We start from the raw sequence: 144179 nt of genomic DNA, 5'->3' as shown, positions 1-144179 counted from the left end.
CTGGGGGTTTGCTAATTCCAGGGGGAGCTGCAGAACTGACTGGTTGGGATGTCTCCTCTGTGGGCCGTTGGTTAATCTCATGCAGAGCTCTGAGATGCTTACCATTGCAAAGGGAACAAGGCTTCTTCAAATCGCATTGTGCGGCTTGGTGGGCACGGCAACATCTCCAACAGCGCTTATTAGCTTTGATCCACTGGATGCCTTGTTCTCTGGTGAGTTTCTTGAACTCTTCACACTGGGTCAAAAAGTGGTTGGTTTGCTGACAGTAGGGGCAGAACATTTTACGCTGCTGTTTCGGGACTGTAGCGGCAGCTGCAGGAGCAGGTGTAGTTGGGCTGACTGCTATTTCTCTGCCGTGCAACACTGTAGCACTCCCACCTGTAGGCTTTAGCCTCCTTGCATCTTTCTGGCTAGGCGGGGGGCGCTCTCTCCGTGGCTCACATCTGACCTCCTGTTGTAGCCAGGCTGAGAAGTCCAGTAGATTATAGGATGGGGCATGGGGCTTTAACATGAGTATATATCTCTTGAACTGACGGTAGTGGTCAGCAGGAAGTTTATCAAGCAGTCGTTCGACATGTGAACCGCAGGAGAGCTCAGCATTGCCTTCAGGTCCGAGGGTCTGAAGCAGTCCAACCAATGAATGGATTCGCAGGGCAAAACTGTCAAATGCAACCCCGTCTCCTTGGCGAATGTTTGGCAGGTCCATGATGGCTTTAATTTCCTTTTGAGCTAGCTGACGAGGCTGCCCGTATCTCTCATCCAGGGCCTGGAGTGCACGGGTGAAGGGATTAACAGCATTGGAATATGCCAGGGCCAGGCGTTGAGCAGCATCCACTTTGAGATGATCCAGAAGCAAGTGGTACTTATAATGCTCTGATTCATCTGGGGGCAGTAGGTTAATTAGAGCCATCCTCAACATCATATACTGTGTCTCATCTTCCTTTATCAGGTTAGGGAATGAGGGGCCTTCCACCTTTCCGTACCTGTGGGCCCTGTTTTCTGGGTGTGATGGGCCAGCTGAAGGCAGATGAGCTGTAGGCTGTGATGATGGGAAATATTGCTCCGCTGGTGCAACTCGATGCAGGGAGTGAGACTGCCAGGTGGGGTCTGGGTAGGGAAGGTGCTGTTGGGTTGGGGTATATGGATGAGAGGTTGGAGGCTGCCACTGTGGATCTGTAGGTTGAGTAGGTGGCCCATATGTTGGATAGTATCCAGTGGACGCATGGAAAAAGGAGCGCTGGACTGGAGGAGATGAAGAATGAGCAGATCGAAAGGGAAGTTGGAGATGATCACTCTGTTCATCCACAGACATGTTGTCAGCAGCAGGCATGAGCTGAGTGGGGGTTGAGGCCCTAGTAGCTGCTGGACTCTGAGGTGCAGGCAAAGGAGCCGTGGATGATGGCTGGAGCTTAGCCACAGGAGTAGCTGTAGCCACAGGTGCACCTGCTCCAGCTGAGTGGAATGAGGATGTGCTTAGCAGAGCCATTTGTTGCTCCAACTGCTCCATCTGTTTTTGTGCTGTTTGGGCTAGTACTTGGTTGGCTATACTTTGGTTCTTTACTGTCTCTAGGAGCCCACAGATGAGGTCATCTTTGCTGCTCTTTCTAGATGACCGTGAGCGGGAGGAGCCAGCTGAAACAGAGGGAGCTGGAGAGCGAGGTCTGGATACAGCGACTTCCTCAGCGGCTTCCTCAGTAGCTTCCTCAGCAGCTTCCTCAGCATCCCACTGTGAAGACTTAGGCTTGGTTTGTAGGTTAGGCTCAGTCACATAATCATCCAGGTAGGCAGGACGGACTGTAGGGCGGGAGGAACGTCTAGGAGATGTAGGCGGAGTGGACTGGTTCTCCATATTCCACAGAAACAGTCGCTATCCGGCTCGAAGGACCCTTTGTTAATTATAAGCTGGTTAAGGTAGATATGTGACTATCCCTGTGGGGTGTCGGTCAGGACACAGGAGGCAGGTCAGGTTTCCTTTCCTTTTTTATTAAACAAATCGGTGCATCCTTGGATAGGTGTGGTCTATAACAAATAAGAATATATGTCTATGGTAACAGGATCATGTAAACTACAGGTCATAACTGCAGAACAGCAACAATACAAATAGGAGAGCAAAGATATTACTACTCATAATAATAACTGTAAAGGATATATAATTTCCACAAAGAGGAAAACAATGTTACAGGTAAACAGGCAAGAACAATAAATAGTACAATACACTCCTAAGCCTACAGGCACTAACAGGCACGATTCCCAAGGTCACAGTGCCCCCCTGTGGTGACACGCAGAATACAAATTCCGCTCCAATTAGGCGAGGCATACGGCGAGGCGAGGTTACAAAACAATTGAAACCGTTAAAATACAGGGTAAACATGTAGGCTATTATATAGGATAACATAAATTCACTGGTAAGATGAAAGGGTTATCATAAATTCAGCCGCAACCGACTTACAGGGTATACACCACACCGACGACGGCGTGGCGCCGTGGTGCTCTCTTAATTATTTCACATGCGTCATGGTCGCACACCTTTGCATAAGAATGGATAACTACGCTGCCACAAATATCAATTATTACAAAGTAAATAACCAAACAACAGAATACTCACTTTAAGTGTCAGGGACTCACACCGAAGGAAAAATGATGCCCAGGATTCAATTAACAGAAACTTAGTACTGATAAAAAGGTCCGTCCACTCCCGACTGGCAACTAATAATGAAAGAATGTTACCGACGCCGGGAGGGTCTTGTGCTCTGTGTACTGATTGGTCTATAGTTGTGATGGAGTGCTCCCTGGCCAATAGGTAGGTAGGTAGGTAGGTAGGTAGGTAGATACTTTATTCATCCCGCAGGAAATTCACATTTTCTTCAGCAGTATCCACAGATTACAAATTAAGTGAATAAAAAAATAGAAATAAAGAATAAGATCTAAGTATAACAGAATAAGATCTGAGTACAACAGAATAACCTAAGTACAACCCAGTGTGCAAAAAGCAATGTGCCACAAAAAAACAGAAAACAGAAAAAACGTGTGCATGGGTGTATAAAATGTGCATAGAGGTAGGTCAGTGTGCAAATTTAGAAGAAATATACAGTATACACATGATAAATAGCAGAATATACAGTATACACATGATAAATAGCAGAATCTACACTATACACATGATAAATAGCAGTAAGCAATATAGACACTATGAACCGGGATTATAAAAAGATAGGAATATGCACAATTTCAACAGAAGTATTAACAGTAAAACAGAGGTAATAGCAGTTAAACAGCAGTGGAAAATAGCCTAACCTGAAGAACACACGCTCCGACTGAGGTTCAGAGTTAGTGTGAAACTATGAGACCAAGACCGTCGACAGAACCTGACGCCCGGTACTGGGAATTCAGGAACTGTCAGACTAGATCCAGCCTCATGGAATCACCCCTTCCCCTCCAGTCTTTACGTGTTATCTACCAGTATTGCAGTATGTGTATAATGAGTTATTTCCTCCGTGTGGAGTTAAAAAGCCGCATGGCGTGGGGGAGGAATGATTTCCTCAGTCTGTCGGTGTAGCAGGACAGTGACAGCAGCCTGTCACTGAAGCTGCTCCTCTGCCTGGTGATGGCGCTGTGCAGTGGATGCAGTGGATTGTCCATGATTGACAGGAGCCTGCTCAGCGCCCGTTGCTCTGCCACAGATGTCAGGCTCTCAAGTTGTGTGCCCACAACAGAGCCCACTTTCCTCACCAGTTTGTCCAGTCGTGAGGCGTCCCTCTTCTTGATGCTGCCTCCCCAGCACACCACCGCATAGAAGAGGGCGCTCGCCACAACAGACTGGTAGAACATCAGCAGCAGTTTTTTGCAGATGTTGAAGGACGCCAGCCTCCTGAGGAAGTACAGTCGGCTCTGTCCTTTCCTGCACAGAGCCTCAGTGTTGGCTGTCCAGTCCAGTCTATCATCCAGCTGCACTCCCAGGTATTTATAGGTCCGCACCATTTCCACACAGGTACCGTTGACGCTTATGGGCTCCGGGTGAGGCCTGGTCCTCCTGAAGTCCACCACCATTTCTTTTGTCTTGGAGGTGTTCAGGTGGAGGTGGTTGTAACCACACCATGCTACGAAGTCCTGGATGAGTTTCCTGTACTCCTCCTCCTGTCCACCGCTGATACATCCCACGATGGCCGTGTCGTCCGCGAACTTCTGCACGTGGCAGGACTCCGAGCTGTACTGGAAGTCCGACGTGTACAGGGTGAACAGGACTGGAGAGAGCACAGTCCCCTGCGGCGCTCCTGTGCTGCTGATCACAGTGTCTGACCTGCAGTCCCCCAGTCGCACATACTGAGGTCTGCCTGTCAGATAGTCCATGATCCATGCCGTCAGGTGTGAGCCTACTCCCATATCAGTCAGTTTGTGACCAAGCAGCTGGGGCTGGATGGTATTGAAGGCGCTGGAGAAATCCAGAAATGTGATTCTCACAGCACCACTGCCCCTGTCCAGGTGAGAGAGGGATCGATGTAGCATGTAGACGATGGCGTCCTCCACTCCCACCTTCTCCTGGTACGCAAACTGCAGAGGGTCGAGGGCATGGCTCACCTGCGGTCTCAGATGGGGTAGCAGCAGCCGCTCCATGGTCTTCATCACATGTGACGTCAGGGCGACCGGCCTGAAGTCGTTCAGCTCTGCAGGACGTGGCTTCTTTGGGACTGGGACGATGCATGATGTTTTCCACCGCAGTGGGACCCTCCCCTGCTCCAGGCTCAGATTGAAGATGTGCTGCAGAGGGTCTCCCAGCTCTGACGCGCAGGCCTTCAGCAGTCGTGGGGATACTCCATCCGGACCTGCAGCTTTGCTGGGGCGAAGCCTCCTCAGCTCTCCACACACCTGGGCTGCTGTGATTGTAGGCAGGGAGGGGGTCTCCTCATCGCATCTGTCCACTTGTAGCGGGGGGAGGGGAGCAGATGGGGGTGTGGGGGGCAGGGTGATCAGAGGTGAGAGTGAGATGGGGTGGTCAAACCTGTTGAAGAAGTTGTTCAACTCGTTTGCCCTCCCCCCATCCCCCTCAGTGGTGGCCCCCTGCCTGGATCTGCAGCCGGTGATGATCTTCATCCCGTCCCACACCTCCTTCATGCTGTTGTTCTGCATCTTCTGCTCCAACTTCCTTCTGTATTGCTCCTTTGCCTCCCTGAGCTGGACTCTGAGTTCCCGCTGCACGCGTTTCAGCTCCTGCTTATCACCGTCTTTGAAGGCCTTCTTCTTCTGGTTCAGGAGGCCTTTAATGTGACTGGTGATCCAGGGCTTGTTGTTTGCATAGCAGCGCACCGTTCTTACAGGAACAACAACGTCCATACAGAAGTTAATGTAGTCAGTGGTGCAGTCTGCAACCCCCTCGATGTTCCCGCTGTGCGACCCCTGCAGTACATCCCAGTCAATAGGGGCCTAACTACCAATTAACAATTAAACCAAGTGAAAACATAGCCTGTACTATATTCTGAGCACTATTTTGTACATATTATTTGTTTTAACAATGTAAATTGCTTATCAAACAGACCTAACAATTCAGCTACCAATGAATGAGCAGTAGTATGCATGTGATAACATAGATCGAAAAATAAGCCAAAGTGATACCTCTTCTCTGAATAGACAAGCTAAGCCAGTGTGCTGCTGTTAGCCAGCGAAAAATACAGCGGAGTGGCACCTCTTCACTTTGTTTCACAATCTATGTCAGTGCGCTGCTGTAGCTGGAAAGTTTATCTGCCTTTTGGAGTCGGTTTCCGTTTAATTTGGCTAATTCCGTGATTCCGTCCGTGATAGTAGCAGCATATCACCAGAGCCCGTCTACTGTATTAGAGTTTCTCTGATATCACACACCTCAGCTTCAAAACAAACTGCTGCGTGCTGCCGTGTTCCGCGCATGCGCTGGTCAGTGGTGTCTGTCACAGACAGACCCGGCCTGTAAACGTTGGTATTTTATTGTCATTATTTTTTATCACTAATAGCCCATATATTGAAAATGTGATTAAAAATAATAACAATAAATATACATATGTATATATATTATTTATCCGATACCTGATCGGGACATAACGTCCGAGTCCCGATCGAGTCTTCAGTCATGTGATCGGCCCCGATTTCCGATCACATGATTGGATCGGGACAACCCTACTTACCTTAACAACACGTGGCTTTTTTTCCTTTCCTTTTTTTTTTTTTTTTTTTTAAACCTAACTTATCTAACAGTTAGAAGCGCATGTGCTGGCAATATTCACGCCCATTTCGCATAAGCAGATGATGGTCATTCAAGTTGCATATGTTTCCATATTTCCCAAAGTAACTGCAGTGCCCGTTCTTGGCTGAACAGTTACCTCCGCCATAGGTTCTCGACAACCTACTCATCCCGAAAACGGCACGGGCGACTCTGCACAAAATCTTACACAATTAAGGGAATTGGTTGGTCTTTTAAATTTATACACTCTCAAAAATGCCGCCTTTATCTGGGAAGCCGTGTTTGGCCAGTAATATCCGCGAAACTATTGTTTCTAGCTTCAGTAAACATTGAACGATGGAAGAGGAACATGTTCTCAGTAAGGTATGATTGAACTGTTAAGTTTTTATTGCGTGCCTACTTTTTCTACGGCCCTAGATTTGGGGAGGGAAAAAAAAAACGAAATTCCTCAAAGAGAGTGAGTGTATTTACATGTGCATTAGTATCCTGGTTTTGAGCCTTATCCATTTTTTTAATTAAGTATATGTTGTTTATATGGATAATAATAATAATAATAATAATAATTTTGAAATGTACCTTTGTCCACAATTAATAACTTCCTTAATATGTATCTTGTTTTAGGGTTTTTTATTTTTTTTAAATTTTTAATTATTGTAAATCTTGTTCTTGTTTTCCTGTTAAATATTGTATTATTTCATTATATATTTTTTTTGTATTGTTTTAAAATGATCCTAATTTGAAGTGTTATATAATTTATATCTTCTATCATTGTTTTTGTTTAGTGTTTTACAAGTTCTAATAGTAAATTCTTTACATTTAATCTGTCTGGATGGTTTTCCTTGTATTTGAATAAATAGAATCCTCAGTCCATTATTTTTCAGTCTGTTAGATGTATATAGTAGTTGTTCAGTAGCTGTGTCTAACTGATGGCTAAGCTGCATTTGGGCGACGGTTAGACGTCTACTAAATTTTCACTGACAGCCCAAATTTTGCCGTGTTTTAGCCTAGATGTTATTTTGGCCTCTATTAGACGTACATATGTAGTCGTTCATTGGACGTCTAATTGATGACTAGGCTATACTTGGGCAATGGCTAGACGTCTACAAAATTTTCACTGACAGCCCAAATTTTGCCGTGTTTTAGCCCAGACGTCAGGTCTACGTATAGATGTCTATTAGACGTCTTTTAAACTAAAAAATGCTTGCTGGGTTATATCATGATGTTTTGATAAGTTTTCATGCCTATAATTACCACCATAGATTCGGTTTAGCTGTTAACTGTATCCGAACAACGCATGTAAATGCAAGTTTAGTTAGATGAGTTAGATAGGCATTTTGCATGATGTTTCCATAGCAACCATCAGCGCATCAGGTACGTTACAATGTAGCCATGTGTACAATTACTTTAATTGGGATAGTCTGTTGTAATTTGTGAGGTGAAACAATTATCTTAATTTTCTGCATCTTCACGAAGACAAAATAAAATAAAATACATAAAACTACAGAATCCATGTTGTCCATCTTGAGAGCGTTGAAGCTGCTTATCGTTTTGTTTCATGCACAGGGTGTCCGCGGAATCTAAAAAAGTTTAAAAAAAAGTCTAAAAATAGACATTTTCAATTTTAGGCCTAAAAAAGTCTAAAATACCGAGATATTTTGCACTTTAAGTCTAAAATCTCATTTGGGTAATTTAAGACCTAGGTTATAGTGCAAAATATCGATGTAGGATAAATGTAAAAATAATTAGCCTATCTTTATGTCCATTTCCCGTCCATTACCCACGCCGTTTAGTTTTTTTTTTTTTGTTCCGGTGGCTTATGGTCCTTGTAGTTCTGCTAGCGGAACTCACTGTTAGCGGAATGCACAATAAAACTACAGACGTAAAGCGGAAGTGTCGTCACAGGATGCTGGAGCAAGCACAGCTCTGGTCTGTATTGCGCTAGGTGCGAGGCGGGAATGGCAGCAGGACAAAACCGGACAAAACACGAGAAATGGGCAAATGCAGATTCAATAATATCTGGCTCGAACGTCAGGATTTTGCCGACTGGCTCAAACGTGTTCCAGGTGATGACACCGAGGCGTTTTGCACATTGTGCAAAAGATCGCTGAAGCTCGGGACCCTGGGCTGCTAAAGACAAATTCTCCCAACTTAAGAATCTGGAGACCGAGGGCCCTATCTTGTGCCACCCGCTACCCACAAATTGCGGATTTAGGAACTTCCGCTATCCCTAAACGGTATCTTGCGCCCACACTACCTGTTATCCGTTATGCCGACTCTGTTATTTGCGCCTGGAGGTGTGTCTGTGGGCGGGTTTCATGCGCTTTCCCTAAAGTTTGGGCTGTTAGGAGAGTGCGCCCAGGCGGCTTCAGTGTGCGCCCCGACGGAGCCTCGCCACGCACACGGTCGGACTGATACCGGGACGCCGCCGGAATGGACTGAGTATATTACTCATATAGACTGTTTAGAGGAAAGACTGTTTTAATTGGACACTTACGCCAGCACGTTTTATTGTTTTATCATAAGCCAGCAGCTGTGCTATATTTTTATTTTTAATATTTTATTTGCCCAATCTACCTTGTCAATAAATTAGTTTACACATAGTTCCACCTCTGCCTCTTGTGTGTGTGTGGTGTGACCCGGGGATTTTACTCAATCAGTACAACCTTGTGACGCGTCCACTTGGACACATGTGGCTCCACCTCCCGAATTAATTCGCCTATAATATAATATATAATATGTATATATAATATGTATATATATATATATATAAAGCCAACTTGCTTTAGCCTCAGTAGAAGCCCTGAGAAATCTACCTCCCTCTCTCCATCGCAGGTTTAGGATTTAGGATTTAGGATAGTGCAGCCTGCCCTTAAAGGCAATGGCACCTGGCACACTGATTGGTTTAACTGGCGTAACGCCCAAAACACGCCTATGCATAATATAGCGGGTAGTGCAGGTGTTTTGCGATAGCGGGAGGTGCACAAGATAGCAACTTTTACGGGGGAACGCCTCTTGTGCAACCCTAAATCCGCAAATAACGGGTTTAGGGAGTCTGGCGCAAGATAGGGCCCTGAAATTGCTACCAAAAGTGCAGAGCTAAGAAGCATGTAGTGCTGCGCATTACACACACACGCCCACACACAATCGCTCTCGGGCTCTCTCTCGTTCTCCCCATCTGAAGATGTAAAATGTGTATAAATGTGCTTTGTTTCAATGTTTTCAATGTTCAGCATTTGAAGTAGTTTCATTTGAAGGCATTATTTTGAAAAAAAAAAAAAAACTGAAAATGTTGCATGCTGTAGTTTCTTGCATCTGTTTGTTCAAATGACAATAAATGTTGTCATTTGAATGCAATCTGGATCTGTTTTTTCTTAGTTTTAATACTTCGTGAAGGTCTTAAATTCTACACAGGATGGTCTAAAAAAGGTCTAAAAAAGTCTAAAATTGCACTTGTTAAAACCTGCAGACACCCTGTCATGCACAGGTGTTCACTGACACACCTCCGAAACCTACTTCAGCATTTTACGCTGTATAACTCCAATGCGCATCGGGAAGCCTCGATAATAATGACGTAGGAATCCTCTGCAGGCTACACCGTCCCAACTCACAAAACTTTTAGTTCCAGTAAACTTGATATCGGCACCTACATCGGACGCCTCCTACATGGGCACCGTAGGCTGCAACCTAGTAGTCATCTAGCCCTTCGATTGAGACAGACCCTCTGTGTATCACCGTGAATACAGACGCCTGAAAACGCCTGCTGCTTCACTTCACTGAAAACACAGCGTTATAAAGACCCGCGGTAGACAAAAAATCAAAAGACGCATTTTTGTTAGCTGTCCCTCTCCCGCTCCCCGGGACTGGGGGAATACAGCACGTTTAATCTTTCCGTGGTAAACCTAGTACCCCACCGTGAAACTAGAGTGTTTCAATATGTAAAGAAAAAGTTCGACCGGCCAAGAGACCTGTTGCTCTTTAGGAAAAACAAATTAATCATATGATCATAAATAGAGAAAGAGCAAGGTAATAAGTATTTGCAGTTGCAAATACACCTACCGTTCAAAGCAGAGAGAACATCAGCAACAGAATAATAATGGAATGGTCTGTAATTGTAGGCTAATAATCTGTTGTGTAATTTAATTGGTAGCTGAAATTGGCTAATTAAATTGCAAACGCATCACTACAATATTAACAAGAGGCACTAAAGTTACCATTAACCTTACAGGTGAGCAGTGTTAATTTCGTCAGATGAGACGAAATTAACAGACGAAATATATTTGCCAACGATGGGTTTTTTCGTGACGAAAACGAGACGAAATCAATACCCTTAAACACTGACTGTGACGAAATTAACAGGCATTTTTTGTTGAGGAAAAAAGACGTGACGAAATCTACTTCATTAAATACTTAATAAAATGTCTCTTTCCTTTTTCGTCATAGACTTTTAAATTACAATCCAAAAAGTGCATGCGTTTGTTTTTCTCCTGCACTGCTGTGTGTGTGTGTGTGTGTGTGTGTGTGTGTGTGTGTGTGTGTGTGTGTGTGTATGTGTGTATGTGTGTATGTGTGTGTGTGTGTGTGTGTGTGTGTGTGTCCCACCGGCGCTGTCTGAAGAAAAGTGCAGTGAGAACTTGAGATAGTGTAACAAAGTGAAGAGTTGCCACTCCGCTCTATTTTCACTGGCTAACAGCAGCACACTGGCTTAGCTTGTCTATTCAGAGAAGAGGTATCACTTCGGCTTATTTTTCAATCTATGTTATCACATGCATGCTATTGCTCATTCATTGGTAGCTGATTGGTTAGGCCTATAGAGTGGTGAAGTCCCACCCCTTCCGGTGGACCCCCATGGGACCTTTCGGAGCGAAAAAAATGAATGGTGTTCAATGGACAGAAAATAATTATTTTCTGGTCCCCCCGTCGTTATGCCATGGATTACACGAATGTTGTTTATAGGCTTAAATAACAAATTTTCATGTCAAGAGTTTGACCGTTTATTGCGCCATTGTTCAGTTAAATGCTGTTGAGAAAACACAATTAGAAAGACTACATGCTGTGTCACGTATGTGACGTCACGTCATCGCCGTTTCCCTCCATCCAGATTCAAGTCAAGATGTCGGTGTGTTTTGTTCCCGATTGTCCGCGTCTCCGAGGGCCGACGGAGTGCTGGGCCAGGCGGGAGGGCAAGCGGACCCCGCCATCGGGCGGAAAAACTCAGAACCTCAAAAACTCAGTGCAGAGCAGAGAAATCACCATGTCTGTTGTAGGCTTCCAGTCCAGTATATCATTCGCACCGAGAGCAGCGAAGAGTTGTAGTTCACAAAGCGGGCTCACACAAAACCTAACATTATTAATATTCTTCGCGCTAAATTGTAGTCTTCTTTGCGTGAAAAATTACCTTTAAATATCACAAACAACATATATGAAATCCATGGCACAATTCAAACGGGACCAGAAAATAATTTTTATCTACTCATTGGATCGCATTCAAAATTTTTTGCTTTTTAGGACCCATGTACTGGAAGTGGGTGGGCGGGACTTCACCACTCTATTACAATTTACATTTTTAAAATAATAATAATAATTTAACATATTAACTTAAAGAAAAGCCAACATGATGCGAGTCAAAGACTAAAAAAAGACTATTGACTAAAACTAGACTAAAATACTTTGTAATTTAGTTGACTAAAACTAGACTAAAATACTTTGGATTTTCTTTGACTAAAATTAGACTAAAATGCCAAGAATGAAATGTTTAAGTCAGGTTGTGAATGATATTTAAACAAAAACATCTGCTATTGTGTTGGTTTCTTTTATTGGCAAGTTATTCACTATGACATTTTATCTCTATCAGGTGGTTCTCGGATCTTCACAAGAAAGCCACACTGATTGAAGGTGTGTTAAAACACTTGGTTAATTGTAGTGGGGAAAGTCTGGCAACAAATTCATTAAATTAGTTTATGAGCCACAAGACAAGGCATAATTTCAGATGTCCAAGGTTTTGTTATCCTAGGTTTAAGTGTTTACCACACACTTTCTTTTCAGCACAGCATATGCTGAAACTAAGTGGCTACCATGACTAAGCACAAAACATGAACTTGACTAAATAAAGTGATGCATCAGGTGCAGCATCCCACTGGAATCACTGGACCATTTAAATGTTGCCAATTTCCCTCTTGGTCTATCTTTCTAGATTGAGGAGGAGTTCCGAAGAATCACACTGAAGCCATTACAGTCCACATTCCTGGGGAAGTTGGACCAGCACTCACCTAAACTGCTCAGCCTGTACAGGAAGAAGGGAGGCGCTGTTGGGAAGAAACTGAATGCAACTCTTGACATGTTAAATGAGGCAAGTACTTAAAACTATTTAGATGTTAGTTTTATGTTGTGGCTTTTCTGATGTCTATACATAGCATTAAATGGCGCGGCACACAGTATTGCGGAGGAAGCGGTGAGGCCGTCCAGCCGGGATACGGAGCAGCGTTTTTTCATCTCCACAGTTTTTTTTTTTTTTTTTCGCTTGTGAGTCCGCGTTTATTTCCCGTGTGGTTGTCTTGTGGAAAACCGGGTGGAATATATTTCCTGGAAGCTGACGGATCGCAATACACTTCTGTTTAAGCGGCTGTGCTAAGGGAGAAACTGACGTGACTGACGTAACACACGGACGGGACTTGACTGGACTGGACTGGGAGGTAACTCCGGTGAATCCAGGGGTTTATTTCTGTTTCCTTTTTCTCTTCTTTTATTTATTTATTTTTTGTAACGAACTGGAACTGAACTGAACGGAACTGAGCGGAGCTGAATTTACTTTGTTTTTGAAATTGGGAACGAGTTGAACTGTTGTACAGAAAGAGACTGTGTGAGGATTTTGGGTTGGGTTGAAATTGCGGACTGGATTTTTGTTTTTAACTGGCACCCCAAGCACAGTCTTACCGTTACAAAGTATGGTTTGTATAAAACTGCTGAAAATAAGTATGTCCTTTCCTTAGATTCTTCAGATTTTAAAAATGCATCACAGAAAATTGTTTACACATCATTACCAGGCCAAGGGTCTACATTGGAGATATTCCTCAGTGCAATTATGTATGGCGAGCACAGTAAACTACAATAAAACACAACTACACATAACTGGAGGGAAAATAGAATTTGTATATTAAATAGTAATTATGATATGTATATTTAATTTTTTTAGCCAATACGATAACCAATAATTACCTGCTTCTCCTGCCTGTTAAGATAACTGAAAAAGAAAAATGAAGAAAGCTGTCCATCATATTGGTATGAAAGATTTGATTCTCTGTGGTATATTTCACAGATTTATGATGATGACGATGCTGCAGCTGTCCAGGAGGCCCTTCCTCCATTTGTCCTCAACATCTTTGTGGTCAGCAAAGCTGGGAACGAAAGCCAAAAGCAAGCTGGAATAGCCATCGAGGGAGCTGAGGTACTGAGGTATCCCGATGTGGCACATGCTTGTGCGTATCTCATGGGCCTTATCTATGCCCTGGAACTACAGTACCCTAAGAAACTGAAATACACCTTTGAGGTTTTCCAGAAGATTTTCCTGGAGAAGGAAGATGGGAATAAAAAAGTCTCCCCAAAGGTGCATGATCTCAAGATCAGTCTTCTTGCCTGAAAGACACACAGAGGTCATAGAAGGTAGAGGGTTTGAGGGAGCTCCCTGTAAAGCTTGGCACCTTTTGGCACTTTTTGGTTTTATACTACAGTTTCTCAGGTTATACTATATACTAAGACTGGTGTTTACTTAATGTTGTGGAGTCATTTTTTTGCACTTTAAATGGCTCTAGTCAGCTAAACCAAATTTCTTTTATTCTGTTTTATATATATATATATATATATATATATGTATGTGTGTGTGTGTGTGTGTGTGTGTGTGTGTGTGGTCCTTGTGAGCCTGTTTGTGTTTTAGTTTGTAAATGCATTTAGGCAATGGACTTTTCACGATTGAAAAAAAAAATGTTTGGAGAAGATCTTGTCATATTTGTTCCATTAGGCTATTTTGAATTAAAAAAAAAGAGCTGACAAAGTTAGAATATTGGCTTGCCCTTGGAGTGCCTGTAGAGAGAGGTCTCCTTACGCCGCCATTGCTGTGAAAAAACAGAACCATTGGAGTGAACGGAGTTGTCGCCACTCTCTCTCTACAGGCACTCTAGTCCGAACGTGTCACAAATACGCATGTCAGATTGTAAATACCGTAACTACCGTAAGATTTTATCGATCGAAAAATTCCAACTGTTCCTGAAGGCGGAGAAGTTGCTCTTGCACTTACATAAAGTTTAATACGGTAACCATGGCGACGGGACGCTCTGCCGGGTTTCGATGATGTCATTACGCACAGAGCTCAGCTCGGTAGAGACAGACCGGAGAAACCATAGATATCGATAATAATTATATTATAGTATATTATAATTATATTATAGATATTATAGATATCTACGGGAGAAACGAGCCAAGCTTATGTTTGTCGCGGTCGTAGTGGTATGCGTCCGGGGCAAGACAATGGCGCCGGTGCTAGCGCTGCTAGCTTTTATTTGTTGCGGTTATTCTTTTATGGTTTACAGACAGTAAAATAATATTCTCGGTTAACCGAAATAAACCGATTAATGAGGCCCGGTGGTCGACCAAGAAAATTTTCCATTTTCGCCATCCCTAGTATACTCTGTTAATAAAGCAAGATGTGGTACAAAATAAAGTGAAAAATGTTTTTTTTCTTTCCATTTTATTATTATGCACCAGTATCCACAACCCCAGGAAGCACCAAGGTAATGGCTTTGTGCTTGTCAACAGGCATTGCTATTGGCACAGGAATTAACACTTAAATAGTAAATGTTATGTTAAAAATATAAATAATATGTTTGAAAAATAAACCACTTCATGTAATAGGGAAAGTACTTGATAAGACTAATTAAGCTTGATCTACATAATGAAAATCAGTTGACCTTAATTGCAGAATTTATTTTAAATATAAAAAAACTAATTCTTGCAACAAATAGTTATACTTGATGTACATTATAAAATTAAGCCAATTTTACATGCAAGTTTCATTAATTATGTTTAAAAAAAATGAAGCATGTTAAACAAAAAATAGTTTTGTTTGATCCACATAAGATCAAGCTTGTTTTACTTGATATTTTCATTTCTTACATTGAAAAAATAAAGCAATTTGTACAAAGACTAGTTTTGTTGAATCCAAAAGATAATATTAAGTTTATATTACATGAATTTTATTTTTCATGTACAAAATAAATGAGTAGTTAATACAAAGAATATTCTGGCTTGATCTACATGAATAAATTATGCAAAAAGTTGCCTCAACTTTTTTAAAGTAGATCTGGTAGGATATTTTTATCAGTGAACTGAGAACTATTCATTCTATTCATACTATTCAATGTGCAGTGTTACTGCGCAGAGAATTAAATATTCGCCGGGCGATGGTTATAAGACCGCGCATAGATGTTTATGCCGAGGTCTTACCTGTTTGAACAATGTTTTTATATTTCATCTTAAGCGGCTGCCAAGTGCGTTTGTCCCCCGCGGGATTGCACCTAAATGAAATAAATTAATAGGTTACCATTCAAGCAGTTTTCCCCTGTAATATTATTGTGATTACAACAGACTACATTTAAACTTGACCCGAGCAGCAGTGATCTATTTCGACCTCACTCAGACCGTCACCACGGTCTTCACCTTGAATGATGCCATCCTACTACCTATCCTCGAGACCTTATGTCAACAAAGTCATGTGACTGACCTCAGGAGGCGCGGCCCCGAGTCTATAAGAGGTTCCGGGTGACGTCGCCTCCGCCTCTTTGCCTTACTCGCCTCATCCGAGACCGTGAGTATTACTGTTTCCAGACCCCACCATCAATCCGTCACTACGGTGCAGGTGCCTAGTGTCCCTGTGGGTTGAATGGGCGTCGGTGAGTTTCTGGTGTTTAATAGCGCAAACGGCCGATGACGAGTCCGTGTTTATTCCTGCTCGTTACAGGTGTCTTCCAGTGTCACGTCTGGTTGGAGCACGGTGAGCGGTGAGCGCTGGTGAGTGAATTATTACCGTTTTGCATAGCACGGTGTGCAGTTTTCGAAGTGTTCATTGACATTCTTTCTATTGTTTTGCCCCGCTGATTGGCTGTTCGCAGTGAGCGGGTGTCTGTGGGGATAGTCCCTCGTGCGTTCGCGCACGCGGCAGGGACGCCACATAATTAGTTTTCCTCAGGTAACGTCTCTTTGTGTTTATTAGCTGCCCGAGTAGCGTGATGAATCACTCAGGGCCTTGAAGTAAGTGATTAACTGATTAATTTTGTTGCTCTTCATACACAGGATTGTGTTGATTCACTTTGTTTTTGTTCCCCTGTTCGCAGTGGGTTCTCAGTTTAAAGCGAAATCCAGGTGATTTTTTGGCCTTGGAAAATCCCCCGCTGTCCGCAGTGTGGTGCGTTTTGTGTTGCATTTACATTGTCTGTCAACTGGAAGATGGCCTCCCAGTGGTGCAGATACTGCCAGGTGGACATGGATCCCCGCGATGGCCACAGGGAGTGCCCCCACTGTTTGGGCGTGGCACACCTGGTGGAGGATATTGAAAAGCCATGCCTGGCAGCTGCGGAGCTTCCCCTGGAGGAGCGCAAGCGCAGAGCTAAGATGGTGGAGGAGACGGCTCGGAGGAAGGCGGCCCTCCCTCCTCCGGAAGTGGGGGGCAGCAGGCATGGCCCAAAACAGAGCAGGAGTCGCAAGCGGGTGCACAGCCCCGAGCACCATAGAGGACGGGGCCCTGAGAAATCGGCTTGGCCCGGCTCAGAACAGCAGGGACAGCCTGAGGATGCCCAGCTAAAAATTCTGGCTGCTATTCAGGGCCTGTCAGAGAGGCTGGACAGGATCGAGGCTCAGCGGCCTAGGGTCGCCCCAGCCACAGATCCACAGGGGCTGACGGCAGCCTCTCAAGGGGAGCTGCCGTCATACCAGGAGGAGAGGATGGATTCAGTGGACGTCCTCTCCCTGTACGCCCACAGTTCCTTTGCTGGGAGTGCTGGCCGGTCTGAGGCGACCCCAGAGGACGAGAAGCTCGACTCCTCACTAGGCGGCATGGAGTCAGAGCGGGGGAGTGGTCAAGACACTGAGACCCCGGCTCTGGATGTCGTGTCAAAGATTTTGAGTGCGGCCAAGATTGTGGGGCTCTCAGTGCCGGCGGAGGCCCCAAGCTCAGTGGAAGGGGTTTGGGCTGGCATCTCCCAGCCCCAACCAGCGGTCTCTGTGCCGGCAGCAGCAGACTACCTGCAGATGCTCAGGAAGGCATGGAATAGCCCGGCAGCGGCTCCGCAGTTCAACGCGGGCTGTCGGAGGCTGACAAAACCCCACTTTGCTCCGGACTCGGGGCTAGCAGATATGCCACCGGTTGAGGGGGAGATGGTGGCCCTGACATCGCTCGGTCCTGAGCGAGTCGCGGCCAACCCTCGCTGCCTGGTGAAGGAGTGCCACAAGAACGACAGCCTGGTTTGTCGCACTTATAATGCGGCTACACGCGCAGCTCGCTCTGGAAACGCGCTAGCCATTCTGCTGGCGGCAATTCGGAAGACTGTCAGACAGGAGGATCGGGATACGATGAGCCTTATTGATGCAGCTCTGGTGACTCATGCCCAGCTGACAAGAGACATGGGTGCAGCAATGTCATCGGCCATGCTAGCACACCGGCAGGTGTGGTTAGCGCAGACTACCTTACCTGAAATTATCAGGAAGAAGCTGACTAACCTGCCTGTGGTGCCAGGCAGAGTGTTTCACCCAGACTCCCAGGGTCTGCTGGACAAGGCAGAGAAGTCGCGCTGCACAAAGGATAGTGTCCAGCAGACATTCCACAAACACAATGCCTCAAATTACAGAGCTCGGGGCGGCCCCCAGCCCCCGCTTCAGGTATCATGGTCCCGTAGTTCTGACAGGTGACAGGGCCCAGACATGGGTGCTTCTGGTGAGGCTGCTAGGCAGTTGTCACAGCGCCAGCAGTATGCGCCTCTGTCGGGCCCTAGAGGGACGCCACAGAAAAGATGCACCCCCAGAGGTCCAGGGCCTCAGGGGAGTGCCTGACGCTTCAGGGCCGGCCGTTGAACCTGGCCGAGAGGTGCTAGTGCCGCCACGTTGGTGCCGCCACGTTGGTGCCGCCACGTTGACCCTGTAGAACCAAGCAAAAGTACATGGGTTGTTCCATGACGCTGCAGCACAAATCTCAGCCATTGACACCCCCTTTAAGGCTGCCCAGGAGGTCACCATCGGAGATTTTGTCTGCTTGGAGGATATTTGGGGAGAAATAGACTATAGCGACTACAATGAATTTGACACATGGCAACATGCATACAGCTGGCCCTGAAGTTTACAATACAAATCGATTCCTCAGTGGATTCAACAACTGCATCCAACGCTACATTATAAAAAGGGCAGCATCAAATTTTATCACGAAGGCTAAGTAATCCCATAAAACCACATGAAGCAACTGTTTGCAGTTGTTGCATCCACTGGGGAATCGATTTGTATTGTAAATTGCAGGGCCAGCTGTATGCATGTTGAGATGTAACAAATTCATTGTAGTCACTATAGTTTATAAACAGCGGTCACAATCTGGCAAACAGCAAGAGGCTGTGTGGTTGTTTTTGCCTGACATTAAATACTTGTGTGTGTGTGTGTGTGTGTGTGTGTGTGTGTGTGTGTTTTACAAAATAAACATCTGCAATGTTTTCACAGTAAATGATGAATTTATGTGCAAACCGTTATTTACTTGTTTACTGTTAGTTCCACAAGTATTTGGACAGATAAACAATATTCATAATGTTGCCCTTGCACACCACCACAGTGGATTTGAAATGGAGTAATCAAGACGTGATTGAAGTGTAGGCTTTCAGCTTTTATTAAAGGTTTTTCAAAAGGTGGAGATAGATTAGTGTGCGTCGCAGTAACAGCGGTCACAAGTTAATCTGGCAGAAGTATACAGGACCCGGAGGAGGCCTTGTGGTTGTTATTGACTGACATGTGCTATATTGCCGGACCGATGGTGCAACTGATATGCTAGCCTAGTGGCCCAATTAAATGACTTGCAATGTTTCTTTTAGGTTTCACACCCGGTATCGAACCCCGGGTGGATATTTTTTTTTTATTTTGAAGAAAATAAAGCAAAATATGGAGTAGATGTATGATCCCACCGTTTCACTAAACCACATGAACCACCAACAAGCTAAGTTGAGCAGATAGTTAGCCAAGTCTAGAAAATTATAAGAGATTCAATTATAGTTATTCAGGCGTTCGCGAGGTCAGCCGCGTCCCCTCGCCGTGATTAGAACATCTGCTGTTGCCACGAGAAACGCCCAACGTTTACAAACAAAGGTCACCAGTTAACACGGAAACCAGTTAATCCGTAACACCGGCCGGCCGCCAGCACCAGCCGTTCTGGTATTCTCCAGAACGTCGAGATGGCCAGTCCGCCCCTGGAGTGGACAGAATAGTTGCCAAGCACCACAGACGGTAAGATTGCTTTTTCATCTAGCGCCATCATCATGTCACATCAGGCTATCTGGGCTCATTAATGTTGAATTGGATATTTCCCTGGAGAAATAGCCTACCTCTCCCTGCTGCCTCCTGATCCACCTGCCTTTTACCTCCACCCAAAGCGGACACAGTGTGACAGCGCCGATGTATGGTAAATGAACAGTATACTTTTATTATTATTGTTAGGCTATTGTTACAACCGACGTTAGGCATACGTCTGTGCAAAAAACGCACCTGTCGCGAAACGCACGCCACCGTCCCCGCAAAGAGAAGTCCAAACATAATTGAACACTATTTTAACAATTGCACTATTAATGGAAATATCCAGTTCAACATTAACGAGCCCAAACAGCCTGATGTGACATGATGATGGCGCTAGATGACAATCTTAGCAATCTTAGCATCTGTGTTGCTTGTCAACCATTCTGTCCACTCTATCTTGCTTGGTGGAAGAATGAATAGTTCTCAGTTTTATTGTTGCATTATTACCAATAAATTGTTGTTGTTTTTTTCTTGTGTGTTTATTTTATGGGTTATATGTAGGTTAATGCAGTACAACCTCTGTTTAAACAGTAACTTTTAACTTCGTTTGTTTTTCTTCTTGTTTTGCGTCGTCTTCTTCGTCGTCGTCTTCTTCGTCGTCGTCTTCTTCATCGTCGTCTTCTTCTTCTCTTACATAAAAAAACGCCTGTGCATCAGCGATAATAGTCCCCGTTAATTCACTTCCTTTTTGGCTTATTTGTTTGCATCGTTGCTTTTTTTTATTTGCAACGCAGCGTTTTCCTTTTTTATTTGCAGCAGTTTTTTTTATTTGCAGAATTTTTTTTTTATTTGCAGCGATCGTTGCTTTTTTATTTGCAACGCAGCGTTTTTCTTTTTTCGTTTTTCTTTTTTATTTGCAGCATTTTTTATTTGTAGCGATGGCGGTTCTCGGCCACAGTGCTGCATGTATGCAAAAAAAAAAAAAACCTCTTCTCCTCACCTATAAAACTCTTTATGGGCAGGCACCATCTTATCTGCTCTACCAGAGCACTGCGCTCCCAAAACGTAGGTTTACTGGTGGTTCCCAAAATTTCTAAGATTAGAATGGGAGGCAGATCTTTCCAATTCCAGGCTCCACATTTGTGGAACAAACTTCCAGTCTCAGTTTGGAGGGCAGATTCTCTCTCTACCTTTAAGAGTAGACTTAAAACTTTCCTTTTTGACAAAGCTTATAGTTAGGGCCAGCCCAGGTTGCCCTGGACCAGCCCTTAGTTATGCTGCTATAGGCTTAGACTGTCAGGGGACTTCATATCATGCTCTGAGCATTTTCCTCTTTTCTAATCTTCCTCTTTCCTTTTCTTTTCTTTTCTTTTCTTCTTTCCTCTTCTTCTCCCCCTCTATACACCCCCACCCTCCACCGCATATCAACTCCTCTCCTTTTTACTCAGTGCATGTTATTGTTCCAGAGTCCTCTGCCCCTTTTGCCTTCGTTGTGCTTTTTGTGTCTTGTCTAGGTTATACTACCCTGCTCATCCTGGAAGGTCATCCAGCTGCAGACGAGAAGGCTGGATGCTGCGTGTCACTACCATCTAGATTACCTGTCAGGATATTCTGTTGTTCTGTTGTTGTCATTTGTCCCAGTTTGCCCTTATCTCCCTGTCTCTGTCTCTTTGTCTCTCTCTCTCTCTCCCCTCTCCACTCAACCGGTAGAGATAGATGACCGCCTACCCTGAGTCTGGTTCCACCTGAGGGTTCTTCCCGTTAAAGGGGAGTTTTACCTTGCCACTGTTGCCAAGAGCATGCTCAGGAGGGAATCTGTTGGGTTTCTTTTTTTTCTTGTTCTGTAATTTGTAGAGTGTGGTCTTTACTTGCTCTACCTGTAAAGCGTCATGAGATAACTTCTGTTGTGATTTGACGCTATATAGGCCTAAATAAAGATTGATTGATTAATTAAGACAGTACTGCCAGCTGGATGTAAAAAAGCCATAATCCAGAAGTGGCTAAAGCCCTGTGCTCCTTTAATTGAGTACTGGATAGACACAGTGAATGTGAAATGTGAATTGTAACATAGTTCATCATATACAATGAAGAAACTGACATAGTCCCCCATAGTGCACCAAGATAAATTTACCAATATTTGCTGATCATTTAAACAAAATAATAATAATAATAATAATAATATTTATTTGCTTGGGGTTATATAATTGTCAAAACAAGTCTGAAATAAAGTGTTTGTAATTGTTTTCTGTAAATCCTCAAGCTGACAATAAAAAAAAATACAAGAAGAAAAAGAAGAAAAACCTGGAAAGGGTTCAGTTTAACCTCCAATTTTTTGAATTTATTAGAAACCAGTTGTCAAGTGTTGCTACTACATTACGCATGCAGTCTATGATTTTGCTGCACTTGCTATACTGTGTCACTGCCTTGTGTAAAGCAGGAAAAATTACATTTAGGCCTCTTCTATAGTTTACAAACGTTAAAAATCTTAGAGGGAAAGCTAGCAAACTATCACCACTCAAAATTATATCAAAGTATATTCTTATGATCTTAACCACCACTGACAGACTTTGTATAACTGTTATCTTTTGTATCACAAAATAGTGTTACATTTTTATTAGTTTTAAAATGCAACTAAAAGCATGGCTAAAATCTAAACAATCATCTGACAATAATCAAATCATAATATAGTGTACATTTCTATATTGTGATTTTATTATTATTGTTATTCTCTTTTTATTTCTTCCTTTTACAATGATGATCTTATGTATTGATGGAACACTGGAACCACACAGGACACAATGTAAGTGAGCAAATAGCCAAACGACTAAATCTTTCTGATCATACCAAGACAGGTGCATGATAGATAGATAGATAGATAGATAGATAGATAGATAGATAGATAGATAGATTTTTATTGTCATTGCACAATCATATACGTATAATAATGCAACATAATTAGGGCTCAGTCCTTTTGGTGCAGGGCAGACTAGAAAGCATTGTGCATCTTGCTAGTTGAATACCCAAGTCCAGTAATAGATGGCTGCAGCCATGTCTCTGATATCAGAAAGAATGCAACAGTCACGGAAACACTTGTTGGATGTGCAAGCACAGTTCGTCATCCCGATGTGTCATCGCCTTGTCACTCACATTGCTGTCAGTATTGATGAGGTGGGATAAATTTGGGTGTCATCTCCAAAGGTTAAATCGTAGCCCATACTTGCTCATTATGTATCAAAACTGAGTGACTCAAGGCAGTAAGGACAAAGTGCATGACTGTCGGCACATTCAACAAGTTGAAAAAAATTAAGTTACTCAGGGCAGTTAGGATGAGGTGCAAGACTGTCAGCAAATTTAACAAGTCAAAAAAGACCTGAGTGACTCAAGGCACTGACGTTATGCTACGTCTCCCTCTGTCCATCTGGCTTCATTTCTCCCTCGTGTCTATATCCACTTTCAGGAACCTCCATGATTCACTCCACTCTAACACGCTGAGCTTGGGGTTTATCAGGTTGCTGATTCCTGAAGCATCTTCATCTCTAGGCAGGAAGGACAAATGGAGCCTCAGATCACCTTTTTTCTCTTCCTCCATCGCCTCTTCCTGGCACCAGGCCTCTTTTTTGAGGTAAAGTTGGGGGTTCAGTAGCCTCCAACAGGCTCCCCACTCCCTGACAACAGACTGTCCCTCTGTGGACATAGTGGGGCTGAGTCTTGCCGGCTTAAGATGCCTCCACGACTCGGCCCATTCAGTTGTGGGTAAATTGTCTTGGCGGTAGTGTCTGTGGAGTTTAGGGGCATGCATGGTGTGCAAGTGACAGACATTTTGGTCTAACTGGTCAAGGCTGTTGGGATTGGAGAGTTTCCAGGACTTGGACCAATTAGAGAAAGAGTAGGGCATGTTGGGGGAAGGGTCAGAAAAGAACTTCCATGAATCCTCCCAATCGTAAAGAGGGAAGTGATGGATGTGGAATGTGGGTACAGGTTGGGAGTAGCAGCACTGGTTGCTATGCCTGATCTCTTTTTGTTCTTCTTCATTTTCTTCATCTTCATTGTGTTCATCTTTGTCTTTGTCCTCATCCTCGTCCTTGTCTTCATCTTCTTCATCTTCATTGTCTTCATTGTCTTCATCTTCGGCTTGGTCCTCAGTGTCCACCACAGCAGCCTTGGTTACCTTCCAGCTCTCAAACCACTCGCTTGGTGATGCACAATCTCCTGCATCCTTCAGTCCCAAGTATCTCAGACTCCTGTGCTTGGTGGAGAAACACACAGTGTCCACATTATCATGTTCCTGGAAGATGCAAAGCTTCCATGAGTCTTTCCATGATGTGCTGTCCTCCACTACTTTTGCTGCCTTCCAGGAGTCCTTCCAGGCTGGGAAAGAGCAGTTCAGTTTGTGAAACTGCAGGTGCAGAGGAACCTCAAGTTGACATTCTTCCTCGTAAGACTTTTCACTATAATATTCTTTATCTTGTCTCTCTTCATCCTCTTCCTCGTCATCCTCCTCCTCTTCCTCCTCGCCTGCTTCCACCACTTCCTCTGTGTCTTCCAGCATCTCCTCTCCATCTTCTTCCTCTTCCTCATCCTCTGCCTCCTCCTCCTCCGTCTCTTCCTCCTCTTCCTCCTCGCCTGCTTCCACCACTTCCTCTGTGTCTTCCAGCATCTCCTCTCCATCTTCTTCCTCTTCCTCATCCTCTGCCTCCTCCTCCTCCATCTCTTCCTCCTCTTCCTCCTTGCCTGCTTCCACCACTTCCTCTGTGTCTTCCAGCATCTCCTCTCCATCTTCTTCCTCTTCTTCCTCTTCTTCCAGGTCATATTCCCCTCTTCTAGACCAAGCTTTGGGACTCCTCCATGCCTCCCTCCACTCCAAGTTGTCAGGCTCCTCTTGATCTAGCCCTGACATGAGAAGAAAGCTTGAGGCATTCCGCCTCCTCATCAACATGTTAATGTGGCGATGTTGGGGCTCCAGTGAAGCCTTGCGCCATCTGTGAAAATAGTTCAGGTTTTAGTGGTGTTCACATAAGATTAACAGAGAGAACATTTAAAGTTTATCTGTACAAACTTCATGCATATGAAAACAAATGCTGAATAGCATCATACACTGTGTTACCAAAATGTGTTCCTGGTATTTACTTTGACCTCATTCAGATGCAAACAAAATGGAAACACTTTATGAGTGGGAAACATTTCCTTTTGAAGTGGACATTTAGGAAACCAGTCCTAAGCTGTATGTAATAAAATCTGGCCTTTTCTTCAAGAAGGAGAGCCTCCATGTCTGTGAGGAATTAAAAAGGTAGAAATCGTTTCTCTATGAAATCTGCAGACTGGGGAAGTTTGATGTCATCCTGCTGTTCATGCAACAGTGGTTATGGGAGTGTTGATCTTATAATGTAGGAATAGAGAAATGTAGGAACAAGTCATTTACCATAAAATTATACCAAAACGTGGAAAAAGCAAAGAAATACATTTAAAAAAAAAAAAAAAAAAAAAAAAAACTTAAGAAAAAACATTAAAAAAAACTTTAAAAAATCAGTAATAAATAAATAATATGTGGAGCCATGATTAGCTTGTAGATGGGTAGATGTAAATGTTTGTCCATAGATGGAATAATGGTGGTTTGGGCAAGAATGATGAGTGAGGAGTTACCTCCTGTGTAGAGTATCCACAATTCCGTGCTCCTCATCTGAGCATACCTGATCTCCTGCCAGTAGCCCCAGGAGGAGCACCAGTTCTTCTGGAGTTCCTTCTCGTTCTCCAGAGGTGATGCAGACAGCAGCCATGACTCCCTCCAGCCAGGAAGGAAGACATCGCTGATCTTCATCACAGTGCTGTTGGCACAATTGGTTGTCTGATCACCAGCATCACTGTGGGCTTTAAGCTCAGTGTTGGATAATTTCCAGGAATCTTCCCAGCCTGAGGGCTTGGCCTATATGGCATTGATCATTTAAAAAAGATAAGTTGATTGAATGATACACATCAAGTAGCTGCTAGTATTGTGTTTTCTATTACAGATATGTCTAAGATTACATGGTTAGATAAAACTCTGATAATACCTGAGGTAATTTTCAGAATTTGGTGGGGAAATTTGATGCATCCTACTGCATACTGCTTCCACTACTACTACTACTACTACTACTACTGTTATTATTGCTACTACTACTGCTACTAGTACTACTATTGCTTCCTTCACAGTTAAAAAAAACTGCTGTTCTAACATCCCTAAAAAACTGGCTATGACCCAGATGACTTCTCCAGTTACTGGCCTATTTCAAATCTTCCCTTCCTGGCTTATGTTTTGAGATGCACAGTTTCTGCACAGCTCCATAACCACCTTTCCACACACATCTTGCTTGAACCCTTTCAGTTAGCCTTCAGAGCAGCTCACACTGCTCAACTACACTTGTGGGGGTTCCTGATGATCCCTTGATGTCAGCTGACTCTGGAGCTATGAGTATCCTGACCCTCCTGGATCTAAGTGCAGCTTTGGCAAAGTCAGTCAAACCATTTTCCTTAAATGCATGGAAAATATCTGGGCAAATCAGTAAGAGTAAATGTAAAGTAAAGAGTAAATTGTTCTCAATCTGTCACTCTGTGGACAAGTGGATCTGCCTCGGTACCTGTTAATTAAGGTGTCCCACAAGGTTCTGTGCTGGGTCCACTTCTATTTGGCATTTATACGCTGCCTCTTGGAAACATAATGAGCAAATATGGTCTAGGATTTCACAGTTACCGTATTTTCCGGACTATAAGTCGCGTTTTTTTTCATAGTTTGGCCGGGGGTGCGCCTTATACTCTGGAGCGACTTATGTGTGAAATTATTAACACATTATTACCGGTATATCATTTCACATGTTATTTTCACACTAAACCGCAAGAGGGCGCTCTAGGCCTGTGTTGATAATTTCAACATTGGCGGTAACTTTTAAAAACAACTGAGAAGGGCTTAACAAAAATGGCACCGAAAAGAAAATCATATTCTGCAGATTATAAGCTGCAAGTAGTAAAATATGCAGCCGAAAACGGTAATCGAGCAGCAGAAAGAAAGTTTGAAAGTTAAAGTTTTTTTTAACCGAGGATGAAGATTTCATTGGATTTTAGTTACCGGGTATTTGGAGTGACACGGATGGTTTTGGTAAACTTCTTAGCATGTTATTTATGCTATAGTAATCGGAATAACTCTTAATATGTTATGTTAACATACCAGGCACGTTCTCAGTTGTGTCATGTAACGTAAGCATACCGTTCAGCCTGTTGTTGCCTCTATTCTATTTTTATTTTAAATTGTTCGTCATTTAAATTTTAAATGACATGTCTGTTCTTGGTGTTGGATTTTATCAAATAAATTTCCCCCAAAAATGCGACTTATACTCCAGTGCGACTTATATATGTTTTTTCCTTCTTTATTATGCATTTTATGGCTGGTGCGACTTGTACTCCGGAGCGACTTATAGTCCGGAAAATACGGTACACAAATGACACCCAGATTTATCCACCAAACCTGACATGACTGATTCCTCCCTGACCCTCTCTGCTTGCTTGAGTGACATGACAATATGGATGCAGCACATCTTTCTGAAACTCAACTGTTCAAAAACAGAGTTTTTTTCCCATTATTATTGGTATTATTATTGTATTAGTATTATTACTGCGAGTAGCTACTACTATTTTATTTTATTTTATCTTGCAATATACCAACGAAACAAGGAATGTATGTTCAGTACAAAATTCCTATAATTTTATGTTTTTCTAAATTTTCTATATATGCACAAATGATTTATAGACATACAGGCATGTTTTTGTTGAGGGTGTACATTACTGCAGTTGGTTCAGTCATTTTGTCATCTTATATGGAATATAAACCATGTTTTGAAATTTTGATGATGTGCATTAAACTTGCTAGCTAGCTACCCTAGCTGTTTCTAGAACTACTGGTAACACTTCTGTTACTACTGAATCTGATATTATCAATATTGCTGAGAAGGAGAAGTAGAAGAAAAAAAGAATACAAATGAGGAGGAAAAGAAGTACTGGAAGAGCAAGAAGGGGAGGAGGAGAGGTAGTAGTAGTAGTTGTAGAAGAAGAAGAGGAAGAATCTTGCCCACCTGTTGCTCCAGGTGCTGCAGTCTTTCCAGCTTGTTGCTGTGGTTTTTCTGGTGGTCAGGCCAGACGCAATCCCAGTCCATTTTTTTCTGTCTTAGGACAAAGTTCATGATCTTCCAGGTGCCGGACCACACAGGAAGTCCATATTCGTCCACTTTAGGCCAGTACCGACATGCCAGCTTTGCTTCAGACAAAATCTGCCACTCGAATCTTTTCTCCTTGGAGAGCTCTAACATGGCTGGACTCTTTACCTGGGAATGGAGAATGGAGAAGGGAATGCATGCTAAATTTTCCCCATACCAGCCTTTGAACAGCCTGTTGCATCCCTAGACTTTTGGCAGCCTAGGGCAAAACCTCGTTTGGGGCCCGCTGCGTTTTCCCATGACAAGATCAGTGTTGGTCCAAACAAGAATAACCCCAGAGGACTTTGAACTTTTGTAATCTGTCTTCACTTCAATATAAACAAGATATCAGCAGTTTGTTGAACCCTTTGAAACCTGCTCTGAAAGTTTTGATTTCACCCTCTCAACAAAATTCACTACCTTTCTTTTGATTTTTCATTTTGGGTGGGAATTTTTTAGTGAATGTAATTTTCATTTATTTATTTATGTAGTAATTTTGTGGTAATTGTAGGGTAATTCTTCTTGTAATTGTAAATATGTAATTATAATAATAATAAATATTGTAATTTTCAGGTTGTAATTTTCTTGGTTATTTTTTTATTGCCTCTTTTCCTGTGTTGCTGAAATAAATCAAGAGAATTTTTTTACAGGTTTCAAAGGGTTAAATACCAAATTTCACCCACAATATTAACATGGTGGATACAGCACCTGTTTCCATGACAGGCTCCACTCAGTGGCAGCACACCTGGACTCGACCTGTGGGTTTAAGCCCACCGATTTGTACTCCCTGTTGTCTGCCAGCTCAATGTGTGAGAACCTCGGTGTTGATTCCTCTGCCTTCTGCTGCAGATGCTTTGGAAGCTTCAGGCTCTTCCATGAGTTGCCCCAGCACAGCTTCAGAAGATCCACCTCCACTTTGCGTTTTGGCCTACGGGCTTTGGGAGGAGGCTTCCTCCTGGGAGGAGGAGGAGGAGGAGGCTCGGGCTTGACGATCTTTGGAGGTGCTTTGATTTTGAACCGGATTTCCGGCCTGGTGGAATCCACCTCTTGCTTTGTGCTGGCGACGTACTTCCTGAAGTCAGATATGTCTCCTTTCTTCTTCTCTGTGTTTGAGACCACACTGTTCCTCAGCACCAAGCGGCTATGCCACTCTTGGAAGAGGCTACAGATAAAAAAAAAAAAAAGACAGAAAGTCTCTATATAGCCATATAAACAGCATGCGAGACCACTATGCAATGTAGCCACTGAGTGAATCTCGGGTTGGCTTTCTCCCTGTAGAGAGCACTAAAGGAGACGATGGGAATGAAGAACAACACGCTGTTGGCCTGTTTTCTATTGGACAGGTAGGTGCCGGCGAGCGGTTAGCTTAGCCAGGGAGCACGGGCCAGCTTTGAATGTTGTGCTTATAAACCGCAATGACAAATCCTACTCATTCTACCTTTAACACATGGGTTGAAAATATGATAAAATACAGCTGAACATGAGTTTGGGATGCTTTTAAACCTTTTCATTACATGTACAGCTTTACATGTAATGAAAAGGTTATAATTTTTGCTTAGACAGTATGAAAACAGTTCAATTCATTATGAAATTTATTGACTGAGGTTTTTTGATACAGCAGTCGTGTAAGGCAATGAAGACGGCCCCAATACTTGTGTGTGTGTGTGTGTTAGTTCAGTTTGCAGATGTGCTCAGCTTGTCTTGACATTCAGATTTTACACCTAAACTAGCTATATCATTGTCTCGTCATATGATCGAATAGAGAATTGACAAAAACACATTATCCAGTAACCATCATAGCTTATCTGTATATGACAAAAAATGAAGAAAATAAGAAATTATTTATTTACGGTGCTTGTAGAAAGTTATCATACACTATGAAAATCTTTACCTTTTGTGACATTAAACCATGGAAATTAAAATTAAATCTAACTTTTTTGAGCTGTATGTACACATTATAACACTCATTATCAACATGAAAATAACATTTTAAAAGATTCTGGACAATAATTAAAAATTAATGAGTGAATTCCCTGGTTTGGTTACGTCATCAGCCCCTTATAGTACACCACTATAAACCTACTCTGGTGCAACCAATCACTTTCCAGATCAAACATCAGGCTAACTGCCTCCCACCTGATATCAGTTGTCATGGCTTTGATTACTTCAAAATAAAACCAGCTGTTTCTTGAAGATTCCACTTCTAGTAGTGTGTGGCACTGAAAGGTTTCATCATGGCTGGAAAAGTGCTTTCAAAAGAACTCCAGGATGAAGTTGTAAACAGGCACAAGTTAGGTGAAGGTTACAAAAAGATTTCAAAGGCCTTAGCTATCCCTCTGAGTACCGTTCAGAGCATCATTAAGAAGTGGAAAGCATATGGCACCACTAATACCTTGCCTAGATCAGGCCATCTGTCCAAACTGGATGACCAAACCTGGAGAACACTGATCAGAGAAGCTACCAAGAGGCCAAAGGTAACTTTGACGGACTTACAAGCCTTTATGGCTGGGACTGGCTGGTCTGTGCATGTGACAACAATCTCACAAGCTTTACACAAAGCTGGTCTGTATGCGGTTTGCAAGGAAGTCTTTTCTGAAAAAGTGCCACACTCAGTCTCATCCGTGCTATGGAAAACACACCTGGAAGATTCTGTTGCCATGTGGGAAAAGGTTTTATGGTCAGGTGAGACTAAGATTGAACTTTTTGGACTGAACTTCTAGCGCTATGTTTGGCGAAAACCAAACACAGCACACCACCTGAAACACACTATACGTACTGTGGAGAAATGGTGGCAACATGATGTTGTGGGCAGCAGGGACTGGGAAATTGGTTAGGATTGAAGGGGAAATGGATGCTGCCAAGTATACCCAAATTCTTGAGGAAAACCTATGTCCCTCTGCTAGACAGCTGCAGATGGGCAGGTCATTCACCTTCCAACAAAACAAAGATCCTAAACATACCACCAAAAGAACAACGCAGTGGCTTAATGATAGGAAGCTGAAGTCAGAGCCCTGGCTTAAATGAACTTGAACAATTCTGCAAGGAAGAATGGGCAAGTATTCCACAATCTAGGTGTGCAAAACTAGTAGAGACATATCCAAACCGATTGATGGCTGTAATTAAAGCAAAAGGAGGCTCTACAAAGTATTCAGTCTGGGAACTGATGACTTTTCCAACCCTGTTGTTTGAGGTTCTCATTTTTCATTAATTTTCAGAGCTGTTGCTCTTATTTTGATGTCGTCAGGCTAAATTTGTTAAAAAAAAAAAAAAAAAAAAAAAAAAATGGAAAAAATTATTTTTTTTTAAGTGGTTTTGGTTTCAGGCTGTACAAAAAAATAAAGTAACTATTTTAAAGGGGTATGATGATTTATATAGGCACTGTAATTGAATATTTTTTTTTATATCGTTTATTTATAGTTCATGTACAATAAGCATATAATTTTGTTATAGATTGCTACAGACTGTTATCCCCTCCAAAGCAAACAAAACAAAACAAAACAAAACAAAAAAAACATGCAAGGCTCAATCTCTCTCCAGTCTCGCACACCCCATGGGCCATAGTCAGTAGCGTTTTTGGCATGGGCGAAGGGGGCAGCCTCCCGGAGCAGCATTTTTTCATGTCATGTGGGGGGTGGCACGAGCACAAAAAAAAAAAAAAAATCATCTATCTATTTTCTATTACCGTATTCATCTGAATATAAGATATTTTTTCAATTGAAAATGGCCTGAAAAAACGCCCCTCATCTAATATTGGGGGTGTAAGGCCAGACAAAAAAAAATTCTGGGTTCCGGTTCCCAACCGAGTGTCCCATTTAACCCCCGAGTCAGGTTATTTTATTGGCCTCTGTGTAAAAATAAAATAAAAAAATAAAATAAAGGCACTATATGACCGAGTGTGACCTTGTTGGCATTGGTCAAAAGTTAAGCAGGGCTTTTAGTTTCATCTATGTTGCACTCGCCTTATTTGTGATGTTCTCGCGTAACTTCGGAAAATAACTTAATGGAATCACACGCCACCGACAGCACTGGCTGGAAAGAATGATGATTTGTCCTCGCAAACCACCAGCGAAAATTATCCGACTACAAGAGAAAACCCAGATGCAGTGAAAGAGGCAAACAGTGCCATGGTAGATTTGCAAGTGCAGCAGGCAAACATGACGGGGGATCCGTCATGTTTGAGAAATCGGAGGTGTGGCGTGAGAGCGTGTGAAGCCAATCAAATGCGTGAGTCTCACGGCCAATGCGTGAGAGTTGGCAGCTCTTTGAAAGGTTTATATGGCAGTATGTGTGCGCCGCTCACCTGTCAGATCAGGCCGGCCCGCCTGATGCCGGCCGGTGCCGCAGCCGGCTCGCCTGATGGTGGCTGGTGGCTTTTTGATGCAAACAAGATTTTGTCCATATAAAAAAGTGTTTCTCCAAAAAAGGTATTTGTGCAGGTGCTGGCGCCCCTGCTCTGGAAGGGGCCCTAACCCTAACCCTCTAGCGCCCCTCCCAGAGCAGGGTAACACGGAAGGGTGCAAGGCAGTAATTTCGCCCAGGGCGGCAACATGGGCAGAACCGCCACTGGCCCTAGTCCCCAGGCCCCAGTAGCTGAACTGCCTGAACTGGCTATATTTACACCATTAGTGCTATAGAGATTTAGTAAAAGTATATTTATTTTACACCTCTCACCCGTTCAGGGCACTTTTCCCCCTCCTGTCCATTTCCAGTTTGTCCCTGTCAGTGACCCTTTGAGCTCTCTTCTCCCATTGGTCCCTGAGCTGCTCATTAGTGAATGATCCATCCTCCTTGTCTGAAAACATCCTGTTGCCAAGAAGACAGACATTTAAACAATCAATAAACATGAATTAACAAGAGATTTCATCTTCCGAAACATGATAATAATAAAACATGAAATAAATTAGGCTACCATAATATCTTGTGTGTGTGTGTGTGTGTGAACATATATCAATATAGCTGAAGCATTAAGATTTTCCTTCTCTGGAACTAAGAAAAACCATCCCACAGCATTATCCTTCATCCAGCAAACTTTACAGTCGGCACAATGCAGTCAGGCAGGGAACGTTCTCCTGGCATTCACCAAACCCAGACTTGTCCATCAGACCGCCAGATGGAGAAGCATGATTGGTCACTCCACAGAACGTGATGCTTGCATGCGGCTGCTCGGCCATGGAAACCCATGCCATGAAGCTCCCTGCGCACAGTGTTTGTGTTGATGTTAATGCCGGAGGAGGTTTGGAGCTCTGCAGTTCCAAACTGCATCAATCAATTAATCAGTCATACTTTATTTGTCCCCAGGGGGACAAATGGCTAGGTGCTTGATTTTATACAGCTGTGGCAGTGGGACTGAATGAAACATCTGAATTCAATGACTAAGAGGTGTGGCCCAATATTTTTGTCCGTACAGTGAATCTGTCTGTCTAGATAAATAGACAGATACTGTATATGAAAACATACTTACATAGATGAGTGAGTAATGTCTTCTCTTTGCTTCTTGCAGGGCAGACCAACTCGTCTTTTCCCAATGATTATTAACTCTGCTTCACTTGTGCTTCTGCAAACCTCAACAACTACAACAGCATAACAACAGTGACACACTGTTTAGTCATTAATGGCTGCTAAAAACACAGAGCTGGTATATCATTTTACAAGGAGTCACTGGAGGCCATGGGCAAAACCTCCATTGGGGGCCCCTGTTTTCACCATAAAATTAGCAAAATAAAATGAAATAAAAAAATATTCTTTTAAAGACAATGCTCAAAAAATTAGCAAAGAGCAAATCGCGACAAATTGCCAAGAAAATTACCAGAAAATTATCAAAAATGAATGGAAATGACCAGAAAATTCCCTCCTAAAATCAAACATTAACTCAAAATAAAATGAATTCTGTTAAGATGGTGAAATAAAACTTTTCAGAATAAAACGTTTTAAATGAACCATTTCAAGCCCACAATTTGGACGTTGGGTCACTGATACTTGATTGTGAACATCAGGGATTTCTCCACAGCCTTGGTAGGAGGGGGGTGACATGAGCTCACTTCCTAATTTTAAGGCCTTGTTATTTGGATAAGGCAACCTCATTTATCAAGGCTGAGGCTGCTAAGCCCCTCCATACATTGGACAGAGGGGCTTAGCAGTGACTTATGAGGACTGAGGGACAGTTGACTAATCTACTGGGTGATGAAACTACTGATAAAACTGCAGACATTTATAAATGGCACGCTGGCACATCCAAATAGAGTGCACTCAATCTGAATCGGCAGCAACATGTTGTTAACCTCACTTTATCTTGACCAATCAGAACACAGCTGGAACTGAGGAGCATCACCTGTAGTCAGTGTGTTTCTCCTTCACTGCAAGAGGGTGTGCTTTTGCCAATAATCAGATATATGGAAGAGAACACATAAAATATAAATTAATTGGTAATTATTATGGCACTGGCTGAATTTTATTGGTCAGCTTGCTACATCTTGCCATATGTGATGCATGCCTAAGATAGATAGATAGATAGATAGATAGATATTGTAGGTGAAAACATAAATACATCGACAGATCAGTGAGGAGTAATGTCTGCTGTTTGTGTCTTGCTGGGTTGACTGACTCATCTTCTCCCAGCAATTATTAATTCTGCTTCATTTGTGCTTCTGCAAACCACAACAACAACAAAAACAGCAGCAACACACTGTTTAGTCATTAAAAGCAGCTATAAACACTTACAGAACAGTTACATCATTTTACAAGGAACCAGGGGCATCCAGGGGCATCCTTAGATATTTTGGGGCCCTGGGTGCCCCCCACCCCCACCCCCACCTCAATGTGGACTAAAGATCCACATTGACGGTTTTAACCATTTTGTTAAACCCTTTGAAACCAAGGAGCCTATAAATGACTGTAAAGATAGCATTATGATAAGGTATGGCGCTGTTTCAAAACCTCTCAAAATAAACGGTTTGGAATGTGTCAAGCCACAGCCCACAGTTTAAGAAGGCTTTGGATGTTGGGTCACTGATACTTGATTCTGAACAGATTTCATCAGGGATTTCTCCACAGCCTTGGTAGGAGGGGAGTGATGTGAGCTCACTTCCTAATTTTAAGGCCTCGTTATTTGTATAAGCCAACCTCATTTATCAGGGCTGAGGCTGCCAAGCCCCCCCCAGACTGCCTCCCACACACAGATGCCTGTGAAACCTGTGGGCTCCTTGGATTCTTCTTCTTCTTTTTCTTCTTATCATCATCATCGGAGTAGTTTTCTGGTATTTTTTCTTTTCATCTTAATATATTTTGGTCATTTACTAAAAAATAATAATTACATTATGATTACATTACTTTTTGCTAACTGTCTAGCAATTTTTTCCTTTTTTGGGGGAGCATTTTTTGATTTTCTGGTGATTTTCTTGTAGTTTTATTTAAATTATTAAATTTTTTTAAATTATTATATGTTTTTTTGCTTATATTCTGGTCAGTTTAGGTAATTTTCATGTTTGTTTGTTTGTTTGTTTTTTTCTTAATTCTTTGAAAAACTTTGTAAAGGATAATTCGGGTATTTTTCATTCTGGCCCCTATTTCTTTTGAGGTCAAAATGACTTTTGGGCAAAACGGATTGCAATGTAATCACATGGGACAAGTTGCATGTCAAATTAATTCCACTGAGGTGCTCATTTCTGCCACTGACAGGCTCAGATTGTTATCATAAATGTCTGACAACATTATGGAAAGGAGTCTACTGAGCTTGTCATTTGTAAAATGTCATGAATTTCTACATTTGAGATTTTTCTTTACATCTAACAAAATCACTTCCACATCCACTCTGCAGGCTCTGTAGTCTCTGCTCTCGGAACAGCATTTTGCTTTAGGTGAAAGTGCTTTGGTGTAGGATTTCTTCTCCTCTCCTCTTGTCCTCCTCTCCAAATCGGCCACTCCAGCTACTAAGCTACACTTTCTGAACCCAAAAACAGCAAGCTCCCCTGGTCCAACTCTCATGTTTTCACCATTGTCTTCCGGCAACAATGCACCTCATGCGAGATTTAGACTTCTCCTTGCGTTCAACTTCTCTTAGGACACACTCACATTAGGCCCAGTTGTTCTGTATCGTTCTGAAGCACGAATGCCCCCCCTCCCCAGACCCCCACTGGCCTGCACGCACATTACCCCAACCCCAACCATACTGAAGCAGGGTTGCCTCTGGTACGTATGTCCTCATGTTGAAATACAACACACGCATGGCTCAGCGTCATCATAAATCGACTTTTGTTTTTGCGCAGTTGCAGCAGCACAATGGACAACGACACAGACAACATGGTTGATTGTTGATTGCACGAGGCGGAGATTCACAGTTAATCGCGCTGCACGCATTAAACGATTTTTGCGGAGACAAGAGGAAACGCGGGAGGGATTTGTACCATGCCCAAGCACATTTGACCCGAAAATCTGGATTATTTGACTAGTGTGAGCGCTCCATTCCGTGCCTCAGTATTGTACACTTCCTCCGCTCTGGCACGGTTGGAGGAGGTGTGCTTTAGTACAGTACGGGCGTTCATGCACAGTCACGCATGCAGCACACGAATGGGGATATAACGTAAATCATACGACCATCCCTCCCGCGTTTCCTCCTGCCTCCGCAAAAATCGTTTAATGCATCCAGTGCGATTAACAACCCTGCTTCAGTACGGTTGGGGTTGGGGTAATGTGAGTGCAGGCCAGCAGGGGACTGGGGAGGGGGGGCATTCGTGCTTCAGAACGGTACGGAAGAACTGGGCCTAATGTGAGTGCATCCTTAAGGTACTACATATCTGGCCCCTGTAGATATGTTTTCCATAATGTTGTAAAATACTCATAATACCAACCTGAAAAAAACAAGCACTTTAAATTTGGTTGTTTGATTACATTACAGCACAGGTTGCAGCTGTTGGTTGAAGCTCAGTACTGGTATGATTTTGGACCCCAAAATGTGGAAGAATGACATGAAGGTTGAAAAATACCAGAATTACCATTACCAATACCATTTTCTGTTATTTTTTTCACTATTTTCTTGGTCATTGTCCTTTAATTTTTGGAGTCTTTTAGATTTTTTAAATTTCTTTTTTCCCCATGTTTTTTAGGCAATTTGATAGTAATTTTCTTGTATTTTTACCCCTTTTATTGACTGATTAATTGATTATATTTTTGATTAATTTTTTTCTGTGAAATTTCTTCTTATTTTGTGATAATTTTCGTGAAAATGAGAATGAAAGGAAACTGTAAAAAAAAACTTATGACTATTGACTTACTTTCTTAAAATTATGATAAATTAAATAGAAAAAGAAAATGTTCAGAAAATTACGGAAAAAAACAGGCTCTGAGCATAACTGTTTGAAATGACTTGGACATACAGTGACTGCTACTTGATGCTGAATAAATTTCCACAGGGACTCTCCAAAGCCCCCCCCATAAAGGAGGGGCTTTGGAGAGGAGCTCACTTCCTAATTTTAAGGCCTCATTATTTGGATAAGCCAACCTCATTTATCAAGGCCAAGGCTGCTAAGTCCTTCAGTCTGTCTCCAGGACACAGATTACTCTGCTGACATTTATTTTCCAGGGAAGTCACTATTAAAAGGATCTTGAAATTTTAAAACAACAAGCACATCTATTTAGTTTCTAATGCAAAATGGTTCAGATGTATCACTTTTGACCAATGCAACTGCTTTCTCAGGGCACCAGAAAATTTGATTATTTAGGAACAAGGCATTTCCAAAACTGTGAAATGGGTGAAGGGAGAAAAATTTGCTTTGAATGTTCGTAAGTGATATTCAGGTGGCCCAGATATTCAGTGTTACCCATAACAATAGTTCAGTCAATGAAGTTATGTAATTTTCAGGGTTTTCTCATTTTTTGCAAATAGTTTTATCAGGGCAGCAGGGTGGCTCAGGGGTCAGGAGTGTCACCTCCCAACAAGAAGGTCCCGGATATGATTCCTGACCTGTCGGCCCACGTCCTTCCTATATAGATTTTGCACGTTCTCCATGTTTCTGTGAGGATTTCCTACCACAGTCCACAGATATGCAGGTCAGGTGACCTGAATGATCTAAATTGTGAATGTGTGTGACAGTGTGTTTGTCTGTCTGGCAACCTGTCCAGGGTGTTTCTTTGCCTTCTGCCCCATATGTACTGGGATAGGCTCAAGCACTCAGTGATCCTATTTAGGATAAGCCTTTTGAGAATATATGAATGAATGAACAATTTTTTTCTTTCTCATTAATGGTCATGTCTTGATAATTTGCTCATCAACTGAATTTGCTCAGGGTATGAAGGGTCACATGCTTGTAAAAAGGTATCTGACCCCTTTCACAGGTATTTAAACAAAAGGAATCGGTTGCCAATCTAGCACAAGTGATCTGACCTTTAAATATATAATTTTTTATAAACATAATTATGGCATTGCTCTAGTTTTTTAAAAACATCTTTGTTTTACTATTTTATACTTCAGGTTTCAAGGAGTAAAAATACAAGCACTTACCTGATGTCTTTGCTTCTGTTTCTGTTTCAGGCAGTGAGTATACAGTTTGATGATATATCTGACCTGTCTGTCTGGAAGCTTGATATCTGCTTGCTGCCTGTTTGTGTTTTGATTGCTCTGCTGTAACTTTTACAGCTTACAGTCGGCTCGTCCTTATATCTGCTCCTTGTGAGAAGCCTTGCTCCAGACTGATATTTTTAGCCTGTGTGATACAAGATCCAGAGCTGCGTCTTCACTGTTGTGTGTGCAGCTAAATTTAGTGTCAGTGTGAGGCAATGCCAGTTCTAGAAGAATAGCCAGCACTCTGGGAAATGGAGTGAAATCAACTGAAATCAAATGGAATTTGAGACCTGAACACATTTACTTTATGTCTTTAAAAACACTGGAAACAGTTTGTGATGGCCACAGCTACACAGACTAACACTGCCCCATAATTCACACTCTCTCACCACATTAGTTTCAGTATAGTCTCATTATTGTGTTACTTGCACAGGTTTATTTCATTTGAAGTCAACCACACCTCAACAATTACCATCACAGTTTGTTTGATTTAGAATCTGTTTATTTGCTTTAATCTTACTTTGTTTCACATGGAGTGCACACATTTTTACAGCATATGGTTATCAAAAGCAGTAATTTGTTGTATTAATCATTTGTTTCTGTGAGTTTCTTTGAGTTACCGTGCTGGTGCAGGTTTCTTCCTGATGGAGAAAAAAGGTGTGGCTGAGGACAGGTAAATGCTGGAGGCAGCTGATTGGACGCTACCATGAGCTGCAATTGTCATTTAGTTAGTTGGCTTTGTATTTAGTTATAGTTGATGTTAATTGTGTTCACCCCCTTGTCTCTTATTTGGTTTGGCCAAGCCACTATATATGTTCCCTCATGTGTCATTATGTTAGGTCAGTTTGTTCAGTTAACATCTGTTTTAGTTGCTGTTATACTGAGTTTACTTACGTTTTGTTGACCTCTTTTATAGGCCTAGTAGTTGAAATCTTTGGTTTGTAATAGGTTGCATTTTTGGGAGTAAATAAAACCCATCTTTTCATTTACAAATCCTGTTTCCTCATGGCTTTACTGTTTGGTCCCTGACAAGGATGATGAGCAAATTAGAAAGAAATTACCTGAAAATGAGCATGAAATCAGAAGTTAGGAGGAAAAGAAGCAAAATAAATATTCTTATTTCTTTTATGTATACATACAGTATGTATATGTGTATGCATGTAGACATATTACCTCTGTCCTTCGCTCTATACATACATATGAATGTTTGAAAACCTCTCAAGTCAAACTTGGTTAATTGTTTAAAACTCAGTTGAAAGATCACACTTCTTTGTGAGTTGAGAAAAATTCTATGATCTATGGACCTGGTCATATACAGTAGAGGCCAAAAGTTTGGACACACCTTCTCATTCAATGTGTTTTCTTTATTTTCATGACTATTTACATTGTAGATTCTCACTGAAGGAATCAAAACTATGAATGAACATGTGGAGTTATGTACTTAACAAAAAAAAGGTGAAATAACTGAAAACATGTTTTATATTCTAGTTTCTTCAAAATAGCCACCCTTTGCTCTGATTACTGCTTTGCACACTCTTGGCATTTACTTGGGTTATCTTTGTCTAATATCAGAATTTGTTTGATGATCTGAAACATTTAAGTGTGACAAATATGCAAAAAAATAAGAAATCAGGAATGAGGCAAATACTTTATCACAGCACTGTATGTCCCCCCCAGCAACTAAAAAAGTGGTGATATTGATGCTGACATTTATTTTATTGATTATTGTTTATTTTTGCCCCATTCACCTTAAGTTAACAAGAACAAAAATGAAAATTTCCAAATTTCCCAAGCTTAAATTTCCATGGAAACTTTTTAAAAACCTCATTCAAATGGATAACAAAAAAAAAAAAAAATCCCAAAATTTCCGAGCCTAATATTCCCGGGAATTTTCGGAAAAATTGGAAAAAGAGTGAACGCAAAAATCTCCTGAAAATGTCCAATATTCCAGAGTGAAAATTCCCACGGGAATCTTCGGAAACTTTCCGGGAAATTTACCAGAAACTTTCCACCCCTTTGCAACACTACCCAGTGTGAAGCAAGCTGACGGATACCATGACCATGGAGGACAAGGAGGCACGTTCACACAATACAAAGGAGAGGGACAAATTGTTTTCCTTCCTGATGGGTGTGGTTTTCAGACTATGAGGCATTGCACACTGTCTCTATGTGGATTCCCATCACGACCAAGTAACAAGACAACCCAGCGCTCCACAAAAGATGCCAGTGTTTTGGTCTGCAGACCTTTCTCAACACATTGCAGAATACAATAGCTATGTTTCTTTGCAAATCTGAGACAAAGGAATGTCTTGATTGCTTGGTCTGTCCACTTGTACCTGTTGATGTTACCGCTGTCCGCCGTGACGGCAGCTCTGTTTTAAGTCAGAGATCCAAAAGCAGCTACCCATGGAATTAAACTGTATGTGCAAGTCCTGTTTTAATTCAGCAAATGTGTTTCTATCCCAAATTGTAACACTTCTTTTTATCAAATGAAAACTTTATCCTGTTACAGCAAATGAACATAAAAAAGGGCTGAAAGTGGCTAATGACTGCACTAATGTGGAGCTGGCTTAAATACTGTGAGAACACTAGTAAAAAATAATGGCCCAGGAAATACACAGGTGTCTACAAGAATGTTATTCCAGAGAGATTCCTTTATAAGCCTTTAGACTTTATCTCATATAACTGTGTTCCATTGTGGAAATTATGTGTGTTTAAATATGTATGCATGTATATGAAAATGAATATAATCAAGATGCAGGCAATCAACTCTACAGTGGCATTTCTCCAAGAGTATATTGTGTTCTTCTTGTAATTTGAAATAAATAAATAAATGAAAACATTCATCACATTAGACAAATCGCAAACAGCTGAGAAAAACAGTCCACTCCCACTGTGAGTTCTTAAGTTCTTAGATACTATTTTTTACTGTTTTATTATGAACTGATGAAAATGCCAAGTGGCGCCCGTGTAGATCCCTGCAAATTGTCACAGAGTGGTCATAGTAAAAATAGCAGTGAAGCCTGGTTGGAGCTGTGGTCTGTGGCTCATGTTGATCCACCACAGCCTCCTGTTACAAACCTCTGTCATCAGTGGATCCTGTTGCAGCAGACGGAGTTCCCTGTTGGTGTGTTGTGTTGCAGAAAAACGATCCATGACAACTGAGAGAGTTTTACCCCAGTACGTATACGGTTGATTCAGTCAGATAAAGAAGTTAAATTAGTCAGATGAAGGGCGCAGAAATACTCAAATAATGATACTTGCCCAAGTGCACAGTCACAGTTAGAGGATCAGTGTCCACTGGGGCCAACAATGCTACAAATACAACCTCATGCTATATGAACAACAAGGTGTTGGCAAAATCATCCACCAAATGGGTCTGCAACGTTGTGCTGTTTTAGGCAATGCTATCCTGTTATGTCATGCCATGTCAAGTCATGTTATGGTATAGTGTATTATGTCATGCCATGTCAAGTCATGTTATGGTATAGTGTATTATGTCATGCCATGTCAAGTCATGTTATTTCCAGAGTGATGGTGTATGTGTGGGTTGATGTATGAGATGGCTGTTCCTGGTGGTGGCGCTGTCTTGGATACTTGGGCTTGGGGAGTTGTGATTGGCTGCCAGACAAAGGGACACGCTTTGCAGGAAAGCATAGGGGTGAATGTGTGCTTAACTTAAATCCCGCTCTCGTAAATTTCTTTTTGCTGTTGCATGAGGAAAAGGGCGATACAGATCTTTATTTTGATGGCGAATGCATGGGACAAATTGATAGCAAATTGATATTATTATGTGCTTATATGCTGTGTAATGTTGTGTTATGTTGTGTCATGCTGTGTTATGTTTTGTTATGATATGTTAACATGATATGACATGACACGACATGACACGACACGACACAGTGGTTCCCAAACCAGTCCTCAAAGTTTTTGTTTCAGCTCTACTCTTTCATGCCTGATCCATTTATCCTGAAATAGCTCTAACAGGGCATGCATGAAGGTGCATGGGCCTTAATTGGGTGAGGAGTGCAAGAGTAGAGCTGGAACAAAAACCTGCAGGACAGGAGGACCTTGAGGACCGGTTTGGGAACCACTGTGTCGTGTCGCGTCATATCATGTTATGTCAAGTTATATCACATCATGTCGGATGCTGAGTCATTTCTTGACATGTTATTGTATGTGTCACTTTATAGTATGTTTTATGTCATGTTTTGTTGTGTTATGGTATGTTATGCCATTTTATGTCTTACGTTGTTGTACCATGTTTTGTCTTGTCATGTTATGGTAGGATGTTATACGTCATGCCATGTCTTATGTTGTCATGTCATGTTTGTGTACAGCGCATGAGTGGACAGAGGGAGGGACATGGCTGACCTGAAATTGTTGCCCTAAAATAGTGTGCACATTGAAACAAAGTTGTGTGCATTACACAATCACAAAGACATTGTATGTTCATTGTATGTATATGAAGTAGTGTGTTCATTGTAGCTGCCTTTTTGCACAGTAGGTTGTATCTGGAGTGAAGGGAAAGTACTAATAGGGGAAGTACTAATCACAGAGCAGGTGTGTTGTTTACCGGGGAAAGCACATAGTTTTTTGAACATGTAGCTTGCCATGAAGCCATTCATTTGTTTGCATGTCAGTTATGTTTAATAGAAGTCTGTGTGAACTGCCGTCATCAACTTGGATCGACATGATCAAATAAATGCACTTAAGTACAGTTGTGCTGGAGTTTGGAACCTTGAATTATTTTACTGACATGTTAGACAAAGGAGATGCGTCCATTAGGCAATCACTGATAAGCAGAGGTGGGTAGAGTAGCCAAAAATTGTACTCAAGTAAAAGTACTGTTACTTCAGAATAATATTACTCAAGTAGAAGTAAAAAGTAGTCATCCAAATAATTACTTGAGTAAGAGTAAAAAAGTACTTGGTGGAAAAACTACTCAAGTACTGAGTAACTGTTGAGTAAAGTCTTTATTTTTTAACACAAGCATTCAATCAGACAGACAACAATACAAAACAATCATCTTCAGGCAAATTAAAGTTCATCCGATCAATAAAATTAATTAGATAAATAAATAAAAAAAAAAGGTTAAATTAAAATAATCTTCAAGTAAAATAAATAATAAAAATAATAAATAAAAATAAAATAAATAAATAAAATGTCCAGGTTCTGGAGCATCTCCAAGGCAGCTGTCATATTTCTCTTCCCCCATTCATTCATTGACGTTGTCGAAAGTCTCCTGATAACTCCAGTGTTGATAAATACAGTCACTCGAGACCGCCTAAACAATGGAGGGTTGCCAACTCTCACGCATTGGCTGTGACAGTCACACATTCAGCCTCAATCTCACACTCTCACGCTCAAGAGAGAAATCTCATGCCAAATCTGACTTGTTTTCTGTTGTAAATTTCTCCACTCATCATGTGTACTCGTTTGTGAGTATAAACAAGCTCAAATCTTACATAGGCTCTAAACCACTCCAGTGTCTGATGTGTTTTCTCTGATTGTTGATTCGCTGAAAACATTACTGTCATTACGTCAGTGACGTCCGTCTGCTGCTCGGGTGCTGCTACTTCAGTTGGTCAGAGCGGCAGAGCAGAGAGGCATACACAATGGAGAGATATGAAATTCGAGTGGTTATCCGATAATTATCTGTATGCGCGGCACACCCGGTAGATCCGGCAGACCTGGTGCCAGCCGGCACCGGCCACAGCACCGCAGGGTGTGCACGGCCACCCGGTCAGGTCAGGTCTGCCGGATATGACAGGTGCCCCTCCGGCTGTCAGTTGGACGCATTCTGAAGGAGGAAGTTACCTCCGAAACTGTCAAGGTAAATAAACATCCCTATGTCTGATTAAAAGGAACAAAAACGTCTTTTAGTTAAAAGGAAGACATGACCCGCTGACCGTTGATTCTGCCATTTTTATTTGATTTGCTCCGACTGACCGTGAAAAAACTGTAAACTCCCGTCCCACTCCCGCCGGTGAGATTGAGTATGATCACGTGATGAGGGTGCTACGGCTACGTTTGATTGGTGAAACACAGTCACATGGTTTAGCCTGGCGGATGTCTCTCTCTAACAAAAGAAAACATTAAAATGACCCGTACACGGGGAATAAAAGAAAAGTAACGAGCTCAGTGTAGCCTAATGTAGCGGAGTAAGAGTACAGTTTTTTCTTCACAAATCTACTCAAGTAAAAGTAAAAGTGTAGTGATTTAAAACTACTCCTAGAAGTACATTTTTTTCAAAAACGTACTCAAGTAAATGTAACGGAGTAAATGTAACTCGTTACTACCCGCCTCTGCTGATAAGCAACCCCTTAGTGGCTTTTTTGTAGGTTTTTTGTTTTTGATCAAGTTAAGTCACTATAAACACTATCCACACACGGAAAATCAAAGCTTCCATAGTATTTGTGCTTTTTATTGATTGAAACACTGCTCCAATAAATATGATGGGAGCTTTGCTTTTCCATGTGCCAGCACAGTGTCCTGAAAAGGGACTGCATGGGACTGCTTCTGTAGCAAAACTGTCACTGAACTAGTCTGTACAATAGTAAACTGAGAACACTGAACACAATAATTTTCTGCCTGCTTTTTTCACCTTTAATTGAAGTCAACTGTCATGAAAGTAAATCTGATCAACTGAAAAATATTAGTCAACACATTTTAAAGGCAGCTTCTTGACAAATTTGAAATTTAAAAGGTTAATACTTAACAAATTTGCCTTTTGTTTTATAGAATTTCATATTGTGCAGCCATAACCCAGGTGTTTGAGAATATAATTTTCAAAAGTAGGTGTGTTTGTTCTTCCCACCAGGAATGCAGGCTCTTCTTTTGTGAATGCATCTCTGCTATAGCCTTGCAAACTGTTGGCTAGTTGGTTTGTTTACAACACACAGAGCTGACTGTAAACAGGCAGCTGTGTGCTGTGAACTGTGGCACACGAACGTCGAGTTGCATATTCCTAATGCGCTGTATACATGACCCAAAGAATGCTCCTAAAACTACATTCAGAAAAAGGCCTTATTAGAAATATTCAAATGAAATATGCTTTTTACAGGACCTGTGTCAAATTCAGAATCTTGTCATATTTGGAATAGCAGTGGAAAATTGGTGTGCATGCAAACGTACTGATTGACAGCTGCTAGATACACCTGCTGCCACATGGCTGTTTGGCTGTGGCCACAAGTGCAAAATGCCTTAAAGTTTCTAACCCCTAGAGGGCAGTACAGCAGTAGTTTTCTGCACAGACATATAGACTGGACGCCTCACGGTGGAATCCCAGTAGACTGACGTCCGTCCGGCGGCGGCGGCGGCCATCTTGCCGCGGTCAACCCCGCGATTCACTGTGTATAACCAATACAAGCTTTCGGAAATAAATATCTATTCCCCCTGAATATTTTGAAGTTGTAGTGGTATAGTTGTTATCACACAAGACTTATTATTTATAGACTCGGGTTAAATTCTCGCTAGAAGCATGTTTTTTCCCCTCAGATGCCCATCAGAAAGCATACTTTATCATTAGACATGGCGAATTTTAAGATGCCTGTCAGTCCATTTGTTATCCATTTCGGTTTCTCATGGCCATATAGGCTATTAAAAGATAAGGACTATGGAAGAAATATATTTTGTCAGTAGAATAAGGACACATTTATCAATTTTCAAGGTAAATATATGCACATTAATGTGATAGGCATATTAGTCTAAATAGTGTAATGTTGATGATTATCTAAAATGTGGAAATCTTTATGATTATCTAAAATGTGAAAACATGCATATATGGTTCTTTGTCAGAGGGCCTCATTTGATCATTTTCTTTCTGATATAATCAAATTCTCAAGGTAAATATATACACATTAATGTGATAGTCTAAATATTGTAATATTGATGATTATCTAAAATGTGAAAAAATATGGTTCTTCATCTGAGGTTCTCATATAGCCTAGTTATTGTACCTGTGAACACTCTGCCAGACCACCAAGGATCACACACACATTAGTATTCAAATGATGGCTCAGTAGAAAGCATTAACATTAGAACCAAAAAATACATTAAACCGTCTATGCTGTGGGAATGGCTTCAAGGAATTTGTTTAAAATGCACACTGAGTACAGGGTTTTCCCATAGCTTTTTAGGGGGCTCACGTGGTCCCTGGTAAGTAATAATGGGTAAGTTATAATGACCAAATTAAACTAAACATGTGTCTTACATGTGAAAGATAATTCCCTGTTGTCTGGATTGTGCAGTATGCCGGTTTTTACAATCGTAGGCTGCACAATGTTGAGGCATTTTCCATCGACATGCTTTATTATTGTCACCGAATCCCACTCTGTGTTTGGGCGGTCGACCGCTTCAAGATGGCCGCCAAGTATGCTGTGAAAAAAGAGGGAGTGGCCAATCTAGCCTCTTTCTATGTCTATGGTTTTCTGCCTTATGTAATCTACACTGCTGAGTTACAGTTTAAATTTAAATAGGCCAAATTAATCAGATCCATGTTGTTTTTTCTTGGTTTTAGTGATACCCTTAGTAAGTAGTAGTCATTGCTTTGATATTTTGCACTTGGCGCTTGTCCTACACAAAAATACAGGCTCTCAGGGCTGACTGTTTTATATTTCCTCTCCTGTCTCACCTGTATTACAAACAACCTGCATTCATAAGTCTAAAGCTGTTGTTGCATTCACAGAATCAAATAAAAAAAATAAACATCACTTATACAGGATTCTAGGGGACCCCCCTGCCCACCCCCCTCACAGAAGTTTAGAATAGCAATTATGAAAACTTCCATGAGCTGGCTATGTGTTGAATCCCCTTCATATGGTAGCCTGTCATTTGGTGACAGTGTCAAAATCAACATTTATTTAAGTGAATTATTACTTCAGCTCAAAACCTGCTCATAAAACCTGGACTGGAGCAACAAAAGGTCCAGGACAAACATTTATCTTGCAGATCATTTATATCTGCATTAAGATAAATTTCCTGCTATATGACTCAGAAAGTGATTAGAGTATTAGTATCCCAAGGCTTTTTAGTCTATGACTAGGCTTAATCCCCATCCGAGAAGCCACCCCCTTAACTTTATTTAAAGAATTACTGACTCATAAATACATACTGCTGTCAAAATGAATGAGTTGATTGAATGATTGAAACCAAATATAATTCATTTATTCCCTTTATTTTATATACATTACACCTCTCCCTACCTTTGTGTCCTGTTTATATGAACAGTGATGAAATTAATAAAAAAAATGTATCTTACAATAACTTATTACTTTACATCAATAAAATCATTACATTTGCAACTCAAGTCAATGGCTGTACTTCACTGCACATTTCACACCTTTCCTCAGATTTCTTACACAAAGATGTGATCGAGCAATAATGAGATTTGTTATTCACACGCGCGCGCGCGCACACACATAATATAATTCCTATGGTATCCCTGGTAATGCTGTGGGCCTGACATCTTATTTCATGGAATACACATGGAGTTATACATGTATGTTTACAGTGAAAATCATTACCTGCCCATTGACACCACCAGAAGCTCATATCTTATTTCAGTTTTCAATACCTATCATTCTTGGTTTTAGAGGCTAAGTCTATTTGGACAGCCAGAATCTAGAATCACAAACAGCACTGTGGTTATATTTGAAAATCAATGTAGAGGGAATGGCTGTAGCGCTGACAAACCAAAGTGACCAAAGAAACATTGCTACTGTGCTGTTTCAAAAGGATGTACATGGCTGGGATAACCCTTATTTTTTAATAAGACATGTTAAAAACAAATATGTTAAGATGAACTGTTAAAAAAGACAGATGTGTGTTATGTAAAAATATAAGGCAAATGTGAGCACAAATATAATGAATTGACACATGCACAAATATGCACTGCAGTCATATTTGTGCTGTTGGTGAAACTTAGATTGCTTGTCCTGATCCACCAGTTTTTGCACATGAAAGTTTTGGGGTTTGAGGTTGTAGCCATAAAATGCTCCAAAATCCTATGCTATGCATCACATAATGCATAATGGTGAACACATTTGTTATTGCAAAAGGGCCTAGACATCGCAGCTGGTAAATGATTGTTCCAGCTGGTGTATAATGTGCAGTTTTATTTTGTTTCTGTAAATTGTATCGATCCAACCAATATCCTGATGTGCTGCATCTATTTGACACAGTGCGATTCAACCACACTACTGAGTTTAGGAATGGGGCCTTGCAGCAGCATCCCTCCCAGGTAAGTTGGGTGCATGTGCCAGACAGCAAAAGAGCGCGAGTAACATAAGGCAACGGCCCAAAGAACAGGCTAACCAAAAAAACATGCGTCCTGATTTCCAGAACAAGGGTCTTGCAGATACACGTAGTAGTTCATACTTGTCTTGTCCCTGCCTTTTCTCTGCTGACCTCTAGATTCTTCTTTGTCTTGTAGTACACCAAGTTGGGAAAAACATGACCCAAAGTCCGATGACTCCTTAGATCTTCATGCCAAGCTTGGCTTTCTAAGAAACAAAGAATATATAAAGGTTAAACAACAGCCTTGAGACTCAAGCTGGTCGTCTGAACCTTACGTTGCTGGAACCAGAAAACTGAAATCAAAGGTAAACTTACGATGCCAGAGGCGTGTTTAGGTTTGACGCTGTAGGAAGCTTTCTCCTTGGCCTGCCGGAAAGACTCCTCTGCTGCTTTTAACCTGCACAGCACCCACACCCATAATTAAGTTAATAGAGTTGATCTGATTACACCAATTCAGTTAAAGTGTGTAAGTTCAGAGATTTGTGCTGAATACACTTTTCTAACCACAAAAGAAGGCACAGTCTCTCAAACCTTGAAAATCTGGATTGTGGAGGAAATAAACCCTTCTGGTATTACAATTATCTTTTTTAGTCTCTGTGAGACACTGTTAGGTGCATACATATTTGGACAGTGACACAATATTTATAATTTTGCCCTTGTAAACCACCACAGTGGATTTGAAATGGAGTAATCAAGACGTGATTGAAGTGCAGACTTTCAGCTTTAATTTAAGGGATTGAACTAATATATGGCATTAACCGTTTAGGAATTACAGTCAGTTTCATACACTGTCACCCCATTTTCAGAAGCTCAAAAGTAATTGGACAAACTATACAAAATTTGCATAACTATAATTATAAGAATTATATTCAATATTTGGAGGGAAACACTTTGCAGTCTTTGACCGCCTGAAGTCTAGAACACATGTAAACAACAACAACAACAACAACAACAACAACAGAGTTTTGAATTTTTAGGAGAAAGTTGGCCTTAACCTCATCATCTTGCCATGTCTCAGACACATATGAGGGGACATATAGAGGGGAAGTGGAGCTGGAGCAGCCACATACAGTGCATTCACAAAGTATTCAGAGATGGATTTGTACGAAATTTGGTTATTTTGGTTATTATTTGGACTTATTAAAACAAATCAAACTGGCTGAACTGACTTTGCTCAGCTGTATGAGGCCTAAAACCTGCACATTGCTGCTCACAGCTTTAATTTTGTGTGACTGAGCTGCTTCCCTCTGTAGAACAAAGAAAGATTTGAACCTTATAACTGATGCTTGCAGATAATTATTGTATGAAAAAGAATAATCACTAACTTAGGGACGGAGTGTTGTGCACTCCCCCTTCTTGTGCTCTACTCTTCCAGTCTTTAGTTTGTTCCTCTGTGTCTCCTGGTGCTCTGAATTTTGGATGGTCAACTTGAGCGGCCCTGCTCATATATAAAGGAGACTGAAGGAGGAGTCCTTCCTCCCAGATGAAGCAGCCTCTTCGTCATGTTGTACTGCTGCCTTTGCTCTATTTTCTGTTCATTTCTTTTGAGGACTGAAGGTCTAGTAGTCCGGTTTTTGTGGTTTGTTAGTTTTTAGTTCTTGGCCAGACTCCCAGACTCCCAAGATTTAGTTATGGTAGTTTTCTTTGTAAATAAAATTATAAAGTTATAAAATTATAAATTAAATAGTGTCCTTTCTGTCCTTTCTGCTGGGGAAACAGCCAATGTTTTTAGCTAGTGTGCCCCTACTCAAATTTGTCATTCTAAAATAATGATGGCATTATGCAATTGCTCAAGAAAAAGTGAGACCATCACAGAGATATGATGGCAGCTCGCCGCCTACATGTTTCTCAGGTAGCCATCTCTCCCCATTGGCTACCCCTCCTACCATTTTCTAATTACTTTCCAGGTAATGCTCCCATCCACACAGGTCGTCTCCACCTTCGCCACTAGCTCTCATTGCATTAATGCTTCACCTACTGCCATGTTTTCTGACCTGCTTCCTGCTGCCCTCACCTCTCTCACTGATCAACATGAAACTTTAAATTACTTGACGGACAGTGTAAATTATAACCTTCATAATGTGATAGATATGGTAGCACAATTAGTTATTAAAAACAAGCGTAAACACTCAACTCCTTGGTTTAACAATGATACCTGTGCGCTGAAGCAGGTGTGTAGGAGATTAGAATGCAACTGGTGTGCCACTAAACTCGAGGTCTTCCATTTCGCCTGGCATAATAGTCTAGTAGATTATAAACGCACGCTTTCAAAATTAGTGCACTCTGCTAAACCAGCTTCTTACCTACTTGACCCCCTCCCAGTTAAACTTTATATAGTTTTTTTCAGTTATCGTCCCAACAGTCCACTGAAGCACTGTGCCAGTCAGCCTGCTCCTGTTTTTACCAATATTTTTAACCAGTCCATTGTCTTATGTCAAGTTCCTGCTTGTTTTAAGTCATCTATCATTATTCCAGTCTGTAAGAAGAACAGTGCCGCAGGCCTCAATAACAGGCTGGTGGCCCTTACCTCAGTGATTATGAAATGCCTGGACCGTCTGATTCTGACTCATCTTAAACCCATCACAACCCCTCATCTCGACCCACTGCAGGTCGCATACAGGAGCAAACCGCTCAGTGGATGATGCAGTTAACCCAAGCCTGCACTTTGCACTGGACCATCTAGATTCTCCTGGCTCTTATATAAGAATGCTGTTTGTGAATTTTAGCGCAGGAAAAGCTGTTGCTGATGAATGTGGAACCTTCAAACTGCAGATGGATTACAGATTTCCTTACTAATAGGAGACAGTACGTGCAGCTTGTCTGCATATGTCTGAGCCCCGATCCACCAACATTGGGGCACCTCAGGGGTGTGTGCTGTCACCATTTCTTTACTCACTGTATACAAACGACTGCATCTCCAAAAATGCATCCATCAAGCTTTTTACGTTTGCAGATGACACAACCTTGATCGGTCTCATCAAGGACAATGATGAATCAGACAGGAAGTGTCCCATCTATCTGGGTGGTGTGCTGAAAATAACTTGGAGCACAACCCGCAAAAGACAGTGGAAATGGTGATAGACTTCTGGAATGTCTCCAGCTCTGTCCGATCCAGGTTCTACAGAGCCACTGTGGAAAGCGTCCTGTCGTCATCCATCACTGTGTGGTTTGCCTCAGCATCCGCCCTTGCTAAAGGCAGGCTGACAGGACAATGGCAGCTGTCAATCACTGAGCTATATGAAGCCAGGATCAGGAAGAGGGCAGGGAAATTTGTTGCTGATCCCTCTCACCCTGGGAACCACCTCTTCAGCAGGCTCCACTCAGAAAGGCGCTACCATGCCATCAAGACATGGACCACTTGCCATCTTAATAGTTTTTTTCCAAAGGCTATTTCAGTCCTCAATAAGCTGCATAGCAACTCAATGTCACTGTTTTAAAAAAAAACAACACCAATTTAAAGAAACAGGAAACATCTAATACTGACATATTTTGAATAGTGTGTTAATGTACCTCTCCTTAAGAATGGTCTTGTTCTCCTTCTTCCACTGATCCTTGAAGTCTGAGGAGAACTCGTGCCAGATGGAGAAGAAGGTGTTTGGAGAAACCTCCTTCTCTCCTGACTTGGCCTTCACTGAGAAAAACACTGTCAGTTCCAGGAACCTGCCAAGACACCAGAGTACACTCTTATTATCTCAAGCTTTCACCACATATAGACAGAAAATATGTTGAGATGTTTGGAGCCAAGCGTATCATACTTCATACTGGCTGCACAAATTCACAAGGTATAAAGACTTCAAAACTGTTACATCAGTACAATAATCATAATAACATTCCAACCAGTGTCACCCAAACTCGATCAAAGAAGCTTTCCATTTTAATATTACAAGACATCATTTGGAAAAAAAAAAAAAAAAAAAAAAAAAAAAGAGGTCCATATTTATAGAATCAATTACATATGTACTTAATCTATCTTATTTTTGTGCAAATAAGCTAAACTAACATTTGTGGGTAGGAAAAGGATATATAGTAAAACCCTGATACAAAAAGTCTTCTAAAATGAACATATGATAAAGAATTCATCCAAAAATTAAAATTTGAAAATTGAGTGACTTTTCTTAAGTAGTGAAATGGTTAGTTGCAATGTAAAATGTGGGGAAATTGGAGTCAACAAGCCAAACATTCAAAATCACTGGTATGGGCTTTTCCTGCCTTGAAAGATGAACTCTCTCAAAGGGGATTGTTCTTACGTTTTGTGAGTGCAGCTGAGTTGAGTGTCCTGAGTCTCCAGTTCAGTTGTGGCTAAGAAGAATAAAACAAAACATGGTTTCATAAACACAATTGAGTTAAACTAAAATTCAATTAAATTAGTTCAACTAAAATAATAATAATAATAATAAACTTTATTTATACAGCACCTTTTATAACTTAAATGCAGCTCAAAGTGCTGTACACTTATAGCAATAAAACAATAAAAAACAATAAATAATACACAGTAAAACAATAAAACCCAATGAAATAAAAGAATTAAATGCATAAGAAGATAAAAAGAGAAAACTGCAGCTCAAAATGCTAACTTATTTGATGCTGGTATGATTCCATACATAGTTTAGATTCATAAACTGTGTGCCTCAGTGAGTGTGTCTGTCTGTATATTTGCTGTGTGACAGTTTGTGCAACAGATAATGATTTTAAAGAGATGTGTACCTTGGCTTTACAACTGTTTCAAAAATCAATTCCTGCAGTGCACCTACACATAAAGTTGCATGGCATGTTGAAAAAAATGTTTGATTTTATATGTATTGAATATATACTAAACAGAAGCACTTATCATGGGCATAAGCACTACATACAGGGGTGAAAATCTCATTTCATTATTGGGGGTGACAATAAACAGCAAAATGTCAGAGAGTAATTCCAGGGGGGACATGAAAAAATTGCTATCTAGCAGGACTGTACCTCCCTCTTTTTCTCTTACGCTCCTTTGAAACTTGCCGTACAGTGTTGAGCGCTCAGCATGTTCATATGTTTTACATAATGCTATTAAAAGCAATAATCCTCTAACCAAATTTCTTTGCTCACTGTTCTATTTCCACTAGTCCATCAAAGCGGCTTTACAAGAACTAGAAACTCAAAAGAAGCTCTAAAACTACAGGAAATACCTGAATAATCCAACTACATCAAACTATTCTTCAAAAAACAGATTTATTGTAGTGTCAACAAAAAACAAAGCAAGATATGGCATCAAATAGTGACATACAGTATATGTTTGAGCTGTACACTGTCCCTTTGAGATCAAATAAGAAAATGAAATGAAACTATGCCACAAAATAATGCAACTTAAAATGCAAAAAAAAAAAAAAAATAGATATCTATCTAGAGACAAACTCAAAATATCAGTAAAATATGAACTATTTCTGACATTAATATCCTGACAGACTTTTTGAAAGAATAAAAAGCTCAGTATTTGCTCCTCCTGTGGTCTGTCCTCTCTCTCCCTCACTGTCCTGCACTCGCTTCAGCTTGTAAACAATCATTAGCTATTAGCTTAAACAGTGAGCTGAAAGAGGCAGGTTTTGGACCAAAATTTATGGATGGAGGGGTCATGCCCCCCCCGACCCACCCGGGATTTCCGCCTATGACTACATACACATTTTTTTTACATTTTTAAGCCACTGGTGCTGTCCAAAAGTAATGCAGTACTTAGAAGTGATGTCATGAAGGAGCTGATCCAGTTCACTGTATGAGCAGAGCTGCTTCAGTCAGGAAACTCTACAGTAACTGGCACACTTTTCATAGCGAACCAACCATCAAGTCACTCTGAATTCAAAGCCCTCTAAATGACATGTCAGCTCACCTTGACAGGTTGCTTGGATAGCTGCCCTGCCACTGCATCACATGCATCACTTTAACCTTTAACATCCCCTCCAGGTTCACCCCGTTACATCTGTTTTGATGTCCTTAAGGGGGATTGCATTTATTCCTATGAAATATGTATATGCAGCAGTGATTTATCAAACTAAATGTGTGCAGCAGCTAACATAAAAGCAGATCTAGTCAAACCCGTTGTCATGCCTCATCATTTAATACAGTTAATACATGTTTCTTGCATTATCCAATGTATTACAGAGTTCAGGGCAGCTTGGCTGCTAAGCAGAGGATAGACACAGCAGGAGCCAGATGTACTTTCTCTATCTTGTTATTTAGGTATGTTGCATTAGATACACGCCCAGTCAACATTCACACACATAGCATCACACATTCTAGAGACAAGGCATGGACAGTGGTTGGCCTGTCCATGTCCGGGTAACTGGCCAATTATTCTCGGTTGCGTTTAAGTCCAACCTATGTACGGGGCAGGCCCAAGTCCAAGAACATAAATGTGCATCATTTCCTGATATCGGGGCTCATTCTGACGGAGATCCTGCGGGAGCTCTGTCACATTGAGACCAGCGCTGCCTTGCTTTATATGTGACCGTAATAAATATTGCATCAGAAAATCAAAGACTGACTCCAGTCTGTTCTTGGGCTTTCAACAAAAGAATCGGGAGCTAACAAGTACACCCTGACCAGGGCAAAAAATATTTTGGTAGAAAAAAAGTCTATATGGAGAGGTCCAACCGAGCTCCATCAGTGTGAAGACTCTGATGTGAAGTGTGAAGACTCAACAGACTGATCCGCAAGGCCAGCGACGTTGTGGGAGTGAAGATGGACTCTCTGACGGTGGTGTTAGAGAGGAGAATGCTTCACAAGGTGAAAGCCATCCTGAACAATGTGTCCAACCCGCTCCATGACATGTTGGTCAGACACAGGAGTTCTTTCAGCACCAGACTGATCACACCACGATGCACCACAGAGCGACACAGGAAATCATTCCTGCCTGTGGCCATCAAACTGTACAACTCCTCACTCTGAGTGTCAGACACTCTGAGCCAGTGGGCTGGCCCCCTAAACTAACTCTTGTGCAGATTCCCTCTGTGCAATAATCCATATTCAATACCATACTTATGTGCAATAACCTATAGTGCAATAACTCCTGTCCATGTTTGCACTTGTACATATATTTTTTCTTTCTTTTTTTCTATATATATTTATATTTATATTTATATTCCTTTCTTTATTTTTCTTGACTAATTGCTCTTTTTACTTTACACTTGAGTGGGAGTTGTTATTGTAACAAAAAGTAATTTCCCCCTGGGGATCAGTAAAGTATTCTGATTCTGATTCTGATTCTGAAACAACCAGCTGTGCTACATCTAATCTGGAAAATAAATTTAAATCTTTTGAGGCTCTTGTCTTGAGTTCATCTTCCTCAGTCATGAATAGCCTTTCTCCATTTTATATGGTGGTGATCTATTGACCGCCTGGTCCTTACTCTCAGTTTTAGATGAGTGGTGAATTTTTGTCAGGCTTAGTTACCTATTCTGAACAGATCTTGTTTTTTGGAGATTTTAATATCTGTATAAATAAGGCTGATGATCCACTGAGTAAAGCATTTTCAAATCTTATTGATACATTTGGATTTACTCAGTCTGTTCAAGAGGCAACTCATTGCAATGGTAATATCCTTGATCTGGTCTTGTCTAAAGGTTGTTGTTTCTGATCTGACTGTCTTATCAGCCACCTCTGCTGTGTCAGATCATTTTCTTATTAAATTTGAGGCATCACTGGCCTGTCCTGTTAGTGGTGGCACAAATGTAATCACTAGTCGCCATATTGGTCCCTCTGCTGTTGCTGTGTTTAGCCAGCAGTTGCCTGGAGTTTTGGCTCCTCTCACTGTAGAGACAGGCTCTGTCGAAAATCTTACTAGTTCCCTCAATGAGCACGTTTACATGCACACCTTATTCCTGTATTAACCGGAATATTCGCAATATTCCAGTTGTGCACGTGTCATGTAAACACGCACCGAACCCGATTAAGGTCATATTCCGGTTGGAGAGAATTCCGAATAAGCCCCCTGGCATATGCCTGTTCCAACCAGAATATTGGGGCATGTAAACACCTTAGTCGGAAAATGCCCCGAACCGGAATATTCAGTCACGACTGCGCATGCTCGACCTGCAAGGAATTCTGTGGCGTCTTTGTTGCTATGGTTACTGCAAGCGGGGAGAACGGCATGGCGAACAGCAGCAAGAGCCAGGAGACTGCAGTCTGCCTTCAGCTAATGAAAGACTTAAATATCATGGAGGATATCGATGGGAGAAAACATAGAATAGAATAGAATAGAATAGAATAGAATACGGTCATACCGTATTGATCTGAATATAAGAAGACCCTGATTTTAAGATGACCCTTTTTTGGAAATATACTTTTTATATGGACATTCTGTGACACCAGCCCATGCTAGCTTTAAACTCAGTGCGGGGTATGTTGAGCTCTGTGGCAACTTCAAGTGCTTTATTCAAGTGCTAATATTATTATTATAATTAGTAATTTTTATTGTATCAGTATTATTAATCAATATTAATGTTAGTACTATTTTATTGTGGTTAATATTATTATTATCAATATTATTATCGGTAACACTCTTTATCAATACATACAAGGGCATCTCGTTTAACCATCCGAATACACACACACACACACTCACACACACACACACACACACACACACACACACACACACTCACACACACACCACAATAGAAGCGAACATGTACTGTTATTTTATTATCTCTTTCTGTTTTTGTTTTTGGTTCTTGTTTGTTTGTTTTTTTATTTGTTTTTTTTTTATTTGTTTTTTTTTTTTTACACTGTGTATCTGTCAACACTATGTCATGTATGTCTAGTTATGTCAATGTCACCTATGTTAACTGTCAAAATAAAATAAAAAAATAAAATTAAAAAAAAAAAGTTTTTTTTTAGGGAGTTGTTCCTCATCCGATGTGAGGGTTTAAGGACAGAGGATGTTGTATTTTTCTGTAAAGCCCCTTTGGGACAAATTTGTAATTTGTGATTCTGGGCTATACAAATAAATAAAATTGAATTGAATTACACTTCAACCACTGATCCATTTTCTGGATTTGTTTCTCTTCCTGGTCATAGTGAACAAACGTCCTCGCTCAACGACCACAGCAGCAGATTTAAACCACAAACACACACATCTGACACCTTCAGGGAACCCGGAAGGAAAACTGAATGTAACAGGGGGGGGGGGGGGGGGGGGGGGGGGCCTTTTTACCACGGATCTTTTGTAGCACAGAGGAGATATTGGCCCACCTGATGCCGAACTGAATCTTCACTCTGAACAATAATTACCACCACTAGTACCACTAGTATTTAGCATGTTAATCCAGTGTGAATCATGCAGTTGTGTGTATTCTGTCTTCTACCTTGCTTGAGGAAGTCCTCCATCTTGTCTTTGAAAGGCTGCAGGTTTTCCTCGTCTGAAGACTTACATACCCGCTCCACTTCTGTTGTACATGCTGACAAAACAGGAACAGAATTACATTTCAAAATTAGATATTTAGCTTGAGTTCCTAGGGAGCATTATAGCTCAGTGTGTCTGAATCCAATAATAGGTTAGGATGTTATCTTGGAATTAATGCAATAGTATACTCAGAACCAGAAGGATGAACTGTTTTGTTGCATACACACATATGGCCCTGAAGGAAACAAGAAACAATATATACTTAAAGGCAGAGTAAGTAGGATTTTCCTAAAAACAAAAATAATCCTTCCCAGTCATGGCTTATAAGCCACTAGAAGTGTTGGTGTGTGTCTGCACAGACTCTGCCCTCTGCTTGGATTTTCTTGTTTTGCTGACCTCAGGACTCTTCTGGGCGTCGGCCTTTGGGCAGCAGGTGTGTGGCTCCCTGCTACTCACAGCACACAATGCCAGATCGTCAGCACAACATCCAATGGGAAGCTGTTAAAATGGTGGAAGCGGACCACAACTAAAGGAAACCTAGCAACCAAGCTAATTCCACAACAAGAGTGAGTGTGGGGTTGGCTTTCATCCACTGGTGAGCACTGAAGGAGAGGATGAGGATGAAGAGTGACACAGTGCTGGCCTGTTTTCTGTTGGACAGGTAGATGCTGGTGGGCGAGATTTTCTTCCCCTAAGACAGCTAAAGCGTTCATTCCGTTGCTGCGTAGGAAAGGAAAACTGGCTGCAGGTAGTTAGCTTAGCCAGGGACGAGGGGCCAACTTTGAACGCTGTGTTTATAACCCACAACCAACAAATCCTACTCATTCTGCCTTTAACAAAAATATAAACGCAACATGAAACAATTTCAAATGTATACCTGGTTACTGTTCTTTTAAGAATATCATTTGGTTTGAACAATGCATGGTAGAAAAAAGTGCAAAACGGCAATAAATTTATGCACAAGATTTGAAATAAATAAACTTTTGTGGAAAAATGATGGATGTAATGTTGAGATGAAACATGGAACCAAAACTTTATATGTTTATGTTTATATTATGTATATATTTCCACATAATATACTCAGGAAGAGTCACAAAAAAGATAAAAACTGCACAGTACAGTTAAAACAAACTATTTGGTTAAATTCACAACCAATTTGTCATTCATCAGACTTGGCTGAGATGAAATGTGATTCAACTATCCACTCTCAGGTGAGTGTCTCTGATTGTTAACCACATGAAACCTGATGAAGAACAGAGGTTAACTGTGCACTCAGACCAAAAGATTGAGGAGCAACAACAGCAGCTGGCAGAGCTGAGGATAAAGGACCACACCAGCGATTCTTCATGTTTTGTGTAATATCTAAAAAATGCATACACTTCACATTTCTGCTAATCTTTTCCCAAAGCAGGAATATTTTAGAACTCTGATATAATTTTTCCCCCTTTTCTCCAGCCATTGGTTTCCATCCATTCCACTACGATATGAAAATGAACTTTGAAAGACTTCAAACTTTCTTCACACCAGTTGACCAGTATCCCATCACCATCATAAAGTCCTCCACATTAGTTTTCCTAAAAGCAGCAGCACTGTTGTGTTTGGTTATGTCAAAATGGGGCGGAGTCAAATGCTCCTGCTATCAGAAAATAATCCCTGGGGAAATGTTTGCTTTATGCAACAAATTATCAGTTCTGTGGTTTATGAATGGCGATGACTTTGTTAGCCACAGAAGCAGAACATTATAAGGCGGGTGTTTCAACCAAAAATCTTTACTACACCCAGTGATTAGCAAAATGGTTTGTTGCAGTGTAAAATGTAGGGAAATTGTGGTAAACAGGCCAAACATTCAAAATCACTGGTATGGTCCATTAACTTCATGTAAATTGGTGACAACCTGCTGAGGCAGCAACTGACTGCAGATTGTTTGGAGTCCTGCTTTTAAACGTAGTTGACATTATTATATTTCTATTCTATTTTAGTCTATAATTATATTTCTTAAACTAAACCATGACATATGTGTATTGTCAAAACAATGAAGGTTTTGTACTGGTTGAGCACACATTTGTTTTCAAACAATTTATCAAAATTTCCTGGCTTTATGTATGAAATAGCCACTCATAAAACAGACAATCCTGGACGCCCGAAAGACTGATCCTATTTTCGGTGCACGTGTGCATGTGCGTGTTTGTTACCTCTCAGGTCTTTTTTAAGACGACTCAGGTCTTTCTGAAAGTCTTCAAACTTCATCTGTGAAGCTTGGAACAAGTCCTGAGGCTCAGGGAGTGGATAGACACAGGTCTCCCTACCAGCATCCTGGTGATGACGAGGCAAAGGCAGGCAAGCAAGAAGACAGACAGGGAGACAGACAGGGTGCTGATGTGAGAAAGCACTTCCTAAAGACTACTTAGCTGGTAAGCCCAGTGAAAGATCTAACAGTAGAGAAATGCTTTTCACTCAAAATAAACATAAAATTGTCTTGGGTAAATAAAAACTTCATTATTTCATGACAGCCAAAAATACACACTTGCAATCTCTCACCTGCTGATTTCTGAGATTGTCTTTCAGACAAAGATTCAGATCAGAAACAGACAAAACCAACTAAAAGAATAGAAATTAGGACTATATTTCACCCACTGCAAACTTTTGCTTTATCCCCTAATGGATGGTTTGAAGCCACAAAAATATTTTATCTGGACTGAGTTGATGCAACTCCATTAGAAGTGAGAAGTGGAACTGAGATCATTTCGGTACTGCAACACAACAATGACAGTGACAGACAGATGGTTCATCACCTGTCGAGTATTTTTTGAAAGTGTCTGCCCTTTTCCAAATAGTTTCCAATGACGACTTGTCAGATGGTTCTGTGTAACAAACCATCGGACACATCAGGTCAGCAGCAACAGGCTTTCTACAAAAATACATAGCAGGTGATTGGATCAACCATCTGTCAATCATTAGCTAATTGTCTAATCAAATGTACAGTACAGGCCAAAAGTTTGGACACACCTTCTCATTCAATGCGTTTTCTTTATTTTCATGACTATTTACATTGTAGATTCTAACTGAAGGAATCAAAACTATGAATGAACACATGTGGAGTTATGTACTTAACAAAAAAAGGTGAAATAACTGAAACATGTTTTATATTCTAGTTTCTTCAAAATAGCCACCCTTTGCTCTGATTACTGCTTTGCACACTCTTGGCATTCTCTCCATGAGCTTCAAGAGGTAGTCACCTGAAATGATTTTCACTTCACAGGTGTGGCTTAACAGGGTTAATTAGTGGAATTTCTTGCTTTATCAATGGGGTTGGGACCATCAGTTGTGTTGTGCAGAAGTCAGGTTACTACACAGCTGACAGCCCTACTGGACAACTGTTAAAATTCATATTATGGCAAGAACCAATCAGCTAACTAAAGAAAAACGAGTGGCCATCATTACTTTAAGAAATGAAGGTCAGTCAGTCCGGAAAATTGCAAAAACTTTAAATGTGTCCCCAAGTGGAGTCGCAAAAACCATCAAGCGCTACAACGAAACTGGCACACATGAGGACCGACCCAGGAAAGGAAGACGAAGAGTCACCTCTGCTTCTGAGGACAAGTTCATCCGAGTCACCAGCCTCAGAAATCGCAAGTTAACAGCAGCTCAGATCAGAGACCAGATAAATGCCACACAGAGTTCTAGAAGCAGACCCATCTCTAGAACAACTGTTAAGAGGAGACTGCGCCAATCAGGCCTTCATGGTCAAATAGCTGCTAGGAAACCACTGCTAAGGAGAGGCAACAAGCAGAAGAGATTTGTTTGGGCCAAGAAACACAAGGAATGGACATTAGACCAGTGGAAATCTGTGCTTTGGTCTGATGAGTCCAAATTTGAGATCTTTGGTTCCAACCGCCGTGTCTTTGTGAGACACAGAAAAGGTGAACGGATGGATTCCACATGCCTGGTTCCCACTGTGAAGCATGGAGGAGGAGGTGTGATGGTGTGGGGGTGTTTTGCTGGTGACAATGTTGGGGATTTATTCAAAATTGAAGGCACACTGAACCAGCATGGCTACCACAGCATCCTGCAGCGACATGCCATCCCATCCGGTTTGCGTTTAGTTGGACCATCATTTATTTTTCAACAGGACAATGACCCCAAACACACCTCCAGGCTGTGTAAGGGCTATTTGACCAAGAAGGAGAGTGATGGAGTGCTGCGGCAGATGACCTGGCCTCCACAGTCACCGGACCTGAACCCAATCCAGATGGTTTGGGGTGAGCTGGACCGCAGAGTGAAGGCAAAGAGGCCAACAAGTGCTAAACACCTCTGGGAATTCCTTCAAGACTGTTGGAAAACCATTTCAGTTGACTACCTCTTGAAGCTCATCGAGAGAATGCCAAGAGTGTGCAAAGCAGTAATCAGAGCAAAGGGTGGCAATTTTGAAGAAACTAGAATATAAAACATGTTTTCAGTTATTTCACCTTTTTTTGTTAAGTACATAACTCCACATGTGTTCATTCATAGTTTTGATTCCTTCAGTTAGAATCTACAATGTAAATAGTCATGAAAATAAAGAAAACGCATTGAATGAGAAGGTGTGTCCAAACTTTTGGCCTGTACTGTATGTCATACAGCACAACACCAGAGTTTAACAAATGGCAACAACTGTTATGATGAAAGTGAGGGCTAGCTTGTTATCATGTTGCTACATGATTCTTACCATTTTTGTGAGGAAAATCTACATTCATGTCCTGTGGTTTCTGTTTCACAGTTCAGTGCACTGTGGCTTCTTGTGTTGTGATTACCTAAAACTTGCCTCAAAGGGCACAGATTTGTCTGATCAATTTGTTGTCAGGCCAAATGCTTTTGTTGAATAGTGGCCAGACTGGTTTTGTGTGTCAAACGAATGCAATCTAACAAGATCAGCTGCCTGTGCCAGGCTAGCTGGTTAGCTGTATTTCTAAAGCTAGTTTGTGTTTCAAGCTCCTGCTTCTCCTATTCCACTCTAATAATAATTTCTTGGACTCTCCATTCTCCTGATTTCTTTCTCTAACAATACATATTTGAGGTCCAAACCTCGTGGTCTTCACACAGGTAAAGTGGCCATGTTTTTCAGAGTACAATAATGAGCACGTTTACATGCACACCATATTCCTGTTTTAACCGGAATATTCCCAATATTCCGGTTGCGCATGTGTCATGTAAACACGCACCGAACCCGATTAAGGTCATATTCCGGTTGGAGAGAATTCCGAATAACACCCCTGGCATATGCCTGTTCCAACCGGAATACTGTGGCATGTAAACACCTTAGTTGGAAAATGCCCCGAATATTCAGTCACGTCTGCGCATGCTCGACTCACAATGAATCCTGGGGCGTCTTTGTTGCTATGGTTACTGCAAGTGGGGAGAACGACCTGGCGAACGGCAGCAAGAGCCAGGAGACTGCGGTCTGCCTTCAGCTTATGAAAGATTTTAATATCATGGAGGATATCGATGGGAGAAAACATTGAAATAGCGAGAGCTTCTTCTTCTACTACTTCTTCTTCTTCCGTATTTCCGGCAGACCAGACGCGTATACACGTGCTGCTGCCCCCCCTGGAACAACTCCCTAAAAAAAAAACCTTTGACCGGGAGAAAAAATACAAAGAAACCTCAGGGGAGCAACAGAGGAGGGAAGAGAAGATAGAAGATTCACTCATTCATTTTGTAATGGATATAACATAATCACAGTTACAAAAAACTGAAGAAAATCTTCTTGTTTTGACTACACATTGAACAGAACCTAATGCTATTTTAGCACAAAAGACACAGTATACTGTATGCACGTCTCGCCAGATGAGGAATTTGAGAGGTTTAGTGAATCTATTTTGACTAAAACTAATTTTCAATTCTTATTCAGTGCTTAAACTGTCATGGTTCTGTCTTTGGACTCTTGTTTTGACTTGTGTGCCATGGACTTTGTTTAAGTTCTTTTGCTCCCAGTGTTTTCCTTGTGTTTAGTGTAGTTTCTTTTGCCCTGCTGTGCCACTCCCAGTAGTGGTTTCACCTGCGTATGGTTGCTGTGTCTTGTTTGCCTCTCCCAGTTCCACAACTGCCCTGAGTCTGTGATTTATCCCTGATTGTTCTGCTCCCTCCCAGTGTTCCCCTCAGCCTATCCTCTGTGTTCTCCTGTCTTGTGCTCCAGCCCCTTCCCCAGGTGTGTCTTGTTTCCCAAATTGATCCCAAGTGTATTTAAGTCCCGTTTCAGCTCAGTTCTTTGTCAGTTCATTGTCATTTCATTTGTGGTGCAGATGTTCCCTGAGTTTTTGCTCTTCATGTTTCCTGCCTGTCAGTACCTCTGTCTAATAATGAAGTTAAATTGCTTCAGTTCCTGTGCCTGAATGTTTGCTCCTGTGTTTGGGTCTTCCTGCCCGCACCACACGACATTAAACTTTGAATAAGTGCCAGTTCCTAGTTTGAACTAATAAGGAGAAGACAAAACACCAGCTTTTTTCTTCTCCCTCCAAAATGAATTGGATTTTCTGACTATCCTGCTCACCCTACCTCATAAACCACCTTTTCTCAAAAGACAGACTTTAGTATAAAAGAACTCAGGCCTCAAGTCAGAATCCTGGAAATGTGGGCGAATACCTCACTTTTGGGAAAGGCATAAGTGCTTGAAAGGCACCTTATCTCAATTTTAAGCATGTGACATAGAGAGGAGGCTTGACAACATGGTACGCTGGGAGGGGCAGAGGCACAGAGAATTTGAAGTAGGTAAGGAGAAAAACAGAGTAAAGAGAAAGATACTGACTATTATGCAAGTATAAAAAAGCAAGTGTAAAATATCTATACAACCTACCTCATCAAAGTGTCGGAGATAGTATGCAACAATGTAGGACAGAAGACTCTTCACGTTGTCCTTTAAGTGGAGAAAAGAAATTCATGAAATCACTTATGAACATGATGAAAAGACAACATGTTGCATAGATTGTCTTGGTCCTTCTGGATAAATGCAGCATATACATTCAGTGGCCACTTTATTCAGTACACCTGTGCTATCTAATACAATCCATCACAACTGTTCTGCCATAACATTTCCTTTCCTGCTGCTTATAATGTCCAGCTTTTCTTTTTGTCACAGTAATAGAGGTGTTTATTCACTTCTATGTTTGGCATTGAACTGATAGTTAGTGCTGCTGTTGGACTGGACTGCATTTTACTGACAGCTGTTTCTAATATTCTGTCCACCTCGTGAATATTAATAGGCAGGACAAAGTCAACAAAACTGAACATTATAAACTTTGTTGAAAGGCAGAATTCATGGCAGAGCTGTTGCACTGAACTGCATTTGATTGTACAGGTGGATCTGATCAAGTGGACACTGAGTGTAAACTTGTAGTGATTCTTTTTGCTTGTTAGTTTGTCATATTGTTAACTCTTATTACCAATACTATTTCAAGGTCTGCTCAAAGAGGAGACAGATGAATAAGTCAAATTCACCTTTCCCAGTATTAACACAGACATTAAAAAGTACTGAACATATGCTTAACAGTTATCTGCAATGCAGTGACTAAGAGAATTTCTTAACACTGGACAAATGTAAATATCACTGGTTTTCCTGCTTTGTCCCTCTCCCCAGTGTATATACAGGGGTAACATTTCCCTTTGCAAGGATGGGAATTTGTAATGTAACTATAAGGGCTATTAGGATTAGGCCAGACAAAAAAAAATTCTGGGTTCCGGTTCCCGACCGAGTGTCCCATTTAACCCCCGAGTCAGGTTATTTTATTGGCCTCTTTGTAAAAATAAAATAAAATAATAAAATAAAGGCACTATGCGACCGAGTGTGACCTTGTTGGCATTGGTCAAAAGTTAAGCAGGGCTTTTATTTTGATGTATGTTGCACTCGCCTTATTTGTGATGTTCTCGAGTAACTTCGGAAAATAACTTCATGGAATCACGCGCCACCGACAGCACTGGCTGGAAAGAATGGACTTCCGCACGGTGTGTGTGTGTGTGTGATTTGTCCTCGCAAACCACCAGCAAAAATTATCCGACTACAAGAGAAAACCTTTGCAGATGTAGTGAAAGAGGTGAAACAGTGCCAAATAGATTTGCAAGTGCAGCAGGCAAACATGACGGGGGATCCGTCATGTTTGCCTGCTGCCCCCACCGTGGAGCTCGGCTCTATGGTGGTGGGTGTGATGGGTATATTTGACTTCAGGTACCTAGCGCTGCGATGTGAGCCAGAGACACCTCCCTCTGCTAGTAGTAACGCTGCTCCGTCCATTAAAAAGGTGGTAATTTATGCAAATATTGAATTAATTATATTTAAAAAGCAACCCATGCATCGCTTCCGAAAATAAAAAAAAGAATAAAATAAAATAAAATCCCTAACTACCCATTCTTTCCATGAATAAATAAAATAAAATAAATCCCCCCTACCCATCCTTAAAATAAAAAATAAAATAATAATATAATAATAATTCCCTACTTATTCATGCCCTTAAATGACAAGGAACCGGAACCCAAGGTATTTTTTTGTTTGGCCTTATCTATATATATAGCCATATCTTTTGCCACAATCATCTCTCTGCAGCGCAACAAAAGTGGGAGGATGTTTTGAGAGGAGGTGAAATCATTTCTCTGTAAATGTTTTTCTGCCACTCAAAGTAGACATATGTGCAGCAGGAATACGGACTTTGATTGGTTGACTGACAGCCAGTCACACTACTGGGACAACTCAGCACCCAGGAAGGATGACACACTAAAGCTACACTTTAAAACTATGAGTCTGTAACAATCAGCAGCCTCGTGTTCCCCATTTCTGTAATTACCGGCTACAAAGGTGTATCAAACGGCAATAATTATTCTGCATGATACTGTGGTGGTGGCGACCACCTTGAAGCGCACTACTGCCCCTAGTGTACGGGAAGGCGCACCACAAGAATCTCTTCGCGCCACTCAGCAAGACCGGCGCATAAAGGTCGCTGGGAAGTGACGTCGCGAGAGGAGATCCTTGAGAGCAACAGAGTGAGCACTCCGGACAACACGCCAAGTCCAAGCCCGACGAGGAAGTTGAATCTCCCATCCGTGAGCGAAGCAGCGAGCTGGCTGTCTCCTCTCTCTCTCCCACAATACCTGGTTGGAGCGTCACAGGAAGAGCTCCATGAAGAGAGTGATTTTCGTTGTGGGTGTTTTTTTTTCTTTTGGTGTCGTTTTGGTGAAAAGAGACTGAACTATTTTTGTTGCAATGAAAACTGGGTGAAACAGCTTACTTATTGTCAGTTAGCCATTTTAAGTCAGTAGGCCTACGCATAAATGGTGCATAATGTAGTTCGACTTTAAGCACCATGCATTATGTTAAAATTTTTCCCAATGTAATAACATGACTAAAGCCAGAGCATTTTTGTTTTAAAAAGCTATTTTATTTTCGTGGTCTCTCATTTAGGCACATGGCATTTATTCTCCTTTTAAAGCACTTGCTGCTGTGCTTAAGTATGGCCAGAGCTGTAAATTTGAAACGCAATCGCACCTACCCCACTTCTTCAATGCTACCTGCATTCAAGGAGCCAATTTAACAGGATGAAGATTAGCCAGATAATTTGAACCAGCTAGGATTAATTGATTAATTGAGTAATGTACAAGGAATAGAGCCCAGGTGAAAAATAATCCCTGGATAAATGACTAGAATGAAAACCAGCAGACCTCAAAGTCTCAAGTACCAAAACTTAAAGACCACTGTTTAAGTACATTTCAGTAGATTATTTTTTCCTCTGTTCTGTTGAGATATTTCATTCAAAAGCCTCTATCCTTCTATACTCACACTGCTCTTAACGTCTTTGAGCTTGGGCAGGATGTCCAAGTTGAAGCCATCTGCCTGGCCTCTGCTCCGGTTACCACCGTTCATGAAGTTACCGAAGGCCAGAACCAAACCCAGAACCTGCATTACCCCCTCACCAGCCTGCAGAGTCTGCAGGAGAGATGGAGAAAATGAACAGAGAAATGAGGGCACAGATAAACATACATAATAAACAGAGAGCAGACGAATGAACACTGATAAAAAATAAAGTAGCTATAGACAATGTACCGTGCACGTTTCTGAGTCCATTTTGTTGTTAGAGTATTTTTTCTTATTCCTCTGGATAGGTGGCCTGGATAACAGACTGGATGACAGACTGTGTGACACTGGCATATTTCCAACACACACATCTGTAGTATTGTGCCAGAGTCAAAGACCACCATCGTTTGTGATCATGCACTTTCCATTCAATCGATCACTAATACTTTTATCTGTTTTGTGTCAAGCAATGATGCAGGACACATATTTTAACAGAAAATTACACAACACTAAGTGTAATATATTCATGAGCATCGGAATGATTATCTTTGGCCTAGGACTGTATCACAGCTGTGTTGATATACAGTATAACAGCATCCCAAATAGCATATAACAGCATCATCAGGACACAATCAGGAAACATCGGTTTCATATTGTGCTTAGATATTGCTAACAGAAACATGTTCAATCATATAGCAAGTTTCTCACTTTTTCTCTTTGGGTTTCTGCATTGGTTTCCCACCTCACTCCTGCCTGACAACTGATCAATCCTAAGTCCCGTCCCCCTTAGTTACTTTTGTTAAGTCAGACAAAGTGTATGTGTTCAGCCACAGAGACGGTGAGATCCAGTGATAGGCTACTCAATGTGTTGTTCTTGCAGTTTTAAACTAAATTACACAATATATAGCTATGTAAAATTTCAGTGTCAACTGAATCTAACAATGCCAGGGCTGTAGGAATTTGACCTCTATATTTTACACTACAACCTTCAAAAAAGCTGCTCTGTCATGCAGGGATTAAAGCAAAAAAAAAAAAAAAATTTGTCTCATTTTTTTTTCAGGCCAGTTCATATTCCCCCGTAATGTGCTACACCACGCTTTAAGAATGGCCCCTTTTCAGCTGTGCGATCACTTCCCATCGCATCTCCATTTGTTTTTCACAGTTTGATCTATTTTTGAAACGTCGGAGTCTTCCTTCACTATCAATGCGTCCATGTTGGCATGGGGAAATTTACTGGAATCTTCTTCGTGTTAAAGATAAATGACCAATTGCAAAAGTCGGCGACAAAGGCTGTAGTAGCACGGAGATTAACATTCAACTTTCATTACATGACGACAAATATGCACTGTCCTTATTCGAACAAAGTATAAAGTAAACCCGAACCTCAACAGAGAATAGACACTTACCAAAGAGGCTGCTCTCAGATGACGTTATCCATCAGCTATCCATTTTGAGTTGGTAAAAAATCCACGTTACATCTCTGTTAATTCGACTCATGCAAGCAGGTTCAACAAAATCCGAGTCTTATCCCGAACTCTGAGTTGATCTACACTGAGATAGGAAATTCAGAGTTTTTGGTTCCAGAACAGCTGATTTGAGTTAGTTTGAGTAGTTTCACCTGGAGCTAAGCGCATGCACCACAGCTACAAAAAGACAGCGTCAATGGAGCCTCGATTTCAGGAGTCACCATGGCAACGGGGAAGCGTCGGGCTGCATTTTTCACCCCAGTTGAGTTGGAAATCTTAATGCATTCATACAGCGAGTTTGAAAGTACGGAAGCCCTAAAGGGCCATACAAACATATATTTTATTTCCTCCGTTTTCCCGTGATAACGAGATAAATTTCCTCCGTTTTCTCGTGATAACGAGATAATTTTCCTCCGTTTTCTCGTGATAACGAGATATTTTCCCTCCATTTTGAATGAATGAATGAAACGTGATAGGCCTGAGATTTCCATCATACGTGACATGTCATGCTGACTGACGTCTCCTTGGACACATAAAGCAGGGGTCACCAATCATGTGCCATGGAGGGCCGAGAGGCTGCAGGTTTTCATTCCAACCAAGACCTCCACCAGGTGATTTCACTGATTAGCTCCAGGTGATCAGTGAAATCACCTGGTGGAGGTCTTGGTTGGAATGAAAACCTGCAGCCTCTCGGCCCTCCATGGCACATGATTGGTGACCCCTGACATAAAGCATAAAGCTATTTCAGCCTGTGTCAGGCCTTGATTGAACAGATAAGTGATGCAGTGATCAATATTCTCCTGCTCCTCTGACATTGCTACACTGACTGATGTTTCCTGCAATAATTTAATAAGACAATCGCTTTGTTTTCTCGAGATCTCGATTTAATTATCTCGTTATCACGAGAAAACGGAGGAAAATTATCTCGTTATCACGAGAAAACGGAAGAAAAATATCTCGTTATCACGAGAAAACGGAGGAAATTTATCTCGTTATCACGGGAAAACAGAGGAAAATTATCTCGTTATCACGAGAAAACGGAGGAATTATCTCGTTATCACGAGAAAACGGAGGAAATAAAATATATTTATGTATGGCCCTTTAGGGCTTCCGTAGTTTTCAAACAAACGTTTTTTGTTTTTTTTTTCAAACTGCAACACCGCTGCAGCAGCAAAGGAGAGGGAGACGGCGTGGGAGAACACTGCTGCTCAGGTCAATGCGTAAGTTTAAATGTAGTCCGTTGCAATCACAATAATATTACAGGGGAAAACTGCTTGAATGGTTGCCTATTAATTTATTTCATTTAGGTGCAATGCCACGGGGAAGAAGCGCACTTGGCAGCAGCTTAAGATGAAATATAAAAAGATTGTTCAAACAGGTAAGACCTCGGCATAAACCTCTATGCGCGGTTTTATCTCCCGACGAATATTTAATTCTCTGCGCAGTAACACTGCACCTTCATCCCCGGGATCGTTGTCGAAAAGACATGCCATGTTTGTGAAAAAATGTCGCCAACTAACTACTAATGGACTTCTAATAAAGGCCTACTCACTGTTTTTTAATTATTATTATTATTTTTAAAATAACAGACAGCAAAACTAATACGCCACGCCAAATCTCGCCCGCTGACTGAATGAATGAGGAAGTTAAATACGGTGTGTGGCTGAAAGAGGGCGGATACATGAAACCTCGATAAACTGACCGAGAGCTTAAGTTACCTCCCTCTGTCAAACAGGATAGAGTTACCCCTCTTTCTCTGCTTTGAGTTACCTTCCTTTGTGCAACGGAAAACTCAGAGTTTCCCTCATTTCAGGGTTAACAGACTCAGAGTTTTCACTAAACCTGCTTTGTAAAACGGACCCCAGATCCTTCCCTGAGGGGCAGGGGTGAACCCGCCCTCCCCTGTTTCTGATTGGCTATTACCAAGGCTCTGGCTGGCTTTACTGGTTTACAACAGCGTCAGTTTAATGTCTAACATGATTTCATTGGATAGTCAAAACTGTACCACAACAAAATGCACGTGCAACTTTTTTTTTTTTTTTTTTGGTCTTTCTTTTTTCCCCCTCTTTTTCCAACTGATGGAAATCCATCTTGAGACGGAGAACTTTAATCTAAAATTTCTTTAAACTGTCTTTCTTTCTGCCTTTGCTCCAACAATGAATCCAACATGATACCTTACTTTCAACCAAACACAGGTGTGCTTGTTAATCTTAATTAATATTCATTTGGCTGTGTGGTTGGACATACAGCTATAACCAGGAGTGGCATGTGGCTTGCTCCTGTTTTGGTTTATACACACACACACACACACACACACACACACACACACACACACATATATATATATATATATATATATACACTACTCACAAAAAGTTAGGGATATTTGGCTTTTGGGTGAAATTTATGGAAAATGTAAAATGTTCACGCTACAGTGATATTATATCATGAAAGTAGGGCACTTCAGTAGAAGCATACACTGGTGATTTCCTCATCTCAAACAATTTCTTGAAACAAAAGCCAACAACAGTGGTGGGTATACCACAACAAAAAATGTCAGTGTCAATAACTTGTCATGTGCCCTTGAGCATCAATTTCGACGTCTCATGCTGTTCACAAGTCGACTTATTGTCTGCTGAGGCATGGCATCCCACTCTTCTTGAAGGGCGGCCCTCAGGACATTGAGGTTCTGGGGTACAGAGCTCCGAGCCTCTACACGGTGACTCAGCTGATCCCATAGGTTTTCTATGGGATTCAGGTCTGAGAAAGTGCAGGCCACTCCATTTGAGGTACCCCAGTCTCCAGCAGCCGTTCCCTAATGATACGACCTTGATGAGCTGGAGCATCAAACACCTGATGTGAATTTTGCCGTTAAACTCCTTGTTAGAGAACAGCAACTTGTGCAAAAAGTACTGAAACATTGAACAGTTGGACATGTGCATTCAAAAGTTTACAGAAGGTCACATTAAGTTCACCTGTAAAGGTTATAATGCATTTTAGGTTCATCCTGAAATTTCACCCGAAAGCCGAATATCCCTAAATTTATGTGAGTAGTATATATATATATATATCTATATCTATATCTATATCTATATCTATATATATATATATATATATATATATATGTATATATATAGATATATATATATATATGTATGTATGTACAGTATTTCTGCTGCATGGACCCCAGGCACAATGTTTGACCATGGATTTAAAAAAAAAAAAAAAAAAAAAAAAAACATCATATACAACTGAAAACACTTCAATGTCATGGGGAAATAAGTAGCACTTCTCCAAGGACCATACTGACTAAGCTGTGATTGGCTGATTTGTATTTGCGGCCAGGATTTAGGATCGGTGCAATGATGTAGTTGTTTCAGGTAGTAGGCATAAAAGCCACCATCTTTGCTAGCAGTGACAACTCCTAACTGTCACATACTGACTGAGAGTCAGCTTGTAAAAATTACACAGTGACTCTTAAATTCTTCATTGACTGTCAAAGCACACTTTGCATGTTCTCTCCCCCAGATTTCTCACTATGGATGGGATGGACTCACCTTGCATACTTTCTGCAGTGTTTCTACTTTCCTCAGTATTGATGAGATGCACTCCGAAAAGCTGGACTGGAAGAGGATGCAGAACACTCTGCCAGAGAAGCTGGGGATCTGGGATAGCTGGTAGAGAAACCTACAATACAAGGGTACAAGGATACAAGGAAGTTTATTGGTCATTATACAACAGGTTGTATAATGAAATTAAAATGTGGTTCCCTCTTGATTGATTAATTGAATGTATAAAAAAAAATAAAATTATTCAACATGGAGGAGTGCAGATGGTGCATTTAGTAGTCTCACAGCCTGAGGGAAGAAGCTGCTCTGTAGTCTGGTGGTACGGCAGCGAATACTTCTGTATCTGTTGCCTGATGGCAGCAGGGTGAACAGGCTGTGGCTGGGGTGGGTGTTGTCTTTTAGGATCTTTTTGGCTCTGCGCAGGCACCTCACCTCCCCGATATCACTGATGCTTGGTAGATGGGTACCACTGATGTTTTGGGCAGTTTTAATCACTCGCTGCAGAGTCTTCCTGTCCTGGGCCGTGCACATCCCATGCCAGTTTGTGATGTTTCCAGTCAGGATGCTTTCAATCGCTCTTTTGTAGAAGTTGACAAGAACTTGGTGTGGGAATTTTGCTTTCTTAAGTTTCCTTAAGAAATACAGCCATTTCTGAGCTTTTCTAACCAGGGCAGAGATATGTGAAGTCCATGACAGGTTCTCTGTTATGTTGATTCCCAGGAACTTAAAACTGCTCACTTGCTCCACCTCAGCTCCATTGATGTAAACAGGGTTGTGTGTCTTTGCCTCCTTTTTTGTAAAATCAACTATCAGCTCTTTGGTTTTGCTGACGTTGAGCAGTAAGTTATTTTCTGTGCACCATTTTGCAAGATGGTTGATTTCCTCCCGATATGAAAACTCATCATTGTTGGAAATCCGGCCGATGATGGTGGTGTCATCCGCGAACTTCACAATAGAGTTCTCTCCATGTCGGGGTTGCAGTCATGGGTGTACAGCGTGAACAGGAGGGGGCTGAGCACACTGCCCTGGGAGGCTCCGGTGTTGAGCACTAGAGTGGAGGAGGAGAGACTGCCAATCCGAACTGACTGGGGTCTGTTTGTGAGGAAGTCCAGTATCCAGTTGCAGAGAGTGGTACTGATGCCCAGAGTGTTCAGTTTTCCAATCAGCTTCATGGGGGAGATTGTGTTGAAAGCTGAGCTGAAATCAACAAACAGCATTCTGATGTAGGTGCTGCTTTTCTCCAGGTGAGTGAAGACTGAGTGGAGAGCAGTGGAGATGGCATCCTCTGTGGATCTGTTGGTTCTGAATGCAAACTGCTGAGCGTCCAGACTGGCAGGGATGTTGTTCTTTATGTGCTGGAGAACCAGTTTCTCAAAGCACTTCATCAGGATGGGGGTGGTAGTCATTTACATCAGACACTGCAGACTTTTTAGGCACAGGGATGATGGTGGCTGTCTTGAAGCAGGTGGGAACACTCTCCTGTGACAGCGATATGTTAAAAATGTCATGACATCTACTAGCTGGTTGGCACATGTTTTTAGTACACGCCAGAGATGTTATCAGGCCCAGCAGCTTTACTCATATTCACTTTCAGCAGGACTTTCCTCACATCCACTGTGGATACTGACAGTGGCCGCTCCTCTGGAGGCGGAGTAGACTTTACAGCTGACTCTCTGCTGAGGAGGTCAAAGCGAGCATAAAATGTGTTTAGCTCGTCTGGTAACGTGGCCTCACACATGATTGGAGCGCTCCTGCTTTTGTAGCCTGTATAGGGCCCTATAATTTCCGCGATCACGGAATCGCGGACGGAATCGCAGAATTAGCCAAATAAAACGGAATCTATTTTTAACGCGGAATATCGCGGAATTTGACATTATTTGAATTTAATGCTGTTTTTGTGTGGAATATGAATGTATGACTGGGGAAAATTACATGGAGGGAAGCAAATCTGGGTGGCACAACCCCTTCCAGTCATTTCACCTGCACCTGCGCCACCAAGAAAAAAACATTACAACAACTGCACCGGCACCGTACGAGTCCAAAAGGCAAAGAAACTTTCCAGGATACGGCCGTGCACTGACATGGATTGTGTAACAAAGCGAAGAGTTGCCACTCCGCTCTATTTTCACTGGCTAACAGCAGCACACTGGCTTAGCTTGTCTGTTCAGAGAAGAGGTATCACTTCGGATTATTTTTCAATCTATGTTAGCACATGCATACTACTGCTCATTCATGGTAGTTGAATCATTAGGTGTTTGATAAGTAATTAAAAAAAAAAATAACATGTTGTTAAATATGGGGGGGGGGGGACGCAAAAATTTTCTTATGTAACAAAGGGGGGCCCAGCAGAGAAAGTTTGGGAATCACTGCCTTAGGGAATCAGTTTCTAATGACATAGCTACTCTGGATGGCATTACTTTCGTCCCCAGCTCCATGGTAAGGAACCTTGGAGTCATTTTCGATGCGGATTTGTCCTTTACCTCCCATATTAAACAGATCTCTAAAACAACCTTTTTTCACTTGCGTAACATCTCAAAAGTCTGGCATATCTTGTCTCAGAGTGATGCAGAAAAATTAATCCACGCCTTTGTTACCTCTAGGTTAGACTACTGTAACTCCTTATTATCAGGCTGTACCAGCAAGTCGTTAAAGACTCTCCAGCTGGTCCAGAACGCTGCTGCATGTGTTCCAATATTGGCTTCTTTACATTGGCTTCCTGTAGAATCTAGAATAGAATTTAAAACTCTTCTCCTCACCTATAAAGCTCTTAATGGGCAGGCACCATCTTATCTGAAAGAGCTCAAAGTTCCTTATCACCCTGCCAGAGCACTGCGCTCCCAAAATGCAAGTTTATTGGTGGTTCCAAAAATCTCTAAAACTAGATCAGGAGGCAGATCCTTCCAATTCCAGGCTCCACGTTTGTGGAACAAACTTCCTATCTCAGTCCGGAGGGCAGATTCACTCTCTACCTTTAAGAACAGACATAAAACTTTCCTTTTTGACAAAGCTTATAGTTAGGGCCAGCCCAGGTTGCCCTGGACCAGCCCTTAGTTATGCTGCTGTAGGCCTAGACCAGGGGTCACCAATCATGTGCCATGGAGGGCCGAGAGGCTGCAGGTTTTCATTCCAACCAAGACCTCCACCAGGTGACTTCCCTGATCACCTCACCTTGTATCAGAAAGGAGGAGCTAATCAGTGAAATCACCTGGTGGAGGTCTTGGTTGGAATGAAAACCTGCAGCCTCTCGGCCCTCCATGGCACATGATTGGTGACCCCTGGCCTAGACTGTCAGGGGACTTCATATCATGCTCTGAGCATTTTCCTCTTTTCTAATCTTCCTCTTCCCTCTTCCTTTCTTCTTCTTCCTGTCCTCCTCCACCCCCCCCCCCACCCCCCTTTTTTTTTTTTTTACTCAGTGCATGCTATTGTTCCAGAGTCCTCTGCCCCTTTGCCTTCGTTGTGCTTTTTGTGTCTTGTCTAGGTTATACTACCCTGCTCATCCTGGAAGGTCATCCAGCTGCAGACGAGAAGGCTGGATGCTGCGTGTCACTTCCATCTAGATTACCTGTTCAGGATACCCTGCTGTTTCTGTTGTTGTCTGCTGTCCCAGTTTGCCCTTATCTCCCTGTCTCTGTCTCTTTGTCTCTCTCTCTCCCCTCCCCACCCAACCGGTAGAGGTAGATGACCGCCCACCCTGAGTCTGGTTCTACCTGACGGTTCTTCCCGTTAAAGGGGAGTTTTACCTTGCCACTGTCGCCAAGAGCATGCTCAGGAGGGAATCTGTTGGGTTTCTTGGTTTTTTTTCTACTATGATCTGTAGAGTGTGGTCTTTACCTGCTCTACCTGTAAAGCGTCATGAGATAACTTCTGTTGTGATTTGACGCTATATAAATAAAGATTGATTGATTGATTGATTTTCACCTATTATTGCTATAACAATGTAATTATTAAATAAATACATAAATAAATAAAGTGTTGTTTATTTGTTACCTCAATTAATTTAAGGTGATTTCTATTTCATTTGTGTGCATTTTTGTCATTAACATTTTAGTCATTAACATTAAAAACACACTCTTTTTTGGTAGTAAAATAAGAGTAAAAGGTAAAAAACGGAATTCCCAAAATTAAAACGGAAAAAACGGAATTTGGGAAAAAATAAAACGGATTTTATAGGGCCCTACCTGTAACACTTTTGACCGCCTGCCACAGGTCTTTGCTGATGTTAGTGTTGAGGTCTCTCTCCAGTCTCTGCTGATGCCTTTGCTTTGCCTCCCGAAAGCCAGCTTTCAGTTTTGCTCTGGCAGTGTTGTAGGCTTCTTTGTCACCTGACTAAAAGGCAGTTTTTTTGGCTCTAGATAGAGCTCTCACCTCTCCATTCATCCAGGCTTTCTCATTAGGGAATGATCTAACTGACCTTATTTTTACCACATCATCAGCACATTTGCTGATGTATGATGTCACTGATGATGTCTATTCTTCAAGGTCGATATGGTACTCCTGGGTAGCAGCATCTTTGAACATCTGCCAGTCTGTGCATTCAAAGCAGTCCTGTAGAGCTGCTGTAGCTTCATCTGTCCACACTTTAACTGTTTTTACAGTTGGTTTGACCCTTTTTGTCAGCTGGATGTAGGTAGGCAGGAGAAGCAAGGAGATGTGGTCTGACTGGCCAAAATGAGGACAAGGGAGGGCGCTGTAGCTGCCAGGAACATTGGTGTAGACATGGTCCAGTGTGTTGTTTCCTCTGGTGGAGATGTGGACGTGCTGGAGGAATCTAGGCAAAACAGTTCTGAGGTCCGTTTGATTAAAATCTCCAGCAACAATAATAACAGCATCTGGCTGTTTTGTCATGTGACTGCTGATGACCTCATACAATTCCTGGAGTGCATTTTTTGAATTTGCATCTGGTGGAATGTAAACAGCTGCAACAAACACACTGGTGAATTCTCTAGGCAGGTAATACAGCCGACATCTCAGCAGTAAAAACTCAACGTCAGGTAAACATTTTCCATCCACTCTGACTGCACCAAGCATCACTGATGTACACACAGAGTCCGCGCTCTCTTGTCTTACCAGAGTCTTGTGTTCTGTCAACCCAGAACAGGCTCCGCCCGTCCAGTACTAAAGCCTCATCCGGTATATTGTTATGGAGACACGTCTCTGTAAAGATGAGAGCACTGCAGTTTCTGGTTTCTCTTTGCTGAGTCAGCCTGAGTCTTATCTCATCCATTTTATTGTCCTGCGACCGGACATTTGCCAGGAGTAGGCTGGGTAGTGGCACAGCCTTGGGTCCAAGCCTTCTTAGCTTAAGTCTTATCCCGGCTTGTTTCCCTCTCTTCCTGGGTCGACTGCACCGCTTGCGATGACGACTGGTCCGAATGATTTGGCTGTCGGATCTTGAGATGCCGAGAGCAGAGATCGTCTCAAGGTCCGCTGCACTTAATCCAATCATTGCACTTCCTCTTCTGATGTTGACGAGTGTATTACTGTCATAAGTAATACACTCATAAGTAATACGATTCTCAGTAATAAAAACGAGAGAATCGCTCCTTTTTATGCTAAAATTGAGGGAGCCACCAGCTGCTGCATGTATATGTGCCGCCGTTGCCACAGGATGCCATACAGGAGGAACACTGTCTAACAGAAATCTAGCTCTGTTCCAAGACTTTAGTTTCCGTGCCTAAGTTCTTGTTAGCCTAGCCCCACTACATTGGGCCAATGGAGGATGCCAGTGACTGGCTTTAATTTAGTTAAGTAACTCACCAAAATACTCTCCACTTTTTTGGAATTATGGAAGACTTCGACACTGAGTATTGTGTCCATTCTCCAAATTTTTGTTTAAAAAGCACATTTTAACACAATGTGGTGTTAGTAATCTCAGAGTTGATATATAATATGCACATGTGCTACATTTCTTTCAGCTAATAACAGAGCAAATACAATTTTTTCCTGTTGCCACCATGCACCATGGCCTTGATTTGCTCTGTTTTTAAGGAAAAAGATCCTGAAATACTGTCTAACATTTCCTCCACAAAGATTATGTTCACTGGCAAAGCTAGTGGAGCCTTACGTATAAAGTGCCAAATATGATGCATGCATGAATAGACCATGTTGATTCTGAAAGTCCCAACATCACATGTGGTGATGAGCAGCTTTTTATACAAAACTCTGGGAATGAAGAGCATAGTGTGGAGAAAAGCACTTCACAATTCCAAAACAGTCTTCACTTTGGTGAGTACTTAACTATATTCAAACCAATCACTAAAGTACAGACAGGGAGAATTTGGTCAATGGCATTTTTCATTGTCCATGCCAGGGCATTAGTGGAGCCAGGACAACAACTGGCTAGCTACGGAAACTAAAATCACAGAACAGAGCTAGTATAAATCCTGTTCTAGAACTAACTCATCCTCTTCTATCTTTCTACCAACTCTGCTGCCTCTTTCCATTGTGTCCAGCCACAGTTAGAGCAGGATTGGCCCAAAAATAGCTTTATAAACTGCACATAATGACACAACATTCAGAAAACATTCCTGTTCAGACACAGAGGAATAAAATCGACTCACTGTTCAGGTTTGTCCAAAGGTTTAGGGTTCTCCTTGTCTTTAGAGGACTTGATGTGCTTCTCAATCTTCTCCATCTCATCCTGTTGTGCCCTCTGGGAAAAGCATACCATGAAAGATAAACTATAACACTGCTACAAATGTAACCCTGGAGTTGACAGAGGAGGTTAGTTGAGACAGCGGACATTTACACAGTGATTACACAGAATTAAGGGAATGTGCAATATCTTGGCATGCATGTTGTGAGCGTAAATTGGATATGTTGTGGACTGTGGATGTTGCACTGTTATATGTTAACTGTGTTCTCTAGAATGCCCAAATATAATCAAATTTAATCATGTTTCTATTCAATGCCAGTAAAGTCTAGTTAGCTGGAGGGAAGTACAGCTCAATGGCAGGAGGCTAACAGTTAGCATTTGGAGCATCCAGCCAGCATCCAGCCAGCATGCCAGATACATTTTTTCCCTGAGGCTATTAATAGACTGAACTGCTTGGCTTGACAGTGAGTCATGGCTGGCCTTTAGGCACCCAGGTTGGATTCCATGTGGTGATATGGGGTGATATGGCTGTTTCTTCAGCACTGATCAGTTGTGCTTGTATTTACTGTTCACTGAATATTGTGATTTAGTAGATCTTTCTGCTCATGAACAGATTGACCTGCTCATAAAATGGTTAGGTCCAGATTCAAGTCAGCTAGCTTGCAGGATGAAATTTGCTAATATCAAGCACCCATCGATGGGCCTTAATCTGATTTGAACCAGACTGGAGGACTGCTATGGTGCTCTAGAAGTCATAACCACAGGGGTAACCACAGGCTTCGAGAGCTCGCTGATTTGTTGTTCGAACTTGAAGCTACAAAGGAAGATGGTTATCTGCAGGGATTATCATACTTGGATACGGCAAGAGGAATCAGTCCCATTGTGGAAAAGTTGCCTTTCCACTTGCAGGAAAGATGGATGACGTTTGGGTCAAAATATAAGGAAGACCATAATGTACCTTTCCCACCATTCTCAGTCTTCTCTCAGTTTATTAGCAGGGAGGCCAAGGCAAGGAATGATCCAAGTTTCAACGTGTCCAGTTCCACAGTGCCCACTCTAAAATGGGAAAGGATGGGAAACTTGAGCTACATTAATCCAGTTTCAGTACACAAAACTAACGTGCATAAGGAGACTACTAGTGGTGTGAGCAAACAAATGGAAGACCTGAACACGCTATCTCCGATACAAAAGAAACTTCATGCGCTCAAGAAATGCAAGAGCTTCCGAGCAATGCTGCTTGACAACACCAAGAAATTCCTTAAGGACAAGGGCATATGTTTCCAGTGCTGTGCTTCAGTCTCCCACCAGGCCTAAAAATGTGACATTTTGATAAAATGTTCAGAGTGCGACAGTGACAGGCATAGAGCTGCACTTCATCCAGGTCCAGCTTTAAGGGAGTCAAAGGTACTGAGCCCTCCTAAAGACCATGGCGGGGAGCCAAAGAGTGCACCTGAAGATCAATCGATCTCAGTTGGTACTACAATGTGCTCACAGGTTTGTGGCAAAGGCTTCAGTGTAAAGTCATGTTCAAAGATATGCTTGGTCAGTGTATATCTGCGAGGTCGTTGTGAACAGACCAAAAGGATGTACGTGATCTTAGACAATCTAAGTAATGTCTCATTATGTAAGACAGAGCTCTTTGATGCATTCAACATACAAGGACCATCAGTCAGTGCCGGCCCTACCTATGTTGGCGCCCTAGGCGAAAGTACTCCCATGCTCCCTTGCGCCCCTCCATGCCTAACATGGACCCTGAAACCCTGAAAAGCCGTGGGTTACAGTGATTTTACAACGGCTGAGGGGCGTTCTTACCTAAGGCACGACGCCCAGCGGAGTTGTAAAATCACTGTAACTCACGGCTTCAAGGGGCTTATTGCTTTTATAAAACGGTTACCCTACGTATAGCCCATAAAATAAACACAGAAGAAAAACTGATAACTATTCATTCTTCCACCAAGCAAGATAGAGTGGACAGAACGGTTGCCTAGCAACACAGACGCTAGGATTGCTTTTTCATCTAGCGCCATCATCATGTCACATCAGGCTATTTGGGCTCGTTAATGTTGAATTGGATATTTCCATTAATAGTGCAATTGTCAAAATAGTGTTCAATTATGTTTGGACTTCTCTTTGCAGGGACGGTGGAGTGCATTTCGCGACAGGTGTGTTTTTGCAGTTCGTGCCTGAAAGTGCTTCATCTTCTGGCAGTCTGCCTTGGTTATGGCTTGGTGGTGGGAAGATTTGTCACATCCTTCTCGGCGGAGTTTCTTTACCACAACATTGTTGCTGGTGGTGAATTCAGTGTCTTTTAACAGACACCAAGCACCTCTTCCAACCACACCTCCAGGCTCAGGCCACCCAGCAAATCAAAATTCACTACAAAGTCTGACATTTTGTTAACAAATGTCTTGTAACAAATGTAACCAAATGAGGAAGTGGAGCGCATAGTAGTTGGTTGCTAGGCAACGCTATGTCCGTTTACACTGACGCAGGGATATTTTGTGTTGCGGTCTACCGGTGGGTTACACTGATTTTACAACGGCATGGAACGCGGTTCAGCCAATGACATTTAAGGATGGACAGCACCCGTTTATAATAAAACGCACACACAGCCGGCGCCCCTCTGGCCGCTAGCGGCGCCCCTCCAGCAGATGGCGCCCTTAGCATTTGCCTATACTGCCTATGCCACGGGCCGGCCCTGCCATCAGTACCATACATCCTAACCACTTGTGCTGGAGTTGTCAATGTGACTGGAAGAAGAGCTCATGGTTACATTGTTGAGCCACTCACAGGAGAAATAAGCATTCTGCTTCCAACTCTGATAGAGTGCAGTAATGTGCCTAACTGCCGAGAGGAAATTCCAACTCCTGAGGCAGTGTACCACCATAGCCACATGAGAGCTATAGCAAACCAAATACCTCCTCTGGATGCTTCTGCAGACATTTTGCTCCTATTAGGACGGAACATTCTCCAGGTCCATAAGGTGCGTCAGCAGTGTAATGGCCTGCACATGCCCCTTTTGCCCAGAAGCATGACCTTGGGTGAGTCATTGTTGGTGAGTGGAGTGGAGCACAAAGAAAGTGAACACTTAAAACATGCTTCATGGAATATGGCCATCCGAGCTATCTGCAGCCTTGCGATAACCATGTCAAGGTTGAGGAGGACATCAGTCAGAGTTCCAAGCAGAACAGTACTCTACCTTGGTCATGTTCTCCAGTGCAGCAAGATGACCACGTTGGTGGAACAGTTTTCCAAGGGTCTGAAAGGGACAATCAGCTTGCACCTTCCATTGATGACCTGTCCTTTCTGCAGCTGATGGAAAAGGGGTTTGTTAGGGATGAAAGCGGCAGCTGGGTGGTACCCTTGCCATTTTGAAACCCATGGAAGCAGCTCCCTAACAACAGACACTATGGATACCAACGACTTATGTCACTGCTACGTAACTTTCAGAGGAAACCCAGCGTGAAAGAGGATTTCATGGAGTTCATGCAAGGTATCCTACACAATCACCATGCTGAACTGGCACTATCGCTAGAAGAGGGAAAGGAAAGATGGTACCTTCCCTTTTCTGGGATGTAACACCCGCAGAAGCCCGGGAAAATCTGGGTTGTGTTTGACTCTAGTGTTCGCTTCAAGGGAGTGTCACTGAATGAGGTCTTGCTTGCTTGCCCAACCTCAACAGTAGTCTGCTCAGAGTCCTTCTGAGGATCTGGAAGGAACCTGTTGCCATAATTGCTGACATTAAGCAAATGATCATCATCAGACAACACGTCCTTTGTACTGATTGATTCAAGTTCAGATGTAGAGCTCCGTCCTGAGGTCGCAACTTTCTCGACCACAGTCTCAAGAAAACAGCTGGACACTAAACGCTTTGAACATTTTTCCTCATGGGGTCTACTGACAAGAGCTGCAGCACAGTTGTTACATGTTGCACAAAGTTTCCACAAACCATTATGTGATTCAGTATGTGTTGGCTGGCATTTTTGCAGGAAAGGCGTGACAAGTGCTGAGTTGACAAAGGAGGAACACATCATTATCAAAGCTGTGCAACATGAGGTGTACACAGAAGAGATAAAACGTATCCAAAAGAAGCAAGACTTACCTGCTAGTAGTACCCTGAAGAAGTCTCCTACCAGTAGGAGGGCATATTACTCATTCAAACCGGATCATCAATACTCAAAGCAATGATGGACTAGTCAGTAAAGTGGATGTAAAGGTGACATCCCACTTGCCCTCTAAAACCTACCTGAGACCCATCTCTGAATTGGTTCTACTGTTGAATTCAGAGGTCGTTTAGGTAAAGGTGTATGTGTCGTCCTATGGACGCCAGGCGGGGAGTGTAATGTAACAGAATAAAAGGCAGCTAAGTTTGTAAGATTTTATTTTGAAGTTGGAGGTTTTATTTTGTTATCTTCCTGTTAAATGGGAACTTCCTGTAGGACAGCCATTTTTGTTGCTGGAAGCATATGTTGGCACATGTTGGTGTAGTCAATATCCATCCTTTTTCTGTTCCTTTTACTGTGGAATTGCCAGTAAGTACATTGTAATTTAAAGAGCATATTGCAGGTTAAAATTTTTACAAAATTTATACTTAACCTTGTGTGAAAATGACCATGTGAAAGGTTGATGCAGGATTTAATATGTTTTACAAGATATAAGGGCACATATTCAGAGGAAAAAGTGGCCGTTTTGAGCAAAGCGCCTAAAAACGCTTTATTTTTTCAACATCATGTCATATGACGTAACAAGAGGGAGTCGGTCTCCTCAGCTCTGCCCCAGCTTATTGCACAGTAGTAGGTGGTAGCAAGTCTGAGTGGTTGTGGTATAGTGAATTGGTCTGTTTTCAGTAGTTTTACATAGCATTTATTTATCATCATCGTGTGTTTGTGTTTGTGCTGGTTGCACAAACTCCAACCTGTCAGGACATCGGCTCCACTGTTTGAGGAGAGAAACTCAGTGCGACCATAAATGACAGCAAAACACAGTAGACGCTCACACTGAGCTGAAATGAAACAAGTTCACATAAATTAGGTAAATAACATAAATAAACAGGCCCTACTGTGTTTTGCTGTCATTTATGATTGCGTTGAGTTTCTCTCCTCTGTTTCACCGCGGGCAGAGCTGAGCGCTCCGTGTGTCTGCTCACACAGGGCCAGTACCCGGCTGGCCTGCACTCACATTACCTAAAGCCCAAACGCACCCAAGCACCATTGCCCCCAGAATGCACTTCATCACGTTGAAATACAACAACAGGCATAGTCCGATGTCATCATAAATCAATATAGTTCAAATACATTCATCATGTCTTCCTTTTAACTAAAAGACGTTTTTGTTTCTTTTAATCAGACATAGCTTAAGGGATGTTTATTTTCCTTGACAGTTTCGGAGGTAATTTCCTCCTTCAGAAAGCATCCAACTGACAGCCAGAGCGGCATGTCAGCTGGCTGCTACTTTAAGCCGGGTGGCTGCGGCCGGCCCACCTGATGGGCCATCAGTTGGGCCAGCAGGATCATCAATACTCAATACTCCTGCTGGTATTAGACGATCATTACTAGTTATAGCCTGATACGTGATAGCAAACTTTACAATGTTGTGATGTGAACACAGTGTTAGATAACGCTTGCTAATGTCCATAGATGTATGAGTATATATACACGTATCTACAAGCTAACCCTGGTCATCTGCCCAGTCCTCCACTGGTTCTCCTCGCACCACAACTGCATCTCTCTCTGACCGTTATTTCTTCTGACCCTGGTCTGTTCCTGGTCTCTTTGACGCCTAACAGGCTCGTAATTATACGGCGGTGGTCCGTCATATTGATATGAATACACATTCACAAACTCTTCAGTGGGTCTTAACTGGCCTTAAGACCCATTATTTTCCTATTGTTCAAACTGACTGCACTCCCTCTTCCTACGTCACTTCCGGTTTAGCTTTTTCAGATGCGGAAGTAAAATTCTCTCACAAAAACAACTCCAGAGGTCACTGTAGTATATATATGCGTATTCCAGTGAAAATTCAGTTCCTACATCATTTTCCTACACATTGATTCACTGGGGTCTCCAACCTGCAATATGCTCTTTAAGCCCCTGAGAAGTGAAAATATGTTAATATTAGACACAGATTACCTCATTTATTGTATATTTATTTGACTCATTTTGTACTTACCTGTGTATAGCTAAATTTACCTGCTAAAGAGGCAGTGATATTAAGACAGTTTATAGCCAAATGCCTGTGATATTTACCTGGAATATTACCTGCCTGTAATACTTAAATGTGTAATTTGTTTTATTTCAGTTTTACCTTTTCTCCATTAAAAATCCTGCCAAGTACAACACGTGGCCTGTTCATTGGAGGAACTTTTTGGAGGAATGACTTTAACCTAGAAGTTTCATGCATGTGAGAACAGTATAGACAATATAAACTGACTGAGTGTGTGTTTTTCTTACATTTTCGTAGAGTGCCTGCAGGGTCTCCAAGTCCACTACTGTATTGTCAAGGTTGAGGATGGCTGGCAAGGGAGAGAGAGTTTATAACAGGTTCTATAACATTGATTATGACAGGTAACATCATGTGCAATTATATCAGCAATCTTTTTATTTAATGTTAAAAACTGGTCTCTCAAACCATTTATAAAAACACCACACACACACACACACACACACACACACACACACACACACACACACACACACCATCCCTGAAAACACACATTCAGTTTTCTAATACCTAACACCTCTGGCGTAGAAATTAGTGACATTAATTAAGTGATATTAATGACTTGTCACTGAGATTTTTGCTGAGAAGCAACTACAGCAAAAGTTGCCATGTAGGCTGTCAAGTGGGATCAACAGTGAGTGTGCTGCTGTTGCTTAATCTCCAAATACTCCAATTCTGAAGACATTATGGCTTATTCTAGTATTATATACAAATCCCCTTTCTCCTCTTGCTGTCTTCTGATTAATCTTCTTCTGATCATCTTCTACTTATACCACAACGTCTCAATTTGATCAGCCTCATCCTGTTGTTGTGCAGCAGCAATCATTTTTCTTTCTTGTTAACTCACCATGCTGAATGTCTTTCATATCAAGGTGCAGGGAAGACATGAGGATTCCTACTGCCTGAGAACGTTTGTTGTTTAGGAGCTTCACAACCTAAAAACATATTAGAGTAAGATTTGTATTCACAGTACACAAGGACATATCAGCCAGCTGCTCCCTGAAAAACTAGCAAATCTAAGTTAATATGTAGCTGTGGCAGTATGACACAGTAGGCCACATATAGTGATTAAACAAGACTGACAGAGTGCCACTGATAAAAAGCATGGATGAGGAAATCAACAAAGTCCTAATCAGTACCTTCGTCACCTTAGCAGCAGGGCTGGAGGATATATTGATGTATCAGTATATATGAGATGACATATTGTCTGGGACTTTGGATATCGTAATATTGTGATATTGCATAACTCATCTTTTACTGGTTTCAAAGACTCCTTTTTATGCATTTTTCTGAGCTAAATAAACTGTTGCAGTTGTTATATGGATATAAGTGGTAAGGAGAACCCTAGACCTTTGTGGTAGAAAGAGTTTTAGTATTTCTTACTTAACTTGTTTTTTTGTTTGTTTTTTTTTTAAGCACTGAATTACTTTTTTTTTTTTATAACTTTTTTTAAACTTCCATTTTACTTTGTCCATGCATTGATTTAAATCAATGTTTGTTTTATAATCAAATGTTTGTATTGGTGGTTGTAGGCCTTATGAAGATCACCAACTGGAGGTTTTAATTTTCACTCATGTATTAGGAAGCAAGTAAGTAAAAATGTATATCAATACATTTTGTAAATGTAGTTGCAAAGTACTTTACATATTGAAGGACTATAATAGATCATAAAAGGCTTCATAATAAAAGATACATATAGTAAGTTATATGTACATATATAACTCATACTCACATACACTGACCTGTTTGGCCTTAGACTTGGCAATCGTGTCGGACAGCGGCTTCTTCTTCTCCTTCACAGCTGTTTTTGAGAACAATTCTACAAATTCCTCGAAGTCCACTTGCGGCTCCTCGATTGTCTCCCACACCAACGAAGAAGAAACCTCCCTGAGAAACATAGCAACAGCAATTCAATATTAATAAAAAAAGATAGAAAAAAAGAATTATGCCATCATTGATGGACAAGAGACACCAAAATGGTCACATAACTTTTAGACACATTTCTAATGTTTACAGCAATTGACCTTATCACACCATGGCCATTTTGAATACTCAAGGTGAGAAACTTGCCCTGGAAGATTGACATACACTCCTGATCAAAATTTTAAGACCAGTTGAGAAATTGTAAGAATTTACGTTTTGCACTGTTGGATCTTAAGAGGGTTCTAAGTAGAGCTTCAAAATGCAAAAAGAAGAAATGGGAGTGAGACAAAAAAAATTTGAGTAAGCAATTTTTTGCAAACAACCATTAAACTGAAATAGGCTGCTCACCAGCTGATCAAAAGTTTAAGAGCACAACCTTTAAAAACCCAAATCTTTGCAAAAATGTGGATTCAGTGTCATTTTCTGTCAGGTATCCACACTGTCATGACCTCCTGATGGCAAAGGCAAAAAAGCTTTCTTGTTAATCACCTCAAAAATTTGTTTCGGCATGCTTGATGCTAGTGCTTCCAGGAGGCTAGTGGGAATGTTGCTCCAAGTGTTAGGAGTCGCATCTCCCTGTGTGTGTTTTTTTTTATTTTCCTGTTTCCCCTCCCCCTGTGTTTGTGTCAGTTTCTCCCCGTAGGCTGGGCATGGCAGGCTCATTTATTTATCCTCACCTGTTCCCACTCACGCACCTGGTTTCCATCCCATCATTAACTCCACCACTCTACAGCCTTTATAACTCCGGTCCAGACCTCCATTCACCACCAGTTCATCCTGTACCCTGCGTGGTAACGTCCCGGCTTCTATTTTTGATCTTGCTCTACTCTTTGTTGACCAGTCTTTTGACCGTTGGATTTTTGCTCTGCCTTCAGACCATGCCTTGCCTGCCTGTGTCCTGCCTGCCCCTCTGTGTCCTGCCTGCTGCGCCCAGCCACTCCTGGATTACTCCGTGTTCTGTTTTGGATTGTTTTTTTGTTAATTAAAGAACTCTGTTATTTCTTACCGCATCTGCATTGTGGGTTCTGTTCATTCGAGCTCAGGCTTAACACCAAGTGGTGAAGATGGCTTTACGGAGGGCATCCACTGTCTGGAACTGGTGTCCATTTTTGTAAACTTACCTTGCCATCCAACCCCAAATGTTCTCATGAAAAAAGGGAGACTAGGAGAAGGCTACAGCGCATCAACATTTCATGTAAAAAAGGTTCATACCATGACTAAAGAAGGTGCTCATTGGACTTACGGGGAAAATATTTCCCCGTTCATCAGGGAGAGTAGTACTCTCCCTGATGAAAGCCATGCTCTGGCCGAAACATGTTGGAGCCTTTTATCATGTAAGCCACTTCTATTAAAGGCTTTTTATGCATAAGAAGAGTTGCCTTGGATTATCTGTACGTTTTCACCCAAATGTTCTCAATTGGATTTAGATCAGGGGAACACACAGGATGGTTCAAAAGAGTGATGTTATTTCTCTGGAAGAAGTCCTTTGTCAGGGGCGCATTGTGAACTGCAGCGTTTCCTGTTGAAAAACCCAGTCATGACCACAAAGATGATGGCCTTCAGTCATGAGGGATGCCCCCTTCAACATCTCCACATAGCCAGCTGCCATTTGACGCCTCTGCACAACCTGAGGCTCCATTGTTCCATTGAAGGAAAAAGCCCCCCAGATCATGATGGCACCCCCTCCACTGTGCCGTGTAGAAAACATCTCAGGTGGGACCTCCTTGTCATGCCAGTAACGTTGGAAGCCATCAGGACCGTCAAGGTTCAATTTTTTCTCATCAGAGAATAAAACTTTCTTTCACCTTTCAATGTCCCATGTTTGGTGCTCTCGTACAAACTCCAAACGGGCAATTTTGTGCCGTTGAAGGAGACGAGACCTTTGAAGATGTTTTTTGTTCTTAAAACCCTTCTCTCGCAGATGCCGTCCGATGGTTATAGGACTGCAGTTGGCACCAGTGACAAGCTTAATTTGGGCCGAGGATCGTCCCGTGTCTTGATGGACAGCCAATTGGATCCTCCAGCTCAGGGCCGGTGAAATTGTTTTGGGTCTACCACTTGACTTTTTTGTTCCATAACCCTCAGGATCTTTTTAGAAGTTTAAAATGACTGTCTTACTGCATCCAACCTTAGCAGCAATGGCACACTGCGAGAGGCCTTGCTTATGCAGCTCAACAATCCGATCGCGTTCAAGGAGAGAAAGCTTTTTTGCCTTTGCCATCAGGAGGTCATGACAGTGTGGATACCTGACAGAAAATGACACTTAATCCACATTTTTGCCAAGATTTGGGCTTTTAAAGGCTGTGGTCTTAAACTTTTGATCAGCTGATGAACAGCCTCTTTCAGTTTAATGGTTGTTTGCAATAAATTGCTTACTCAAAAATTTTTTTGTCTCATACCTATTTCTTCTTTTTGCATTTTGAAGCTCTACTTAGAATCTTCTTAAGATCCAACAGTGCAAAATGTAAATTCTTGCAATTTCTCAACTGGTCTTAAAATTTTTATCAGGAGTGTATATAGCCTACAAAACCAGGATTTCTTTAACATTAACTAGGAATTTACATACATATAAGAATTATCATATTCATTTTCAGTCCCAGGAACAACTGCAACTCTGAATCTGGCAGGGAAATTAGCTCACTAGCATACTTACTAGCTATCATGGCTAGACTCCATCAAGCAGTGCTAATGGGTCAAATATTAAAATGTGAAGCAATATCCTTCTGGATTCTTGAGATCCATTAGATTCTAATGTTTTTCGGTGTGACTCTGTGAAATGATAAATGTTTCTATTGTTGCACAGAAAAAAATTATCTGCTGGTAGTGGATTACTACTCTAATAGCAATAGGTCTGCTCACTCTAACAAGGTCCTCACATGTAACAGTCAATGTCAAGTTGATGTTTACCTAAGCAGCAGGGAACCTCCTTCTACACTACAGACCTTCATTTCAGAGGTGCAAATCTGATGGTGGAGTAGCCTTGAATAATTTGAAATTTTGTTATGGCGTTGCTCATATTCACAAGATTACATATTTGCTTGAATCTCCTATGATGTCCTGGTGTCAATTAGAAGGTGTTTACATTTCGTCCTCAATCTGTGCCCTATTTTACTCCTTCCTACTGATGAAGGTCACTCACTATACAAACAGCCCTGCAGTCCTTACCACTTTTAAATTGAGCATCAATTTAAGTATCATTTGAAATTCTAATCTGGTTCTTCTGTGGCTCCTACTTATTTCTTATTTCAGTTATTCCACTTTTTCTAAGAAGCATTGTAAAGGTATCAAGATATCAAACTTGAAGGTTGAGTCTTATGTAGTTTTGTCCATCAAACTTTGACATATGACTAACTTTCAGTTCAATCATTTAAAAAATGCACTTTGAGAGGCTATCAAAATGTTGAAGGTTTGTGTTTCCTAAATTTAAATCAAGATTGTATTTTTACTTTACCTCAAGATATTGCTATAGTTTCTGAGTATAACAACAACAGTTACACTTAAATGCTCTCATTTTCCTTCTTTGCGTCTGTCAGTCTGTGCTCTAGATATATGGGTGTGTCCCAGCTACAGTGAATCAAGGTGGAGGGAGGGGGAAGGGTAGGTATGAATTTCCATGATTAATATGATAATTTGAATGTCGCTTGTGAATGGTGCATGTGCATAGGGGGCATTTCCATTAGGTTTGTAGGATTTAGAATGTGGGGAAGTGCTTGAAGAATTGAGGACAGAAATAATGGTGGTTATATCTCTATGTAATTGTTGCTGTTGTGATAAATTTATTTTTCTTGCTTCCTGCTTCATTTTTTAATTGGTTAAACAGAAAAAAATAAACCTATAAAGTATATTGTTACAATTGTGATATGGTAGATTGTTTTTTTTTCTTTCAATAAGAAGTATTTGGTGAATGTGTTTTGCTAATTGCTTGTGTTTCCTGAATTTGCTTCCTGAGTATGAATTATATCCATTGAAAACCACACCCTATGCAGCAAGAGGTGGCTGGTGGGAAACAAGATCTGATGTAATGGTTCCCTTGTTTAGTAAATAATTGATAAATGTACAATAGCCATTTAAGTTTGATTTTGTTGTTAAAACCCATTCTGAACATCTATGAGTGCAACATGGATCAAAAAAGGCCAACAAACCCAATAAACAGCCTTTGGTCTATAAAAAATTTGGTTTGTTCTGCATATCACCTTCATTTTGACATTGAATTTTAGCATATTACTATGTGGACATGTGGTCCACTTCGTATTCATTCTGTTGGCTTTTGCCAGCAGAATGAATGGTGAATGAATGAATGGTGATTTTGATGTTTTTCTGTTTCCAAGATATTAAAATGTGTTCTCAAAATAAAATAAAACTATTTCTAGGGTAAAATCATTTTACTCAAGGAGGAAGTTACAGTATTTGAAGCTGTCTTTGACCAATCACTTCTAGCTGCATGTTATGTTGTTGAAATTTCTTGCGAGGATTATGCAAGGAAAATTTCTTGCAATTGATTATGTCTGAACTTAAGATGCAGGTAAAAGTGAATGAATTGCAGCACCATCTTGGGGGCATGTGGGCTACATCAGGACCATCTTTACTTTTTGCTGTGCAGCTGAATCCTGGTCCAGTAAAGAGGCTTCATGGGTCTCGGCGGCTCCACCACGGCCTTCCTGGGTGGTTTCTCCTGGGCCAGACCTAGTGCATACAGCCCCAACGGCAAAGGAGGTGGTAGGGAACCCAGGGTCTCTAGAGAAGCTGGAGGATAACAGATGCCTCCTGATGGAAGAGGGGGAGGTGGAGGCCCACAACCGGGCACTGGTGGTGGTGGAGGTGGGCCTCCCATCCCTGGTAAGGGAGGTGGTGGGGGAGGTTGGCCTCCTATCCCTGGTAAGGGAGGTGGTGGGGGAGGTAGGCCTCCCATCCCTGGTAAGGGAGGTGGCGGGGGAGGACCTCCCATCCCTGGTAAGGGAGGTGGTGGAGGAGGACCTCCCATCCCTGGTAAGGGAGGCGGTGGAGGAGGAGGAGCAAGGCCACCAGGGAGAGGAGGAGGAGGTGGGGGTGGTGGTGGGATTCCAGTCATACCTGGCAAGGGAGGAGGAGGGCAGATGACTAAGCCAGGGGTTAGAGGAGGTGGTGGTGGAGGAGGTGGCATTGCACCCCCTGCCGGTAGTGGAGGAGGTGGTGGCAGAGCAGGAGGTGCCACTGTGTGTCCTGGAAGAGGAGGAGGCACAGCTTCTCCTGGAAGGGGACAAGCAGGCGGGGGAGGTTGCTGCTGGCATACACATTGAAAGCCTGCTTGAGTGTCAGTGGGCTGCAGCAGGCCATTCACTGCCACAGGCTCACTACAAGGCACTTTGAACTTGAAGTTGTCATCCATAGGTGAGGTCTGGACTGATTTGGCCTCCAGGCAACCCAACCCAAGCATTGCTTCTGTCTGGAGGTGAACGTCACAAACAATCTTCATAAGGTCTTCCTCTCCTCCACACTCCTGGTCTCTTGTGCTGGTTGTAATACCATTTCTGTCTGGCAACACAGGCTGTCGCTCCAGCTCAGCAATCTTGGTTCTGAGGTCTTCGATGGTTTGTTCAAGTTGCTGGATGACGTTGACATGTTCCTCCTTCAGTTTTACCGTCTTTAGGACACATTCCTCCTGATGATAAGGGAGAATGTTGAGATGTGATTAAATTGAAAGACATTTTATATTTTAAGTGATAGTTCCAATTCTTGTCCATATAGTCATATTTGTTGTTCTGTGTGAGCGGAATATATCCATCATATTTGGTCCCTTAAATACCTCCCTGTTGTGAAAATGACAGCTTCACAGGAAGCTTACTGCTCCAAAATTAATGAGATAAATATAGGCCAGAACACAGCACAATCTTGAGCAGCAACACAAAGCTGAAATATCCTGTTTTCCAGTCTGTATCTACTTCATTCATTTTGGAACAGCACACTTCCACTCACATACAACAACAAATATGACTATATGGGTAAGAAAATGAAACATCACTTTAATGTATGTTCATTAAAATCACTGATACAATAATTTCATTATTGGAAGAGGTTGGATATCAAATATTAGCCTTAAATGCCCCCATGGAAGAGAGAATGGTATGAAACACACTGGGTGTTGCAGTATTTTCAGTAACACTTTATAATAACAATCATTAGTAAGTCATTTATAAGACATTAGTGTAATAGTGTAGTGTAAAACAATACATTAATAAAAATACAAGAGACTGACCTGAAGTTCTTCGATCTCCTCCTTCTGTTGTTGCTTCAGACCCAAGATGGCTGCCTGGTGTTCTAGACAGACACAGGCCAAGAGTCAGCTCACTGAAGTTAGCATCAGGCACATAGTCACAGGTTTTGTATGACTGCTAGTAGATTATTCTGTTATCTATTTAATTATGAATAGGTATGTACTCAGTATTGCTTTAGTATTATATGTTATGACAAACAGAGGACAATGTATGAAAGGCAGAGATACCATTAGCTATAACCTGTCCAACTTAATGCTGTTGACATAGCCTATTTCTTTATTTTTATCTTATTTTTGTTTAACAAAAAATCAGATTGATGTTGTTTTCCCAATCAAAAGAAAAGTAAAAAAGTAACATGCAAAAAAAAAAAAAAATCTTAGTAGAAATTGGTTTACTGTGAATATATTATCATTAATGATTTACAGTGTTTGGGCTCATAGGCTTTTAAATTTAAAGTCTCTAAAAACAGAGTTCAGTACAACCATATGACTGACTGCACACAGGCTGCACAAATTCCAGAGTTCTTCCTGATCTAGATTCTTTACTGAATTTGTTGATTTTGGTCAGTTACCAAATGTCCAAGACGCATATCCTGATTGGACAAGGTAAGCAGCATGGAAAATGAATGAATGAATGAATGAATGAATGAATGAATGAATGACAACGTCCTCTGTCCAGGTGACTAGTGACAGAAGCATTACACTGAGGGCTCAAGCAGCTTTAATATGTTCAGGACTCAGAATGGAAACAACACAGTCACACATGAGCTTGAGACAGGACATGCTTTACTTGTGAGGAACCTGCAAGAAAGGTATTATTTCACACTACCTAAAAAAATAAATAATAGTACACACACACACACACACACACACACACATATACACATCTATATACATCTATATCTATCTATCTATGGATAGATCCATAGATAGATAGATGTACAGATGTATTAATCTGCAACAATTCATGAGTGCAGGGTTCCAAAAATCTGATGTGAGTATTTTGATAACCCCTGGCCATCATGTCCATCAAAGTCTTTTGCCACCATCTGTTCTTTTTGCACTAAAGGCGTCAATGACAAATATCAAAAATAGATTAAACTTATTTTATATTTTGATCATTCTGATCACTGAATGGTGCATAATGATAATCTATCACTGGATTATTAGAGATGCCACTGAAGATCAGAGATTGATGTAGATGAATAGATAGCCATAGATTTTGTCATGCTAAGCAAATTATTCCTCATTTGTCCAATGCTGTGAAAAGTTTGACTTTACAAAAATTTCAGGTTTTGCTGATAACATTATGAATTCACAACGCATCCAGGTGGTGTTGTGAATTTTGTATTTTCACAGCCATTGACTGGATGGTAAGCCAAAACAATAAAATAGATGTGTATAATTAAAAGCAAATTACAATAATTGTTTCAAATTCTGCCCAATCTTAGCTGTACAAGTAGTTTGACAGTTTTATAGGAAATAAATAAATAAAAATCTTTGCATTGAACAAAATATTCCACCTATAAGGGCCTTTATCCTCAGAAAACTGCACAGTGTGGTCACAGTGTGGTTTTAACTGAGGACAAAACACTGCTGGCTGCCTAAACCAGCTTTAGCTTTACTACTGCCCTACAGTGACAAACATACAGTTCAGATGACACGAAGCAAAAACATGAGATGAAATGTGAAAACAATGTACACAAACTATCACTCACCTTCATTGTCCTCTAAAATGCCAAAAGAAAAGACAGAAAATTGCATTCAGAGAGTAAAATGCAGATTGGAAAAGAAAGGGGAAAAAAACTCCTCAAAAAAACTAGGTGGAGATAATTTCTTAATAAGATGTTAATATTTATTCTCAAAGAATAATTTGGCTTTGAGCAGCACATTTCGCGATGCTGCTCAACTGATTTTTTCTGAATTTAGTGGGTGGGGATGCACTCCAAGCTGAGGAGAGGTTAAATGAGTAAGAAGAAATGAAAACAAAAAAGGCCAAATAAGTGCATTAACTACCACTACCCCCCAACCTCACCATAAATGAGCAGCTGGTTATAGCGCCTTAGCTGTGCCATTAATTCTCATGCACCACTGCAGACCTGAAAATGCATCCCTCGGCAGGTTCACTACCAACTGAATGCTATGTGGCAAAATTTTTATGAAATTTTTGTGAAAGCATACACAGGTTTGACTCGGCTTTAAACTCCATCCAAGGTCCTCTTAAAACCAATGAGAAATCATTATGTCAAGGTTGTTGACCACAAGTCCAGTGTATGACCCTTTATGAGCTTTTAAAGCTAGAAATCCCAGTATCTAGACCAGTAATTGCTGTCATTAATATATGGCAAGCCATTTCAACATTTATTGGTTGTATTTGACTATCTGTAATTAATGTTATAGATATTTACAAATATATTTTGATGAAGCATAATTACAATCTCCACTGAAATTATGACTTGCCAGCTGTTGTACATGACATTTCTCATACAAAGATTCTTAATTGTCTTGCAAGCCATTTAGTCAGTATAAACAGAAGATGGTGGTGTAGATAAAATAGTGAGAAAATGCCAGTAAGATGGAAAGGCATATCTTAACTCCAGTTCAACATATCTATGAGTAAATGGAAAAGGGGGTGTTACAGCACTTCCATAGCAGCACTGAAGGCTTGCACACTGCAAAAACGCAAAATCTTACCAAGATTATTTGTCTTATTTCAAGTCAAAAATGTCTTATTTCTAGTCAAAATATCTCATTACACTTAAAATAAGACATGATCACCTCAGAAGTAAATTGTTTTTAGACAATTTTCACTTGTTTCAAGTGAAAATTCACTTGAAACAAGTGAAAATTTGCTTGTTTCATTGGCAAAATTTGCCAGTGGAAAAAGTGAAAATTCACTTGAAATAAGTGAAAATTAGCTAGAAACAAGAAATAAATTTTGCCAATGAAACAAGCAAATTTTCACTTGTTTCAAGCAAATTTTCACTTGAAACAAGAGACAGTTGTCTAAAAACAAGTTACTTCTGAGGTGATCATGTCTTATTTTAAGTGTAATGAGATATTCATTCATTCATTCATTCATTCATTCATCTTCTAAACCGCTTATCCTCACTAGGGTCGTGGGGGGGGTGCTGGAGCCTATCCCAGCACACATAGGGCGAAGGCAAGGAAACACCCTGGACAGGTCGCCAGTCCATCGCAGGGCAGACAGCCAAACACTGACATTCACACACACAGTCATACCTAGGGGCAATTTAGCTTCTCCAATTCACCTAACCTGCATGTCTTTGGACGGTGGGAGGAAACCGGAGTGCCCGGAGGAACATGCAAACTCCACACAGAAAGGACCTTGGGTGGGAATCAAACCCAGGACCTTCTCACTGTGATGCGACAGTGTAATGAGATATTTTGACTAGGAATAAGACATTTTTGACTTGAAATAAGACAAATAATCTTGGTAAGATTTTGAGTTTTTGCAGTGCATATGCTGAATTAGGTCAAAGTTTTATGATGTGATGCCTTTTTCAGAGTTTTCCGTAATGTAAATGTCTGCAGGTCAACAAACTTATGATATCCTTCTGCCCATGCCCCATCCCTGATCACCATTAACTATTTATGTAACCAATAAAATTTCAATTTACTGTCCTTACCAGCCTCAGTGTATCTGAGTCCATTCTTGTCATCTCCAGCTGGCCTGGCTAGGGGACAGAGACCCCTGATCTGACCAGGTAGTTTCCCCTCTGGGGGTTCCAGGGAGTGGGGAGGCTGGCTGACTGCTGCCCAGGTATATAGCTGGTCTTGCTGTGGAAACACACAAATCTGTTTAAAATGGTTTATTTTTTAGTCCCTATAGTACTTCTACCAACTCCAACTGAACTGAACAGAGCTGGTGAATGCAGAACAATACTCTTAATTTTTTTTTTTTATTGATAGATTAATTTTATTAATATTTGGCAGGCTGTCTGGGTTACAGCTGTATAAACGCTTATGAAACAATGGGCCTGCCTGTTTGTGCCGGAAAAAATTTGAAACTTCATGGCACTGAAAACAGAGGGCGCAGTGATATCTTGAGGTTTGGAAAAATAGCATCAAAACTTTCAAACGACCAGTAGAGAAAAGTAGAGACTTGCATTTTGAAATGAGTTGTATTTTGCGTCTTTCTGTCCCTTATATGATAACCTGAGAGACCCATTGTATGATGCAAAAACACGGATGTTGAGGTGATCTGGTCAGATGAATATGTGAAGAAGGTATGGTTATTCAAAAATGAGATATTTAAAACTGCAAAAAGGAGGAAAGATAACGTATTTCACCAATTAATCGCCGGGCCGCAAATAGCTGCCTGGTTCTTTTAAACGCCTGGGGTCATTTTGCGTATTAAACGCCCACTTGAATAACTGCCAGGGCGATTATTTGCATTTTATTGAGGTAACCCAAAATAAGGCTATTCACCTTATTTTTGCAGAAGTAAACAGTTAGCCGCACAATAACTGTGCTGCACTTCCGTTTTCTGTCAAAATAAGAGAGCTAGCTAACATTAGAAAAAAGGGTGTACTGTAATCTTAAATCGACCGACTGTAAATATGTTGGACAGTAACTGTCATCACAATAATGGCCTGGTGCACGTCTGTGTAAAAATAAATAAAGGCCTGCAGTGAATAGCCGCCTAGTTCTTTTAAATGCCTGGGGTCCAAGTTGATTTTGCGTATTAAACACCCAGGCTATTAATTGGTGAAATACGGTAGACTTTTTGTTTAACTATGGAAGTCCTGACTTCTTTCTAACTATGAAACGTACTCCTGTGATTTTTATATATATGACATTGGCTGTATGATATCGTTTGTGCAGTTGTTTGCAAAAGTATTCACCCCCTTGGCATTTTTCCTATTTTGTTGCCTTACAGCCTGGAATTAAAATGTATTTTTGAGGCGGTGTATAATTTGATTTCCATAACAAGCCTACCACTTTGAAGATGCAAAATATTTTGTATTGTGAAACAAACAAGAAATAAGAAAAAAAAAAAAAAAAAAAAAAAACATAAAACTTGAGCATACATAATTATTTGATTTTTGCCCATTCTTCATGGCAAAATTGCTTCAGTTCCTTCAAGTTGGATGGTGTACAGTAATCTTTAAGTCATACTACAGATTATGTTTAAACCACTTAAACACTGCTTTAGCAGTATGCTTAGGGTCATTGTCCTGCTGGAAAGTGAACCTCCGTCCCAGTCTCAAATCTCTGGAGGACTGAAACAGGTTTTCCTCAAGAATTTCCCTGTGCTTAGCACCAACCATCATTCTGTTGATTCTGACCACTTGCCTAGTCCCTGCTGATGAAAAACATCCCCACAGCATGATGCTGCCACCACCATGCTTCACCATGGGGATGGTGTTCTCGGGGAATTTTGGGCTGCGCCAGACATAGCATTTTCCTTGCTGGTCAAAAAGTTCAGTTTTAGTCACATGTGACCAGAGTACCTTCTTCCATATGCTTGGTTACTATCTCTGACATGCCTTTCCATGAACTGCAAACATGTTTTCTTTTTTTTTTTCTTTAAGTAATGGCTTTTTTTCTGGCCACTCTTTCCAAAAAGCCCAGCTCTGTGTAGTATATAGCTTAAAGTGCACTAGTGGACAGATACTCCAATCCCTGCCGTGGAGCTTTCCAGGCATATCTGTGGTCTCTTTGTTGCCTATCCGATCAATGCCATCCTTGCCCGGTCTGTGAGTTTTGGTGGGTGGCCCTCTCTTCAACCTTTATTTGTGTCCCCAAGGGGGGGCAATTGGTTTTGCAGCAAGAACACATACACAAACAAGCACACAAACAAACAAGCACACAAAGGATACAAATATGCATATAAAAATATAAATAGCAAAATGCAGAGAGCAGAACATTAAGTAATCAAAAAGCCAAATTGCCTGCCACACCTTACCTGAATAAATAAAAAGCCAGACAATTCAAAGATAAAATACAAGGAGTAAAGTGGTGCTAAAAGACCCAACAGCAACTCAACTAGTTTTGACAGTAGGGAACCCTAACCTGGAGCCAGAGGGCAGGGACTGAAACTCAGAGAACAGGGGATGGGTGGCATCTGACAGGATGCTTCTGGCCTTCCTCCCCACCTGCAATGAACAAATCTGACAGAAAGCTCTGATGTACTCCCAATACCTTGCTGCTCAACTTAACTATCCTGTTAAGTGAATTTTTTGATCTGATACTAAGGTTCCCATACCAACACAACAATGAAAAGGTGAGCACAGATTCAATACAAGATTTATAAAAAAGGGTCATGAGGGTTCGATCCACTTGGGAGGACAGTTTCATGAGGCAATAGAGGTATTGTTGACCCTTCTTGCAATGCATGTTGGTGTTGTCATTAAAATTCAAGTTTTTATCAATAAGAGTCCCCAGGTACTTATACCTCTCCACTGGCTCGACCACCTGCCCCTTGATAACAGTTGGGGAGGATGAAGGCTGCCACCTGAAGATGTCCTTAGTTTTGGTGACAATTAGTTGTAGAAAGGAGTCATCACACCACTGAACAAAATCATCCACAACTGGACTGTGATTATTTTCACTGTTTTGGAGGAGACTCACAATGACCGAATCATCAGCAAATAATATACAGGTTTAATAGACATAATAGGCAGGTTTGTTGTGGTGGCATATTCTTTCCATTTTCTAATAATGGATTTAATGTTCCACATTTGGGATAATTTTTTTTATTACCCAACCCTGATCTATACTTCTCTACAACTTTGTCCCTGACTTGTTTGCAGAGCTCCTTGGGCTTCATGATGTGGCTTGTTTGGTGGTGCACACACAATTTGACTACATAACGACTTCTGTTACTTCTGAGCAAAGGAAGTGAACACATATGTATGCACCAATTTTCAGCTTTTCATTTTTTTAGATTTTTTTTTTTTTTTTTTTTTTCATTTCACTTCACCAATTTGGACAATTTTATGTAGGTCCTTTACATACACTACTCACAAAAAGTTAGGGATATTTGGCTTTCGGGTGAAATTTATGGAAAATATAAAAAGTTCACGCTATAGTGATATTATATCATGAAAGTAGGGCATTTAAGTAGAAGCATACACTGGTGATTTCCTCATCTCAAACAATTTCTTGAAACAAAAACCAACAACAGTGGTGGATATACCACAACAAAAAATGTCAGTGTCAAAAACTTGTCATGTACCCTTGAGCATCAATTACAGCTTGACAACGACGTCTCATGCTGTTCACAAGTCGACTTATTGTCTGCTGAGGCATGGCATCCCACTCTTCTTGAAGGGCGGCCCTCAGGACATTGAGGTTCTGGGGTACAGAGCTCCGAGCCTCTACACGGCGACTCAGCTGATCCCATAGGTTTTCTATGGGATTCAGGTCTGAGAAAGTGCAGGCCACTCCATTTGAGGTACCCCAGTCTCCAGAAGCCATTCTGGAGACCGGGGTTTTGGTTGTTCTTATTATGACATTGTGACATTTGCTTTTACCTTTTATTCTTTTACTTTTTATTCTTCTATTGTAACTGTTGCACTTTGAGATCATTTGTTTGATGTAAAGTGCGTTATAAATTAAATTTATTATTATTGTTATTATTCCCTAATGATACGACCTCGATGAGCTGGAGCATCAAACACCTGATGTGAATTTTGCCGTTAAACTCCTTGTTAGAGAACAGCAACTTGTGCAAAAAGTACTGAAACACTGAACAGTTGGACATGTGCATTCAAAAGTTTACAGAAGGTCATATTAAGTTCACCTGTAAATGCATTTTAGGTTCATCCTGAACTTTTTGTGAGTAGTGTAAAATCCAAATAAAAATCCATTTAAATTACAGGTTGCAATGCAACAAAATGGGAAAAAAGCCAAGGAGGTGAATACTTTTGCAAGCCACTGTATACAGTATGGATATGTTCTTGTTCATGTAGTATGATTTACTGTTCATTTGAGCTGGATACCGGTCTGTATTATGTGATATCACACTCATATTTATATTGTATCTTTAAGATGTAAAGCATTATAAAAATAATAAAATGATTCAAAACAGACAGACAGACACTGGAGAAGTGTGATTTGTAGAGACTACTGAGACTACATACATCAAACTTGGCTGCTGTTGTGGGGGTGATGTGGGTGGTGCTGCCTCCTAACTGCTCTCTGAAGCAGTCAGTGAAGGGCAGCAAGAGGCCCATGGCCAGGATCCTAGAGCAAAGCCTCTCAGCCTCCTCTGGCTCCTCCTGCTCCTGCTGGAGGAACAGTTTTTCCAGGAGTGTTCGACCTGGACATACAGAAATGAGATGGATTAAATACTACAGACAGCATGGTCACAGTAGAGAATACAATCTCCAATGGAGAATAAGGGATGAGAGAGAGAAACCAGCTTCTTTAGCTTGCATGGGACTAGACCTGTGGGGACCTTATGCAATTAAAGGTTTCACACATAATTAAAAAGCAAACAAGCAAACAAAAACAACACTTAATTCACTGGCCTCAACAGGCTACCCAGGTCGCCCCACTGATTCCCACCAGGGATCAAAAAAGTTTAATCTTGTCTTAAAGTTGCTACATTTTAGAATATTAACCTTGACATATCATTCTCAAATTAATTTTGATAGCACCATAATGGCTACAGGGAAGTGACATGAATGTTGTATAATAGAAAAAAAACATGGGTTGAGGGTTGAGACCATACAGGCTGAGCACTGTTCCTCTACAGCGTTTGGAAAAAGCAAATTGTTAGCACCCGTGTGGAAGAAGATGTAGATACACGAATCTTGTGATACTCATGCACATAAACACTCACGCGGCACTGCAGTGTCTTCCACCCACATCAACTGTTTCATCAGCAAATGTGGAATGCCTCCCAGATTTCCCATCTGGTTGGGCAAGTTGCTAGGAGCAGGCTTATATGCATATTTATATCACAGCTGGTCAATATGCAGATTTAATTTACAGATTTACTGGAAATTCAGTATTATCCCATTTGCCCACAGTTGCCTAGATAGATAGATAGATAGATAGATAGATAGATAGATAGATAGATAGATAGATAGATAGATAGATAGATAGATAGATAGATAGATAATCAGGGGGATAATCAGATGAGGAAGGAGGTGGTCAAAGAGGGAAAATCCAGCTCATCCAGGATTTTAAATCTTTTGTCTAATTGGATGGTATTAGGTGAAGTTGCTATGGTGCTAAGACCTAGGGCTCTGTGTTGTGTGGAAGTGAATAGGACTTTGAGTCTGTCCCTACACTGGAGCCAGGAGTCTTCAGCCAGGCATGGTGTAACATCTTGGCAAAGGACTATGGAATCCATCTGTCCTGTGGCAGCGGGTCCGAAGGTCAACAGGGAGTTGAGGTGCTGCTCAGATTCCTTAATCTGACAGAGGATGGATATTCCTCTGTCAAGCTTGCCAATTTTCTGGCTCATTTGGACACAGCTCTGGCATCGTGATGGAGGGCTGAGTGAGGGAACAGCTGGTGGGGTCTTAAGATGTAGCTGTAGGACACGAAAATAAGAACAACTCCAGCCAATAGACAGTAAATGGATGAAACAGAATGGTGGATTGTGGTTCTCTGGTAACTAGCATTCTAGCACGGATCCAAGTAAAAGGTCTGCAGTGGGCGCTGGGTCTCCGGTCAGGTGGTAAGCAGTGCTAACCTAGTATTTAGTATTGACCTAGTATTGAGTCTGACTGCACAATCCATTATTCCTCAACATGTGCCGCTGTTAGAAACACGCAAAAAGGTTAAAACTGCCAAAAAGATAAAAGTATCTAACCTAAAGGGCGGGGAAAGCATAAGACTATGAGGCTGTTCCCAACTGGTATTAACAACCGTCCTGAGAAATCCAAACACAAGTGGACAGTTGTCTATCTGTCTGTACACATCTTGCATTAATATGCGTCTCCCAAAGGCATCTCACCTGCCCACTTGTGTTTGGAGCTCTCTTTCCCGTTCTATAAGCAAACACACACGTATCATTTCAGAGAGAGAAAGAGAGAGAGAGAGAGAGAGAGAGACGGGTTAGGTTAGGGTTAGGGTTAGGAGAAGAGACAAAGAGAGACAGACAGAGAAAGAAATTCCCATGTTGTTAGTCCACCTTCCACACAAAAAATAAAACCACATTTAACAGGCAGCAGGTATTTAACAAAAGGTGCACCCCAAGCTGGCAGTCACTGAAGATGCATTTCACATCTGTTAAAAGCTCAGGCTCAGATTATTTAATCCAGCGGGTCTGAGAGGGTTCTCACTTAGGTGGATAAACCAATCTGTAATATTTCTGTGGTATTCCTGAGGTAACTGCAACACACACAGGTAGTATACCATATGTAGTGTATCTGTAGTATACCTATAGAAACTTTATCATGTCTAGGGTTAGAAAGAGTGTTTAATCATTCTGGGGAATGAAATTTAAAAACTGCCACTGCCTCCAAATTGTGTATGGACAAAAAAACCTGCATACTGTCAATACATAGAGTGCATGCAGAAAGTATTCAGACCACCTTCACTTTTTTCAATTTTTTTTATGTTGCAGCCTGATGCTACAATCGTTTTCATTTTTCCTCTCATTAATCTGCACTCAGTACCCCATAATGATAAAGTGAAAAAAGAAATTTAGAAATTTTTGCAAATTGCTGAGATGTTCCTACACCTTGATTAGAGTCCACCTGTGGTAAATTAAATTGATTGGACATGATTTGGAAAGGCACACACCTCTCTATAGAAAGCCTCTGTTTTTTCCTAACAACAGTTTATTAAACAGCTTTTCAAATTTGCAACATGTTAAAGGTTTTTTTTTTTTTTTTTTATCTTAGACAATATTCATATTTGTTTTAAAATTCTAACAAAAAGTGCAGGGAGTTCCCAGGGTCAGCAGCATCATAAAGTTAACTGAAAATTTAAATAATTAATGTTGAATAAAAATTAATGTTGCCCTGTTCTCCTAAGATACACTACTCACAAAAAGTTAGGGATATTTGACTTTCGGGTGAAATTTATGGAAAATGTAAAAAGTTCACGCTACAGTGATTTTATATCATGAAAGTAGGGCATTTAAGTAGAAGCATACACTGGTGATTTCCTCATCTCAAACAATTTCTTGAAACAAAAGCCAACAACAGTGGTGCGTATACCACAACAAAAAATGTCAGTGTCAATAACTTGTCATGTGCCCTTGAGCATCAATTACAGCTTGACAACGACGTCTCATGCTGTTCACAAGTCGACTTATTGTCTGCTGAGGCATGGCATTCCACTCTTCTTGAAGGGCGGCCCTCAGGACATTGAGGTTCTGGGGTACAGAGTTACGAGTCTCTACACAGCGACTCAGCTGATCCCATAGGTTTTCTATGGGATTCAGGTCTGAGAAAGTGCAGGCCACTCCATTTGAGGTACCCCAGTCTCCAGCAGCCGTTCCCTAATGATACGACCTCGATGAGCTGGAGCATTGTCGTCCATGAAGATGAAATTAGGCCTGCGTTGTTCATGCAGGGGCACAATGACTGGATTAATGATGTTATTCAGGTAGTATGGGCTTGTCACTGTACCATTCACAAAGTGTAGGGCAGTTCTGTACTGACTAGACACACCTGCCCACACAGTAACACCACCACCACCAAAGGCTCATCTGGTGACAACAGTGGCTGATGCATAGCGCTCTCCTTGATGTCTCCAACATCGTTGGTGGCCATCATTTCTGCTCAACATGAATCGGCTTTCATCAGAGAACAGCACTGAGGCCCACTGGTCCCTCGGCCAGCGTAAATGCTCCCTGGCCCATGCAAGACGATGACACATGTGCCTGGTGGTGTGGTCAGGTACCCTTGCAGGTCGTCTAGCACGCAGACCATGCTGATGTAAACGGTTTCGAATGGTCTGACGTGACACTTGGGTGCCTCTCACCTCCCTTAAACGTGCCTGGAGTTGAGTGGCATTCATCATCCGGTTCAGCAGGGCACTGTTCACAATGAAGCAGTCATCAGTGTGGGATGTGGCCAAAGGACGTCCACTTCCATGCCTTTCTGTGACTCTTCCAGTCTCTCCGTATCTCTGTTGCAACCTACTGATGTCACTCTGTGACACTCTAAGCTCAGTGGCCACTTCCATCTGAGAACAACCTGTTTGAGGCCTCGCAATGGCGAGGTGCTGCTGATCAATTGTTAGGTGTCGTCTTGGTCTCATGATGTCAAAATGTGAACAGCATGATGAGGAGGACTGTTTAAATACCAATTCTAATTGAACCAGGAAATTTATTGGTCGAGTCATGGATCAAACACCTGTTGTGAATTTTGCCGTTAAGCTCCTTGTTAGAGAACAGCAACTTGTGCAAAAAGTACTGAAACACTGAACAGTTGGACATGTGCATTCAAAAGTTTACAGAAGGTCACATTAAGTTCACCTGTAAAGGTTATAATGCATTTTAGGTTCATCCTGAAATTTCACCCGAAAGCCAAATATCCCTAACTTTTTGTGAGTAGTGTATGTAATTGCTGCTGTATGCTCATGAATAGGCCACCCTTGTTAATGAGCCCTTAGCTTTCAATGTGTTTTTTTTTTTTTTTACTAAATAAAAGATATGCATAATATTTTAAACATTTCAATTAATTGACAGATGAACCTCCACTTAAGATGTACTTTTTATTTAAAGTGAATGAATTGCAATGGAAAATATAAATAAAATAGCTTATAACAGTGTTAATTTCGTCGGCTATTTTTCAATTTAATTTGAGTCTTAGTCTTGTGTCAAATGCCCTTATTAGTTTTAGTCATATTTAGTCAACTTGAATTCTTTTTTGTTGAGTCACATTTTAGTCGATGAAAAGTCTTGGCATTTTAGTCTAGTTTTAGTCGACTAAATTACAAAGTATTTTAGTCTAGTTTTAGACAATAGTCTTTTTTAAGTCTTTGACCTGCATCATGTTGGCTTTTTTTTTTTTTTAATTTAACAATATGTTAAATTATTATTATTATTTTAAAAATGTAAATTGCTTATCAAACAGACCTAACATTTCAGCTACCAATGAATGAGCAGCAGCATGTGATAACATAGATTGAAAAATAAGCCGAAGTGATACCGCTTCTCTGAATAGACAAGCGAAGCCAGTGTGCTGCTGTTAGCCAGTGAAAATAGAGCGGAGTGGCAACTCTTCACTTTTTACACAATCTATGTCAGTGCGCTGCTGTTTTAACTTTGTTCTCGCTGCGCTACGCATCAGACAGCGCCGGTGGGTGTGTGTCTCTGCGTGTGTGCTCCTCAGTCACACACACACACACACACACACACACACCCCCCGGCATGAGCACACAGCAGTGCAGGGGGAGAAAAACTAACGCGCATCGCCCTATCCCCCGGGCGAACAAGCTTTTTTTGAGAGCAAGCATTGATTATGCGGGGCACCGTCTCAATTTGCGGGACGCGTGAAATGGGCTTCAAGCGCTGTACGTGCACGCGCTACGCGGGACAGGTGGTCACCCTAACTGTGGATCTGCTGCTGCGTTTAACTGTTGCGCCTGCACTTGCTGCGGCTGTTGCTCTGTATAGATCAACCTGCCCTCAAAAGATTCTCTCTGATTGGATTTCTTCCCAACTTGTCCCACAGAAAGGGGAGTTCTGACTGGATCTCTTCTCCGTTCGTCCCTCCCTAACATTTTCCTCTCGTTTTTATTCGTTGACTAAAGAGTCAGTTATATTTCGTCACAGTCTTCGTCATCATATCTGACTTTTTATTTCGTTTTTATTTAGTTTTCGCCCATGAAAAAGGTTCGTTGACGAATATTTTTCGTCATAGTCTTCGTCAGCGAAATTAACACTGCTTCAGTGAGACAGCTTCTCTTGCTCTCATAAATTGCAGATGCAAATTCCACTCGGCAAAACTTTTTCTCCTCTCCGCCATGTGTGTAAGCACTGTGCATGTACAGCTTTCACTGCTGATTGGCTGTTACCCGTGCCGTGGCTCTGCGTGTAACCAATCAGATGGTGCTGTGGGTGGGACTATGCTGAAGACAGAGAAGTGACTGCAGACAGAGAGGCGCGGCTGCATCAGAGCCAAAATAACCCAGTTTTAAACTGATCTCTTATCGGCCGTCGGATTAAAAAAAAAGGCAGATGCCGATATGGGTCAAATTGCCAAATATCGGCGCCGATAATCGCCCCGGCCGGTAATTGGTCGATCCCTAGTGATTAGTGAAGTCACCTTGGCCCTCCATGGCATATGATTGGACACCCCTGAGCTACACAGTCAAGTCACACATCATCAAGCCAACAACAACCTGCATGTGAGCAAGCCAAACTGAGCCGTCGAACTGGGGCACACATGAACACCATAATCAAGTAACATTAGACACGGCCGTCAACAACACAAGCAGCAACTACACAAATTTTGAAAAAGGTTGGCTATGACAGTAAAAGCCTGATAATAATGAACATAAAACAACTTACCAGTGATATCTTAATCCAGCCATTGGCCCAGCTTGAATCTATCGCTAAGCCAGCGAAAAGCTACAGTTTAATAGCAAGCTACAAAATGGTAGCTAGCTATGGACTAATGAAGCAGCATAATGTCCAATGTCCAAAAACTCAATGAGCAAACTTTAACATGACAGCGCAAACACCACATCAATCATCACTCATGATGATGTCCCATCACATCTTTTTTACTTTTCTGCATGAACTAATTTCAGTAATGCTCAAATCGTGTCCTTATTACATTTTTGTTGTTATGAAAAACAATAAAGTACACAGGCTGCCAGCTTTTTAAAAACTCCCACTAGCCAAACAGCTCAGATTCAGACTGGTGGATGCCCGACTGTCCGGCTTTGCTTTTTGCTGCAATCAAGACAAGATTTATTTAGCATAGTCAATAAAATGCATATATATATTGTCAGGTTGATTGGGCCCAGAGTGGGCCCTACTGTAAGTCGAAAAAACCATCTGTCCCAGGGCAGCCACTGCCTTTGCCTCCTTGCAAATCTTGAGTTTCCAAGTAGTAAATAGAAGTAGGAAGAACATGTACAATAGGATAGATGAGATCGATAGAAACTTTATTGATCCTGAGGAAAATTCTGGCATCCAGTAGCTTATAAAACCATACAACACCCAGGAATAAGAGTAAAAAAAAAAAAAAAAAAAACAAGCAAAAAAAAACTTAAAAAAAAAAAATAATAATAGCACACAGCATGGGCAGTGTTGAAATAGTCTAGTAAACATTCGAGAAAAGTGATGCCTTGCTGTTATTGTAGGACTTGATAGCTTACTATGAGCCAGCTGTCTAGCTCTGCATAAGGAACACCCTGCTAGAGCAGTATAGCTCTAATATCTAATCTGTGCAGAAGGTATTAAGAATGAAGGCTATCTTATTACGCAAATTACCACTTTAATTGTTGAGAGAACTAATGTTAGAAACTACAAGTTTATTTTCCAAAAACTACAAATTTCATTTCCCCTCCGCTCCACAAGGTGGTTTCAGTGCAGACAATCTACCTGTCAATCATTGCCTCCCCTATTAATACAGACCTGGACCGGCAGGACTTCCTCTCTTTGTCCCCAAACACATGCTGCTGGAAGTTGTTTGGTGATGTGTGCCATGTGTCTTTTGAAGTTATTTCAATGTAAGTCAAGTTTCATTTATTGATGAGTATTATATTTTTTGATTAAGCCAATAAGTTAATGGTTGATTGTGATTTAACTTGTTTATTATGAAGTTAATCTGAAGTTTATTATGATTATGTATTAGGGCTGGGCGATATACCGAAAATTTACCGATACCGAAATTTATGACAATAACCAGCGTCACTTTGCGCATGTCGGTAAGGTCGGTATTTTAAAAAAACAAAATAAAAGTCGTTTTTGTCTTTTTTGGCTGTGTAGGTACAGCCTAAACGGGACATGAACATACAGGCATGTTCATGTCCCTTTAAGACGCTGTACTACGTGTACAGCGTGTGTAGTCACGTGACTCCACCCCCTCCAGTCTGCAACAAGAAGGGAAAGAGACGATGAGGAAACGGTTCAAATGTAGAAGCGGCTGCGGCTGCAGCCGAGGTAGTCGAAGTAGATTCAGTCGAAGAGGATTTGCTTGTCATATTTTATACCCAGTTCTATCACCAATTCCCTGCAACCTTGTTTCCTGTGTGGTCTGTGTGGCTCCAGTTAGAACCTTAAATCCCCAACAACTAAGAGTGTATTGTAACAATAATGAGCCTCTATTCTTAACCTTACTCCTATTAGCGTTCTCTTCCTACCCCTCCACAGGAGGTCAGAGGTCAAGGAGTTGTGAGGATTCAGTGTTTTGCTCAAGGACTCTTCCCATAAAAATGCAAAGATTTAAAAAAAAATGACTGTGTTGTAAATAAAAAAAAAATCACCTGCAAAAAATACTAGAACTTTAGTAAAAAAAAAAAAAAAGCAAAAAAGATCACCAGAATATAAGTAAAAAATAGCACAAAAATAAGAACATTATCAGATTTAAAAAAAAAAAAAATCAAAAGCTAGGTTATTAAAATGATATAAGAAATACTTCAATTCAAAGGGAAATTCAAGTGTCACCACAGTTCCGTCCAGCACAAGTCACACAACAATCGTATAAAATAAATAATAAAGAGAAAAAAATGCATCCGTGTGTCTGTGTGGTGCAGTAGTACTTATCTACCTACCTATCTGAGCAGTTCAACAGCAGTGATGCATTTCAAGGTCAGATCAGTGATGCTGGATCAGATTTCTTGTGTTTAATTGCTTGTGTGCGCACAACCTTTTACAAGCAGCTAAACTATTCATCATTATAGTGGCACAAATATATTATATATTATAAAATATTACTTCAAAATGTGAAGTGAAACAAAGATTGATGATTGTCTTACTCTTACTTCTATCTGGAAATGTGCAACCGAACCCTGGACCTGAACTGCAATATATTCAGACTCCTGCTGATTTCAAATCAATGTCTGGTCTCAAACTTGTTCATCTTAATGTGCGCAGTTTACTACCCAAAGTGGACATGGTCAAAATTTGGGTTAGATCAACAGATGCAGACATTGTGATAATCTCTGAAACGTGGCTGACTAAATCTATTACAAATCATGACATTAATATAAATGGATACAATATCTATCGCACTGACAGGCCCAAAAAAGGTGGTGGTGTAGCTATCTATCTTAAATCAAGATTTGATGCTTCAATTGTCTTGTCCAAGTCTATTTGTAAGCAAATTGAGTTTTGGCCTTGAATCTGGAAATAGCCAAATCCCTCTCTATAACTGTTGTTGGTTGTTATAGACCTCCATCTGCCACCAAGGAAGTGTTATCATCCTTAACGCATCTTCTGTCCAAATTAAATTATAAAGAGCTTTTAATGGCAGGAGACTTTAATTGGGATTGGTTAAATGCTGCTTCTGATGAATTTAAATCCTTCTGTGACTCTGTAAATCTTAGCCAGTTGATTGGTCAACCAACTAGGCCAAATATTAAAAGTCCTGAAAAGTCTACTTTGATTGATTTGATTCTAACAAATGTTCCTCATAAATTTTCATCCTTGGGTGTTTTCTGCAATGATTTGAGTGATCACTGTGTAGTTGCAGCTTGCAGAGACACAAAAATCCCTAAATGCAAACCGCGCATTATTTACAAGAGGAATTTAAAGAAATTTAAAGAACGAGCCTATCATCATGATTTGTCTTTGGTTAAATGGGAACATATAAGTCTGTTGCCAGATGTTGAGCTAGCTTGGACCTTCTTGAGGGAAAACTTTGAGAAAATTGTAAATAAACATGCTCCTATAAGGAAACTCAGGGTGAAGGGGCGAGAAAACCCCTGGTTCTCTCCAGAACTGTCGCATGTCATTCATCAGCGTAATGTGGCATGGGCCAAAGCCAGAAAAGGTGATTCTGCCAGTGATTGGACTATTTTTAGACAACTAAGAAATAAATGCACCTCTCTTATTAAAAAGGCTAAATTGGAATATTACTTATCTGTCACAACTGAGAACCTTAATAATCCACAGAAATTTTGGAAAGTGATCAAATCTTTATCTGTAAACAAAAGCCCCCAGGTTCTTCCTGCTTTTGTTGTAAAAGACTCAGTCCCAGTTTATGATAGAACTGAGGTCTTAAATTGCTTTAATAAACATTTTATGTCATCTGGTATTCTGTTTGAGTCTACAGGAGTTGTCCCTGTGCCTCGCCGTACTAACTCCAAATTGTTTTTTGGAGAACCTTTTACATTTGTACCTTTTACTGTGCGGCAAGTTCATAAGGCTCTCAAAACTCTGAATCACAGAAAACCTCCTGGGCCAGATTTGATAGAGCCTTACTTTTTGAAAATGGTTGATGATTTTATTGCACAGCCTCTTACAATACTTTTTAATCTATCAATTGAAAACAAAGAAATTCCTTCAGTTTGGAAGTCAGCCTTTGTTGTTCCTCTCTTAAAAGGAGGTGATCCAGCAGTTTTAACTAACTACAGGCCAATATCAAATTTTTGCGTCTTGTCAAAAATTCTTGAATCTCTTGTGTGTGATCAACTTAAAGAGTTTTTATACTCAAATGAGCTTCTTTCAAAACTGCAATCAGGCTTTAGGAAAAGGCACAGCACCATCACTGCTGCTACAAAAGTGATCAACGATATACTTGTTGCTCTTGATAAAAAGCAGCACTGTGCTGCACTTTTTATTGATCTGTCAAAGGCGTTTGACACTGTGGACCACATGATTTTGAAGCGTAGGCTTATCAGTTTTGGTCTATCAGATCATGTAGTTTCTTGGTTCACAAATTATTTGAGTGACAGGACCCAATGTATTAAATATGATGGTTTGTGTTCTGAATCTGTGAGTATCCACAAGGGTGTGCCACAGGGTTCTATATTAGGACCCCTCCTATTCATTATGTACATTAATGATTTGGGACAAATGTGTCTGATGCTAGTATGCATTTTTATGCCGATGACACAATCATTTACTGCTTTGGCTCATCCCCTGCTAATGCTGCTGAATCTCTGCAGAAAGCTTTCGATGTGGTGCAGCACACACTTCTGCAGCTAAAACTAGTCCTTAATGCTGACAAAACTAAACTACTGTTATTTTCAAACTCTAGGAAGGGTCCGCAAATTATCCCCACAGTGTCCACTCTTGAGGGAAATGAAATTGAGGTCGTTCATGAGTACAAATATCTCGGTATCTTGCTTGATGACGCTCTCACTCTCAAACCTCATATTGAGAATCTTGTGAAGAAACTCAAACTGAAATTGGTTTTTTTCTTCCGAAATAAATTTTGTTTTTCTTTTGAGGTTAAACGCCTTGTCACTGCAACTTTTTTATCCATTTTAGATTATAGAGACCTGTTGTATATGAACACTTCTGCTCAATGTCTGAGAAAGATTGACTCTGTGTATCATGCTTCTCTGAGGTTTATTACTAACTGTAGGGCCCTGACCCATCATTGTGAACTGTATTCTCAAGTGGGATGGCCTTCTTTGTCCACCAGGAGGTTGGCTCACTGGTACACTTTTATTTATACAGGATACAAGGATACAAGGAAGTTTATTTGTCATGAAACAACAGGTTGAATAATGAAATTAAAGTGTGGTTCCCTCTTGATTGATTAGTTGATTGATTGTGTGGAAAATAGAATTATTAAGCCTGGAGGAGTTCAGATGGTGCATTTAGAAGTCTCACAGCCAGAGGGAAGAAGCTGCTCTGTAGTCTGGTGGTACGGCAGCAAATACTTCTGTATCTTTTGCCTGACGGCAGCAGGGTGAACAGGCTGTGGCTGGGGTGGGTGTTGTCTTTTAGGATCCTTTTGGCTCTGCGCAGGCACCTCACCTCCCCAATATCACTGATGCTTGGTAGATGGGTGCCAATGATGTTTTGGGCAGTTTTAATCACTCGTTGCAGAGTCTTATATAGTCTCTTATAAGGCCATGCTTGGACTACTTCCCTCTTACATTTGTAATTTAATCACACAGAGAAGTGTTGGTTCTTGCGGTTTGCATTCAAACAAATATTTGCTGCTCACTGTTCCATCTGCCCGCACTGAGCTGGGAAAAAGGGCTTTTGTCTTCTCTGCCCCTTCTACATGGAACCTGTTGCAAAAGGACTGGAAACTAACGGAACTTATCTCATTGAATGACTTTAAATCCAGACTGAGAGCACTTGAGACAGCCTCCTTAACCTGTAACTGTTTTATCTAATTTGTATATATTTGTCATTTTAATTGTGTTGAAACTGGAAATGTAACTTTTTGCTGCCTCTTGGCCAGGACACCCTTGAAAAAGAGGTTTTTAATCTCAATGGGATATATCTGGTTAAATAAAGGTTAAATAAATAAATAAAATAAATAATTTTGCTGAGGATCCTCCGGGAATATCCCCAAGACCCCTGAGGGTCCCCAGACCCCACTTTGAAAACCACTGACATAGCCCTAACCCTGACCCTGAATCTGGCTCAGTACTGCTATCCACTCACCAGTGAAGACGTCCTGAAAGCCGCAAGTAGAGGTCTGTCCACAAGAGGATCTTCTGGTCACGCAAATAGGCTGGCTGCCTCCTCCACCTCCATACCCGCCAAGGTACTCTCCTGACCCCCCAGAACCTCCTGCATCCTCCTCCCTGCGCCTCAGCCTCTTCTCCAGCTCCAGCTCTTCTGTCCAGTCCGCCGAACGGCTAAGTGGTCTGGTGAGGCTTCGAGAATTCTGTCTGTGGTCTGGCCGGTGCTGTGCCATTGTCCTGTCAATACAATGCCATTAACCTTCCTTTAAAAGTGAACCAATCATACTAAGACAAGGTCAAACAAAGAATAAAGAAATGAAAAGAAGCTTTTTAAATTTCATTTGAATAACTGTGGGCTGTTTGACAAACTGTATATTGAGAAAAATAAAACTGCATGTTATTTTAATCTACCTCGGTACAGCTGAGACAGAGATGCTTCTCTGAGGACCCCCAAAAACACAAATGCAAGCTTTTCCCCTTAAAGTCCACCCTAGCGATTTTGAATGTTTACGTTCACTATATTTACCCACATCTTACATTGCGACAAACCTTTTTGCAAATTGTGCACATTACTGGAGATGTCATAACATATACTCAAAATCCCTCAATTTTCAAATTAATTTTGGGTTGAAACAACCACCTTACAATGTTGTGCTTCTGCAGCTACATAAACCATGGAACTGATATGGCTGTACAAACATTTCCCCGGGGACTATTTTCTCCACTACTGTGGAGACAGTATTTCATTCCAGTGTCAAGTCATCAAAACACAACAGTGCTGCTGCTTTTAGGAAAACTAATGTGGAAGACTTTATCACAATGATGGAATATTGGTGTGAAGAAAGTTTGAAGTCTCTGAAAGTTCATTTTCATATCATGGAATGCATGTAAACCAATGGCTGGGTAAAAAGGGAGGAAGAATGATATCAGAGTTCTAAAATATGACTGCTTGTTTTGGAAAAAGATGTAGATGCAGAAATGTGAGGTATATACATTTTGTTTATATTACACAAAACATGCACTGGTATAGTCCTTTAAGTCAGGTAGTGTTAAACTTAGGCTATTAATAATTTGGTCTAATAAGGTGGATATAAACTCTGCAGCCCTCAGAAAAACATCAATTCCAACTTCATATTCAAAGCATATTTAAAGTGCCACATTCTAGGGTAGAATAAAATCAAAGATGTGTAACAGTGATGTGCTGCAGCTGTGCAGGCAGCATGTTACCTGTGGAGGTAGTGATGGGTTTTGCGATGGGACAAGGGGCTATGGGACGGGGACAAGGCTGGGGAGTGTCCTGGGGAGCTGAGCTGCCGTGTGGTAGTCTTGATGTAGGAGGGGAATATGGGGGGATAGGGTTTGACTGAGGGGGTGGGGGCAGAGGTGGAGAGGGTGGACTTGAGAAGACGTGTGGCTGTAGTGGGGCTCTCCTGGGGAGGCCACTGGGTGAAGCAGACGCTGCTCTTCCTGCGCTGCAGAATGGAGACAGACGTGCCAGTACTGGACACAGGAGAATGGTTTGATTCGGACTCGGCACTCAGGCAGTCCTCTAGGGACTCGGTGCTGGTCCCAGGGCCCATCACACCCTCACCTTCGTCAGACACCATCCTTGACCTCAGTCCCTGTCCTGGTTTATTTCCTGCGTCCTGCAGACAGTGTAAACTGTCTGCAGGAGGAGGAGGCACATCCAGGCCAGGTTCCTCCTCCTCCTCCTCCTCCTCCTCCTGCTCCTCTCTCTGGGTTTCATTTCCTTCCTCCTCTGGGACTTCCACAGCACTCTCAAATGAAGCTGTGAGATCAGGGAAGCTGTTAACACTGGTTGTCATGGTGATGGGGCTGACTGCTGTTCCCCCATCGGTTGCCATGGTGATGGCTGTATGAGGGGGGTGCTGCACCCGGGCATGCTTTTCCTTTGTCCCTATGGCAACACAAAAAGAGGCCTCCCTCTCTTTCTCCTCCTGCTCCTCTCCATTTAGCTGCTTTATCCGATAATGATGATGGTCCTCCTCCTTCCTCCCCTCCTGCTCCTCTGAGTTTACGGGGAGGTGTGGTGGTGGCTGGCTGCTGGGCCTTGCAGAGCCAGACAGAGTTCCTGTCTCTAGAAATGACAGTGCATCAGATCCCAGCTCTAACTCTGGGGTGAGCTCTAACAGTTCAGGAGGAGTTAATTTAACCATTTTTTCTCCATTCTGCTTTCTCCCTCCTCCTCCATTCCCTGCCCCCCAGCCCAGCTCCTGCTCACCTCCTCCCTGTGCTTCTGCGATTAAGTTAATTCCCCCCTGCTGCTGCTGGTGCTGCAGCCGGATGGCGAGCTGGATGTCTGCTAGCAGATCCTCATGGTCAGCTGCTGAGTGGAAGCTATAGATATCAGTGTCTGACCCCGAGCTCCCTCCTTTCTGTACCCCCTCCTCGGTGGGAGAGGTTGCTTTTGTCGGCAGTGCCTGCTGCTCCTCCTGTTCCCTCTCCCCTCCTGCATCCTTTTTTCGCTCATTTTTCTTTTTCTTCTTGGTAAAATCAACCTCCGTGTCTGACGGTCCTAGTTCCTCTGCAGACAAGTCTGGTGTTTTGGTACCCAGAGAATGAGCGCTGTCCAGTTCAGATGCTAAAACATCCTCCTTTGAGCCAGCTGTTGATGAACACCCTCCCTTTTTCCCCTTGAGGTTGCTCTTTCTCTTCCGGATTGAGAAAACTGATGACTTGGACTCCGATTTGTTTTTCTTCTTGCCTGGCCCATTACCCTGCTCCCCCCCTCCTGCTCCTTTACCTCCGTGCCTGCCAGGGGCTTTTTTCCCTCCCCTTTTTGTCATGTCCCCCCATCCCTCTCTCCATCCTTCATCCAGTGCAGGGTTGCTTCCATCCCCCGATGCTGCCGCTGCAGTAGCTGCAGCTTTCCTTAGCTTAGCCTCCTGGTTTCCCATTTGTTGGAAGGAGTCGGACAGCAGCCTGCCTCCTCTCTTAGGCCATGCTTGGGACAGCTACTCTTGTCGAGGCGCTCTCTCAGTAGCTTGTGGCTGGCAGCGGCAAACCTGTCTTGGCCTAATCCTTGCTTGTTGGTAGATGGGTTCTGGCAGAGGAGGTGCTGCTGATGGTGCCTTTTCTCCCCACTGCGAGACAGTTTTTGTCCTTCCTTGTTTTTTTTCCGGTGACGAAGGCTGGAGCAGCAGTGATGTGTACGCTGATGGAGGAGAGATGTACAGCTTGTTCGCCTTTCTCTCTGTTTCTTCCCCTCCTCCTTCCTCCTCCCCTCCCCATCTGCCTAATGGAGTGACGCAAGCTGCATGCTGGGTAAAGCACTGACAGGAGAGCAGAGTGGGAGAACAGGGCTGGCAGAGAGATGGTGCCTTCATGGCAAAATCCTGGTTATTGATTGTCTGGATGGCTTTCATCTTCTGCTAAACAGAGAGAGAACTGATATGAATACCCTTTTAAATAACATCTAAGCCTCATAATAAATAACCTATCTTTTGTACGTTAATATTGTACATACCAGTGAATCACTCCTTTGAAACCTGAGTAAATAAACTTTCTCTCTTAAAAAAAGACAAGAAAATAAACCAAAACTGTACAATGTTACAGAAAATTGCTATAAAATTACCAAAAAATTACCTAAAAAAGACTGATAAACTTAAGAAAACACATTACAAGAAATTAAATGTAAAATTAATATCAAAATCACTGAAGTAGAAAAAAAATACATATATATACACAAGAAATTTTTAACGTAGCATATTTAATACTGATGTCGTGGGGGAATCTTGATTGGCTCTCAAGGGACCCTTGCATCAACAGATGTTTTGGCTTGTCTTATGTATTTAATGCTTGTGAAAGACATGCATTTCACAAGCATTTAAGTACAAAAATCCTCAGACCCTGATCTAGCATCACTGATACAGTTGAAATATATACTTGATATTATAAATCCAGATAAAGATATAATATGTGCCTAAATTGTAATTTTTTTACCATCAATTTTGTTGTTTAATTTTTGCTTGTGTGTGTGTGTTGCGGTGCGGTGCGGTGTTATTAAAAGCAGTGTGTTCAGCCATAGCTCACCTTGTGTACTGGGCTCAGGAGGCAGAACTGAGCATCTGTGGCAAAGAAAAAAAAATTACAATCAATAGAAAACTATATTTTGAGAAAGAGAGAAATTCTTCAATTTTATTTCTAGCTATGGAACTGGATTTTGATAAAATTTGATAAAATTCTAAAATAACATCAAATCAGATTTTTTGTGTTTGTTTGTTAACAAGGAGACAGACACTGACCACCAAATAATTTATATGTGGTGTTCTCATAACATTATTGTCCTGTAATTGTTAGTTTGAGGTACTTATATGGTAATTGCAATTCATCAGGATAAGGTAAAATAGCGTATTGTCCTAATAATGACTCAAGAGTCACTGCATTACAGTCATACACATCAATAAACCTGTCAAATTCTACAATTAACCACACATCCTGTACATACACACATACTAGGGTTGTCACGATATCAGGTTTTCATTATACAATTATCATGGCCAAAAAAATTCACAGTATCAGTCAAATTCAGCTTTATTCATTGAACATTTTGTCCCTTTTTTGGCAAATGAATTACGCTCAGAGTCTAGGAGGTGGAGAGAGAGTATCAGGTGTGTGCACTCACAGGTGTGTGTGTGTGGCGGGAAGGTGTTGGCAGAGGGAAACAAAGCAGGAATGGAGAGAAACAAATTATTTAACAGGCGCTGGATTATCTTCAAAATATTATCATATCAGCATTATTAACGTGATATCCATATTTCATTTTTTAAATATGATAGTTATCATCAATACTGCTTTGTCCCAATATCAACACTTACAGTTATCACGACACCCCTAATACATACAAGCCTCAACAGCATGATCAGCTAAAGCCTCCCATGACATAATGTACAGTTTCATTGTATCCTTATCCTACTTGCTCCACACCCGGAATCATAAAGCTATTTCAGTAAACTTTAGTCAAAGAAAACTTTATTGTCATTTGCAGTCAGTTATAATTGTGGGTATGGCTCTGTTCTGGCACCTCCCGGCGCGGGCAGTGCCTGCGCCGGGAGGCCATTTTTTCAGCCAGATTTAGAGGGATATCTCATTTCTCATTTTCACCACAGCACAAGTTTCACACACCAAACAAGTTCTCACCACACCTACCTGTTTTTGACATAAATCTATCTATCTATCTATCTATCTATCTGTCTGTCTGTTTGTCTCTCTGTCTGTATGCCTGTGTCTCTCTGCCTGGCTGTCTGTCTGTATAGATAGATAGACAGACAATAACGTGCAGTGGGGTCCTTGGCATGGACCCCACCGCACCCCTTGGCATGTTGTATAATAGGTATTTCATATGCATAGTGCATGCATATGAAATACCTATTATACAACAGGTAGATCCAATCGAGCAATCTGATTGGTCAATTAGACGTTTAGAATGTCCTCAAATGAGCATGACAGCACAGCTAGCCATGCTCAACTGAAAAATACCTCATCACTGAAAATATTACTCCACCTAGATCTTATTGCCCGAGTCTGTGTGGTTTCCATGCCAACCAGAAACGTTTCACTGAAACCCACATCTGCTGTCAACTTTGTTAGCCTGCATAATGGACCGTTTTGTTGTCAATTTTGGTTTATTTGGCTAAGTTTGGATGAATGGCTGAATGAGGAAGACAAGACAGAACAGAAAAAGCCAAGATACACAGAGTGACGAGTGAAGAGCTGGATCAGCTGGAGAGGTCAGGAAATGAAGCCAGTATGGCCCAGTCAATGTCTTGGGCCGTCACATGTCTACAAGACTACCTGAAAAACACCAGGCAAACAGCTGATTTCTCAACTGTAAGTACAGAGGAGCTAAACAAGTTCCTCCGTGAATTTTATGGAACTTTAATTTCTATAATAAAGAGAATGAAATTCCTCAGAAGACTCATCACCACGGACAGTACCTGCTGAGGCAGATTCAGCACCATGGACAGTACCCGCTGAGGCAGATTCAGCACCACAGACAATAGGGAGTTTAAGCAAAGGCGGATTGTGCGGCGGCTACGGCAACCGGAAATGGATCTGCGCTCTGCTGATCGAGACTTCAGCCGTCGTGCCGACGTTGTCTGCCGTAGTAGCCTGATCTACAACAGCGAAAGGATCATTCTCACGTAGTAGCTACAACGCGTGATACAGGTGAGTCAATTAAATAGTTTTCCTCGTATTTCTGAAATTAAATGTGTTCTTGCAGGTCATGCAGGTCACGCACCGAACTATCCCTTCACACTCTGATCAGATGTGTGCTTAATTGTGATAAATTAATTATTATTATTAATAATATATTATTATTATTTAAATCTTTCAATTATTGTCCGAAATGCACACTTCTTTCCGTTTTGCTCTCTACCTGCACTTAATAATGACAATACATTTGAATAGCAAAAAAACTTGAAAGCGCTCACTATGAGTGTAACACTTTTAATTAATAAAACTGCACAGCGTTAACGCTGAGGAAAACGCTGCCGCAGTCGTGGTAGTTTGCTTAATGACTCCTGTGGATTTGACAGCTACGACAAGAGCGTCAGGAGAGAGCCATTTCCGGTTGCCGTAGCCGCCACACAATCCGCCTTTGTTTAAACTCCCTAGTGCCTGCTGAGGCAGAGTCAGCACCAGGGACAGTACCTGCTGAGGCAGAGTCAGCACCACGGAGAGTACCTGCTGAGGCAGATTCAGAACCAGGACAGTACCTGCTGAGGCAGATTCAGCACCACAGACAGTACCTGTAAGATTTTCCACAGAGATGTGCAGCTATAACTTTGTTCATGTTATTAATGTGGTAATGTTATCAGTTATTAATTAACCTATTAATCGTCAGTCATTTGTTTATTCTTTATGAGTTGCCTAGACCATTGATTTAATTAATTTGTCAATTTGTTTGCATCTGTACATTGAAATGAACATTTAATAAATCAACATATATGTGAAAACTGTCGTCTTCAGCCTGAAAAGGTGATTAGCAAAAGTCCTCGAAAGGTGGGGCTGAAATTATATAACTGTTCAGCCTTAATGTTACTGCTTACTGTTGTTACTTTTGCTGCTTAGCCATATTAATCGGAGCTAAGGTTAAATTGGAGTGACACACCCCCAGCTGAAATAAAACATCTGCTGGTGAGTTTATGAAAAGATAGATCTTTGTTCTGGCACCAACACTGGGAAGCAGTAGCCTGTATTTAAATATAACTGTCAATATAAGTTGGTTGTTATCACAGCACCTGTTAGCTTAAAAATGACTGAGAAGTCGGCAGAAGTATAACTATCAGTCCATGAAAAAAATATTTTTTTCCAGCAGATATTCTAGTTACAACATGATTGAGCTAGCAAAGCAGTTTTGTATTGCTATGTGTGGTATTTATTCAATTTGCAGAATAGCTCGGGAGTCATCACAATAATTCAGTATTTCTGAGTGTGTTTCTCTTTATTTCCAAAATAACTTCTCAATATTAATGTTCTGGAAACACTCGCAAGTAAATAAGAGGATAAATTAAAATCTTGATTAAAAACTAACTAAAACTAACTAATTTTGCATTAACAATGGCACCAAACATTAAAATAAATAAATAAAATAAAATAATTTAAAATAATAAATAAATATCTTATAAAGTATCTTTAAATAAGGAACTTTAAATAAGAGTTTGAAAGTGCGAATTTCACATAAGCACAAATAACTACACAATAAAATTTACTTAACAAAGGAACTCTCTACAAAAGACCATGCTATTCTATAAAACTATGTACCAGATATTTTCACAAGCACCAGTTGTTAGAGGCCCTACAGAGGCACACGTCTGCATTTCCTGGCTGCAAAATCAGCAATCAGGTCATCATATGACAGTTTCTGAGCCACGTCCCCAATGTGTGCTGGCCATAGAGCAGGATCAGTTGGAGGGGGCACATACGTCTCTACAGTGTCGCATGCTGATGGACTCCCTCTGCCTTCAGAAGTGGCGGCTGAATGCTGAGTTGTATCTGTACCTGAACTGGTAGTTGATGGTTGTTGGTCAGGGCTGGGTGCTGTTGCAGAGTCTACAGACCTGCTGGTTGGTGGTTGATGTTGTTTGCTTGAACTGCTGGTGGATGGTTGATCAACTAAATTTTCCTCTTGGCCTTGAGTTCCTCCTTGCACATATCTAAGCATTGACCCTGTAGTCAGAATTACAAGACAAAATACTCAGGCATTCTACAGTGAAATACAGTTTTGAACCATGGTACAAAAAATATTTCATAATTAATTATAGGATTATGTAGGCCTATGTTTAAAACACTGGTACATAAGAAAATAATTATTTTACCTTTGTAGACAAGGATTGATGGGGCACAATATAAAAATTCTGTACATAATTTGAAAACTATGAATATGAAGAGGGGGGAAATCTACATAACTTTAAGATTGAATTTTCAAGTTACAGTTTCACCAGCAGATGTCGCTCTTGGTCTATGAACCTCTCAAAAATGTCGGCATAGAACAATTTCTAAACTTGATAATCACCTGTCTAATTTGGCGTATCACATCACGTTCAGTTGCAAGGTTTCTTCAAAGTTCAGGTTACCAAGAGCTGTTTTTCATTCATCAACTCATTATTTTGTGAACGTATTAGAGAAAGGATTCATGGCTCTTTGAAGGGAGCCAGATCTTGAGGATCCGTTCCTTTCAAAGAGCCGTTCAAAAGACTGGCTCATTTTTATATTTATTTATTTTTAACCCATTAAGACCTAAACATTACACATGAGACTAACAGGGTGGTATCAGACTGTACTGGATGCTAAGAAGGTGTGGGTTAATATTTCGATCAGAATCATTCAAACTTAGACATCCCATATATATTCTATTGGTGGGATATCTGAGTTTGAATTATCCTGAAATCATGATAATTTCATTTGGCAATGGTCTGTGTGGACATTTGTAAATATTCCACAGGGTGGCGCGGCGCCACATCCCTCTGCTTTGACAATAAGATCACTATTTTGGATTTACCCTTTGTATTGAATGGGTGTGTGTGTGTAAATAAACCCTGAGTTAATGTTATCCATGCAATACCTAAAAAAACTAAGCAGGGTACAATGAATTCCCATGTAAAACAGCTTTTACTTTTAGTGCAAAATAGAACAAGAACAAACCTTGCAATATGTAGTGCAAATTTTAGTCTTTCTTTAGAAATTCATGATAACGTGTATCAAATGAGAAAACAAGGAGATTATAAAAATATGTAACACTATCCAATACTTTTATAAAACTAAACAAGATTTCAACTTCAAGTATTATAATAGAACAATATCAGTGCAAATTTTAAGTACATTTTGGATTGAAAACTCACAATACACTGATTCTTGGGAATTTGGATAAAACAGGTTTTAATTTTGAAAAAAAAAAAAAAAAAGTGCGTTAAATTACAAAATCTGAAGGTATATCATTATAGGCCAAGGTCTTGGCTGTTCAGCAATGTACCGGTGCAACCCCCTCATTTTGCATTTTTTTCATAAAATAGGTTTTTCCAGTTATTAGGCTACTTTGTTTTTGTCAACACCGTCACCATAATGTTTTGTTTTTTTTTTTTAATTTGAAAAACATAAGAGACTTTAATAACTCAACAGCACCAAAGAAACATATTGTAAGCATATTCATTTAAAACCAATATAACTGCCTCTGACGGTGGTGACACTAATCTGACGGTGGTGACAGTCGCCTAATTAAAACATACAATTCCAAAATTTATACCACTCAAGTCAATGGCTTCTTGCTTAACAACTTTATTTAACCATTTGGTTAAAGCACTGTTATAAGCATTTTTCAGACTTCAGTCATCACCGTCACACAGAAAACCTGACGGTGGTGACGTCTGACGGTGGTGACAAAAACCTACTCTTTCACATGATAAGCATGAGTTGTTCACATTAGCCAGCTTGTTTTCACCCTGTTGCTACCTGCATCAGACCTCTTCTTAAAAAGTATACATTTATTCCATAATCTAATTTAATATTTTTTATACAGAAGTGACGGTGTTGACAATTTATGGTTGTGACAGTATCAGTGTCCAAAAATATGAAGAGATTTAAGAGAAAATAGAAAACTTCCAGGAGTCTGACTGGTCTTGAAGCATGCAGTAGAGCTGAAGGTTTGAAAAGGGCTCCTCAGGAATGTAACTGACCTTGTAGTTTTTTTATTATTATTTTTTAAATATATATCTGACGGTGGTGACGAATATCTGGGACACATTTTGAGCAACCACAAAATAATAGTAAATATTGTTCAAAACCCATCGTTTGTAGTTTTTAATACATATTATGATGTACTCTTTCATGTGGTAAAGATATTATTCAATGAAATTATTACTTTTTGTTGTTTTAATCAAGTTGAAATGATTATCTCCTATCTGAGGACAACTGGTTTTGTAGGCCATGGGCCAACATATAATCATTAAATGAATACAAATTAAAAATAAACCTATAAAAGAACCTTACAAATGTGCAAAGGACCCCCTGATTATGCCCTTGATTCTTTTTATTCATTAAAATGTTGTAAATTTCCAGCAGAAATAGCATTTTTCTTAGTGAGACGTGATTTATCCAAATTCTCAAGAATCAGTGAATAATAATACTAATGTTGTACATCTGAGGGGTGTACTACGAAGCGGGTTTAGTGGGTTAGCGAGGTATGTTGAGTCTAAAGCCAGGCTTTCCTGTATCACGAAGGTGGCTCTCTTGTAACCCGGCTAGATCACCATGGTAACTTATGCTTAACTCATAACCTGGTCCCGACCAGGTTATGAGCTAAGTGTAACCCCGCCCGGCTATAAAAGCGGCGCTATCTCACCATTTAACTCTGTCAGAGATGGTGTCACCATTCACTGATGATCCGGTGGACCTGGGAGCCAGGACTGTCCGTGGCTCATTACGGAGACAAAGAGGATTTAGGGATCGCGCGGATCTGCTGGCATTTCCTGTCGATATTCTCCATGAGCGGTATAGATTTTCATCTGAGGGAATACATTGCATTTGCTCACTTGTTGAGCCAAGTGTCAGGAATGCCACGGATAGAAGGTGTGTGCTCACAGTAGGGCAAACGGTGTGCATGGTGCTAATAGTATACCTGCACAATGCAGGTATACTATTAGTGGTGCACAGACCATAGACATAGAAAGAGGCTAGATTGGCCACTCCCCCTTTTTTCACGGCAGAGTTGGCGGCCATCTTGAAGCGGTCGACCGCCCAAACACAGAGTGGGACTCGGTGACAATAATAAAGCATGTCGATGGAAAATGCGTCAACATTGTGCAGCCTACGATTGTAAAAACCGACGTACTGCACAATCCAGACAACAGGGAATCACCTTTCACATGTAAGACACATGTTTAGTTTAATTTGGTCATTATAACTTACCCATTATTACTTACCAGGGACCACCTGAGCCCCCCAAAAAGCTATGGGAAAACCCTGTACTCAGTGTGCATTTTAAACAAATTCCCTCAAGCCATTCCCACAGCATAGACGGCTTAATGTATTTTTTGGGTCTCATGTTAATGCTTGACTTTCTACTGAGCCATTGCACTCAGTATTATTTAGGTCTTGTTTTTTACGCACTAGTTATATAGATTATATTTTAGTTATTTAAACTGCCCCACAATTCCATCTCTGATGTAATCTGAAAGCCAAGCAGCTACATTTCGTTGCAAAAAACTCACTGCTGTTTTGTGTGTGTGTGTGTGTGTGTGTGCAATGACAATAAAGAAAGTCTAAGTCTATTTGAATACTAATGTGTGTGTGTGAAACTTGGTGGTCTGGCAGAGTGTTCACAGGTACAATAACTACATGAGAACCTCAGATGAAGAACCATATTTTTTCACATTTTAGATAATCATCAATATTACACTATTTAGACTATCACATTAATGTGTATATATTTACCTTGAGAATTTGATTATATCAAAAAGAAAATGATCAAATGAGGACCTCTGACAAAGAACCATATATGCAAGTTTTCACATTTTAGATAATCACCAATATTTTCACATTTTAGATAATCATCAACATTACAGTCTTGCAAGTCTTGTGTGATAACAACTATACCACTACAACTTCAAAATATTCAAGGGGAATAGATATTTATTTCTGAAAGCTTGTATTGGTTATACAATAATGCACAGTGAATCACGGGGTCGACCGCAGCAAGATGGCGCCGCCATCGGACGTCAGTCTACTGGGATTCCACCGTGAGGCATCCAGTCTGTAGCTGTGTCCCAATTCAGGGTCTGCATCCTTCGAAGTCCGGGTCCTTCGGAGGACCCGGACTTCAACCGAAGCATCCTCCCCCGTCAACTAACGGCAACGAAATGGGACGGTCTAGCCTTCGGAGTATTTCCTGGTTGCGTAACCGCCGTTACCGCCGTTTCCATGACAACAAACTCCGGAGACTGAAATATAACATTTCTTTCTGTCAGACAAGACAGAACAGGGGTTTTGGTTTAACATATATGGCGTTGGATGTTCAAATGAGTAAAAAACGAATATTTATAATGTGAAATCTGAACTTTTCTCCGACTGAGCAGCAGCACGCAAAGCATTTTGGGATACGGGAGGCCGAGAAGGATAGTCGCGGTGCAGCCTCCGAATCGGCTACCAACGGCTGGAAAGGAGGCCGCATTTGAAGTGCGCATTTGAAGGATCCTTCGGCTTTGGATGAATTGGGACAGGCCTTCGCGCAGTGTTGTGACGTAACTGGCCTTCAAATGCGGACTTCGAAGGATGCAGACCCTGAATTGGGACACAGCTTATATGTCTGTGGCACAGACTGCACGTTTGTTAGAAACATTCCGTTGTATCACAGACTTTAGCTGTGTCCCAATTCAGGGTCCACATCCTTCGAAGTTCGCATTTGAAGGCCAGTTACGTCACAACACTGCGCGAAGGCCTGTCCCAATTCATCCAAAGCCGAAGGATCCTTCAAATGCGCACTTCAAATGCGGCCTCCTTTCCAGCCGTTGGTAGCCGATTCGGAGGCTGCACCGCGACTATCCTTCTCGGCCTCCCGTATCCCAAAATGCTTTGCGTGCTGCTGCTCAGTCGGAGAAAAGTTCAGATTTCACATTAAAAATATTCGTTTTTTACTCATTTGAACATCCAACGCCATATATGTTAAACCAAAACCCCTGTTCTGTCTTGTCTGACAGAAAGAAACGTTATATTTCGGTCTCCGGAGTTTGTTGTCATGGAAACGGCAGTAACGGCGGTTACGCAACCAGGAAATACTCCGAAGGCTAGACCGTCCCATTTTGTTGCCGTTAGTTGACGGGGGAGGATGCTTCGGTTGAAGTCTGGGTCCTCCGAAGGACCCGGACTTCGGAGGACCTGGACTTCGAAGGATGCAGACCCTGAATTGGGACACAGCTTTTGTTATAGTAGCCTACTTTTTAAAGGAAACCCTTTATATTATAACGGTGACTGTCACGGCATCCGAAGGTGCTGATTGGATGGGAGCAGCCCGTGGTGATTCAAACGCACTCCAAACGCCACTTATTCCTATTTAGAAAAACAGATTTAACAAAAAAGGAGCAAACAAACATCAACAGAAATGGCTCCATAATTCTAGTTAAACTTCAAATGTAACGAACAGTTATCTGAAACTACTGACAAGTAGCTCTACGCAGCGTCAATAGTGGTCAAAATTGTCATGTAACCATGGTAACCACCGCCAGCTCCGTCCGACACTGCTAGACTCACCCACACACACCATCAATCACCTGACTTAACCTCAGGCTTTACCTCCAATTCCTAGCCAACACTCCCATAAAGCTACTGAAGTTACAGATTTCTAAACTAAAATTCATAATACTGAATGAATATATAGAATATAATGAGTCAGTGTTGACATACGCATTCACTCGGTCAGCAATTTTCTCCAGCACTCCTCTCTCGCCTTATTTGCGGCCACAGTGTTGCTCTTAGCGTTAATTTTACTTTTTTTTTTTTTTTTTAATTTTCATAGCTTTCCATGAGGACAAGCTGCTCCTCTTGCGTGAAATATGCAGCCCGTGAACTGTCCATTTTGCACGGAAGTAGAATCATATGAGGCCAAAACGCCCCCTTTTATGTGAACGCGCACAGAGCACAAAGCTGACAGCCGGACTTAACAAACCTTGATGATAACTACCGTCGTGATACCACTTAACTTTGACTGGAGCTTTAGGTTTTGTTGAGCCTGATAGCGAACACAAAGCCTGGCTATGCCTCCTTCGTAGTACAGCCCTCTGAGCTGCTTTGACCAAAACAGGAGATCAGAGTCCTGTACCATTAAGCTGGATTTCGGCTTAGTGAGCTAACTTCAGGCTTAACCCTGGCTTTTCTGTACCATAAAGGTGGCTTACTTTTTATCGGGCTCCGTTGCCGTGGTAACGTATGCTGAACACCTAACCTGCCCCGGAGCAGGTTAAGTTCAGGATAAGAGCTCAGCAGGTAGAAAAGCCCCACCTACTGACCAATCAGCTCTCTTGGAAAATGGCCTGTCCATTTTCCCTTTCTTCTTATTTTATAAAATTAATACATTTTACAATTCTTCTTGTATTTTTTTTTTTTACTCATGACTCTGCACTGTCCAGCCAAAAATTGATAGACTGATGTAATGATTTTTTAAAAAAAAGGTTTTTGAAAATAAATGAGGGGAATTTAATTCAGAGGGTTAAATAAAAGTCTGATAAAATACACGCCAGCCTCTGGGCTCCTTCAGGTTTCCATTAGTTTGCTCATATTTAGTATTTAGGGTGTCTGCCCTGAAAAGTCCACATGAGAGTTGGTGCCAAATGTTTTACAGTCTTTAAGTGACAGTGAAATAATATTTTAACCAGCAGAATAAACACGAGGCGCCAGATGGTTTATAAAATGAAATATCAAAACCATTTGAATCAAAGTGACGATTCTGACGAAACTCAGACTGAGGGCAGACCTCCAGCAAGGGTCGACCCTCACTGTGAGAGAGGACCAGTTCGTCTGCAGGAGTGTATGGCTGAGTGGGAGACACATTCATTTATTGAACACAGAAATGTTACAGTAGTCAGATCTACTCGTGCCGTCATGGTGGGGAAGTAATTTTATAATCCCACTAATTTACGCATTGACACCGTCAGTGATTTTTTTGCCAGCATTCCTTGCGGCTGTTGGCAGCTGCAATTGTGTTGCTTTTTGCCTGGATTATTGATTTATATTCCTCGTATTTATTAATGATTATTGTCTGCTCCGTCGTTGTAAAGTATGTGGCTCGGGTAGATTTTTCCATGTCTGCGATAGCTTACTTTCATGTGACGTCACATTGCTGCATCGTGAGAGCGCGAAATTCAGATGGAGGGCAGGAACTGAAGTAGCTTAATTACTGAGGACCTGCTGTCTGAAAAAATGCCCATGTTTTGTGTAGTTTACGGCTGCTCCAAACGTTCTAACCGAGAAAAGGAAAAGGGGTTTTATAGAGTGCCAAAGACTGTCGTTCACAAAGGTGAGAAATGTAAAAAGCTCACAGAACAACGCCGTAAAAAGTGGATTTTAAATCTCCGTCTGGAGGAGCAGAGTCTGCTAATGCCCGTGTCTGCAGCGACCACTTCGTCAGAGGTATGTTAGCTAGCTAACTTGGTTTTTGTGGCTGTGTTTATATAGCACTATGTTGTCGTTAAATGCTCATTTACTTAGTAATGATTATTAAGTTACCGGTAGTCGTTGGGTGACGTTGAGTCGGTAGACTCCGACAGTCAACCTCGGTTACCAAAAAACTAAAACGACTGTCAGGCTAACGTCGTTAAGATGTGTTGCATGTTTGTTGACATTATAGCCGCTACTGCATCTTAACACATAAAACAATATAAGAACAAACACTCACCCTGGCGAAGACCAAACGATAATCATCGTGGAGCCGTTTGGTACCGAGGTTGTGGACCCACCCGCTGACAAAAAAAGTTCTATGCCTCCAGACTTTTATAGGCTTTCATCTGCTGTCTGGTGTAGTGTGATGTCTGAAGGTCCAGATAGTTTGTGATATCAACAGCCTTGATTGTCGGCAAATCTTTAAGTTCACTCGAAAACTCACTCATCTTCATGAGCTTCGGGTCACGTCCAACATATTTGTTAATTAATTGCTTGTATCTTTATCTTGAAACTGGATCTAAATCCGTGCAATACAGACTCTCTGCAACGGTTTCCTCCATAGATGTTCTCACCATTTTTACTTCCTGCCCTCCATCTGAAATCGCGCGTCATCATAGTCACGTGACTGAAACCCAGCTATTGCATTCAATAATCCATATATCCACAACTAAAAATAACTAGCTAGCCCAGCATCAATTATTAGCAACATAACATTTAAGTCTGAACATGGATAGTGGGAGCTAACGTTACAAAGTTTGTTGACGGTAGTGTTACCTGGCATGAGCATAGACATGCATACTAAGGCTAAATGTTATAAAATTAACAATTGTTATTTAAAACATTGTCTTACCTGCAAGTGATGCGCGAGCATCATCTCGCTGTTTCTTCTTTTTTCTCTTTTCCGCCCCGACTCTTGATGCCTTTTCGTTTGGGCACAGAAAGTGGTTATATTGGAACTAATGCTTGCTTGTTCACGCACTCTGTTACAACAGCTCACCTGTTCCTTCCATACTGACAGGAGCAATCCCCCCATCACTACTGGCTCCTGGCTCTGCTTCTGACACCAAATCACATTTTAAAAATTGTCATAATTCTCACCACAAATCTCCCCTTTTTACAAAGCCTTCTCACCAATTCAGGTCAGTTTCATTAATGTAGTGCTGAATCATCTAGCATCTCAGGACACTTTTCATATAGAGCAGGTCTACACCATACTCTTCATTATATTAATTCTAATAATATTCACTCAATGAGCAATCCTTCCTGCCCACTCTGGACTTGTGGGCTCATGCCTGGTGCTTGGTGCTGGATCTTGCTTCTGACTCTGAGGGGCTACAAGACAAAGTTTCCCAGTTATGTGGCGTCGCATCATACTATTATTTAAATTTTATGACGATATGTTATATGCCACAATGCCACACAATTCATTGACTTGATAATTAATTAACTTGAACGGTGGTTTGCAGGCAAAGTTCAACATCTTGCCTTACCCGTTTCATCGTCCTCATTTGTCGTTTCAAACGGCGAGCTCGTTTTAGTGAAAAAGTTTCCAATTTTAGCACATTTGGCTGCGTCTGTTTCCAGAGCTTTCCTCGTTTTAATTCTTGCCTTCTCCGCACCACCCTTGCTCTTTCTATTTTCCATCTTTCAAACACCACTGACCGAGTGCACGGACGTGTTACGTCAGGGTGCGTCTGCAAAAAAAAAAAAAAAAAAAAAAAAAAAAAGAGCTGCCAGTGGAGGCGGAGGTGGCCCAGGGACAGCGGTAAGCAGCATACGTGATCAACCCAGTGCCATGACTGAACACCGGCCCCCAAAAAATAAAAAATAAAAAAAGTGAACACCGGCCCTCGCGGCCCAAACATCAGACCAGCCCACCGGGAATTGTCCCGGTCCTCCTGATTAGCCACTCCGGGCTTGGACTGGAGAGAGGGCCACACCTGAGATTCATGTTTTTCTCGAGCAAATAGGCCTATGTTATTTTTGTATTTACACTGTAAAGCATGTTAATAGTTCATTTGAAATAAGTGCCATAAGTGTGTAAAGTTGTTAGCCCTATCATTCATTCAGAATCTCAGTGGAGGGCAGTTAATATGAAATAATGTTAGACCTATGAATTATAATAATGATAATAATAATCATCATTATCATCATCGTCATCATCATCCTCCTCCTCATTTGTGGAGCTCAACACTGCAGAGTGCCTCAAAGAGGCAGCAATATATAAAATATAATAAGTCATCAATAAAAGTCATACACTCATCAGGTTTTTAAAAAACTGTTTGGAGTGTAAAAACCTATAAGACAATTAAAACTAAAACTATTTTTTCCAAATGTCTGTAAAAGTCTTAAGTAAAAGTTTTAAGAAGGGACTGAGAAGGAATCACTACCAGCTGGCATTCAACCGACGTTCAACATTGAAATATAATTTAAAACTTGTCAGTTGTTGTTTCAACATTGGAACAATGTTGAAATAATACCCAGCTGGCATTCAACCGACGTTCAACATTGAAATATAATTTAAAACATGTCAGTTGTTGTTTCAACATTGAAACAATGTTGAAATAATATGTAAAGCTAAATAATTGCGGAAAGGTTGACAACCTATCAATAAATCAACGTTGAAATTTTAACAAGATCTGTATGTTGACTCAACCTATTGTCCTCTTCAGTGTTCTATTTTAAAATTATCATTATGATGGTTCTTTTTATTTTACTAGCATTTTTTGTATTTTGTTCATAATGTTCTTCAATTTAAAAATTCAAAAATATACATTTTATATATTAAAAATAGACACAGATGAGTTTGTGTCCTGCATGTGGTGTATTTGAATAGAAAGAGGTAATCTCGAGATCACATGAGACTTCATAAGCAGGAAGTATAGAAAATGATACAGACAATAGACATAAGGCAGAAGTCGTAAATCTTATAAAGGATCAAATACACAAAATTTGGCAAGAATATTGGAATATTACTGATACAGTGCAGGAGCCCAAGGGAGGAGATCCACTTAAAAATAGGCCACACAGGACTTGACTAGACTCTGCATATTATAGGAAAACACCCCACTGGACCCAACTGCAATACACCAAAAACTGTCAAACATTTACTAATAGGCTGCAATGAATAGAAAGAGGAAAGTAGTGGGAAAGTAGTAGGAAAAATATTTCTGCTTTGAAAAATGTAACTAGAAAAGCAAAGCAACTTATACTTTTTACACTGTGACACTTGACGAGGCAGGAGTGCCAGCTCTCTTCCCCATTGACTCCCATTATACCTGGAACCCACAAGCTAGAGAAGGAGAAACACACACTTTTTTTAAGCCGAATCTCGGGCATTTTGGGGAGTTGGCAAATAATTTTGACACAGTTTGAAAGCCCAAAGCCTTACCTTTCTCATGATACCTTTCATTTTACCTCGGACCTACTGTCATTGAGAAAAAAGCAGTTGTTTGACCACTACTTTTAGGCGATTTTCTGCCAAGCACCAGTCACTCATGCTGTGAGCGTTATAGAGCCTCATTTCTGGCTCCGCTCACACAAGCAGCAGTAGTCCAGCAGATAAGCTTTCTGCCTGCAGGAGACCAGGGTTCAACTCCCCACCTGAACAAAAGCAACAACACTACACAACCTACAAACAGCATAGGGCTGGTGGGTTACCACGCGGTCGCAAGGGTGGCAAGCACGTTCAGAGTTTCTCCTTCTTACTTCTTAGTGATTCAGACGCGCACCCCCTGGCAACGCCCCGAGGCACTCTCAAAATTTCCGCGGGGAATTTTCTATATTAATTCACTCCCAGCAAGCATTTTTTAGTTTAAAAGACGTCTAATAGACGTCTATACGTAGACCTGACGTCTGGGCTAAAACACGGCAAAATTTGGGCTGTCAGTGAAAATTTAGTAGACGTCTAGCCATTGCCCAAGTATAGCCTAGTCATCAATTAGACGTCAAATGAACGACTACATATATACGTCTAATAGAGGCCAAAATAACATCTAGGCTAAAACACGGCAAAATTTGGGCTGTCAGTTAAAATTTAGTAGACGTCTAACCGTCGCCCAAATGCAGCTTAGCCATCAGTTAAGACACAGCTACTGAACAACTACTATATACATCTAACAGACTGAAAAATAATGGATTGAGGATTCTATTTATTCAAATACAAGGAAAACCATCCAGACAGATTAAATGTAAAGAATTTATTATTAGAACTTGTAAAACACTAAACAAAAACAATGATAGAAGATATAAATTATATAACACTTCAAATTAGGATCATTTTAAAACAATACAAAAAATATATAATGAAATAATACAATATTTAACAGGAAAACAAGAACAAGATTTACAATAATTAAAAATTTAAAAAATTAAAAACCTAAAGATACCTTAAAAATAACAACAGCAACAACAACAAAAAACAAAACAATGGGAAGCCACCCTACTTATTTCTTATTTCATGACTGAATAGCCTGGTCTTCTCAAAAGGCAGCTTCTCGATTGGCCCACCACCCTTCATGTTAAATTTTGCCATCAGGTCATTGGTTAAAACCCTAAAACAAGATACATATTAAGGAAGTTATTAATTGTGGACAAAGGTACATTTCAAAATTATTATTATTATCCATGTAAACAACGTATACTTAATTTAAAAAAATGGATAAGGCTCAAAACCAGGATACTAATGCACATGCAAACACACAAACTCTCTTTGAGGAATTTCGTTTTTTTTTCCCTCCCCAAATCTAGGGCCGCAGAAAAAGTAGGCACGCAATAAAAACTTAACAGTTCAATCATACCTTACTGAGAACATCTTCCTCTTCCATCGTTCAATGTTTACTGAAGCTAGAAACAATAGTTTCGCGGATATTACTGGCCAAACACGGCTTCCCAGATAAAGGCGGCATTTTTGAGAGTGTATAAATTTAAAAGACCAACCAATTCCCTTAATTGTGTAAAATTTTGTGCAGAGTCGCCCGTGCCGTTTTCGGGATGAGTGGTTGTCGAGAACCTAGGGCGGAGGTAACCGTTCAGCCAAGAACGGGCACTGCAGTTACTTTGGGAAATACGGAAACATATGCAACTTGAATGACCATCATCTGCTTATGCGAAATGGGCGTGAATATTGCCAGCACATGAGCTTCTAACTGTTAGATAAATTAGGTTTAAAAAAAAAAAAAAAAAAAAAAAGGAAAGGAAAGGAAAAAAAGCCACGTGTTGTTAAGGTAAGGTACACTGGCTTAGTCTAAACTGCGAACATTCCCGATATATAAGCACGGTTCCTGCATATATATCAAATAATGTACATAAATAATGAACACATGACGAGACAAAGACACACTTACTCGCAATAACGTCGCAGCGGCGTGGCGTGGCGTGGGCTGCTCACAAAATGGCTCTCCTTGGTCAACCGACACTTCCAGCCTATTATCGCGGTGTCTCGCGATGTCAGTCGTCCTGTCTCTGACGCAGTTCAACTACCCTCTAGCGGTTGAGAATCGTAATTTCATTATGTTACTTTTAAACTGAAAAAGTAAAATACTGAGAATGGTGTGTATTAATATGTGTGACAGCAAAAATATCAATTAATAAGTTAATATTAATTCGCAAAATGGGATTTGCTATGTTAAATTCAGAGCTAAATCGTGGCTAAAAGTAGACCACTTCATGGAAATTTGTTTTCATAGTTGCTGACATGAAATTATGGCATCCATATCGAGAAGGGTCCTGTGGCCAAAGCTAACGTTACATGTAACCAATTTTAACAGTGCTTTGGCTGGAAGTGGGATACACATAGCCGGTCTATCAGGGCCGTTGAAATCACAACTGCTTGCCTCGATTTCGCCAGATGGGCTAAGAACAGGCTACACGTAGCCAGTCAAATTCAAGGCTAAATCGTGGCTACACATAAACCATATGAAATAAATGGTACTGACCACTTTTATGTATTGTTGACACTGCAGACATGATGGGATATTATCAATCTCAAAAACTGCATAGTGAAAATTTTCACTATGCAGTAGTATACGTAGTATACAGCAGTTTAAACTACAACGAAACAGTACTATCTAGAAGTCGGCTACAAATATCCAGTCTAATTGTGAGCTAAATTGGGGCTATGTATAGAACATGTCAAAAAATTAAACTAAACACTGTTGCAATCACTGTTGACTTTGCTTACCTGATTGAATACTGTACATTTTGCAAGTTGCGTTGGCAAAAACTATGTTTGACCAATTTCAAAATTATGTCGGCTAAATGTAGGTTACACTTAGCCGGGCTAAATTAAGGCTACATCTAGCCGAGGCGTTTACATGACGTCTATTGCTTGCTGGGCTGTTGGGCCTTCAACATGAGTTCACTCATGTTGAAACAACATCACAATATCAACGTTGATTCGGTTTGCAAAATCAAAACCAAATTCAACATTGATTCACCCATGAGTTATGATGTTGATTCAGTGTTGAATAAATGTTAAAATGCCAGCTGGGCTGCTTCATCCTGCGTCATTCCTGGAGAACACACTTTCTCTCGGTTTAGAGAGTCAGGCTAATTGTACACATGCATATGAAAGGACGTCATTTTTTTCTGTCGTCCTGAAATGAAGTTCTGCTCAGGAGAATTTTGCTGAATGCTGCGGCTTCTCTTGAAATCACCCGCTACGTGCCATGTAAGGATGACCGGTTTTGCCTCGGAAGAGGGGTTGTTGCATGAGGCCTGTGGTGACGAAAGTCATTCTCAAATAGGACATTTATATTTAGTTTATGAAAGCTGGTGGTATGGAGTCAGTAGATTAAATCTGGAAACTGGGTAGATTTTCAAGTTTGTGATCCGTATCATTGAAACCGAGGCTCGCTGATACTCACACGGTAAGGGAAGATAATCAGCCATCTCTGCTCCTGTCAATCAGCCGCTGATGACCTGCACGTGCTGGGCTCGTGTAGGGAGCTCAGTGGGTGGATCCCAGACTCCTAACACTGTGGCCAAGTCCGCTTGCTAGAACCGATTGAGGACTAGCGGTTTTGGAAGCAAATTGCGTTTTTTGGGCTCGTTTCTCAAGTGTAGTGGCGTATTTGGGCTTGCACCTTAATATGTCTAACGTTAAAAGTTTGCCTGAGCTACATCTCAGCGTGCACTACAACCAAGGATGGAGCATACACCGGTCATGAGGTCATTTCATGGGGACTCTAAAACGCGCACAGCCCAGAGTGAACCAGCTGTAACGGATCTGTCAGGTAGTGTACTGTGGTACTGTGAAGTTACCGCCAGGTGGTGGTCTAACATTGTCTATACTGTTCTGCATATACTGCACTTACTCGTTCTACCACAGGCTGTCGCTTCCTGTGGCATAATTGACAGTCTCTGAAGATCAGTCAGCAGCCCACATGTATGTATCCATACATAAATATTTAGCATACGTTCTAAATGTAACAAATGTTATGTGTATCTGACATAGTTCAGAAAAGTGAACAACAGACATAAACAGACGCTAGTAAAATCCAGCACTCATGAGATTACATGCAGAAGAAAGTGACAAAAAAAGTAATCCTTGCCTCCTATAGTGCCTGCATGATCCTCAGCTCCCCTTTCTGCACTTACTATTGTAGTTATTATTAGTCCTTCAGTATTAATCCTGCTATTATTATTAGGCTATTCAGCCCTACTGTGATCAGAGGGGTGTAGGCTACTACGAAGCATGTTTAGTGGGTTTGCGAGGTATGTTGAGTCTAAAGCCAGGCTTTCCTGTATCACGAAGGTGGCTCTCTTTTAACCCGGCTAGGTCACCATGGTAACTTATGCTTAAATTTAACCCCGGCTATAAAAGCGGCGCTATCTCACCCAGATGAAATCACAAAGTAATTTTTGTCCGGTGATTGGTGGCACATATGCACAATGCAGGTAGGCTATAGCCTACTATTAGTGGTGCACAGACTTCACGTTTGTTATAAATATTCCGTTGTATCACAGACTTTGATATAGCAGCCTACTTTTTAAAGGAAACCCCTTAGCCTATATTATAACGGTGACTGTCACGGCATCCGAAGGTGATGATTGGACGGGAGCAGCCCGTGGTTATTCAAACGCACTCCAAACGCCACTTATTCCGATTTAGAAAAAAATAAATAAATAAATAACAAAAAAGGAACAAACAAACATCAACAGAAATGGCTCCATAATTCTAGTTAAACTTCAAATGTAACGAACAATTATCTGAAACTACTGACAAGTAGCTCTAAGCAGCGTAAATAGTGGTCAAAAATTGTCATGTAATCATGGTAACAACCGCCTGCTTCGTCCGACACTGCTAGACTCACCCACACACACCTTCAGTCACCTGACTTAACCTCAGGCTTTACCTCCAATTCCGAGGCAACACTCCCATAAAGCTACTGAAGTTACAGATTTCTAAACTAAAATTCATAATACTGAACGAATATTGCAGCAATTATTTAAAATGGCTATAACAGTGACAGAATCCCCAACCTTTGTGCTTCCTTTGAAATTAATCGCCAGCACTCCTCTCTCGCCTTATTTGCGGCCACAGTGTTGCTCTTAGCGTTAGTATATTTTTTTAAATTTTCATAGCTTTCCATGAGGACAAGCTGCTCCTCTTGCGTGAAATATGCAGCCCGTGAACGGTCCATTTTTCGTGGAAGTAGAATCATATGAGGCCAAAACGCCCCCTTTTATGTGAATGCGCACCGAGCACAAAGCTGACAGCCGGACTTCACAAACCTTGATGATAACTACCGTCGTGATACCACTTAACTTTGACTGGAGCTTTAGGTTTTGTTGAGCCTGATAGTGAACACAAAGCCTGGCTATGTTGAGCCTCCTTCGTAGTTCAGCCCTCAGTCCTATTATTACTGTTGTTGTTGTTATTATTGTTGTTGTTGTTACTATTACTATTACTGTCATTATTATTATAATGGATGTTCAGGGCCGCCCCTGGCCAAACTGGGGCCCTAAGTGGCATTTTATTTGGAGGCATTTTATTTTATTCCCTTAGTCAACAAATGTATCAATTACACCCATTTATATCAATATTTCTCTGTAAAGTCTTCTCAAAAGTCATGACTGTTACGAATTAAATAAATTAAATTCAATTAGCCGTAAATTGATCTTCTTTATTGATGCATAGATTGTTAGGCTATAAACTTAAGCTAATATACGACCACAAACTGGTCAATTTACCACTCCTTTTTCACAGAGGTGAATGCATATGCAGACAAATGCATTAACAAGACATTCAAGAAATGGTAAGAGGGCTGGAAAATGTCATCTCCAGGCCACATTTTAGACAGAGACTTACAGCAGTCTCTCTTCTATCTCATTATGAGGAGCAGCTAAGGTGTTTATGCAGTGCCACAAAGTTTTAAATTTATTTCAACAACATACCCACCTTCAAGTGAAGCACGAGCTTCCTCTTATTTTGATTTTTTTTTCTTCTTAGTTGCTCCAGATTCAAAGTGCCTCTTAGAAGCCATGGCTGAATCTCAATCTCCTCCCTAAGCCCTGAGCCCTGAGCCCTCACTGACTTAAGTAGCTGCACCTGGAAAGTGACTGAGTGTGTGAGGCTGCAAGGGGCTGAAGTAGTAAAAAGGGAATGGGACAGCCCTTTGTTTGGTTGTCAACAGCGATGCATTATGTTTCTCACAATCGCAGCTTTGGGACTTTTTATTTTACGTTTTTTGCTTGGTATTTTTGAGGAGTTGTGAAAACAGCATTAAAAAATGATCTACTCCCACAAAAGGCATTGATGAGTTTGCCAAGAGATAAAAAACAAATAGCCTATGCATTGCCTATCTGCTTATTTCCTTAGTTTCTGAAGGCCATCTTATATAAAATATTATACTCACATGAGAACTTTTTCTTTTTTGCAGCGTCACTGCTGATTGCACCCTCCATGTTTTTTTTCTTTTGATGCTGTGCGGGCAGTGCGTTTTACATATTTTATTCTATTTAAATTATAATTGTATTATTATTTTTTTATTTTAGTATTTTATATTATCTTTTCTTCGTCTTATTATTATTTTATCTTATTTTATTTGATCTTATCTTATTTTATCGTGTTATCCTATTGTGTATTTTACCTTTTTATTCTGCTTCTATTGTGTTATCCTGTGGTGTGTTATCTTGTGCAGCACTTTGGAAAACCTTGTGTTTGTTAAAATTGTGCTTTATAAATAAAGTGGATTGGATTGGATTGTTTACAAATTTGCTCCTTTCACTTCGCTTTTATCGCGGCCGCCAGCTGGTTTCCCCAGGGGAATCATGTCATATGTCACAATGCAATGAACTATGGGTAATTCCCTTACGCTAAGTCTGCAGAGATGCCCACTTACGGAAAGGGTGCATTAAGGGCTCAAAAAGTCCGCGAGAGATCCCTCACGCACTTCATGATTTGTCAATGGGACAGCCCTCACGGACTGAGCGGGAGCGCGCCTCAAAGTCAGCGAGTGTGTGAGGGTGGACATTGGGATTGGGCCCATCTCTCTCCTTACCTGCAGCAGTGTCGGTGCATCTGACCACTGATTGGTCAGATGCTGATTGCTGTCAATCATTGCAGCGACGCGTGCGGTGGGGTATCATATTACAGGTCTCTTTTTTTCTCTCCTCCTGGCTTGGGTTGACTTGGTGCTCTAGCCTCGCGGGCATGGCGCGCGTACCGTATGAGGCCCCCCATGGATCGTGAGGCCCTACACAGCTGCGTGTTCTGCGGGTAGGGAGGGGCGGCCCCGTGGCTGTTATTATTGTTGTTGCTGTCAGTATTTGTGTGTGTGTGTGTGTGTGTGTGTGTGTGTGTGTGTGTGTGTGTGTGTGTTTAATTGTTTTTCCTCCTCTCTCCCTCTCCCTCTCTCTCACCCTGTTAACAGGCTTTTTTCCTCACCACTGTCACCCTGTGCTTGCTCTTGGGAGATTTTGATCCTTGGATTTGGCCAGTGTCTGCTGTGTTTTCCGCAAAGCACCTTGAGATAACTTATGATTTAACTAATGATTTGATGCTATACAAATACAATAAAATTGAACTGATAAACTCATTTCTCAGGTCAAAAAAGATTTGGAAAGATGGGAGATGCTACCTGTGTCTTTACTTGGCAGTGTTGAAACTGTTAGTATGAATGTACTGCCATGGTTGCTTTTTGCTTTTGCTCACTTCCTATTGCTGTTCCAATTATCTGTTCAAATTCGTGAACAGACTTTTCTCCAAATTCATGTAGCAAAATAAAAGGCGAGTGAGACTTAAAGTTCTCTATTCTCACAAAGAAAAGGGTAGCTTAGCCTGACTGCAACTCTGCTCAATATGATATTGCTTCCAATGAGCTGTTAAGATATTTTCAAATATGACATTATCTAGTGACACACAAGGAATGGGACAATATTAAAGAAATACCATCCAATTTTGAACAGTCCTGGACTGAGCTGGTTGAGAATCAGATGCAGCCCAACTTGGCTGCAAGAACAGTAGTTGCACAGTAGTTGTATGGATGAAGACCCTACACAACAAAAACTGCTTTCTTGAAGGAGCAGAGACTCATCAGTAAGAATACATTAAATAATAATTTCATCAGATTTGAGTGTACAATTAATGCATGTGGTAAATGAGCAGGCTGTGACCAATAAACATGACAACAATCTAATGATAAATAACGTTGTTTATTGTTTTGCGTAATGTGTTCATGCAGATGTGTGATTTAACTTTGATTTAACTTTTCACACCTGCCCAAGCACACACTCACTCAATGGAGTATAATTGTTACTAGGCATACATTCCTACTTTTCTGAAGAATTGTTTATTTCATTAGTCAGTTTTATATCCTTTTAAGAAAAGGAGTATTGTGATTTATTTTAATAACTTACACTGAAGGCACTGGCCGGTAAAAGTGTTCTGTTTGGGCTCAGAGTCAGGGTGTGCTGTGTAGTGTGGGTGTCCTCCTGTTTCTAGAGGGCAACACAGACATTAGAGGGCAGCACTGGGTCACTGACAGAATTTGGGGGTGATCTGCTAACAACCCCCTCTCCCTCTGGAAATTAAGAACCGGTCCTTGTTGAGAATCAGTTCCAAATTAAACAGTGGCTAAACAGTGGAGCTTTTGCACACTTGAGTCACATGCCTTTTTTCTACTCTGTTTTGACACTGTGTTCAGACTCAGAGATAATAAACAGCTGTGTTGATGCTGAAACCCTGTGTTGGCCTACTGTTTTTTTTTTTTCCCCACACAGAAAATGGATAAAATTCAATAAATAAGGGAACTGATAAAGCATTGGACCACTAAGCAAAATCAATGGCATTAGCATCAATAAAATCTAATCAGTTCCCATCCCTGGTGGTTAATAACGATAACAAATTAAATTGATTTCAAATGTGGCAGATACCGTTGAATCCACAGAGGCTTCTCTTTGTTGTGCTCAGGTCAGTCCTCAAAATAGCTGGTAACCGCTTCTAATGTAAATTGCTGTGCCCCTTCCAGATGTATCCCCACCCTTCCTCAACAAATAAAAACTTCAGAATCCCACAATCTGAGATGTTAGCATCCAAATGTGTCTCAGAAGTGAATACATGAATGTTACAATATTACACATTACTGTTAATTTCTGGAAACTTGTTCCAAAGACTACAAATATTCACATGACAACTTACCAAACTGTTTTTGAGAGATTTAATTTAGACCATGCCATGCTTAGACAACAGCAATGAAACAGCTCAAATCATACAGATGATAACAAGTCATGGCAATCATTTTCTCACCTTCATGGCAAGGTTGTCAAACCGTAAGCTGGCTGCTTGTCTCTTCTCCAAGGCAGCTAGCAGCTCAGGAAGCAGGTCCCTTCTTTGCCTCTTTGCCAGATCCTCATTGATGAAAATCCAGATCCTTTAGGTTTCCTAGCCTTTGACAGATTAGCTTGTTTGTCCTTGAGTCGCACAACTTTCACAGCTGTCCTGAATCTTCCTTGCTCCCTCTTACCTATCTTGTGGGCTCTCTCAAGTTCAATGGCAGGAATTAGATTTGAGTTTTACCTTCTTTTCAGACATATCCCAGGTCTCCTTTTGCCTTTGGAATTCTGTCTATGCTTCTGCGTGCCTGGTTTTCAGATAGACAGTTTTGCTAAAGATTATATCTAGCACACCTCTTGACCCCACCAAATCATTCTCCATCTGCATCGGCTTTTCCTCCGTAGCATATCTGGTGTGCTTAAGATTTTCTATGTCTGAAATCAAGGCTGATTTCACCTCTGGCACCTCTCTCATGACAGAAGGAACTCATTTGTTAAAACTCTCATAGTCATTTGTACAAATGACTTTGAAATTATTGTGCTGTTGCTCAAATAGCTCTTTCTGAGTCTTTTTACGGCTCAGGCATAAGTTCTAGAGCTGGCAGAGACATCTGTTTCTCTAATGAACCATTTTTTGGTGTCATGATGCCTGATGTATTAGACCAGACTCACATTCAGCATATCAAGGAAGCTGTAGGCCTTGACACAGAGTAAACTCAACAAAAAGTATTGGGATATAGGCTTTGCCCCAGTACCAACACTTACAGTTTTGAGTATGTGTTCACAAGCCCAATAAATGTATAAGACCGTCTCATTTCTGAAAAAGCCTATGTGTCTGTGTACTTAATCCAAACTTATTGAAAGCTTACCCTGATAAGACTTCACAGTGGTTTATGGTGTAAGGAGTTTGTTTGCACAAGGAATGGCAGCTAACATGACATGCAAAATATAAATAAAAATTATATAAGGTCAGTGTAATTTCTACTAAATTTGCCAATTATGATAGAATTATTTTTTTGTATTTATTTATGCCTTTATTTATTCATTTATTTATTATTTTGGCCGCCACAGTTGTTCTACGTAATGTTTAAATCACTAGGTGGGCTTTTAATTCACATATTTGTTTATGAAATATATCCTTGTTAGGCTTGGGACATAAAACACCAGTGCAACTGGAAACATCTTTCTTTAGTGTCCTGATATATGTTGACTAACCTTGGAACACTTGAAGTCTTAACATTAACTTA

General features: G+C 41.1%; 1 protein-coding gene across 3 annotated transcripts; it reads right to left on the bottom strand.

The window, feature by feature from the left end:
* Positions 1–47657: 47657 nt before the first annotated feature.
* On the bottom strand, positions 47658–137104 carry fmn2b (formin 2b). Of its 3 annotated transcripts, none has more exons than XM_030078469.1 (21): positions 137022–137104; positions 118540–118574; positions 115714–117875; positions 114464–114723; positions 102108–102286; positions 97647–97797; positions 93979–94040; positions 92333–93384; positions 87566–87710; positions 86671–86758; positions 86054–86115; positions 79570–79661; positions 72995–73124; positions 67957–68103; positions 64990–65049; positions 60353–60473; positions 58123–58215; positions 53041–53092; positions 52304–52453; positions 49109–49190; positions 47658–48999 (listed from the first exon to the last, which is right to left on the bottom strand). In XM_030078469.1, the coding sequence occupies exons 3-21, from the start codon at positions 117402–117404 to the stop codon at positions 48973–48975; spliced, it is 4644 nt and encodes a 1547-aa protein (XP_029934329.1). In that variant the 5' UTR covers positions 117405–117875; positions 118540–118574; positions 137022–137104; the 3' UTR covers positions 47658–48972. The 3 variants fall into 3 exon arrangements, with proteins under 3 accessions (XP_029934329.1, XP_029934330.1, XP_029934331.1); XM_030078470.1 differs by having other exon boundaries at positions 115714–117878; positions 137022–137063; XM_030078471.1 differs by lacking the exon at positions 137022–137104 and adding an exon at positions 131006–131062.
* Between the last annotated feature and the right edge of the window lie 7075 nt (positions 137105–144179).

The sequence above is a fragment of the Myripristis murdjan genome, chromosome 19 (genome assembly GCF_902150065.1).
Source record: "Myripristis murdjan chromosome 19, fMyrMur1.1, whole genome shotgun sequence".
NCBI lineage: Eukaryota > Metazoa > Chordata > Actinopteri > Holocentriformes > Holocentridae > Myripristis > Myripristis murdjan.
The sequence above is the reverse complement of the archived record's forward strand: the minus strand, read 5'-3'. Positions and strand labels throughout refer to the sequence as shown.

Coding starts and splice junctions, on each gene's coding strand:
- fmn2b (XM_030078469.1), bottom strand. CDS start 117,404: ATGGGAAACCAGGAGGCTAAGCTAAGGAAAGCTGCAGCTACTGCAGCG. Junction 102,287..114,463: donor CTTTCAGGACGTCTTCACTG/GTGAGTGGATAG, acceptor CTGTATGTCCAG/GTCGAACACTCCTGGAAAAA. Junction 86,759..87,565: donor CCAAGTCTAAGGCCAAACAG/GTCAGTGTATGT, acceptor ATATGTTTTTAG/GTTGTGAAGCTCCTAAACAA.